The following is a 106970-nucleotide window of genomic DNA, read 5'->3' as shown; positions in this document are numbered from 1 at the left end:
CTCTGCAGTGCACCCAATCCCTGCTTGGCTCAGATGTCCCCCAGAGAGGTTGTGTGAGTGTCCCCAGTAGAGGCAGCACTCTGTGTGGTGGCATTGACATGGCATCCAGGAAAGTCAAAACCAGAGAGACATGTCGGGCAGTTGGAAGCAGATGTCTGCGTCCATGGAGAGAAGGATGGACTAGACACTCCTACAGGGGGTGAGCTGAGAAGCACTTCCTTGGCTTTTTCACAGCCGTGTAGGCTGCATGCCATGCTGTGTACCCATGCTGTGCTGAAGCCCCAGACTTTGAGTCTCCCACAGCTGCTGTGTCCTGGGGCCATGGTAGGATTAAGCAGACTTCAGCAGGAGAAAGGTGAAAACCCTGGTTGCAGGGTGGGGATGGCACAGTCATAACACTCCTGCACATGAGGCCCCTGACTTAGAGCCGTATAGCAGCTGTGACAAGCCAGCTCTGGTGACACTCATCTGCAATGCCATGCCATGGGGGGTAGAGGCAGTAGGATCAGTTGTTTAATTATCCTTGGCTACACGGCAAGTTCGAGGCCAGCCTGGGCAACATTGTCTATGAAAATAAGACAAAACTAGGTCTTGACTCTGAGCATCACTGCCTGTACCTGGCACGGTTGCCCCACCCCAGGTAAGAAACCCCTCTGTCCAGAGGCCATAACTGCAGGAGACTCCCTGTCCAAGTGTCTATACAGCGCCCTGCTTGACTGTTCTGTGCTGAGGCCCAACCACACTCTCCTCAACTGGAAGGACATGGGAGAGGCTGTTTCTGTGAGGTCCCGGGCCCTGAGACGGCCAAGAATAAACCCTGTCCTTGGGAAAGCCATGGAGACTAGGAAGCCACGGGATCTCTGCAAACACCAGGGCTGGCAGGGGACTCTCATCCTCTACAGCAGCTGCTCTCAATCTGTGGGTTCTACATCAGCGCTCCTGCACACCAGACATTTACACTACAGTTCCTCACAGTAACAAAGTGACACTCATGAAGTAGCTCTCCAATAAGTTTATGTTGGGATGACAACGACATGAGGAACTGAAATAAAGTGTCACAATTTTAGGAACGATAAGAACTGCCATTCTATAGGAACCCAGGCATCTGCACTCGGTATCTGGAAGTGTGATAGACTAGGCTTCACCCTCAGCGATGCCAGCATGTGGGCACCAAGCCCAGGTTCCACCCCAATGCTTCCTGGATATGTGCAGGCCTGGTTCCATCAAGAAGTAATAAAGGAACCCTTGGCAAAAAACACTGGGTACCAAACAGGTCAGGAAAAGACATCCCCTCTTCTGCAACTCCTCTCAGGACGGCTAGTCTTCCCAGGAGGCCCTGGCTATAACCAAACCTTGTCTCCCAGTGCTTGCCCATTGGTGTCTTGGCCATATTCAGATTTGAAGACTTTGAACAGAATAGCTTCCAGCAGATTTGCATCAATGAATCCAACAAGCAGTTGCAGTCGTACTTCACCCAGCACATCTTCAAGCTGGAGCAGGTGAGAGTGGACACCTATTCCCCAGCCCAGCCCAGCCATAACCCTGAATGTCAGCTGTGTCCCTCAGTATCAGCGGGATGGGGCCAGGGCACCCTAAGTTCCCCAGGACCTAAAGCTATGTCCTTGAACTCAGTGCCATGCTCAGCCCTTCCCGCCTCTTTCAACCCTTCTGGAAGCTCAACTGCTCCTGCAGCAAGGCAGCAGTGTGCACATTCTGTCACGTCATTTGTGTGTGTCTACAGGAGGTCAGAGCCTGTCCCCTCTGTTCCATTATTTTGCTTTATTTGCCTTTCTGAGGAGGCAGCACCCACAGGTATGGGAGGCAGCCACATGCATATTCTGCAGCCATGTCTGATTCCTCTGAGGCTCAGTCCCACTTACACACCTACCCTCCAACCTCCCCACCCCGTGTCACCCCTGGGGCTCTGTAAACCTTCCTGCTTTCTGTCTTTATATAATTGGTGACACTGCTGCCCTCAGTGGTGTCATACAGTATTAGTTTGTTTTTGCACTGCCTAGAGGTCTGACTTAGGAGAATGGCTACCATTCTCATTCCTGTTCAAGGGTCAAAATCTGAATCCTATGTAAGGCTGAATAATATTCCAGCACATGGCTGGGCCATGTTGAATTCACACAGTCACCTATGGATTTTATGTTTTGGCTTGTAAACACACACGTATAAGACTCAAGTGACACCCAAGTGGAGAATTGCTGGAGTCCTCCATGGCTTTCTGAACCGTCTGAGAGACCATCCTGTCCACAGTGTATAGGGCACCATCTACTCATAGCTCACACAGCATGAGGAGATTAGTGAGGGTTAACCTGGCTTCTCTGTCTCCTACTTTCTGCCACACTAGCCCTAGCATCTTTCTGTATTGCAGTGAATGTTTAGAACCCAGGAGGATGGCAGCTTCCTTGCTCAAATATAGCAAGTTCCTCCTTGCCTGCTTTGAGACTGAGTCTCATGCAGCCCAGGCTGGCTTTGAACTCACCATTAGTTAAGATGGCCATGAACTCCTGGTTCTTGGGCGTCAGACGTCTCTGAGTGCTGGGTGACAGGTATGCACCACTCTTAAGTCCTGCCACTGGGACAAGAGTGAGCAGAGCCAGCTCTGAAGCACACACTTTGCTGGTGTCAGTGATGACTGACTTATGATCCTGTCTTCCTTGCCCATGGACCTTCTCCTTGGTGCATGCCATCCTTCCTCCCTGTGACTCATGGGGACACCAAGCCTGAGGATGTCAGGAAGAAGTTTACTTACTTCACTGGTTTGGAGGCTGTTAGGTTCCTGCGTCAGTAGGTGAGATTCAAGCTAGAAGGTTTGTGGCATGAGAAACTGGAACAGAACTGGAATGGCAGGAACAATCGTCGCCTGGCTCTGAGAAGACCAGGTGGGCAGAAACTCATTGTTGGGCAGGTAGTGAGCTCAAGTCCAGGCTGGGCATTGCTCAGCACATGTGAACAGGTGTGCTTACATGGACATGTGTTTCCCCCACATGGTCACCACTTATCCAGGCACGGTGAATACTCCAAGGAGCTTTTTATGTTTTAACATTGTGTGTGTTTGTGTGTCCATACATACATATACACACATACATTCGTACATATACACGAATACACATACCTGAAAACACATGCATATACATGACCTTACACATTCATGCTCACACACACATATATACACACCTACATGCATACACACACATACACACATATACACACATACACACATACATGCATACACTCATACACATATACATACACACACACACACATACAATACATATACACACATACAAATACACCTATACACACATATAGACAGACATATACACACATATACATATACACGTATACACATACATGCATACACACATTCATATCCACACGTACATACAGACATATACATATATACTCACATACATGTAAGCACATGAGTGGAAGCCAGAGGACAGCTTGTCCCTTGGTTCTCTCCTTTTTACCACGTGGGTCCTGGGGATTGAGTCAAGCTCATCAGACTTGACAGCAAGCCCCTTTAACTGTAGAGCCCTCTTGTTGGCTGCCAGTCACCTCTTTCCACAAATTCTATCCATGGTGGGATGTTTAGAGTTGTTATTCTCATGATTCCTTCAGCAATAGCGCAGACATCATTTACACTGCATTAGGAGTTATAATTCATGTAGATGTCAGGAGAGCTGGAGGCGTGGATCAAGAAGAGAGCCCACTTTCAATGTCATTATGTGGTATTGCCTTAGGCCCTTTTATACACTCCCCTGGCTTTGTCTGAGTATATGTTTGAGGGCTCTCTATGACTGTGCAAAGAAGTAAGAGCTAGGGCTGGGCCACAAAATAGGAAAGTACTTGTTCATCCAAAAACAAAAACAAAAAACAAACAAACAAACAAACAAACAAAAATAGCTTAGGGGTGAAATATTGGTGCTAGTGCTGAACTACACAGCCAGTAGGTATTTTTCTAAGTAAATAACACAATATTAGGGATGACAATATGATCAAATATCCTACAACTTAAGTTTGCAATGTTACCTACATTTTATAAATCAAGTCTGACCACCGTTTTGGTTGTTTCCAATCATGTCTGAGTGCATCATCACGGGAATCCCAAGGAAAATCAGAAATGGGTTCTTGAAGCTGTTGCACAGGGCCAGTATAGACCTGAATACCACAGAGGAAACCTTGATTCTTATCACAAGGGATCATTCACCATCCCTCTTGTCACACAACTTATGACAAGACGTCACCTTTCCTAAACTTAGCCTTTTTCCCACGTGCTGCAGAAGGGAAGATCTGGTGTCAAGGGGTCTGGACTCAAACCACAGGAACACTGAATTCATTTAAATAGGTGTAGTTTATTAATGCAGGGAACCCTGAAATGGTGGCTACTTTAATACAGCCTAAACCGGGTGTGCATGGTTTCTGTAAGGTCACCACTACAGAGAGCGGGAAAAGCTTCAGTAGTCACATGGATGTGATCAATCAGTGTTAGTCATGCCCTTCCAGCATGGTAGACTGCAGGTTGTCTGTCCCCATCACTTTGCTCTCTTGTGCCCAAACAATGCCAAGGTCAGGGCCGTTGAGCCGTGAGGCAGAGGCTCACCACCCTCAGTGCTGCCTACGACCCCTAAGACTGTCTCTTTCGGGTGTGTGCGTGCTGGACACTCATGGATCCTGAGATCTCCGCAGCTGAGGGGAAACAGTACCGGAGCCATTGCAATGTGGGCACACATTTGGTTGTGGAGCTGGGCCACTCTTTGACTTTTGGTGAGTGGAGAGACAACTGTTGGCTGAGCCTTTGGTGAACCGGATGGCCCCTGGCCACGTCAGGAGTCAGCAGTATCAAAGCTGGCCAACCAGTGTTTTATGTTCCATTTTGTCATCGCTGTACAGTGTTCTGATGCCACAGCACATGGCTGGTCTCAATCTCCCCATGTGGCCACAATCCCGAATTGATATGGCCTCCACTTCCCAAGTGCCACTGGGATTTCTGTAGAACCCCTAAGGCAGCAGCAAGCAGGAGCTCCTGACTATTCCCTCCCTGCTCTCTGGATCTGCAAGTCGTTCTGTGTACATATGGCTATGTCCTCATATACTCTTGATGCCATGATACCTTAATAAACACTTGAATCATGCCCTGATGGCATGATGGCAGTTTTCAACTGCTACCTGACACCATCTATAATCGCCTGGGAAATGAGGGACTGTGTGGATCAGACTGGCCTTTGAGCATGACTATGCGTGACTGTCTTCGTTGCTGTGGGAGATGCCAGGCAACCTCTTTTCTGATCCTAGAGTCCCTATACCCAGCCACTTGTCCCCTCTACAGCCAGACCCTACTTCTGCTCCTAGGCACTGTCTTGGACTTCCTTCCCTCAGGTGGCTTCTCTCCTTTGGTTGCTACAGAAACCTGTTATGAGGAAAGGAACAGGGAGTTAAGAGTTCAAAGCCATCTTCCCACTGATGTTCTTTCTCAGAGGTCAGTGGGACACTTAAAGAGTTTTGTGTATACATTTTATTAAGCAAGGGACAATCATGCATCAGACACAGGAAACTAACAGCACATCTACCGGACCTCCTTCAACACCTGGGCATCTCTTCTGGCCTGTGCTTCTGTGTGCTGAAACCTGGGGACCAACTTCCTGTGGTGTTTCCCAGGATGACTATGCACATTACTACACTGGCGTAAATCCTCAAAACTCACAAACAGCAACAGGACCGCCACAGGAACGGTTCTACATCAACAGATACCACAGACCAGCAAGCAGAAGCATGGGAGGGTGGTGCTGTGGTTCACACACTTCTCTTTCATCACTAGGGCAGGTGACCCGCTGAAGAAACAAGGAGGCAGCAGGATGGAAGAGGAGAATTAAAACCCAGTCCTTGCATTAAACACTCAAGCACATTTAGACTAGAAGAGAGAAGTTTGCCAAGAATGAGGGCCACTTTGGACATCCATCATCAATAGCCCTGGCTGTCTAGGCCAGCATCAGATACAGCAGTCTCCAGGCAGCTTTCCGCCAGGCCCTCAAGGGCACTAAGAGCATTAACCATGAAAAATAGAACAAGATCTCTGCCTCTTGCCTGCCTGACAGCCAAGCATGTGTATGCCCTGGCTATGCTCACGCTGGGACCCCTGCTACATATTAAGATATAGAGACCTGATAGTTGATTAGGACCCTGTTCCAAAAGGAAGTCACCGGATATTTCCCTCTGGCATCCATATGTGCATGCATGGTTGTACAAGCTGGTAGAATCTCTCTCTCTCTCTCTCTCTCTCTCTCTCTCTCTCTCTCTCTCTCTCTCTCTCTCTCTCTCACACACACACACACACACACATTCAAGTTTTGAAGCACAGCAGAAGAATCTCTGGGACTCTAAGCCTGACCAGCCTCATCTGTGAGCCACAGCTTCTGTGTGAGTGCTCCTTTGTGTGAGAGGCATAGGGTGACTGAGGAAGGTTGCTGGTGTCCATCCCTGGCCTGCATGTGCATGCATACAGAGACATGGACACATGCACATGCTGAGTTCCCCTCATCCAATCCTGAAATCTGAAAACACTGAATTTCAAATCCAGGCATTCTCCTAACCTACACCTTCCCTCAGGAATTGGAGATGAGGCCTTGCAAGAATCCTCAACCAGTGAGACTGGCCCAGACCTTCTGAGATCCATTCTGCCCCAGGAGAACACAGCAGGTGGTATCAGGACAACACAGAAACTCAAGACTCCAGCCTGCTGCAGGGACCGCCTGCTGGGTTAGGAGAAGACTCAGCATCAGGTTCCTGAACGAAAACATCACCTCTGAACACACGGGGTCGCTGTGGTTATGCCTTCAAGGCATCTTCAGCAGCAGCTTAAATGGACTAGGGATGACTATGGGAATCTGCCTGCAGGGTGATGTGGGAATCCTTTTGCTAAGGCTTGATCGCTAGATGTTGCCACAGAAACCCTTGAACTCTTCTTGGAGTACAGTCCAGGCAGAGGCTGATCACAAAACATTCTGATTATGAACGGAGTTTAACAGATAATCTGGAACCTGAAGGCCACAGGCCCAAAGGTCTGCACTGCAGGGGTGAGGCATCACTGCAGGGATGACCACACAGTGCAGGGGTGAGGTGTCACTGCAGGAATGACCACACACTGCAGGAGTGAGGTGTCACTGCAGGAATGACCACACAGTGCAGGGGTGAGGTGTCACCGCAGGGATGACCACACACTGCAGGGGTGAGGCGTCACTCAGGGGATGACCACCCACTGTAGGGGTGAGGTGTCACTGCAGAGGTGACCACACACTGCAGGGGTGAGGTGTCACTGCGGGGATGACCACACACTGCAGTGGTGAGGTGTCACTGTGGGGATGACCACACTGCAGGGGTGAGGTGTCCCTGCAGGGATGACCAGGAAGCTGACTGAGCTCCTCAGGGCTCTCCCTGTCCTGAATGTGCTTCCCTTCTAGGTGAGCACTGCAGCTTTCAGGGAGCTGGAGGCCTGTGTGGGCAGCAGTAGAAACTGCTAGCCTTGTTATTCACAGCTGAAACTATCACACAGGACATTCCAGAAGTGAACGCCACCAAAGTGGGGCCTTTCACAGCATTCTGGGTAGGATGGCAAAAGCCCCATGACAATTTCGCCTGTGATCCATACCAAATGTCTGCTGTCAGTGCCTGTCTCTTGGGAGCCACTGGATGATTCAGGGGATGGTCCTGAAGAAAAGGCTTGGCAAAATTGAGGTCTCCAAAGCAAGAGGAGCAGTGAAGAGGTGCAGGGGCCGTAGACCATGGAGACTGACATAGGCTGATGCTAGATACCCAGACTCATCCCTGTGTCCAAGCCTGGATGTCACAGAGGCACCTGGTAAAGGCCCCAACAGTGTCCTCCAGGATTCCACTGTCTCCCTACTTGCCCTTCACCTCACCCACTTCCTGTGGTTCTGGGAGTCAAGGACTTCATCACCTTTTTCGTTTTCTTGTCATATTGCAGGTACTGTGACTCGACCACTCTTCCTCCTGCAGGAGACACATCGTGTGTCATAGGATACGACTGCTGCACCAGGAAGACCCATAGCATAACCAGGACCCTGCAGTGAAAAGCAGGACTGGCCCTTCATGCTGAATGACAGGAAAAGCACCCGGCCTTCTCTTTGTTGCAGACTGGATTCCTCAGCCTTCCTGTTATGAACAGGGCACTAGTACCCTTCACAGGATACTTAGTGTTTATAAGACATTTATAGAATTCATCTTGTATATAGGCCATTGGGCTAGGAGCCAGCATCAAGGCATCAAGTAGGAGGAAATACAGAAACATTCTAGGAAGGGAAAGCCAGGGGCCAGTGGAATGGCTCAGTGATTGAGGACCAGAGTTCAGATCCCAGCACATGGATGTTCACAGTCATCTGCAGAATCAGATCTAGGGGGTCCCATGACCTCCCCAGCTCCCAAGCAGCTACATGTGTGCGTCTTAGACACTTCTCACTCACCGTGAAACAACCTAAGCCACAAAACATCCCACACCTTCTTGGATGGGCCCATCCCTGGGGGAGTCTTGTGTGTTCTGGGCTTCAACTCTAGGAAGGCTTGGCCTTGTTTTATAGGATGTCTTATTCCTTATATCAGCAGAGAAAGAAAAAAAAAGATCCAGTCCTGGAACCCTAGAGGACACTGCCATGATGTCACTGCTGTGCTGGCATAGGCTTAGAGATCTCTCCATGATCCATCCGAGTCACCTAGAGCTCAGGGAATGATGGAAAAGTCCATGTGAGTTCGCCCAGAGCTTGCAACCATGAGAAAGCTTGGAAAACACAGGGCACATGTGGTGTTTGATCCTGGGTCAGTTCAACCCTCTTGAGCCTGCAGCTAAGACAAACAGTTACACGGGCCTGAGTGCACAGGCCAGATCTCAGAACCTGTTTGCCAACCATGGAACACTCTGGATCCCTCCTCTCAGCTGGACCTTCTTCCTCTACACCTCATCCACCCAAGCTTCTCAAGAAATGAAGCTACCAAGTTAATACAACAACTAACTGAAGGCAACAAGAGACTTCAGCCGCCCTGTGGCAATGAGGTCAGTCCATAGGTCTCCTGTCCCTGCACCATCAGTACCTGTGAGACCCATGGCCACCTATTCCCTTCCGAGGTGAGAACAATTATACCCACAACCTTGCTTTCAACAAATCCTGCCTTGGCCATTGGTGGGACCCTCATGAGACTCAATCTGATGCAGGCCTCCTCAGACACTTTGGCTTCCTTTCTGGCTGCTGGAGCTTCGGCCCTCTGGCCTGGCCTAATGTAGGATCAGCAACATCCAACTCTGTCGGGCCTCAGCCATCCCACATTGGGGGCCCTGCTTCACTCCTAGGTGCATTCTTTTCCCACATCTCTCCAGTCTCTCCCTCATCCCTAATTCCCCTCTCAGGCCCAGCCCTTCAGTCTCTGATGGAGACTGTCCTGGAGAGACAGGAGCCCCTCCCCGGAGATATTCCCCTACCCCATGCTGCTGGTCTCTGAAAACTCCTCCCTTGGGCTGACTATCTCTACAGGCACAGCCTGCTACTCCCCTGCCCCTGCAACCCATTTCCTAGCTCTGCTTCACACAAACACTCTGAGATCTTTACACTGGCTTCCCATTCTATTTTGCTCCCTCTCTGTCCTCCAGAAGTTCTGCTGCTCTCTCTCACCACAGCAGGACCCACCAAGACACTGCTCCTGACCCCAGCAGCCACCAGCAGCCCAGGTCATGGGGCTACTAACAGCTTTGGCCCAGGACTCAGGGCTCCTTCCTTCTTCAGTATCGAGTCCAGGCTGAGACCATCTGGCCTGCTGCTGGGTCCTTGAAACCCTCAGTCTCACAGCCTCTGGGCACTCTGAGCCCTAGTCCTTATGGCTAACAAGTAGCTGCCCAGTCAAGCAACATGGGCCTCACTGGCTTCCTGGTGTGCCATGATGCTTTCCCTGCATGGCCGGGGATGACTGCATGCTAGGATTATGTCTGGAACTAGACCTGCAGGTAACACCTGATGGGTTGGCCAGGCTGTCCTCCTACTCCTGTTCTCAGGAGATTCTCCTGACTAAGCCTCCCAAGTGTTGGGATGAGAAGTATGTGCCACCATGCCAGCTAGGGGTCTTCAGGTGTGATGAAAGACTGGGATCTGTGGTCCTGGTTACTTCCAACAGTGGGGACACCAGTGTTCTGAGCATTCTGTCATCTAGGACTTATATTCCATGTACTTCACACGAACACTGTGAGACTTCTGCACTGGTTACCTGTTCTCTTTGAAACCTGTCTTCAGGTATCTGACAGTGGGAGTCTCCATGAAGTTTTTGTCACCCTGAGGATGTGGCTATATTAATAAGCTCAGGCAGCATGCAAACACAGCAGAGGTTACAAAGATGACTACCAGGCTGGGGCCACTAAGTCATAGAGTGCTCCTTTGGCATGGTGAGGGCCCAAGTTCTCTTGCAACCAACATCTGCTGGGGATGTAGCTCAGTGATTAGGCACTTGCCTAGCATATGTGAGGTCCTGGGCTCCATCCCTAGGACTAAACCCTCATCCCCTACCCTGAACGCACCAGGTCCAGGCATCACTGTCAATCCTGAGAGCTTGAGTTTGATCCTCAGGCCCTCTCTGATACAAAAAGAGAAAAAACTCCCTTGATTTGTGTTTGACCCCCACATGTGTCATGCCCGCCCCACTTCGAGTGTACAATTAAGGAAAGCATGAGTAAGTGGTTGAGAGGCACTCACTGCCCTTGCAGGAGACCCCAGTTTGCTTCTCAGCACAACCTGCATGTGACTCAGCAGGTCTCAGGGTGGAACTGGATATGTGACCCTGTGCTATAGCACTGTCCAGAGTGGGGACTGCAGCTTCTGAAGAGGAATGCAGGCCTGGCCTCCAGACCTCCACCTTCAAGTCCTGTCTGGAGAACCTGATGCCCTGGCCAAAGAGACTCCATCTCTCCAGAGGAGTACTGCACTCAAATGACACCTCAGTGATGAAAACTATCTGTCCCCAAAGGCATGCCACTGAGCAGAGATAGCCTCAGTCATGCACCTCTGCCCATCCCCAGTTCCTCATGTCAATAACTCAACCTTTCATGAAGTAGATGGCAATGCTTGAGGTAGGATGATCAGTAGTTTACTGGCCAGTCTGGGCTCTATGAGATGCTCTCCCTGAAATCAGAGCCAGCAAGAAATTCAGCATGAAAGCTCTTTGTAAAGAAGCTCAATGACCCAGTTCAGAGCCTGGGACCCCGCATGGTAGGATAAAGTGACTCCCATGCTTTTTCTTCTACCTTCAACACTCATGCTTTGGAATGCACACCCCTACAATGAGATCAATACACATGGAATAAAAAATTAAACAGAAACATTAATGAAGACAATACATACAATGTTTTAAAGGATCCCGGGAACCCTCACTTAGCACTTTCCTTTCCTTTGTCTTGGGAACAGCACCTGCACCAGAGACTGGAGACTTCCTGCAAGAGAGAGAGGAGAGATGCACTGTTCATTCAGCTAGAGAGCTGTGCAAAGACCAGAGCCACCCTCCTTTTTCTGACACTGGGAGCTGGGCCCAAGTGTGGGCTGCTCCTACTAGAGGCACCACAAGAAGAGGACCACCTTCCTCAAACCTTCCTGGAAGTCAGAGCACTGGCTATGGACATCCCTCAATCCTCAGAGGACTCTCTTTCAGCGATGGCTCAGAGACTGTTAGGACAGAGAGGGACCAGAGCTTCCCCCCAAAGCAAGATCCCTGTCTCATCTGACAGGTATGAGAGCTTAGGGATGGGACAGAGGATGTGACAAGGTTACATGTAGCACAGGGCTAGGTTAGTAAGGCAATCAAAGAGGAAAGAATCCTGGAACATTCCTCATCTGTTCTTTTTGCTCTGTTCGTAGGGATGAGGGGCAGTGTGGGGTAGAGGACTAGGACACAGCACAGCCTTCTCTGCACATGGTGAGCTTTCTAGGCTGCCTGATCACTGTGACCAGCAACTTTTCAACTGTGCCATTCTACAACCAGGCTGACACAACTGGTGGACCATGTAGCAATAGGACTTTACTGACTTAGCGACATTTGGAATCACACAATGATCATGTGTCACAGAAGAGTTTTTTTTTTTTTTTAAGAAAAGGATTTTAAAAAACTATTTATTTTGTCCATCTGAGTACGCTGTCCCTGTTTTCAGACACAACAGTAGAGGGTAGTATATGAGAGTAGAAATGGTTAAGAGACACAATGCGTGGTTGCTGGGGATTGAACTCAGATCCTCTGGAAGAGCAGTCAGTGGTCTTAACCACTGAGCCATCCCTCCAGCCCCAGTATATTGTATTTTCAATGTTGTTTGTTTTTATTTCCTTTTTCACGTATGTCTGTATGGCGTTTCTGTGAGTACAGGTGCTCATGTGCCTGTGTAAAGGTCAGGGACAACCTGAGCACAGGTCCTCACCTTCTACCTTTCCTCCATGGCTGTGTATGCTAGGCTAGCCCTTCCCCCTAATCCTAGAGACTGTCCACTTTAGGCTCCTATCTCCCTGTGGGAAGTGCTGGATGACAGACACTACTGCATCCAGGTTTACGTGGCTTCTAGGGACCTAAACTGTTGTTGGGCTTGTTCAGCATGAAAATAAACACCATTTCACAGCCCTGGCTGGGCCAGGCAGCGCACAGGTCTTTGCTGCTCTTGCAGAAGACTTGAGTTCAGTCTCCAGCACCCGGGTCAGGTGGCTCACAACCACCTGAGACTCCAGGTCCAGGGACTTCCAAGCTCTTCTGGATAAAGTTACATGGCAAAAGCAGGGTTGGGAGCTGGAGGCTTCTGGTGTTGGCTTCTCCCTGCAGTAGGGGGCAAATCATGGGCATGTGAGGTAACATGGAACCCTGTAATTCTACAAAGTGCAGAAGCTCCTGATGTCCCTCATGGTACCCTAGAGCCTGCTCACCACTCATGGAGGCTTCAGGAACATGGCCTTTTCCTGACCTGTGTGCACTGTGCATCCTCACTCTCTACCCCCTGCTTTTGGGGGTTGGAAGTCTCAGGTGTAGGAGGCGCCTACCATAGGCCTCTTCTCTCAGCATTTCAGCATTTTACCCACTTGACCTTCACCAGGCATCCTCTGCTCTACACAGTTACCTCAGCCTGTGACCCTCATCCTCCAGACTCTTGTGAAGCAAACACCCATGGGTGTGCAGCTCTCATAGTTAGCCAGGCTAAAGGGGAAGGCAGCAAATCCTTCATGAACTCTACAGCTCCTGAGGCCTAGGAAAATGTCTATACCGGGGCTAAACTCATGCTGCCCTGTAAGACTACATTTTTCCTTTAAACAGAAGGATGTGTGGTGGTGGTGGCACAGGCCTTTGATCCTAACACTTGGGAGGCAGAGGCAGACAGATTTCTGAATTCTAGGCCAGCTTCCTCTACAGAGCTAATTCCAGGTCAGCTACACAAAAAACAACACTGTCTCCAAGAATAAAACAAAAAGAGAAAGGAAGAAAGAAAGAAAGAAAGAAAGAAAGAAAGAAAGAGAAGAAAAGGAAAGGAAAGAAAGAAAGAAAGAAAGAAAGAAAGAAAGGAGTGAAAGAAAGAAAGGAAGGAAGGAAGGATTCATATTTTGTATACAATGAGATGCCTGCCTGTCTATACCTGAACCACCATGTTAACTATAACTCTTGTCACATCTGTATTAATTCAAATACTGAAGGCCAAATGGTTAAATCTTAATGACCATACAATTGGGGGGTGGTGCTGAAGAGATGGTTGGTTTAGTGGCTAAGAGCAGAAGACCAAGGTTCAGTTCCCAGTGTCCACATGGTGGCTCCTATTAACCTGTAATTGCAATTCTAGGGAATCACTCTGGACTTCACGGGCACCAGACATACCACATGGTGCACAAGCATTTATTAGGTGAAACACTCAGGCCCATAAAAATAAGTAAATAAAATATATGGTTAACAGACACTGTGATTCAGGAAGTTCTTAGTGACTTTGGTTATCATTTCTCTCTCCCAGAGACCTGTCTTCCTCATGCTCAGCCTCCCTGGCTTCTAGGACATTTCCTAGCTCTGTGGAGCATGAAGTACTCAACACCATAAGCCAAGCGTTGCAAAGCCATCTGCACCTTCACTGCTACACCTTCTCCATGGCTGTGTCTAAAGGGAGACACTTGGAATCTCACAGATGCAAGGCCAAACCTGTTGGGCTATGTGAGCCCAGCCACCCAATAGTCAGATCTATTCCTGTCCTTGGCTATGGCATGAGGCTCTTAAGACAAATTAATCTGAAGGATCTCAACAGCTATGCTGTTAGACCTCTCATTGCTCTGCCCAACCTACAAGCTCCTTTACTGGCTCAAATTCACACCTGAACTCCTCTCCTGCCTCAGCCACCATCAGCTCTTCTACTCCTCTCCAGCTGTGCTCTGAATAATCCACACTAAGGTGGACGTTAACCTCTTGTGGACCTCCAGACATATGCTTGTGATTACTCTTCATTGGCTGTTTTGTATAGGTAGGCAGGTTCTTCTAGTCTCATGCAGAACACTGCTCACACATTTTGGATCTTACAACACCCTCTTGATTGAGAATCCTGACTAATGACTGACTGAGCCTTCCATGCCTGAAGTCACCCTCTGTCTCCCAGTCCAAGATGAGAATCCCCACCCTAACCCCATGGTGTCCAGTTTCATCTCAGAAGCTAGACTCTGCACTGCCCATTACCTTTTGGTTCTCTGCCTCTAATTCTGTTAAATAGTTCCTCTCTTCTTTAAAACAAATTCATTTTGTTGTTTATTTTTTGAGACAGGGTTTCTCTGTTTGGCCCTGGCTATTCTGACATGCTCTCTGTAGATCAGACTTGTCAGGAAGCCAGATATCTGCCTGCCTCGGCCTCTTAAGCACTGGGATTACTGGATTGTGCCAGCATGTTTAATTAAAAATTAATTAGTGGCAGTGCATGTTGGCACATGCCTTTAATTCCATCCCTTGGGAGGTAGAGGCATTGTGATTTCCAGGACAGCCAGGGCTATAAATTAACACCTTGTCTCAAAGAAAACAAGCCAAAAGTGAAACAAAAGTATTGCAATATTGTCTTAGGTATGTAACTGTGTCTGTTCTTGAACTCTGAATCCTCCCACTTTCACTCAGGTGCTAATCAGCAGGCTTCTGTCTTGACTTTCACTGAGCACTCAGGGCTGCCAGGACTGTTACCTCTCCCAGTGTAACTCCTGACTCTCTCATCAGCATCATCACAAAACTCCTGCTAAGAATTAAGGAAACCTGAATTCTAAGGAACAGTCGGAGCTCCAGTATTTCCAAAGCTCACTCTAATACAGATGGATCCTATGCTGCAGTAAAATGGTCACAGCTGGAGGTCTTAATTCCAGGACTTGGGACAGAGGGGTTGGAGGATCTTGAACTCAAGGTTATTTTTATGTTACATTGTTGCTCAAAGCGAGTTGGGCTGCTACAAGATACCCTGTCTCAAAACTATACCAAACACACCTAAAATGAAACAGAGGAGTTTGAGTGGGCACAGATGGGAAAGCTCGGCACTTTATGGCTAAGCCACCTGCTGCCAGCACCAAAGTCCATGCACAGCCCCAATTCTGAGCTGTGTCTGGGACCCCACTTAGGAGCACGCACCAAAGTAGCTCAGATCCAGGGCTTTTGGTCTAAGAGGAATTCAGGCAGTCACACTTTGGATGCCAGTTCTCCAGCTCAACTGCCTGTCAGCCCAGGATCTGGTCTTAGTCATGGCTTGGCATCCCTAAATTCCTCCCAGCTGTGCTCTGAACTCACCCTGTGCCCCGTTCTGATGAATCTGCCATTCTCCATGGGAGTAGCCTCAAGAAGTCCCTCACATCTGAAGCAACACTCTGAGTGCACTAAATACTGCAGGGGAGGGGCGTGGCCAGCAGAGCACCCACCCCTTTCAGCTGTAGAACATTTAGCTCTAGAGTGAGCACTGCTGTGCATTGTGGAACTTAAGCAGTATCCCAGCCTTGGCCTGGGAAGAGCCGTTGACACCCACACTTTCTGGAGTGACATTGTCTCCTGAGGATAGAGTCAGATCAGGAGCAGCAACTGATGTTCACGAGAGACAAACTTTCTTCACCACCTGCCCATGCTGACATCTGGGCTTTTTGGGTGACATGAATGCTGAGCCCCCCAGGTAGATGGGTTTTCAGGGGTCAGTTGGTTATTGTCACCAAAGGTATCCACAAGGATAAGTCATACTGTACTAATTCCCATATTAGATCCCTTCTCACGGGTCACAGAGGCCGTGCTGGGTCCTAAATGTGGACCCAGGTTCCTGCGCACTTTTGAGGAGACTGGTCAGTGCGCAGGCTTCAAGACATTTTGTTTGAATTATTTTGGGGGATTTTATTTTTACTGTTGGGGACAAACCTAGGGCTGCCATGTGCTGGGAAAAGGCTTTGCCACAGCTGTAGATCATCCCTAATCATAAACTCCTAAATTCTCCCAATCCTGGAACTTTCTAGGTCCTTCACATGATGCAACCTTTGGGGGATTCCTCACATAGAATCATGGGGTGGATTGCATCCCAAAGAGAGACAGTGGGAAATGTTCCCCAGTGTCTGCCTGTGGCTGTGGTGATGAGAGTGCTGACCAGTGGATGGCAAGGCCCATGTGAAACCCTTTTGTTTTCTACTTGAGTGGAATCTTCACCATGCCTTTTTTTTTTCTTGAAACACAGGTTGCCCTGGAACTTACAGTCTTCCATCACCCTGACTCAGTTTCCCATGACTGGGATCACTGGCTTAAATTATTATGCCCATCTTTCTTTTTTTGTATTTATAAATCTTCTAAAAGCCAGGAGGATCTAGAATTTAAAAATTTGCGGTCCAAGGCATTTCCAACAGGGGATTCTTGACCTAGGAGTATTCAGTCCAGTTTTTATTGTGTGGGCACTTCATTCCCATAACAGCTTATGCTTGACAAAGAGTTCCAAGGTGTGATGTCACTGGGCATCAGGCGGTGTCCCAAATAGCAGCACCGACTCAGGTTGTAATTTAGGCTGCAGAAACTTACTAGGACCCTGGTAATCCTAGCACCCTGGGGCCTTAGATGTCTTAGTCTGATCTAGCGATGAATCAACTGCTCTTGAGGGTGGATTGGAATTCTAGTCACTGTGAGGCAGGAGCATTAGGACCCTACGGCCACTCTGGGCTCCATAGGAAGATCCTGTTTCAATAGTAAAAGGTGTCACCTGCGACTTCTTACTGTCTTCCCTGAGGCCTTTCTGCTGGAGTTAGAATAGCTGTCTCACCAAGTTGAAGTAGAGGGCAGAATGTTGGTGCCTTCTATAATGAGGACTAATGACAGATAGTCTATGGAAATTCTAGAAAGATCTACAGGTATTTATGTCCTGTGCATGGGAATTGCTGGCTTCCCTGTGTCCTTTGCCTTTAATTTGCAGTCCATGGGGCACCTGGGAATGTCCCAAAACCAGGCTGCACACAGGGCTTGTCCCATGATTCTGACTTACACCAGTGCCTGCCTGATTGTCATAAGTCTCACAGAGCCACTGTATGCTCTCCTGACACCTGCAGAGAGCACTATATGGGACCCTACCATCCCCACACTGCCCATCAGGGTCTACAATGTCCCTATATGGCACTGAGATGGTCTAAGCTCCTTCCCGCCTATATGGTACATCAGAATCTGACCATTCCTAATTTCCTCCTCTCACACCCACACAAGAAGCCCTGTACCCACACTAGCCCCAGCTGGCCTGTTGCCTACTGACATCTCATGGACTCTGTCCCAATCCCCTGCCCTGCCCCGCCCCGCCCCGCCCCGCCCCAATGCCCTGCCCCGCCCCAATGCCCTGCCCTGCCCTGCCCTGCCCCGCCCCAATGCCCTGCCCCAATGCCCTGCCCTGCCCCGCCCCAATGCTCTGCCCCGCCCCAATGCTCTGCCCCAATGCCCTGCTGTGCCCTGCCCCAAACCCCTGCCCTGCCCCAAACCACTGCCCAGTCCTGCCCTGCCCTCCCCCAATCCCCTGCCCTGCCCTGCCCTGCCCTGCCCTCACTCAGCTGACATTGTGGACATCTCTAGACAGTCACTGGACAATGGCTGACACACTTGTCTGAAGACTGGAAATGTTTCTCGATCTTGGAGAGGAAAGAAGGACCCTCCAACTACACTGTCCGCTAAGGAAGTTTATTCAGGTGAGGGATGACAGGGACTGTTTTGTCTCACGTCACACATGTCAGTAGAAAATATCCTAGGTATTGGATGCCGCTGTTAGCATTAACAGAACAAAGCACATAGTGTTGGGAAGATTAAAAAATTATGAGTAGGATTAGAAAACCCCAAGCCTCTTCCAGGTCCTAAGAGGGCAAAAAATACCACCAAACATAGCATTAATGTGATAGTTTGGTTAAATCTAGTTACTAGTTTCTATTGTGATACCTGTTGTCAGTGCCTGCGCCGACAGTGTGTGAATATTGGGTGTAGGTTTGTGGGGTTGAAAGAAAACACGTACACGGGTCACCCCTTTTTAGCCAGTGCCACCAAGGCTTTACTGAGATCTCCTTATATACCAGAGGCAAAAGCTGTGGAAAAACAACAAGGCAGGTGAAAATCCCCAACCAGGAAAATAGGACAAGTCTGTGTGGTGAAAATTCCAGCCCAATCAGGGGCATAAACAGCTTCTTAAAAATAAGAAGCAGGAAAGCTCAGTGGGGAGGAAGGGTGCCATGGAAAATCCCAGCCCCAAATCAGGGGCTAAGAGCAGCTGTCAAAGGTGTAAACAATTTCTTGCTATAGCAGGCTGAAAGGCTCAGCGAGGCTGGAGGGAAACACCAAGGTAGGGCCCAACAGGAGCCTTCACTGGTGGCTCTAATGTTTCACTTTCCTCTGCCAACTGGCCTCCACACTGTTTCTAGCACCATAATGATTTCAAGTCTTCCTCCTAAGGAATTTTGTGGCAACCGTTGAATGCTAAGCACAAGGCTTCATGAGTGTTCCCCTAACACACACCCATATTGCAACCTTCCATGCAGTCTATTTCTTGATGTGATTTCAAGCACCTGTACATAATAAGACAGGAGAACATTTTGACTGCATATTCAAACTGGTATTATTTCTCAGGAATTTTTAATGGCTAATATTGGTGAAGGAGGATAATTTGAGTTAGGATGAGACATTTTTGGGCAGGATTTGGAAGGAAACATTCATTTAGATGCATAGGAATTACTAAGGTTTTTATAATCAAGCCTTGAGGAAAATTTGGCTTTGGAAGCAGGAGATGCTCAGTGGCTCTGCCCCGGGAAAGTCTCCTGGAAAGGACACCTCAGCTTATGCTCAGTACAGGGAGAACATTAGCAGGGAGGCAAAGTCTGCTCCCCGTGACATCAGCTGTCCCTTCTATGACACTCTATTGTCTCCTAGAGAGTTCTGGCATCCTCTGTGATGTCACCAGTGTTGTAGTGACAACCAGTGCCCTAGTTTGTCTCAGCCCGAGTCTGGCAGATACATCCTAAGACATGTTTTCCAGTCTTAGAAGTGTTTTGGGAGGGGGGATGTCGATTGTGGAGAGACTAGGGTGAAGGAGTCTGACCTTTCATCTCAAAGAAATGATGGACAAAGAAAGTGGTTCTCAGGAATGTGGAGTAAGTTCTGGGCAGTGTCTTTTGAGCTTTCTGTGGAGGCGGGGGGAGGGATGGTGGGGGTCCTGCAAGCTTAAGTTGACCTTTCTAGCAATTGGCCACAACAACTGAAGCATCTGCAAAGGAATTGAATTTCCATGAATATCACAATTCCTGAAAGTCATGGATTTCAGAACATTAATTTTCCCATCCCCAAAGAAAGGATATGGTAAGGCCAATGCTACTATTCTGTGAACTTCTGGCCTTTACTTTTAAAGTTGATTGGTGGCTTGTTTTTTGTTTGTTTATTTATTTATTTAGTTGGTAATATTATTTATTGCCAAAGTCAAACATCTGGGTTACATCCTGGGACCCACATGACAGAAGGAGAGAAATGGCTCCTGAAAGTTGTTTGGTCATGTGCTGCACACACACACACACACACACACAGACACACACACTCACACACACACAGACACTCACACTCATACACACACAAACTTTTACGCAATAGTAATTTTTCTTAGAGTCTGTTATAATTGGTTCTAATACAAAGACAGCCTGAATGTAGTTACTATATAATTAAATAGTACTCCTGCTCTCAGGCAAAGAGTTTAAAGTTTATAGGTACCTAATAAACTCGCATTGGGACATATAAAGAACATTTAAATGTTCAGCAGAAATACAAAGAAGAACTAATTTAATTTGTTAAAGTGAAAGCTTATACAATTCTGAAGGTTTTTATGCTGGTTTTATTATACATGTAATTATGAAAAGAAAACATACATACTTGATCAATGAAATGAGGAAGATTGATTTAATGAACAGAAAAATGGATGGTACTTGAAAATTTCCATGATTACATATTAACTATTTAACTCCCCCCACAATAGCAAGAAACGAAGATTATTATTTATGTGACATTACAGATACATAAACCGAGAAAATATTGTTTGGCCTGATTTTCTGAGCTTCCTTAAAGATATAGTTAATTGACAGAGCTGTGCTTTAAAATTAGGGTCCATATTCTTCTGTTTTAAATGTGTGACACTTTTCTCTTTTTTCTCCATCTTTATTAAATGGGTATTTCTTATTTACATTTCAATTGTTATTACCTTTCTGGGTTTCCAGGGAAACATCCCCCTAACCCCCCCTCCCCTTCTCTATGGGTGTTCCCCTCCTCATCCTCCTCCCATTACCGCCCTCCCCCCACAATCCCTTTCACTGGGGGTTCACTCTTGGCAGGACCAAGGGCTTCCCATTTATTTCTAGTGGGTGCTTCTCTCCCTGCTCCGTGGGAAGTGGATGGGGGGAAGGCCCGGGCCTGAGGTGAGTTGGAACTGGGGTAGAAAGGCATAGGCTCTCCTAGGTGAGAATGTCAAACCACCACTGCTGCTAATTTGTAAAACCAAGACTGGTTAACCCCAAATAACTGACCCTGCTCCCAGTTAACTGTGATTATAAAGAAGCCAAAGCCAACAGCTGCACAGCAGAGAGATGGGGGAGGTGAGTTTCTGAGGGCTTTGCTAGAGAGGATCATGAGGAGGGAAGAAGGAGGAAGAAGCTACCAGAGAATAAAGGAAGAACGTGTGTGATGGAGAGGAGAGAGGAAGAGGACAGCAGCCATGGTTAAGGGAGAGGAGAGCCTGGTCCTGAGGGCTGTCCAAGGGGAACAAAGAGCAGCCAAGATGCTACACAGCCTGTAAGAGTTAGCGTTATTGTTTGGAAAGTAGATCTGGTACCATGGAGGGCAGGCAGCTGCACAGCTACTGTGCTGACTAATGCACACTAAAAATAAATTTAACAAAATATGAGTAACCAGTAAGACAGCTCTGTAGAGGATCCTAAAAGGAATACTTTAGTTTGAAGGGAAGGACAAAATACCAGAGAACACAGGGGATAAATTAATAAAACTTGGAAAGTTAATCAAAGAAGACTGTGAAAACCACAAAAATTAACAAAATGACAAAATTTAATACATAGGTTTAAATAATAATTACATATCACTAAACTCAATATCTAGGTTGGTGGGGCATGAATTCTGCCATGATCTGAACTCAGAAAGGTGGGGTTGGGAGAAACATGTCTGGTTAAATAGTCCACCCACATTGTGACAATGTGATTTAATCTAAGGACAAAGAAGTGGAGCATCTCTCATGGCTTTCTTCTAACCCCTTGAAAGGATCACTGGGGTTGGCCTCAGTACTTCATACTTCTTGCTAGGTCAGCGAAACTCAAGGAAGCTTGAGATTGTCATAGCACAGTGTTAGGCTAGATATACTGAGTAGATGATACTAAGTTGTTCATATGGTGATACCCATTTGCATGTGTTCTTAATGTGGACCTAAGGAAAGAGAGATCAAGGTCCTTAGAATAGAAGGAACATTCCCAGTCCTTTTCTACCATTCCAGACTGAAAGGCTGGTAGGGAGAAAGTGGTAAATAATAAAGAATTAATAGATGATGCTTTGAATGAAGGGTTGGTTTTTGTGCTGGTTTTAGACAGGGTTTCACGTATCCATGTTGCCCTCTCCCTGGCTGGCCCGGTTCACTTTGAAGTCAGTGCTTCCATTTCCAATAGACAGTCTTACAAGAGGGGCCTCCGAGGTCTCTAGGACAGCATTAGCCATTGACAGTTGAGGTGTGCAACCCACAACTATAGTTTTAGCCACTTTGTTCCATGTCTACCAGCTATTTCAGATTGTTGCTGTCTATGCCTGACAATCAAGGACACAGAAAAATAACCTGATAGAGAGCAAGGACATGGTGATCACATCCTTGCCTCTGCTGTATGTTCTGGATGAGGTTTGTTAAAATTCCAATATTGCAAAAAGCTTTATATAGGGCCCATCACATTAAGGGTCACTATGCACTGTTTCATCTAAAATGGCCTAATCAGAACTGACCGCCAGACAACACTTCCTGCGAAGTTCCTATAAGAAGCTTAAGTTTTTTGTGTTTTTTCTTCTTCCTTCCTTTCTTTCTTTCTTTCTTTCTTTCTTTCTTTCTTTCTTTCTTTCTTTCTTTATAGGTTTAGAGGAATGTGTTTTGGGCCACGGATCTGCCCCTAGTACCTTAGCTATGGATGTGATCAATCAGTGTTAGTGTATGCATTCAATAAAATGTCCATTTTTGACTAAGGTAGATGCTTCTGTGTTTTGTGGGGTGACCCATTGTCAATGTCTAGTGAGTTGGGGCCCTGGGTATGGTCGCATACCCCCAGGACAGGGGGTGCAGAGCAAAGGCAGAAGAAACTACACGCAGTTGCAAGCTTTATCAATCCTTATTAAGCTAAGAATATGCATTACTACAATTTTCATTGTGTCAAGATACCATAAGATCATTATTCCCAGGATACCAGGAAAAATGAGGGAAGATTAAACAAAGAAAGATGAATAAACAAAAGCTTCTTCTCAAAATATTCATATAACAAATCACCTCTCTAATTATAATCAAAATATACTCACCATTACCAAGAGAGCATTAAAACCACTTCCACAGAAACGGGACACAGCAGAACATAATTTAAGGCCAAGTGAGAAAAACATTTTCTTCTCCAGGGCGGCATTCCAGCCCCTACTTGAATCTGTCACCAGGCCTTTCTTGACCCTGCCTGGGAGCTGCATCTCTATGTATTAACAATTCCTTCTTTTTTCTTTTGTTTTAAAGTAACACTTTACATAACATAGCTAAAGGTCCTTGTAGGACCTCATGTAAAAATAAAGCAACATAATACATAATGTACATAAGATTATGGCAAAACTAGCTCCTCCCATGCTATGGAAAATCCTTTGAAGCCAAGCCTTGGGATCTAATCCTGTCAATTGATCAGCCAATAATTTCGCTATTTCCATAGGGGTAGTATCTTCTAGCTGTTTACCAAAAGACATTCGAACATCATATTTCAAGGCATTAATTACTTTTGAAGCACTTCATTACCCTCTAAATAGGCTTGAATTAACTTCCAATCATGTTCTGTGTCATTTTCCATATATTTACTAACACAAAAGTAGTAGGATTTCATCATGATAAGCAATATAAGCCCGATAACTGGCATTGGCCGCAGCAGAAGAAACCATGAGTAAAACACACATTGCTAAGAATAAGTGCTCAGCAGTAAAGGACTTTCCTGAAGGGGACAAAATTATTCCTTTCAGTGCTTAATCGCTTCACCTGACCCCACAGGTAATAGGGTTGTCACTGCACAGATCCTTATCCATTGTTGTTTGTGGACACTAAGAGAAGCCAGGGCCTCAGTAATGGAGGACACCTCCTCATCTCCTGAGAACATCCATCAGGAGAAAATGTAGCTGGTTTAACTGGATTCCTTTGAGGGTAGGGAGCAGTTCTTATTATTCTGTGCTTGGATCCATCTCCCGGGTAACCAGAATAGTCTCCCATCCTGTAATGAGACAAAACCCTCTCCCCTATATACAATGATGTCCCTTCCTGCCATTCAGCATCCCGGACAATTTTTATCCATACTGTCTGTTCCATGCCTTCTGGGGGGAAGTTCAACAAAGTGTCTATCGGCTATTGATATAACTTCACCTTGTGGTAAATTAAGAAAATTAATAACGTATAATGCTTGTGCCAATATAGCTCTGGGACTGGTCTGCAAACTCCATTCAGGTTGAATAAGGCCATCTCTTTTCCCCCTTTTTAATTTTATAATTTGTCATTTCAGGGTATGGTGAATTCTTTCAACAAAAGCTTGTCCTTGTGTATTGTGTTCTGTACCAGTAATATGTACAATATGATATCATTGACAAAATTGTTTATATTGATAAGAAATATATGTTGGTCCATTATCAATTTTAATTTTAGAAGGCGGTCCCATAACAGCAGACGTTTCCAATAGATGCTGTATAACATGAGCAGTGCGTACTCCTGGCAATGGTGTAGCCCACACAAATTTTGAAAAATTATCTATGCTTACATCTATATGTGAAAGGCGACCAAACTCAGAAATATGGGTTATATCGATCTGACAAGATGTATTAAGTTGCATCCTTCTGGGATTAATTTGAGATGGAATACATTTTATACGTGAAGACTGACACATAGGACAATTAGCAATAATTTGTTTGGCTTGAGAATAGGGAAGCTTATATTTAATATGTAAATATCCTGTATTGGCATGATTATGACTGTGTTCTTCTAGGGTAGCAAATGCCACTAATTGATCTACCATATGATTGCCAAGTGTTAAAGATTCTGGAAATTTTGAATGTGATCTAGTATGTGTAATGAATATTCTAGAGTTTCATAATAACAATAGGCCTTTAATATGTGAGAATAAGATTTAATATAGGCTTAGATGTAGAAACAATAGCAGTCTCAATATTCTGTACTACTCCTACAACATAAGCGGACTCAGCTATAATATTTTTACATCATGAGTAAAATCCTGGAATACATTAATTACCGCTAATAATTCATTTTGTTGTACTGACCCAAAAGAAGATTCTTGTCCCCAAAATTAATCTTTGGTCCAATAAGCCATCTTGGTCTTAGAGCCGTCTGTAAACACAGTAAAGGCTGATGGTAATGGATCAACAGAAATTAGTGTATTTATCAAAATTTTTTTTTGTTTTTTAAAGCAATCCCACAATTTACTATGGGGAGGATGAAATTCAATATTTCCAGTGTAAGAAATCATGGCTAATTGAAAAACCTCAGACATCTGCATTAAATATTCCCCTTTATCTTTGCTTAATGGGAAAACAATAGCAGCACAATCATATCCCCACAGAGTAACAGGTCTTTGTATGCCTTGCTGAATAATTAAAGAAATTTGTTCCTCATAATTTGTTAATGTTTGGTTAAAGTTTTATTTAATATAAACCCATTCTAAAGGCAACTCATCCTGAGCGAAAGTGCCTGTAGGATATTCAAGAGTATTTAAACATAATTTAATAACTCTATCTGGATCAATACATGCCAAATATGCATCTTTCCATTTTCAGAAAAGATACCCTTGCATGCTTTCATATAAGCATTAATATCCCCAGCCTCCTTTATAGGTAATAATGCTCTCCTGTACTCTTCATTAGCATTTTCAAAAGCAAGCATTTGCAGCAGTTGTCCTCCAGCTTCCTCTCCTACCATTGTTCTTTCCAATGTTAATTTTAATATACATAAAAACTTAATACATGGTTCATAGAAAGCTACTACCTTTTTCAACCAACCAGTATCATCCTTTATAATAAGTCGGTTGGGCCACACCTTGAATCGATGCTAGCCTAAGTATAGGAAAAGAAAAAGCAGGTGAATTTGTCATCATCATCGTGTGAATCTAATGGTCAACATGCCATCCTCAGGAAACGACTTAGAAAAACCTGCTTCAGGCAGTGGTGCAGAGGGCAAAACTTTTACTTTCGTTTTGTCTTAATGAAGCTCTAGCTTCTTGTTCTGTTTTCGTTATTACCCTGTGTGCATTCATGGCCTTGAACACAGTAAAAATTAAAGCCCAAAGAGACCAGAAATTGGAATCTTTTTGCCCTGCCTGACAGCCTTTTTCACCTTAACTTTCACTTTGACCCAGATATCAGAATCCCTGGAACCCTCGTCAGGGAACCAAGGAGTGTACTCTTGCTGTCTCTAAACACTTTTCTAAACCAGACTGATAGACATGAATTCCCTGCACTCTTAAAGATGCTTAAGCATAGCAAGATGAAAAGAAGATTTATCTTGTCCCATTTCCTTGTAATAAAATGTACTTACCTTATCTGACTGTCCAGACTTACCTTCAGGGACCCTGTTCCAGTGCCAAAGGTCAACGTCCAGTGTGTTGGGAGCCCTTCGTCCGGTCGCATTCCTTTCTGTGTTTCCCGATGCTCAGTGGCCATGCCACTCCAGCATGCTTTGAAATGAACCAGTCCGCAACCACCACCACCACCACCACCACCACCACCACCACCACCACCACCACCACCAGCACCACCACCAATTTGGTTTTGTAAATAAAGTTTTATTGACATCGCCATCCTCAGCATTTACATCCTGTTCAGTGCTGCTTCTGGCTGCAGCTGCAGGGCTTAGGAGCCACAGAGCCCTTTAGGCTCCCAGAGCTGAGAGCATTGACCTTTTGCCTTGTTTGTGAAAGAGGTGACTGACCCCTGTGCTCGAGGTGGCCTTTCTGTGCCCCTTAACCCATAGCATAGGTCTCTGTGCCATCCTCTCCCTTTGCTATGGTGTGCACTTCCTGGTACATTTCCGTTAGCTCTTGACATTTCCAGAGCATTGGGTCTTGCAAATTGAATTTGCATGGCACCAGGAATAGACCTGATAGCAGGGTGTGGGACACTCCCTATGGGGACCCTGCCCAGGGGCATAAGCTTACTTTTCCAGTCAACTCACTGAACAGTGAGCCTTTGTGGGACAAGGTACTTCATGACATGACTTGACCTCTCTGCAGTGCACCCAATCCCTGCTTGGCTCAGATGTCCCCCAGAGAGGTTGTGTGAGTGTCCCCAGTAGAGGCAGCACTCTGTGTGGTGGCATTGACATGGCATCCAGGAAAGTCAAAACCAGAGAGACATGTCGGGCAGTTGGAAGCAGATGTCTGTGTCCATGGAGAGAAGGATGGACTAGACACTCCTGCAGGGGGTGAGCTGAGAAGCACTTCCTTGGCTTTTTCACAACCATACATCCTGCATGCCATGCTGTGTACCCATGCTGAGCTGAAGCCCCAGGCTTTGAGTCTCCCACAGCTGCTGTGTCCTGGGTCCAGGGTAGGATTAAGCAGACTTCAGCAGGAGAAAGGTGAAAACCCTGGTTGCGGGGTGGGGATAGCACAGTCATAACACACCTGCGCATGAGGCCCCTGACTTAGAGCCGTATAGCAGCTGTGACAAGCCATCTCTGGTGACACTCATCTGCAATCTCAGCCCATGGTGGGTAGAGGCAGTAGGATCAGTTGTTTAATTATCCTTGGCTACACGGCAAGTTCGAGGCCAGCCTGGGCAACTTTGTCTATGAAAATAAGACAAAATGAGGTCTTGACTCTGAGCATCACAGTCTGTACCTGGCACAGTTGCCCCACCCAGGTAAGAAACCCCTCTGTCCAGAGGCCATAACTGCAGGAGACCCCTGGCCAAGTGTCTATACAGGGCCCTGTTTGACTGGACTGTGCTGAGGACCAACCACGCTCTCCTCAACAGGAAGGACATGGGAGAGGCTGTTACTGTGAGATTCCGGGCCCTGAGAAGGCCAATAATAAACCCTGTCCTTGGGAAAAGCCATGGAGACTGGGAACCCACGGGATCTCTGCAAACACCAGGGCTGGCAGAGAACTCTGATCCTCTACGGCAGCTGCTCTCAATCTGTGGGTTCTACATCAGAGCTCCTGCACACCAGACATTTACACTACAGTTCCTCACAGTAACAAAGTTACACTCATGAAGTAGCTCTCCAATAAGTTTATGTTGGGATGACAACGACATGAGGAACTGAAATAAAGAGTCACAGTGTTAGGAAGGGTAAGAACCGCCATTCTATAGGAACCCAGGCATCTGCACTCGGTGTCTGGAAGTGTGGTAGGCTAGGCTTCACCCTCAGCGATGCCAGCATGTGGGCACCAAGCCCAGGTTCCACCCCAATGCTTCCTGGATATGTGCAGGCCTGGTTCCATCAAGAAGTAATAAAGGGACCCTTGGCAAAAAAACACTGGGTACCAAACAGGTCAGGAAAACACACCCCCTCTTCTGCAACTCCTCTCAGGAGGGCTGGTCTTCCCAGGAGGCCCCGGCTATAACCAAACCTTGTCTCACAGTGCTTGCCCATTGGTGTCTTGGCCATACTCAGATTTGAGGACTTTGAACAGAATAGCTTCCAGCAGATTTGCATCAATGAATCCAACAAGTAGTTGCAGTCCTACTTCACCCAGCGCATCTTCAAGCTGAGGCAGGTGAGAGTGGACACCTATTCCCCAGCCCAGCCCAGCCATCACCATGTATGTGAGCTGTGTCCCTCAGTATCAGCAGGATGGGGCCTGGGCTCCGTAGGTTCCCCAGGACCTAAAGCTATGTCCTTGAACTCAGTGCCATGCTCAGCCCTTCCAGCCTCTTTCAACCCTTCTGGAAGCTCAACTGCTCCTGCAGCAAGGCAGCAGTGTGCACATTCTGTCACGTCATTTGTGTGTGTCTACAGGAGGTCAGAGCCTGTCCCCTCTGGTCCTTTCTTTTGCTGTATTTGCCTTTCTGAGGAGGCAGGACCCACAGGTATGGGAGGCAGCCACATGCATATTCTCCAGCCATGTCTGATTCCTCTGAGGCTCAGTCCCACTTACACACCTACCCTCCAACCTCCCAACCCCCTGTCACCCCTGGAGCTCTATAGACCTTCCTGCTTTCTGTTTTTATATAATTGGTGACACGGCAGCCCTCAGTGGTGTCATACAGTGTTAGTTTGTCTTTGCACTGCCTGGAGGTCTGACTTAGGAGAATGGCTACCATTCTCATTCCTGTTCAAGTGTCAGAATCTGAATCCTATGTAAGGCTGAATAATACTCCAGCACATGGCTGGACCATGTTGAATTTACACAGTCACCTATGGATTTTATATTTTGGCTTGTAAACACACATGTATAATACTCAAGTCACACCCAAGTGGAGAATTGCTGGAGGCCACCATTGCTTTCTGAACCGTCTGAGAGACCATCCTGTCCACAGTGTATAGGGCACCTTCTCCTCATTGCTCACACAGCATGAGGAGAATAGTGGGGGTTAACCTGGCTTCTCTGTCTCCTACTTTCTGCCACACTAGCCCTAGCATCTTTCTTTGAGACTGAGTCTCATGCAGCCCAGGCTGGCTTTGATCTCACCATTAGTTAAGATGGCCATGAACTCCTGGTTCTCATGCCTCAGACGTCTCTGAGTGCTGGGTGACAGGTATGCACCACTCTTAAGTCCTGCCACTGGGACAAGAATGAGCAGAGCCAGCTCTGAAGCACACACTTTGCTGGTGTCAGTGATGACTGACTTATGATCCTGTCTTCCTTGCCCATGGCCCTTCTCCTTGGTGCATGCCATCCTTCCTCCCTGTGACTCATGGGGACACCAAGCCTGAGGATGTCAGGAAGAAGTTTACTTACTTCACTGGGTTGGAGGCTGTTAGGTTCCTGCATCAGTAGGTGAGATTCAAGCTAGAAGGTTTGCGGCATGAGAAACTGGAACAGAACTGGAATGGCAGGAACAATCGTCGCCTGGCTCTGAGAAGACCAGGTGGGCAGAAACTCATTGTTGGGCAGGTAGTGAGCTCAAGACCAGGCTGGGCATTGCTCAGCGCATGTGAACAGGTGTGCTTACATGGACATGTGTTTCCCCCACATGGTCACCACTTATCCAGGCACGGTGAATACTCCAAGGAGCTTTTTATGTTTTAACATTGTGTGTGTTTGTGTGTCTATACATACATATACACACATACATTCGTACATAAACACGAATACACGTACATGAAAACACATGCATATACATGACTATACATTCATGCTCACATACACATATATACACACCTACATGCATACACACATACACACACATACACACACATACACACATACATGCATACACACATACACATATACATACACACATACACACACATACAATACATATACACACATACAAATACACCTATACACACATATAGACAGACATATACACACATATACATATACACGTATACACATACATGCATACACACATTCATATCCACACGTACATAAGACATATACATACATACTCACATACATGTAAGCACATGAGTGGAAGCCAGAGGACAGCTTGGCCCTTGGTTCTCTCCTTTTTACCACGTGGGTCCTGGTGATTGAGTCAAGCTCATCACATTTGACAGCAAGCCCCTTTAACTGTAGAGCCCTCTTGTTGGCTGCCAGTCACCTCTTTCCACAAATTCTATCCATGGTGGAATGTTTACAGTTGTTATTCTCATGATTCCTTCAGCAATAGCGCAGACATCATTTACACTGCATTAGGAGTTATAATTCATGTAGATGTCAGGAGAGCTGGAGGCGTGGATCAAGAAGAGAGCCCACTTTCAATGTCATTATGTGGTATTGCCTTAGGCCCTTTTATACACTCCCCTGGCTTTGTCTGAGTATATGTTTGAGGGCTCTCTATGACTGTGCAAAGAAGTAAGAGCTAGGGCTGGGCCACAAAATAGGAAAGTACTTGTTCATCCAAAAACAAAAACAAAAAACAAACAAACAAACAAAAATAGCTCTAGGGTGAAATATTGGTGCTAGTGCTGAACTACACAGCCAGAAGGTATTTTTCTAAGTAAATAACACAATATTGGGGATGACAATATGATCAAATATCCTACAACATAAGTTTGCAATGTTACCTACATTTTATAAATCAAGTCTGACCACCGTTTTGGTTGTTTCCAATCATGTCTGAGTGCATCATCACGGGAATCCCAAGGAAAATCAGAAATGGGTTCTTGAAGCTGTTGCACAGGGCCAGTATAGACCTAAATACCACAGAGGAAACCTTGATTCTTATCTCAAGGGATCATTCACCATCCCTCTTGTCACATAACTTATGACAAGACGTCACCTTTCCTAAACTTAGCCTTTTTCCCAAGTGCTACAGAAGGGAAGATCTGGTGTCAAGGGGTCTAGATTCAAACTACAGGAACACTGAATTCATTTAAATAGGTGTAGTTTATTAACGCACACACCAATACAGTTCAACCAGAGCAACAGCTCACAACTGTGTACTGGACATTGCTAGGCCCAGCTCATTGCAAAATCCACATGGGCTCATGCACAAGTGTTGGAAATGTTTCGGTCTATGGGCCCTGACTCAGGCCATTTTACACATAATTGTTCCTATTTTCCTTGAATCTATTGGGTCCTATGTGAAGAATACACTTGGGGAACTTGTTAAGATTAACAAACCTCATAACATACAGAACATAACAGGGTATGTGACCAGCACCACACAGTTCAACGTCAGAGTTTTTTGTTCTTTGTTAGTGTTTTTCTTGGCATCCATGATGTGGAGGCGTATTACAGAGCAATAGGAAAGAGCTGGCTGCTGTGTAACAAATTCGCTGCTATTAAGGTAGGTACAGGGGCAAGACCTCAGCAGTAGCCCTTAAGATGGGAAGGAGATGATGTGTTTGATAACTGAAAGGAGCTGCCTCAGCTGTGTTTCTCTGCCTGCTCATTGCCCATTCAACATCACTCTGTCCCTTCAGAGGAACTCAAGGTCTGTCCCCTGCTGCCTGTGAGCCAGGAAGAGGCACAGAAAGGCAAGGTCACAGCACTGGTTTCCAATCCCTCAGTAATGCTGGATTTCCAATAATGTACTTGTATACACAAATACACTGTGGTAAGTTGCAATAGATACTAATCATTTCTCACATAGGGCAGCAGTTGATTGACTACAACTAATTCTATTAAAAAAAAAGAAACCTGGCTCTTGTAGAAATATACAAAGAAATATATAGGATGGTGGAGGATGAATTCTGCCATGGACTGAACTCAGAAAAGAGGGGTTGGGAGAAAGATGCATGGTTAAATAGCCCACCAGGTTCACATTGTGTCAACTTGATTTAATCTAAGGACAAAGAAGTGGAGTATCTCTGATGGCTTTCTTCTAGTCCCTTTAAAGCATCACTGGGGTTTGAACTCAGAACTTCACACTTCTTGATGGGGCAACTACACTCAAGGAAGCTTAAGACTGTCATAGGCACAGTATTATGCTATATATACAGAGTAGATAATACTAAGATGTTCAGATGGTGATGTCCATTTGTATGCACTCTTAATGTGCACCTAAAAAAAGAGAGATCAAGGTCCTTAAAATAGAAAGATCAGTTCCAGTTGTTTTCTACCATTCCAAACAGAACGACTGGTAGGGAGAGAATGGTAAATAATCGAGAATTCGTAGATGATGCTTTGAATGAAGTGTGGATTTCTGTGCTCCTTTAAAACAGGGTCTCAAGTATCACATGTTGCCCTCTACCTGGCTGGCCAGGATCACTTTGAGCTCAGATAAACCTCCTTTCACTTTGTAATTAATAGGCTTAAAAGAGTGGCCTCCAAGGACTGTGCAGACAGCATTAGCCTTTCACAGTTGAGGTGTGTAACCCACAACTATAGTTTTAGCCATGTTTTTCCATGTCTACCAGCTATTTCCGATTGTTGCTGTTATATGCCTGACAATCAAGGATGCAGAAAAATAACCTGATACAGAGTAAGGACATGGTGATCACATGCTGATCACATGGTGCCTCTTCCGTACATTCTGGATGAGGTTTGTTAAAATTCCAATATTGCAAAAAGCTTTATATAGGGCCCATCACAGTAAGGGTCACTATGCACTGGTCCATCTAAAATGGCCTAATCAGAACTGACTCCCATATAACACTTCCTGCAATCCTCATATGAGAAGCTTGAGCTTTTAGTTTCGACTTTTTCTTTTCTCGTTCTTTCTTATTTTTTGCTATATAAGTTGAGACAAAGATAGTTAAGGCCATGAATTTGCCCCCAAAATTTGAACTACAGATGTGATCAATCAGTGTTAGTGGGTGCATTCTATAAAGTATTCATTTTTTACTATGATAGATGCTTTTGTGTTTGGTGGGGTGGCCATTTCCCAGTGTACAGGTGCTGGGACCTTGCTCTATACACTTAATGATGTTTATAGCCTCATTTTAGACGTTTCTGTGCCACCCTCTATATCTCTTGTGTATTTTATTTCTCTGATAAAAGCTCATGGTATATATTACTCAGGCCTGTGAGCAGTGCTCCTTTGGCGACATTGGTGCAAAGAGCAGCACCCCACAAGCAGCATGAGGTTCCCTTCACTGGTGTCTCCAATATTGCATTTTCCTCTGCCAACTGGTCTCCACACTTTTCCTAGCACCATAAAGACTTCAACTCTTTCTCCTAAGGAATTTTCTGGCAATTGTCGACTGCTAAGCACACGACTTCATGAGTGTTCCCCTAATACACACGCATGTTGTAACCTACCATGCAGACTATTTCTTGATGTGATATAAAGCACCTGTACATAATGAGACAGGAGAACTTTTGACTGCATATTCAAGCTGGTATGAAATCTCAGGAAGTTTTAATGGCTAACATTGGTGAATGTGGACAATTTGAGTTAGGATGAGACATTTTTTGGGCAAGATTTGAAAGGAAACATTCATTTAGATGCATAGGAATTACTAAGGTTTTTTATAATCAAGCCTTGAGGAAAATTTGGCTTTGGAAGCAGGAGATGCTCAGTGGCTCTGCCCCAGGAAAGTCTCCTGGAAAGGGCACCTCTGCTTATGCTCAGTACAGGGAGAACATTAGCAGGGATGCAAAGTCTGCTCCCCATGACATCTGCTGTCCCTTCTTGGACATTCTATTGTCTCCTAGAGAGTTCTGGCATCCTCTGTGATGTCACCAGTGTTGTCGTGACAACCAGTGCCCTAGTTTCTCTCAGTCTGAGTCTGGCTGTTACAAGCTAAGACATGTTTTCCCATCTTCGCAAGCGTTTTGGGAGGGGGAACGTCGATTCTGGAGAGACTAGAGTGAAGGAGTCTGGCCTTTCGTCTCAAAGTAATGATGGAGAAAGACAGCACTTCTAGGGAATGTGGAGTAAGTTCTGGGCAGTGTATTTTGAGCTTCCTGCCAGGGTGGCTGAAGGCTTAAGCTGACCTTTCTAGCAATGGGCCACAGCAACTGGAGCATCTGAAAAGGAATTGAATATCCACGAATATCACAATTCCTTAAAGTCAGGATTTCAGAACTTTAGTTTCCCCATCCCCACTGGGAGGATATGGTAAGGCCAATGCTATTATACTGTGAACTTCTGGTCTTTACTTTTCAGTTCATTTGTTCTGTTACATTGATATAATAACACCATCAGTAGTCATGGAGGGTCCAAATTTTCTGAGTTTAGACAGGGCAGCAATGTATTTCACTATCATTGCTTCTTTAAATACAGTGGATATCTGACAGTAGTAACAGGGAGAGATTGTGCTCCAGGCAATAACCTTATGTTCTTAGACCTTCTCCGATTTCTTCTAACTGGCAGGGTCATCGTTTGCTTTATATATTAGAGGTTGTATGTTACAAAAATTTTTCTACAATACCAAAACTATTTGGAAAGTGTAGAACAAGATTCAGCCTGTAACCTATTCGCACTTCTGGGGCATTTGGTATTTCACATAGCGACACTGATAAGTCTGTTGAACATATCCTCCCTGGAAATGCGTTTTAAATCCAAAGTTGTTGGCTTAGAGTATCAGGGTCGGACATCTGAGTGTCTCCAATCACTCAAGTTTTGTGGATGGTGAATTTATCATCTGAGTTCTGAAGCCACAGGGGTGAGGGTCCTGAAACCAAGCTGTACCCTGTTCAGCTGATAATAATCCTGGAGAAGCCATCTCCGTGGTACATGTAAGCACGTGATGTCCGGCATAGGGAACACATGGCTGCTTACATCTCTTGGTCTCTATAGAGTAGTGGGAGAACTGAGATCCACTGAGGAGGCCTCTTAAGCATAGACCAATCGCCTAGCAGTGACACTGGGTTCCTGGCTTGTTCTCCTGTTTAGGCCTCACTGAGGTCTATGAACACTCTATGCATTCTCCCCATGCAGGTTCACTTGTGTTCTTCTACCTACAGACGTTGGGAGAGAAACATCATCCCCTGGCACTGACCTAAGCAAGAATCAGGCCATGAAGGAAAAGGAGAGGCTGATTAAAGAGCTGCAGCTCATTACCGAGGAGAGAAATGACCTGAGAGATCGCCTGAAGTTTCTAACCGAGAGATCCATGAAGAACAGGTATGAATCGCTCCAAATGCTCCTGTTTCATTCCTGGGTCTGCAAAGTCACCTTCTTCTTATCCTATTAAGGTTTTGGGTTCTAGAAAGCTGTGCCTCCCGAACCACCCTGTGCTAAACCTCACCTCCCATATAGTGGAGATTCAGAACCTGACCCTTCCTGAGGAGTGAGATTGAAAATGGACTCATCTGCTTCCATTTATTGAAAAGCAGAACTTGTGGTCTGAATAAAGAATTCAGGGATAAAGTCAGGGAGAGTGAGTTCCCAGTGTGCATTTGCAAAGCCCTTGACAGCTGGTGGCTTTGCAAGATTGTAATTGCAGTGAGTTTATGGTGAGTCTCTGTACTTGCTAGGCAGGGGACTGAGTGCTGGAAGATCCAGGCAGCAGCCTGGGGTAATATAGGACCCACCCTGAGTTCATATATTCCTAAATGCCGATGTTCATTGTATTCTATCATTTGGGGCCAGGCCACACTTCAGGCCAAATCCATATTATGAAGACCTGGAGAGAATGGAGGAGGCGGTCATATCAATTCTGCACAACTTAGAGATGGAGAACACTGAGGTCCATGAGAACAACCATAAGCTGAAGAAGGAGATGACCTTCTCTAGGTAAGTCCTGGTCAGAAAGGCTATCACTTGTGGAATGGCCATTTCTGACTTTCTTTGTTCTGGATTGGACGGTCTTCAGCTCTGGTTCTATCTCTTGTGCTATTTACCCATCAGTGTGCCAGGGTCATTAGGACTCAGTTTTCAGTTCCACAAAAGACTGTTACTCATCCCAGGATTGTCTAGGCATCTTCAGAAGGCTCTAGAGAGAACAGTACTGATTGAAGTCAGCAGAAGGTTATTAGGCTGACCTGGACCTATGGTGTCACACCAGGTTTTACAAAACTCAGTGCGTGGACCACATGGTTAGCATGACCTTCTCTTGGTTCTACTGACCTCCTTTGAGGGTCTTGGCCCACTACTAATTGATGTTGGCCCCATGCATTGGGCTTTCATGGATAGTTGTAGATCCATGTTCTTTCTCAGAGGTGTGGACACTAATTGGTGTCAGGCCAAGCAAACAATTTATTCTTCCCCGAATTAACTCTTTATGGTTTGTGCAGCAGCCTTATATGTATCAAGATGCATTTTATTAAGTCTTCCTGGGTATCTGGGACCTGGTAGAGTTAGTGGGACTTGGGAGTAGGAATGGGAGAAAGGGGCAGCATGATCTTACTATGCAGACTGTATTTCCAGAAACCTGCTCAGCCAGCTCCTGATGGAGAACACATGTAGGAAGAAGTTGTTCCCACTGAAGGAGGAGAGCAAGGAGGTACATCTTGATTGTGCACTGAACCAGAAATATTTGGTTTACTTCAACAAGAAAGATAAAGACCATCAACGGCCAGAACCAGCATTATCAGGTAGGGACGAGCAGATGTGTTAGATTAACAATATCTGATAAAATTTGCCAATTTGATACATCTTTGCTTCTCTTACCACCTTTCTAATTTACACTCACAACCAGCCAACCACCTCATGTAGTGGAATTGTTCATTGCTCTGCCTATGCACAAGTATTCTGGGAAGTTAACCACTTTTCAGAAACTGAATTATTGTGCAAGCATATTTTGCTGCTCTTTTTGAAGCTGCAGTCTAGAAATGGTGACAGATGAATAACATACCTCATTATTGCATATCCATGTGATACATTGGATCCTATGTAGAGTTTTGAACAATTTCTTGGTTCTTTGACAAATGACACTCTGTGGTCATGTGACCTCTTGTGTAGGAAGCACCTTTGGGATAAGAACCAAGTGCAAATGTCAAATTAGTACTTGTCATTGGCTTTATCCTTGTTGACATATGGACATCTCCTTTCTTCCTGCAACCCGATGAGGTCTCTTGCCATTGCCCTGTTCTTGGTTTGCACTGGTATAAGTCTGGTCCCATATTGGCAGCCCACATTACTGTGAGGCTCTCTGGAGATTTTGCCCTGCCCACAGAGTTAGCAAAAATGATATCACTTAAACTGTCCATGTCGACTGTCCAATAGAACTGAGGTGGTAGAAGGCAGCATTCTGACAGCTGGCTTGCATTTCCCCACCAAATCAGTGTCTGAAAAACTCCCTTCCTCTCCCAGGTCTCAGAAAGTGCAAGAGAGCTGGAATTGGACACACCCCAGTAAGAGAGCTTCCTGAAGAATAAGTTGCTTTCTCAGGAGTCCCTGATGACAAATATCCTGAATGGTAACAACATTTTTTGGATGAGTATTCTTCCTCAGAGTTAATTTGTCATTTCTTAGAGACCCTAAGTTTATATACCACTAAGCCAGCCTGACTGATTGAGGTCTTACTTTCTTCTCAGAAAACAGCACTTGAGAGACAACTTGGGGGACCGCCTTTCATTATGTGTGCTAGAGGAGAAACAGCAATATGTCTGTGCTTCTAAATGTTCGTTAAGAATATGCTTTTAGAAATATTTTTGTTATGATTTTAATTGAAGTTTTCTTTTTGTTGTTTCATATTTATATGTTCTTGTTACTATTTTTACTTTCAAATATTTTTAAATATTTTTATTCATTTTAATCCTGTTTTGTTGTAAAAATGTATTTGTTATGAATAAAAATTGAATTCTATCTCTTGACTCTTAAGACCATCATTCTTACACAAGGGTTCTGTCCCTTCCTGTGGACCTAGAACTGACAGCTACAGATGGATCTCTGCATGTTCCATGGAGCCTGGGCTAATAAGTGAATTCAAAGTCACCAAGGGGTACCCAGTGTGATAGTGTCTTTTGTGTGGAGAATGTGGCTGTGTCTCGGACACACAATTTGTGATATAATCACTGACACACTTTACCCAATTATTAGGGTCCATGTGGTTCTTCTGAGAGAGCAGCAGATGCTCTACCCTGTGAGTCATCACCACAGCTCCTGCAGGTGGCTTTTGTTATTCCACATGATGTGCTGTATTAGGTGGACAGGATCACCTCCAATTAAATAGAGAGATCTCAGGAGATGTGTATTCACAGGTAACTTACTGAGCCGCGCGTGCTCAATGTGTTAGCTTGCCAGGCATCCCTACAGGGCTCTGGTGTTCCCACTGCTCAGTGTGGGTCAGGATCATCCTCCAGCATCACTTAGTGTCCCTATTAGAGCAGAACTTTCACCTAATATCAATGATGACCATATGTATTATACACATCTGATAAAATACAGAATAGAAACTAGCTTCTTGTAGGCCAAATTGGCATAATCAGTTTTTTGATTGCTAGCAAGAAAATTATTTTAATCTAAGCAGTTTAGGAAGGAACCTCCAGAGCATCCATAGTAAATGTACCCTGCAGCTGTGAACACAGGTTTCTTTTGGAGAGCAGGCCTGTGCAATCCCAGAACCTAGGTGGGACAGTTCACGCTACCCTTTTTCCATGGCCAATCTGGGATCGTATTGAGAATGTATTTTTTCCAGGTGACTGATTTCCAATTTGTCGAATTGATCTAACCTGCTGAGAGTGGAGGTGACTCAGAGAGTTAAAGTACAGAAGGACCAATCCAGAATGTCCACAAAAGCTTGCTGTCACCCCAGGGCTTTTAAAAGCTTAGCAGCTTGAGAAGCAATGTAGTCTTTGCTTATTCTCAAGCTTAGGTATAGTCATTCATTATAAGCTGACCATGACACAAAAAGTGTCATCTGTGTCACAATAGAAACTAGTTGTAACTAGATTTACACCACACTATCACATCACTACCGCATTTGAGGTTCTCAGTTACTATCTAAGACCCTGGAAGAGGCCTGGGTCTTGCTACACAAACTCATGATTTATGTCTTCATGACACTGTGTGCTTTGTTCTGTTAATGCTACCATTGGCATACAATACCTTGGATACTTTGTGCTGACATCTGTCACATGAGACAATAGTTCATGTCATCCTAACCTGAATAAACTGTCCTTAGAGTACAGTGTTGTAGGAGGGGCCTTCTTTTCCTATGAGATAGCAAAACATTTCCAGCCTTCAGTCAAGTCTGTCAGCCATTGTCAGTGCCTGTCTTGAGATGTCCACCTTTTCAGCTGAGAGTCTTCATCCAGGCTGCTCTATAATTCTGTAGAAGATTAATAGGTTCCAGCCCTAGGATTTAATTCAGTGTGACTGCACTTGCCAAACATGCTCAAAGCCCTATGTTTCACCCTAGCCCTCTGTGCTTTAGAGAAAGAAAATAAAGAACCACATTGCACTTGAAGTTTCTCCTCCAACAAAAGGAGAGCCTGCACAGGGCCTTTAAGTAACTCTAAGCCCCAGCTTCCCCACAACTCCCTCCATCAATTCCATTATTGGTGTGTTTTCATTACTACTCACTTTCTTCTTTGTGTGCAAAGAATGTGCACCATGTCAGTAAAGTGTGTGTGTGTGTGTGTGTGTGTGTGTGTGTGTGTGTGTGTGTGTACTCCCTAGTGAAAACTGTCCAGGTGCATGCAGACTCATGCTACTACTGTCCCATAGCACCTTGCGGGGAACACTGAATTGGTGGGCTACTTTATGACAGCCTAAACCAGGCTATGCATGGTTTTCAGTAAGATTTTGATGTCATCACCACTACAGAGAGCAGAAACAGCTCAGCAGTTACACGTTGCTGTTAACAAGATGAGGCCAAACCTCATCCCATAGAATGTCAGGTACGACTTAATGGCAGGAAATTAACTCAGGGCTCAAATCAAATCATTCAATTACAAATAAAATGAAAAATACAAAGAGTCAAGAGAACCAAGTCCTGTGTGTTGGGTTTTTTGTTTGTTTTATTTTTTTTGTTTCTTTTTTTGTATTTTTGTTCAGAAGATCCACCAGAGAGGCAACCCCTTCCTCAAACAAACTGCACACCAGAGACAATACCTAAATTGACACAACTAGAAATGAATGGGGGAATCTAACATGAGGCAATGAACAAATTCAACAACCATTAGGTCTTACCTCAGAGGCCTTTACTCCAGAAAACTGAAAATCTATTTGATATTGGTATTTTCTAGACAGATAACAATTACCAACATAAACACAGATCTGGGAAGGTACATGGATAATTCTCAGAAGAAAATAGGTACTGTCAGTATAGTTTGCCCCTCCCAAAATTAAAAAGCAAAATTTCTGGGCCATATGGCTTTAACGCAGAATGCTATCAGACTTTTAATGAAGACCTAATAACAATAGTGCTTCAATTATTCCACTATATTGGACGAGATGGAACATTGTTAGACTCCTTCTCTGAGGCCGTAATCAACCTGGTGTCTAAACCACACAAGGAGCTCCCTACAGAGAGTGTAAGCCAGCCAGGGGGCCAGGGTGAGTGCTCATGGTGGGAGGGACTAGCAGAGGTGCTGTGGCCTTGGTGTGCACAGGCTTAGGGCTGGGGCAGGGTGCGTGGTGAGTGTCTGTGGCCACTTGAGCTGGGTCCCAGTGGGTGCCCAGGGAGGTCACAGGCCAGTTGTGCATCTTCTACCTGTCTGCGGGGCTTCTGGCCCAGCCAAGCAGAGCCTTCATCCTGGACATCCACAAGGACAATGAAATCAGGAAATGGGGGGATCCCCTAAGCATCTCTGGCTTCTTTCGCCCTGCACTTGCAGTTGCAGCCAGAGGAAAAGCAGCTGTGAGTTCCCCAACTCTTCCCAACCACTCAGGTCTCCATGCCTTCCCACTCCAGAGAGGAGGAGGGCAGGGCGAGCTCTGCTGCTGCCTGTTCCATGGATCCAAAGCCTATCTTTTGGCTGGAGGTCACAGCTTGCCCCTGACCCTGCCCCTGACCATGAACTTACCCCTCCCCCTTCTCCTGACCCTGCCTCTGCCCTAGGCACCTAGGGGAAGTGAGGAGAGCCTAAGGGACAGATTCCAGGCCAGGACCCCCAGACGCTTGTGTCTCCCTTTTCCTAGAAGTGTTATCCTCAATTCTCCAGACTGGGTTTCATTTGCAGGGAACTGGCAGGTGGAGGGCTTTGCTGAGCCTGGGATAGTGGTGGGACTTATGATTGAGGGAAGTCTTTCAGGGAGATGGAGGCCTTTCTCAAACTCTCTGAAATCAGGTACCCTCCCTGGTTTGAGAGCCCTGGGAAAGTTGGGAAGCCACTTTTCCCTGTCCTGTGTGACTTTCCCTGCAGGGTGGGCTCTCCTGCAGGAGATACTTTCACATGCTTCTTTAAAAGCACCTGTTCCTCAGATCTAGCTCAGCTGCGAAAACAGGCTTCTTCAAGTCAGGGTGAGACCTGCCCCTCCCAGCTCAGAGCTACAACTCCATAGGATCCTCCAGTCACAATGCTGGGTGGGTACCAAGGAGGAGTTAGAGCAAAGTGCCCCTTCTGAGAGGTGACTTTGGAGAAGAACAGACCAGAGAGAACAGGGGGCATCCCAGGGGCGAAAAGAGGCCTGAATGATTTTAAATTGGAGAAAACCCCATATCCACCATCTGACAACGTTAGGGTTTGTGCATGTGTGGACTTCAGAACCTTAAGGTCAGATTTTCTGATAACAGCTGCTAGGTGAAGCTGAAGTCTGCTGTGGGTGGGATTGTCCCAGGCAGGGAGGGGATCTGACTCTGCAGGCCTGGCCAGCTTCTTCATTCTCCTGAAACTAAGTGTTGGTCAGCTGTAAATCTGAAGTGAGAGTTGGTTTTTGTCAAGTCAAATGGATAACATTTCAAGTATCACACATTATGTGAGACACACATTTACCCACAGGGGATTTGAACTTACTTCTATAGAAGTGACTGGGAGCCAACAGAGGGAAAACATTCTTGCCTTTAGCATTCTGTCTGTATTAGAGGCTACGGGGACTGGCTTCCTGGACAGACATGGCCAAGCAGACACACTGTATAATGGGGAAAACTGAGGTAAGAAATGTCCTGGGGACAGTGATTTCAGATTGTGCCTTTAGCCAGGAATCTCTGTTGCCATTAAGGCAAGTGGCCTTGGGCCTCCTAACTTGTCACTACGTCAGGGTGTCTCTGCTCATACACCTGCATCAGGACCTTCTTAGATGAAGGCCTCACTTTAAAAAAATAAATAAATAAAAGTGTATATAATGCAATGTTTCTCAAACTCTGGGCCACGACCACTCACAAAGATTGTATATCAGATACCTTGCATATTATGACTTATAAGAGTAGCAATATTAGTTATGAAGTAGTACTGAAATAATTTTATGGTGGGAGTCATCACAGCATGAAGCGCTGTATTACAGGTGTGCAGCAGTAGAAGTGTTGAGAACCACTGCCATAGAATCTGACAGATGGGAGCAGACCAGAAAATATTCCTCCATTCACATAATAATTAAAACCCTAAATGCACAGATCAAAGAAAGAATATTAAAAGGGGTAAGGTATAAATATGCAGTAACAAATGAATTCAGACCTATCTGAATTACACCAGACTTCTCAACAGAGACTCCAAAAGCCAGGAAATCCTGGACAGATGTAATGCAGACCCAGGATCCTATACCCAGCATAATTCTCAATCATCATGAATGGAGAAACCAAGATATTTCATGACAAATCCAAATTTAAACAATATTTTTCTCTAAGACACCATAACAGATGATAATAGGAGGAAAACTCAAAGACAATGAGCTAAACTATACCCCCAAAAAGCAAGAAATTAATCACCTCGAAATAATTTCAAAAAGAAAAAAAGACAAGCACACAAACATAATTTCACCCACAATCAGAAAAAGAAGGGAAAGCAGCAATCATTGGTCTTTAATATTTAACTAGTCTGTCTGTCACCAATCCCCCAGCTCCTAGGGACCACTTTTGCCAGCCAAAGTGTATACAAGGATGGGTCTATGGTTCTAGGTCACTGTGTAGAAGAGGATTGATTGACTTCCCTGGCATTAATGCAGTGGTAGGCCCTTGGCTCTTGTGAAACCTGTTGCCCACCAAATAGGGATCCTAGAGGTGTGAGGTGGGAATGGATATGTGTGGTCGGGGAGCACTGTCACATAGGCAAAGCTGAGCAGAAATGGGAAGTACGGTTTGATGAGGGGATACTGGAAAGGGGGCCACAGTTGAAATATAAGTAAATAAAATAACAAATTAATAAAATAGCCAAAAATAAAATAAATAGTAAAAAGGTAAAAGAAAAATTAAACCAAAACAAAACAAAAGAATCCCCTGTAGTGTATTGGCCTAATTCTTGTATTTTAATTCTAATTTGGAGAACTCACTACTGGCTAACCCCCCAAAACTGACCCTGCTCCCGGTTAACTGTGATTATAAAGAAGCCAACAGCCAACAGCTGCACAGCAGAGATGGGGGAGGTGAGCTTTGAGGGCTTTGCTAGAGAGGATCATGAGGAGGGAAGAAGGAGGAAGAAGCTGCCAGAGAATAAAGGAAGAACATGTGTGATGGAGAGGAGAGAGGAAGAGGACAGCAGCCATGGTTAAGGGAGAGGAGAGCCTGGTCCTGAGGGCTGTCCAAGGGGAACAAAGAGCAGCCAAGATGCTACAGTCAGTAAGAGTTGAGTGCTATTGTTTGGAAAGTAGATCTGATACCATGGAGGGCAGGCAGCTGCCCAGCTACTGTGCTGACTAATGCATACTAAAAATAAATTTAACAAAATATGTATAACCAGTAAGGCAGCTCTGTAGAGAATCCTAAAAGGAATACTTTAGTTTGAAGGGAAGGATAAAATACCACAGAACACAGGAGATAAATTAATAAAACTAGGAAAGTTAATCAAAGAAGACTGTGAAAACCACAAAAATTAACAAAATTACAAAATTTAATACATAGGTTTAAATAATAATTACATATCACTAAACTCAATATCTAGGGTGGTGTGGCATGAATTCTGCCATGGTGTGAACTCAGAAAGGTGGGGTTGGGAGAAAGATGTCTGGTTAAATAGTCCACCCACATTGTGTCAATGTGATTTAATCTAAGGACAAAGAAGTGGAGCATCTCTCATGGCTTTCTTCTAACCCCTTGAAAGGATCCCTGGGGTGTGACCTCAGTACTTCATACTTCTTGCTAGGTCAGCGAAACTCAAGGAAGCTTGAGATTGTCATAGCACAGTGTTAGGCTAGATATACTGAGTAGATGATACTAAGTTGTTCAGATGGTGATACCCGTTTGCATGCATTCTTAATGTGCACCTAAGGAAAGAGAGATCAAGGTCATTAGAATTGAAAATCATTCCCAGTTCTTTTCTACCATTCCAGACCGAAAGACTGGTAGGGAGAAAGTGGTAAATAATAAAGAATTAATAGATGATGCTTTGAATGAAGGGTTGGTTTTTATGCTGGTTTAAGAGAGGGTCTCAAGTATCCCATGTTGCCCTCTCCCTGGCTGGCCAGGTTCACCTTGAGCTCAGATAAACCTGCTTCCACTTTCCAATAGATAGGCTTATAAGAGGAGCCTCCGAGGACTCTGAGGACAGCATTAGCCATTGTTGAGGTGTGTAACCCACAACTATAATTTTAGTCAATTTTTTCCATGTCTACCAGCTATTTCAGATTGTTGCTGTTCTATGCCGGACAATCATGGACACAGAAAAATAACCTGATAGAGAGGAAGGACATGGTGATCACATCCTTTCCTGTTCTCTGTGTTCTGTATGAGTTTCATTAAAATTCCTATATTGCAGAAAGCTTTCTATAGGACCCAACATATTAAGTGTCACTATGCACTGTTCTATCTAAAATGGCCCAATCAGAACTGATCACCAGACAACACTTCCTGTGAAGTTCCTATGAGAAGCTAAAGTTTTTTGTGTTTTTTCTTTTTCTTTTCTCTTTCTTTCTTCGTTTCTTCCTTTCTTCCTTCCTTTCTTTCTTTCTCTCGCTTTATAAGTTTAGAGGAATGTACTTTGGGCCACAGTTTTGCCCATAATATCTTAGCTATGGATATGATCAATCAGTATTAGTGTATGCATTCAATAAAATGTACATTTTTGACTAAGGTAGATGCTTCTGTGTTTTGTGGGGTGACCCATTGTCAATGTGTAGTGAGTTGGGGCCCTGGGTATGGTCGCATACCCCCAGGACACAGGGGGTGCAGAGCAAAGGCATAAGAAACTGCACGCAGTTGCAAGCTTTATTAATCCTTATAAAGCTAGGAATATGAATAACTACTATTTTCATCTTGCCAAGATACCATAAGATCATTATTCCCAGGATAACAGGAACAACTGAGGGAAGATTAAACAAAGAAATACGAATAAACAAAAGCTTCTTCTCAAAATATTCATATAACAAATCACCTCTCTTATTATAATCAAAATATACTCACCATTACCAAGACAGCGTTAAAACCACTTGCACAGAAACAGGACACAGCAGAACATAGCTTAAGTCCAAGTGAGAGAAACATTTTCTTCTCTAGGGCGGCATTCCAGCCCCTACTTGCACCTGTCTCCAGGCCTTTCTTGACCCTGCCTGGGAGCTGCATCTCTATGTCTTAACAATTCCTTCTTTTTTCTTTTGTTTTAAAGTAACACTTTCCATAACATAGCCAAATGTCCTTGTAGGGGTTTAATCATGTAAAAATAAAGCAACATAATACATAATGTACATAAGATTATGGCAAAACTAGCTCCTCCCAAGCTATGGAAAATCCTTTGAAGCCAAGCCTTGGGATCTAATCCTGTCAATTGATCAGCCAATAATTTAGCTATTTCCATAGGTGTAGTATCTTCTAGCTGTTTACCAAAAGACATTCGCACATCATATTTCAAGGCATTACTTACTTTTGTAGCACTTTCATTACCTTCTATATAGGCTTGAATTCACTTCCAATCATGTTCTGTATCATTATCCATATATTTATTGACACAAAAGTAGTGGAATTTCAATCATATCTTAAATCCTCATATTTTTCAATAGATAACATCATTCGACCCAGCCATTCTACTGTTTGTTTTGAAGCATCTACTTGATGTGGAAGTCTAGTATCAATTTTAGTTTGCTCTATCCATAACTCATGTGAATCTTTAAGCCAGTCTTCAACAAAACGCTTTGTCTCAATAAGTGTTTTTAATGCTATGCTGGAAATCGCTGCCAAAGTAGCAACAGAAATAAGGCTTAAAATAGTCGCTACAATGACTCCAAGAATTCTTTTACTTCTCTTCAGCAGATTATTAAAAAAAAAAATAATCACATGATTAAGAGGCTCTTGAGACCAATGACGTCCCAAATTAACAGGCATCCATAGATATATTTTTGTTGCATATATTAATAGAATTTTGTTTCATGTTAAACTGAACAGATGAATTAATACATGAATACAAATGACAGTTAATATAAGGAAATCCATTATTAAAATTAAATCTACCTATTAAAAACAAATATGGCATAGGAATACAAGTAGTAACCTTTTCTTTCTTAAACATCATAAAATTATACTGAGAGGCAGATTGAGCAGTCCCAGAAAAGCTTTCATTAGCAACACAACTTCTTTTAATGCAGTGGCAGTCTTCCACAAATGAACTTGAAACGCAGTAGGATCTTCCACAGAGGCCAGTCGGTTATCACCAATGCCTCCATCTCCACATTCCATCAGCAAGCATCCATTAAGGCGTTCATTCTCCTCTCAGTTCATCCTGGTAACATTTGACAAATCACAAGTGGTAACATTCCATTCTGAACATGTATTAATAATTGGCCATAAGGACCCCAATTTATTCATTTATCTTGAATAATTTTTCGAAATATGCCAGGGCAGTATTTCCAATTGCATGGGAGATATTTTAAGCCTACATAAGTAAACCAAGCACAAATAGGATATACTGGCTCGCTAACAAATGTAATGTTATTCCAATTTTGGTTATAGACCAAGCTGTCAATCCTGGAGACTGTAACAATTATTCCTGGTAATCGCCAATTTTAATAACCCATTTGTAGGCCTGGTCTCTTTCCTAAACACAAAGGCATCTTTAATCCAGCATAAGGAAAATTATACAAAGCTCCATCACGTCTATTCAAAAGGTCAAATTATTCCAAAGAGATGATAAAATGCTTGGGGTGGTGTATAAAACCACATCTGTTTCCCCGCCAAGTAGCAGGTTCAAATAAAGGTGGACAAGGATTATAAGCCTGAAAACTCGCATTGGCCGCAACAGAAGAAACCGTGAGTAAAGCACACACTGCTAAGAATACGTGCTCAGCAGTAAAGGACTTCCTGTAGGAGACAACATAGTTTTCCTTTCAGTACTTAATTGCCTCACCTAGGTAATGGGGTTGTCACTGCATCGATCCTTCTCCGTTGTCGTAGGTCGACACTAAGAGAAGCCAGGGCCTCAGTAATGGAGGACACCTCCTTCATCTCCGGAGAACATCCATCAGGAGAAAATGTAGCTGGTTTAACTGGATTCCTCTGAGGGTAGGGAGCGGTTCTTATCATTCTGTGCTTGGATCTGTCTCCCGGGTAACCAGAATAGTCTCCCATCCTGTAAGGAGACAAAACCCTCTCCCCTACATACAGTAATGTCCCTTCCTGTCATTCAGCATCTCGGGCAATTTTTATCCATATTGTCTGTTCCATGCCTTCAGAGAGAAGTCCAATAAAGAGTCTATCTGCTCTGCATATAACTTCACCTTGTGGTAAATTAAGAAGATTAATAAAAAATAATGCTTATGCCAATATTACTCTGGGACTGGTATGCCAACTCCATTCAGGCTGTGTAAGGTCATCTCTTTTCCTCCTTTTTAATTTTATAATTTGTCATTTCAGGGTATGGTGAACTCTTTCAACAAAAGCTTGTCCTTGTGCATGGCGTTCTATGCCAGTAATATGTACAGTATGATATCATTGACAAAATGGTTTTTTTTTTTTTGCTCTGATTGGTATTTTATTTCTCCTTTACAAGTTCCACATAATAGACAAAGGCTTTTTGATAACATTGTTATCTTTGCTGGAAATGATCATATAATCATTTTAAAAAGCACAAATGTGCACATACAGGACTGAGGTTTCTACAGCCTGTAAACACCTCTGTGGGTTTAACAAGGAAAAAAAGCAATATACTGACAATTCAACTGTAACTCTTAGAAAAACACCGGTTTCCTTACCAAGCACGAGTGTCCTGTACAGGGACCTATCATCCCAGATGGCAATGAGTTCAAGCCTAGGGCAGCCAGGAGCAGTTCCCCACACCAGCTCAGAAGACCCTCCCCACCCAGCACTTCTTCCAAGTGCTCCTTAACCTCATCACAGGTGACAGCAGTCGCCCCAAGAGAGGACAGAGCAGCAGACACAGTGGTGGTGGTTCCCGAGTGTTGTTTGCGGCATTTCACATCCAGTGTCTCAGGAATGTGTCCATGCAAGCATGCGTACCATTCTTTAGACTGTTCCCCTCATTTCTCGAGTGAGGGGACCAGGCCTTCCTAATTCACTTTAGGTGCCTGGGATAACAAAGTATTTCACCAGAAGGGGTGTAAGCAGTACTATCTGATAAGAATACGAAGAAGGAAAAAGCAGATATCTTAAAGAAAACGTGTGTTCTACTCACACTAAAATATCAGACCAATGCACAATATACTGCAAAACTGTAACACAATACGGCCAAACACAATGTTCAAATATTGAACTGTTCAAGCATGTGAAGATCATCTTCTGAAAGACAAACTGGGTTCTTATTTTGTAGCTACCTTTGTGTAACTTGAACTACTGTCCCTCAACAAGGTCTGACACTCTTGGTACTTGTTAGGAAGTTTGATGAGACAATGTAAGCTCAACAGTCAACTCCCGGGATCTCCCAGCGCTCATTTTCAGCATTCGTCCGAGGACTGGGCATCATCTTCATCCCTCACTTCTCGGTATCTCCCTGAAGACTCCCCTTCTGGATTGTAGCTCTGGATTGTAATATTCAGTCTCTCGGATAGTTTCTGTGCTGCGAGCTTTGCCCGCATCTCCTCATAAATCTGCTTCTGCACTTTCTGCAGAGCCAGCTACTCTTCTACGGAGAGCAGCTGTGCAGGCAGGTGGTGGAGCAGAAGAAGGCGAGCTGCTGTGACATCATCAAGATGCTGCCTACCCCTGTGTCGCTGCTCTTCTGAGGAAGCAGGAGACTGAGCCCTCTGACAATGACTTGGTGAGTCACTCTGTTGTGTGGGTAACACATTGGTCTTAAACTTATGAGGAGGGGGCACTGGGTTTCTAGCTCGCATTTCTATCACTGTCATGTAATGAGGCTTCTTAGGAGTCTCACTCTGCAGTTCTGGAAAGTTCTCAGTGCTGGTGTTTTCTTCTGAGGGTTCAGTCTGGTCTGCAGTTGTGATCTTTTGCAATTTAGTGATAAACAGACTGTTGACGCTGCTGGAAACCTCTTCCGCTTGACTTGAATGCTGGGGGAGATGTTCATTAACTTCAGATGGGGGAGCCTGGGCTGTGATGCGGACAGATGGGCTGGTACTCACTGTGCAGCTAGTCTCCAAAGTCTCTTCATTGCCTTTGTGAGTGAGCTGTGTAGGTTCCTGTGTTTCTGAGGTTGTTTTAGATGATTCAATGTCTACTGACAAACATTCAGGAACTAATGATGAAGTATCAAGCATCAGGTCAGAATTCTGGGCCTTGTCTATGTCGGTATCAACTCTTGTGGATGCTTTATGCCTTAGCTTACAGTCAACACTGACGGGATGAAGTAGTTCCGTTCTCCCTCTGACCTCTTCACTTTCTGAAATGGCAGCTTTCAGTTTGGCAGTGGTGTCTGAGATCTTTTTACCTTTGTCGGGCAATTTGCAAATGAATTTTTCTTTGCCCAAAAGTCTCTCCTGGCGCCTCAACCTCTCCCACAGCTCCGCCAAACTCTGCCGCCCCACGTCCTCAGGAACTGGGGGCTCAAAGCCACGGGGCAGGGAGCACATTGTGCATGGGCTGAGGCTGGCCCCGCAGGCAGGGTTCCCCAGCAGGGCCCATGGAGGTCGCAGGCTCCATGGAGGCAGCAACTCTGGAGCACCTGCAGGAGTCGCCATTTTCCCGGAAGAGCCGACAAAATTGTTTAAATTGATAAGAAATATATGTTGGTCCATAATCAGTTTTAATTTTAGAAGGCGGTCCCATAACAGCAGAAGTTTCCAATAGATGCTGTATAACATGAGTAGTGCGTACTCCTGGCAATGGTGTAGCCCATACAAATTTTGAAAAATTATCTATGCTTACATGTATATATGAAAGGCGACCAAACTCAGAAATATGGGTTCCATCCATCTGCCACGATGTATTAGGTTGCATTCTTCTGGGATTAATTTCAGATGCAATACATTTTATAAGTGAAGGCTTACAAATAAGACAATTAGCAGTAATTTGTTTGGCTTCAGAATAGGGAACCTTATATTTAATATGCAAATATCCTGTATTGGCATGATTATGACTGTTTTCTTCTGGGGTAGCAAATGCCACTAATTGATCTACCATATGATTGCCATGTGTTAAAGATGCTGGCAATCTTGAATGTGATCTAATATGTGTAAAAAATATTCTGGAGCTTCAGAATAACAATAGTCCTTTAATATGTGAGAATAACATTTAATATAGGCTTAGATGTAGAAACAACAGCAGTTGCAATATTCTGTACTACTCCTACAACATAAGCTGACTCGGCTATAATATTTTTACATCATGAGTAAAATCCGGCAATACATTACTTACTGCTAATACTTCATTTTGTTGTACTGACCCAAAAGAAGATTCTTGTCCCCAAAATTAATCTTTGGTCCAATAAGCCATCTGTCTTAGATCTTTGGTCTTGGAGCCATCTGTAAACACAGTAAGGGCAGATGGTAATGGGTCAACAGAAATTAGTGTATTTATCACATTTTTTTTTGTTTTCTTAAGCAATCCCAGAATTTACTATGGGGAAAATGAAATTCAGTATTTCTAGTGTAAGAAATCATGGCTAATTGAAAAACTTCAGACGTCTGCATTAAATATTCCACTTTATTTTTGCTTAATGAGAAAACAAAAGCAGCACAATCATATCCCCACATTGTAACAGGTCTTTGTATGCCTTGCTGAATAATTAAAGAAATTTGTTCCTCATATGTTGTTAATGTTTTGTTAAAGTTAAATTTAATATATATCCATTCTAAAGGCAGCTCATCTTGAGCTAAAGTGCCTATAGGATATTCAAGAGTATTTCAATATATAATTTAATAACTCTATCTGGATCAATACGTGCCAAAAATGCATCTTTCCATTTTCAGAGAAGATATACTTACATGCCTTCATATAAGCATTAATATCCCCAGTCTCCTTTATAGGTAATTATGCTCTCCTATACTCTTTATTAGCATTTTCAAAAGCAAGCATTTTCAGCAGTTGTCCTCTAGCTTCCACTCCTACCACTGTTCTTTCCATTGTTAATTTTAGTATACATAAAAACTTAATATATGGTTCATAGAAAGTTACTGCCTTTTTCAACCAACCACTATCATCCTTTATAATAAGTTGGTTGGGCCACACCTTGAACCGATGATAGACATTGTCCCAGGATAGACATTCTTTATCAGCAGGTCTCAGGGTAGAACTGGATATGTGACCCTGTGCTATAGCACTGTCCAGAGTGGTAAATGCAGCTTCTGAAGAGGAATGCAGGCCTGGCCTCTAGACCTCCACCTTCCAGGCCTGTCTGGAGAGCCTGATGCCCTGGCAAAAGAGACTCCTTCTCTCCAGAGGAGCATTGCAGTCAAATGACATCTCAGTGATGAAAACTATCAGTCCCCAAAGGCATGCCACTGAGCAGAGATAGCCTCAGTCATGCACCTCGGGCCATCCCCAGTTCCTCATGTCAATAACTCAACCTTTCATGAACTAGATGGCAATGCTTGAGGCAGGATGATCAGTAGTTTACTGGCCAATCTGGTCTCTATGACACACTCTCCCTGAAATCGGAGCCAGTAGGAAATTCAGTATGAAAGCTCTTTGTAGCCAAGCTCAACAACCCGGTTCAGAGCCTGGGACCCCACACGGTAGGATAAAGTGACTCCCATGCTTTTTCCTCTACCTTCAATATTCATGCTTTGGAATGCACACCCCTACAATGAGATCAATACACATGGAATAAAAATTAAACATAAAAATTAATGAAGACAATGCAGACAAGGTTTAAAGGATCCTGGGAGTCCTCACTCTGCACTTCCCTTTCCTTTGCCTTGGGAACAGCACCTGCACCAGAGACTGGAGACTTCCTCCAAGAGAGAGAGGAGAGATGCACTGTTCATTCAGCTGGAGAGCTGTGCAAATACCAGAGCCACCCACCTTTTCCTGACAGTGGGAGCTGGGCCCAAGTGTGGGCTGCTCCTACTAGAGGCACCACAAGAAGAGGACCACCTTCCTCAAACCTTCCTGGAAGTCAGAGCACTGGCTATGGACTTCCCTCAATCCTCAGAGGACTCTCTTTCAGCGATGGCTCAGAGCCTCTTAGGACAGAGAGGGACCAGAGCTTCCCCCCAAAGCAAGATCCCTGTCTTATCTGACAGGTATGAGGGCTTAGGAATGGGACAGAAGATGTGACAAGGTTACATGTAGCACAGGGGCTAGGTTAATAAAGAAATCAAAGAGGAAAGAAACCTGGACGATTCCTCATCTGTTCTTTATTGCTCTATTCATAGGGATGAGGTGGCAGTGTGGGGTAGAGGACTTGGACACAGCACAGCCTTCTCTGCTCATTGTTAGCTTTGTAGGCTGCCTGGTCACTGTGACCAGCATATTTTCAACTGTGCCATTCTACTACCAAGACTGACACAACTGGTGACCATGTAGCAATAGTACTGTACTGACTTAGGGACATTTGGAATCACACAATGATCATGTGTCACAGATGGGTTTCTTTTTTTAGAAAAGGATTAAAACAAAAACTATTTATTTTGTCCATATGAGTGAGTACACTGTCCCTGTTTTCAGACACAACAGTAGAGGGTAGAAGATGAGATTAGAAATGGTTATAAGACACAGTGTTGTTGCTGGGAATTGAACTCAGATCCCCTGGAAGAGCAGTCAGTGGTCTTAACCACTGAGCCATCCCTCCAGCCCCAGTATATTGTATTTTCAATATTGTTTGTTTTTATTTCTTTTCTCACCTATGACTGTATGGCGTTTCTGTGAGTACAGGTACTCATGTGCTTGTGTAAAGGTCAGGGACAACCTGAGCACAAGTCCTCACCTTCTACCTCTCGTCCATGGCTGTGTATGCTAGGCTAGCCCTTCCCCCTAACCCTAGAGACTGTCCACTTTAGGCTCCTATCTCCCTGTGGGAAGTGCTGGATGACAGACACTACTGCATCCAGGTTTATGTGGCTTCTAGGGACCTAAACTGTTGTTGGGCTTGTTCAGATGAAAATAAACACCATTTCACAGCCCTGGCTGGGCCAGGCAGCGCACGGGTCTTTGCTGCTCTTGCAGAAGACTTGAGTTCAGTCTCCAGCACCAGGGTCAGGTGGCTCACAACCACCTGAGACTCCAGGTCCAGGGACTTCCAAGCTCTTCTGGATCAACCTACATGGCAAAAGCAGGGCTGGGAGCTGGAGGCTTCTGGTGTTGGCTTCTCCCTGCAGTAGGGGGCAAATCATGGGCATGTGAGGTAACATGGAACCCTGTAATTCTACAAAGTCCAGAGGCTCCTGATTTCCCTCATGGTGCCCCAGAGCCTGCTCACCACACATGGAGGCTTCAGTAACATGGCCTTGTCCTGACCTGTGTGCACTCTGCATCCTCACTCTCTACCCCCTGCTTTTCGTGGTTGGAAGTCTCAGGAGTAGGAGGTGCCTACCATAGGCCTCTTCTCTCAGCATTTCAGCATTTTACATTTTATGTAGTTTGTGGTGTTCCTGTGCCATGATATGCACATGGAGAGCAGAGGACACAATGTGGACTCAGTTCTCTGCTTTCACCCATGATCAAACTGAGGCCATGAGGCTGGGTGGCAGAGCATCTACCTGCTGATCTGTACCCACTTGACCTTCACCAAGCATCCTTTGCTGTACACAGATATATCAGCCTGTGACCCTCATCATCCAGACTCTTATGAAGCAAACCCCAGAGGTGTGGAGCTCTCACAGTTAGCCAGGGCTAAAGGGGAAGGCAGCAAGCCCTTCAGGAACTCTAGAAAAATGTCTATACTGGGACTAAACTCGTGCTGCCATGTAGGGCTACATTTTTCCTTTAAAACAGAAGGATGTGTGATGGTGGTGGCACAGGCCTTTGATCCTAACACTTGGGAGGCAGAGGCAGACAGATCTCTGTGAATTCTAGGCCAGCTCCCTCTACAGAGCTAGTTCCAGGTCAGCTACACAAAAGAAACCCTGTTTCCAAGAGTAAAACAAAGAAAGATAAAGAAAGAAAGAAGGGAAGAAAGAAAGAAAGAATTTATATTTTGTATACAATGAGATGCCTGCCTGTCTATGCCTGAACCATCATGGTAACTATAACTCTTGTCACATCTTCATTAATTCAAATACTGAAGGCCAAATGGTTAAATCTTAATGACAATACAATGAGGTGGGGGTGCTGAAGAGATGGTTGGTTTAGTGGCTAAGAGCAGAAGACCAGGGTTCAGTTCCCAGTGCCCACATGGTGGCTCCTATTAGCCTGTAATTGCAGTTCAATGGAACGTTCTGGACTTCATGGGCACCAGACATACCACATGGTGCACAAGCATGTATTAGGTGAAACACTCAGGCCCATAAAAATAAGTAAATAAAATATATGGTTAACAGACACTGTGATTCAGGAAATTCTTAGTGACTTTGGTTATCATTTCTCTCTCCTGGAGACCTGTCCTAATCATGGCTCAGCCTCCCTGGCTTCTAGGACATTTCCTAGCTCTGTGGAGCATGAAGTACTCAACACCATAAGCCAAGCATTGCAAATTCACTGCTACACCTTCTCCATGGCTGTGTCTAAAGGGAGAGACTTGGAATCCCACAGATGCAAGGCCAAACCTGTTGGGCTATGTGAGCCCAGCCACCCAATAGTCAGATCTACTCCTGTCCTTGGCTATGGCATGAGGATCTTAAGACAAATTAATCTGAAGGATCTCAACAGCTATGCTGTTACACCTCTCATTGCTCTGCCCAACCTACAAGCTCCTTTACTGGCTCAAATTCACACCCGAACTCCTCTCCTGCCTCAGCCACCATCAGCTCTTCTACTCCTCTCCACCTGTGCTCTGAATAATCCACACTAAGGTGGACCATAACCTCTTGTGGACTTCCAGACGTATAGTTGTGATTACTCTTCATTTGCTGTTTTGTATGGGTAGGCGGGTTCCTCTAGTCTCATGCAGAAGAACACTGCTCACACATTTTGGATCTTACAACACCCTCTTGATTGAGAATCCTGACTAATGATTGACTGAGCCTTCCATGCCTGAAGTCACCCTCTGTCTCCCAGTCCAAGATGAGAATCCCCACCCTAATCCCATTGTGTCCAGTTTCATCTCAGAAGCTAGGCTCTGCACTACTCAATATCATTTGTATCTTTGTCTCTAATTTTCTGTTAAATCGTTCCTCTCTTCTTTAAAACAAGTTCATTTTGTTGTTTATTTTTTGAGAAAGGGTTTCTCTGTTTGGCCCTGGCTATTCTGACATACTCTCTGTAGATCAGACTTGTCAGGAAACCATATATCTGCCTGCCTCGGCCTCTTAAGCACTGGGATTACTGGATTGTGCCAGCATGTTTAATTAAAAATTAATTAGTGGCAGTGCATGTTGGCACATGCCTTTAATTCCATCCGTTGGGATGGTAGAGGCATTGTGAGTTCCAGGACAGCCAGGGCTATAAATTAACACCTTGTCTCAAAGAAAACAAGCCAAAAATGAAACAAAAATGTTGCAATATGGTCTTCAGTATGTAACTGAGTCTGTTCTTGAACTCTGAATCCTCCCACTTTCACTCAGGTGCTAATCAGCAGGCTTCTGTCTTGACTTTCACTGCGCACTCAGGGCTGCCAGGACTGTTACCTCTCCCAGTCTAACTCCTGACTCTCTCATCAGCATCATCACAAAACTCCTGCTAAGAATTAAGGAAACCTGAATTCTAAGGAACAGTCGGAGCTCCAGTATTTCCAAAGCTCACTCTAATAGAGATGGATCCTATGCTACAGTAAAATGGTCATAGCTGGAGGTCTTAATTCCAGGACTTGGGACAGAGGGGTCGGAGGATCTTGAATTCAAGGTTATTTTTCTGTTACATTGTTGCTCAAAGCGAGTTGGGCTGCTACAAGATAACCTGTCTCAAAACTATACCAAACACACCTAAAATGAAACAGAGGAGTTTGAGTGGGCACAGATGGGAAAGCTCCGCACTTTATGGCTAAGCCACCTGCTGCCAGCACCAAAGTCCATGCACAGCCCCGATTCTGAGCTGCCTCTGGGACCCTGCTCAGGAGAATGCACCAAAGTAGCTCAGATCCAGGGCTTTTGGTCTAAGAGGAATTCAGGCAGTCACACTTTGGATGCCAGTTCTCCAGCTCAACTGCCTGTCAGCCCAGGATCTGGTCTTAGTCATGGCTTGGCACCCCTAAATTCCTCCCAGCTGTGCTCTGAACTCACCCTGTGCCCCGTTCTGATGAATCTGCCATTCTCCATGGGAGTAGCCTCAAGAAGTCCCTCACATCTGAAGCACCACTCTGAGTGCACTAAATACTGCAGGGGAGGGGTGTGGCCAGCAGAGCACCCAACCCTTTCAGCTGTAGAACATTTAGAGTTCTAGAGTGAGCACTGCTGTGCATTGTGGAACTTAAGCAGTATCCCAGCCTTGGCCTGGGAAGAGCCGCTGACACCCACACTTTCTGGAGTGACATTGTCTCCTGAGGATAGAGTCAGATCAGGAGCAGCAACTGATGTTCACCAGAGACAAACTTTCTTCACCACCTGCCCATGCTGGCCCTAGGATCTGGGCTTTTTGGCTGACATGAGTGCTGAGCCCCCCAGGTAGATGGGTTTTCAGGGGTCAGGTGGTTATTGTCACCAAAGGTATCCACAAGGATAAGTCATACTGTACTAATTCCCATATTAGATCCCTTCTCACGGGTCACAGAGGCCGTGCTGGGTCCTAATTGTGGACCCAGGTTCCTGCGCACTTTTGAGGAGACTGGTCAGGGAGCAGGCTTCATGACATTTTGTTTGAATTATTTTGGGGGATTTTATTTTTACTGTTGGGGACAAACCTAGGGCTGCCATGTGCTGGGAAAAGACTTTGCCACAGCTGTAGATCATCCCTAATTATAAACTCCTAAATTCTCCCAATCCTGGAACTTTCTAGGTCCCTCACATGATGTAACCTTTGGGGGATTCCTCACATAGAATCATGGGGTGGATTGCATCCCAAAGAGAGACAGTGGGAAATGTTCCCCAGTGTCTGCCTGTGGCTGTGGTGATGAGAGTGCTGACCAGTGGATGGCAGGGCCCATGTGAAACCCTTTTGGTTTCCACTTGAGTGGAATTTTCACCATGCTTTTTTTTTTTTTCTTGAAACACAGGTTGCCCTGGAACTTACAGTCTTCCATCACTCTGACTCAGTTTCCCATGACTGGGCTCACGGGCTTAAATTACTATGCCCATCTTTGTTTTTTTTTGTTTTTTTTTTTTTGTATTTATAAATCTTCTAAAAGCCAGAAGGATCTAGAATTTAAAATTTTGCGGTCCAAGGCATTTCCAACAGGGGATTCTTGACCTAGGAGTATCCAGACCAGTTTTTATTGTGTGGGTACTTCATTCCCAGAACAGCTTATGTTTGACAAAGAGTTCCAAGGTGTGATGTCAGTGGGCATCAGGCGGTGTACCAAAGAGCAGCACCAACTCAGGTTGTAATTCAGGCTGGAGAAACTTACTAGGACCCTGGTAATCCTAGCACCCTGGGGCCTCACATGTCCTTAATCAGATCTGGCTATGAATCAACTGCTCTTGAGGGTGGATTGGAATTCTAGTCACTGTGAGGCAAGAGCATTAGGATCCTACAGCCACTCTAGGCTCCATAGGAAGACCCTGTTTCAATAGTAAAAGGGGTCACCTGCGAGTTCTTACTGTCTTCCCTGAGGCCTTCCTACTGGAGTTAGAATAGCTGTCTCACCAAGTTGAAGTAGAGGGCAGAATGTTGGTGCCTTCTATAATGAGGACTAGTGACAGATAGTCTATGGAAATTCTAGAAAGATCTACAGGTATTTATGTCCTGTGCATGGGAATTGCTGGCTTCCCTGTGTCCTTTGCCTTTACTTTGCAGTCCATGGGGCACCTGGGAATGTCCCAAAACCAGGCTGCACACAGGGCTTGTCCCATGATTCTCACTTGCACCCAGTGCCTGCCTGATTGTCATAAGTCTGACAGAGCCACTGTATGCTCTCCTGACACCTGCAGAGAGCAGTATATGGGACCCTACAATCCCCACACTGCCCATCAGTGTCTACAATGTCCCTATATGGCACTGAGATGGTCTAAGCTCCTTCCCGCCTATATGCTGCATCAGAATCTGACCATTCCTAATTTCCTCCTCTCACACCCACACTAGAAGCCCTGTACCCACACTAGCCCCAGCTGGCCTGTTGCCTACTGACATCTCATGGACTCTGTCCCAATCCCCTGCCCAGCCCTGACCTGCCCTGCCCCAGTCCCCTGCCCAGCCCTGCCCTGCCCTCACTCAGCTGACATTGTGGAAATCTCAAGACAGTCACTGGACAATGGCTGACACACTTGTCTGAAGACTGGAAATGTTTCTCGATCTTGGAGAGGAAAGAAGGACCCTCCAACTACACTGAACTCTAAGGAAGTTTATTCAGGTGAGGGATGACAGGGACTGTTTTGTCTCATGTCACACATGACAGTAGAAAATATCCTAGGTATTGGATGCCGCTGTTAGCATTAACAGAACAAAACACATAGTGTTGAGTAGGATAATAAATTATGAGTAGGATTAGAAAACCCCAAGCCTCTTCCAGGTCCTAAGAGGGCAAAAACTACCACCAAACATAGCATTAATGGGATAGGTTGGTTAAATCTAGTTACTAGATTCTAGTGTGATACCTATGACCCTTTTTGTGTCATGCTCAGCTTACAATGACTAGAGGACCTAAGCCTGAGAGTCACCAATGCCTCTCCCTTGCTTCTCCAGCTGCTGAGCATTGAAAAGCCCTAATGGGACAGCATCTGTTTGCAGACATACTGGATTATTCTTCTTCACTTTATCTCTCTGAGTCACCTCCACTCACAGTAAGTATGTTTAATTCCATAAATTGGAAATGAGGCACGTGGAACATATACTTTCTCAATACAATCACAGATTTCCATGTAAAAGGTGAAACTGAACTGTCCCACCTAAGTCCTGGGCTTGCACAGACCTGCTCTGGAAAAGAAACATGTGGTCACAGCTGCAGTCTGCATTCACTATGGATGGTCTTGAGGTCCTCCCTAAGCTGCATAGATTGAGATAATTATCTTGCTTTCTATCAAAAGAATTCATTATGCCAAGTTGGCCTGTAGAAGGATGCTAGTCTCTTCTGTATTTCAAGAGATGTGCTTAATGTATATAATCATCGATAGTAAGTGAAAGATCAGTTTGGAATTGAAACCGAGTGATGCTGGAGGGTGATCCTGAATGCACAATGAGCAGTGGAGGCACCAGAGCCCGGTGTGGATGCCTAGCAGGCTGCCACATTGAGCAGGCACTGCTCAACCACCTGTACATACACATCTCCTGAGATCTCTCTCCTTAATTGAAGGTGATCGTGTCCATCTAGTATAGCACATGCCCTGGACGGACAAAAGCTACCTACAGGAGCTGTGGTGATGAATCACAGGTTAGAGCATCTGCTGCTCTCTCAGAAGAACCACATGGTCCCTAACAATCATCTACAATGGGGAATGCTATTCCCTCTTTTGGATCATAAGGGAAATGCACTCAGGAGTGGCCCAGACATACATTTGAAAAAAAAAAGATCCATTGAGTTAAATGATAAAAATAAATATAATCAGCAACAATAAAAAACACAGCATATGAATGATCAAGTGAAACAGCACCTATAAAAACCTATTTCCCAAAATGACGTTGATGGTCATTATCTTTGTGGTTTAATACTAATGCTGTATTGTAAGAAAAACTGAGGCACATGGTTCTCCATTAGGATTATTCTATATTCCTTTGTGAAAGTTGTCATTTTTCTGCAGCTCTACAGGCATGAGTGTGTGTTACTCAATATCTGGTGCACACAGTCAATAAGGAATGTGTGTTGTAGACTGATATAGACTAGGATGAGCAGAAGACATGACAGCATGGATGCAGTATGGCAGTGATTACATCATAAAGTGTGTGTCCATAAAAAAAGTCACATTATCCACACAAAAGACACTATCACACTGTGTACCCCTTGGTGGCTTTGAATTCACTGGACCATGTAAAGTTCTATATATATAGCTGTTAGTTCTAAGTCTACAGGAGGGGAAAGGACCCTTGAATAAGATGGTCTTAAGAGTCAAGAGTTACAAATCAATTTTTATTCATAAGGAATACATTTAACAAAAAACAGGCATAAAATGAACAACTAAAATGGTATAAAAATGAAAAACAGTAACAAGAATATATAACTATGAAATAACAAAAAGAAAACTTCAATGAAAATCATAACCAAAAACATTTCTTAACAGCATTTTCTTAATGAACATTTAGAAACACAGTTGTAGTGCTGTTTCTCCTCTAGGACGTGAGATGTCCAGGTAGTCCCCTCAGTTGTCTCTCAAATGGTGTTGTCGGTATGAGAAAGGAGAAAGACCTCAAGGAGATAGGCTGGCATACGGATACATAAATTTAGGGTCTCTATACATTGAGGAAATTATCTGAGAAGAAGAATATTCCCCCAAAAAGTCTTTGACTGTGAGGATTGTCGTCACAGGGAACTCTTGAGAGAGAAACTCATTCCTCAGGGGGCTGTCTTCCTGGGATCCATGCTATGCCATGTCTCCTGCAGTTCCTGAGACCTGGGAGGAGAAGGCAGCTATTAAGACACTGATTTGGTGGGGACATGCATACCAGCTGTCAAGTTGCTGCCTTCTGTCCCCTCAGCTGCATTGGACAGACAGCACTGATCTTTTCACTGAAATCATTGCTGATATCTCTGCAGGCTGAGGAACATCACCAGCAACCCTCACAGCACTGTGGGAGAACAAGCTGCTCCTCAGACTCTACCAGTGCAAACCAAGAATGGGGAAATGGGGAGAGACCTAATTGGGGTGCAGGAAGAAAGGAGATGGCCACATGATACCCAGATCAAAGCCAATGACCAGGACTCATTTGCCATTTGCACTTGGTTCTTATCCCTACAAGGTGCTTCCAACCATCACATGACCCCTGTATGACCTTTGTCACACGACCAAGAACTCGTTCAAAACTCTTCATAGCATCCAATCTGTGATAGGGAGATGCAGTCATGTGATATGTTATTCCTCTGTCACCATTTCTGGACTGCAGTTTCAAAAAGGGCAGAGAAGTATAATTGCCCATAATTCAGTTTCTGAAGAGTGGTTAACATCCCAGAATACTTGTGCATAGACAGAGCAATGAATAACTCTATCACATGAGGTGGGTGACTGACTGGGTGTGGGGAGATTAGAAAGGTGATAGGGGAAGCAAAGATGTATCCAATAGGCAAATGGTATCAGACATTGTTAATCTGACTCAGCTGCTTGTTCCTACCACATTTTGCTGGGTCTGGAGGTTGCTGGTCTTCTCCTGTTCGTCTTCATCATTCGGGTTCAACTCAAACAAATATCGCTGTACCTCCTTGCTCTCCTGCTTCAATGTGACCAACTTCTTCTTCATACATGCCTGGTCCATCAGGAGCCGGCTGTGCAGGTTGCTGGAAACACACTCTGCATAGTAAGATACTGAAGCCTCTTCCTCCCATTCCAACTGCCAAATCCCACAAACTCCACCAGGACCCAGATTCCCATAAAGACTTCATAGAATACATCTCCATACATGTAAGGCTGCTGCACAAACAGCAAACGGCCAATCCAGGGAAGAATAAATTGTTTCTGTGACCCAAGCACGAATAAGAGTCCATGTCTGTCCAAAAGAACAAGGGATCTACAACTACCCATGAGAGCCCAATGCATCGGGACAGCATCAATTAGTAGGCAGTAAACAACCACAAGAGGACAGTAGAACCAAGGGAGGTCATGCAAACCATGTGGTCCCCACATTGAGCTTTGTTAAACCTGGTATGACCCCAGAGGCCCAGGTTGGCCTAATAACACTCTGATGCCTGAATCTGTGTAGTTCTATCCAGAGCCTTCTAAAGATGCATAGACACTGTGGTGATAAATGACAGTCTCATATGGAACTGAAACTGAGTCCAAAAGACCCACGGCACAGTGATATTTAAACAGCAGAAGAGATGGGCCCAGAGCTGCAGACCCCCCGGTCCAGAACAAAGAGAGGCAGACATGGCCATTCCACAAGTGATGGGCCCTTCTGACCAGTACTTACCGATAGAAGTTAATCTCCTTCTTGAGCTCCTGAAATTTCTCACGATGTTCAATATTCTTTGTGTCTAAGTTGTGCAGTAATGACATGACCTCTTTCTCCTTTATCTTCAAGTTTTCATAAAATGGATTTGGCCTGAAGTAGGGGCTGGCCCCAGGAAGATAGAACCCAATGAACATCGAGGTTTAGGATTATATGAACTCAGGCTGTGTCCTGTACTACCCCAGCCCTGGAAGGACACTTTCTGAATTCTACATATTTGGATCTTCTTCAGCTTCAGAAACTTGGAATTGTGTGCCCAGGACAACAGAAGCTAAGCACCCAGATAAAGGGTTCCCTGGCTCACTTTTTTCAATCAGGAGGGCTGGATCTGCATTCAAACCTGTTATGCGGTCAAGAGCCTAGGCCACAGAGCTTACCCAACCACACACACACACACATACATCCAGAAACCTCTGATTTCATTTTTCCTGTTTTGACAAGTGGAATGCTACAAGCCGAATAACTAATATTCTAGAGGCAGACAGTAATCATAATTCTGGAGATGAGACCAGATATTGCCACAAACTTATAATCTGCTCAAGGCATACAAATGTATAGACAAATGTGACCACACAGGCAAAGAACTGTACTGTTGAAAGTGGGGCTTCCAAAATAACGCACTTACACCTCCATGAAACTATTATAAAGGTAAATCCTGAGGTCAAAAAACAGACCCCTAAATTCCAAGTGTGCAGGGACATAGAAACATATAAAAGTTGTACATAGGCATGCAGACCTGTGCACACACAGACACACAAACTGGGACACACCCACAAGAAAAGAAAATTAAACAGACTCAGAGAATGAGAAAGAGAGACAAATATGGAAAGAGCACAATGAGAATCATTAGAAATGTATGCACCATTACTGTCTCAGTGTTTAAGGCACACAGACAAGAAGGAACAGGCCAGAGCCTCAGGCCTTCTAGTTAAGCATGGAGATGAACAATGTGGGACCTGTTACCTAAGGGTGCTGCCATGAGATGATAGCGTTCAGTCACCTTCCTAGCAAGTACAAACACTCTCCACAAACTCACAACACCTAGAACCTTGCAAAGCTACCACCTGTCAAGGGCTATCAAATTGTACACTGGGAACTCATGCTCCAGTGACTTTATCCCTGAAATCTTCACTCAGATCACAAGTTCAGATTTTCAACAGGCTGAATCAGAGAGTCCATTTTCAATCTCACTCCTCAGTAAGGGTCAGGTTCTGAATCTCCTCTCTATGGGAGATGAGGTTTAGAACAAGGTCTTTGTTTGGAGCAATGCATACCTCTTACTCATGGATCCCCCTGTCACATAAAGGAGGCGATCTGTCAGCTCATTTCTCTCCTTGGTAGTTAGCTCCAGTTCTCTATTCAGCCTCTCCTCTTCCTCGTTGGCCTGCACCTTGTTTAGGACATTTTCAGGGGATGACGTCTGTCTGCGGGCCTCTGTAGGTAGAAGAACACAAGTGAACCCGCATGGGGCGAATGCATAGAGCATACACAGACCACAGTGAGGTCCAAACAGGAGAACATGCTTGGAAGCCAGTGTCACTGCAAGGAGTTTGGTCTATGTGTAAGAGGCATCCTAAGTGGATCACAGTTCCCCCACTACTATATAGAGACCAAGAGATGTAAGCAGCCAGGTGTTCCCCATGCCTGTCCACACAGGCTTACAAGTACCAGAGAGATGCCTTCTCCAGGATTATTATCAGGTAAGCAGGCTACAACCTGGTTTCAGGACCCTCACCCCTCTGGTTTCAGAAGTCAGATCATCAATTCAGCATCCACAATGACTTGATTGATCAGGGATACTCAGATATCCTACACTGTTACTCTAGTCCAATAACTTTGCATTAAAAAGTCATGTAGGGGGAGGACATGGTCAACAGACTTATTAATTCCCCCTACTGAAATGACAAATGCCCCAGAAGTGCCAATAGGTTACAGGCTCTTTCTCTACCTGCTCCATATAGTTTGGCTACTGTAGAAAAATATCTGCCACACAGAACCTCTATTATATGAAGGTAAGATTGGCCCCGTCACCCGGAGGTATTCAGAGGAGTTCTAAGAATATAAGGTCATGCCAGGAGCACAGTTCTCTCCCTCTTACGACTGTCAGATATTCACTGAATTTAAAGAAGCAATGAAAGTGAAGTACATTGATGCCCTGTTTAATTCAGAAAAGTTATACCCTCCATGCCTCCTGATGGTGTTATTATATCAATTTAACATACCAAATGCACTGTAAAAGTAAAGACTAGAAGTTCACCCAATAATAGCATAGGCATTGCCATATCCTCCATGTGGTTATGGAGAAACTAATGATGTGAAAACCTTGACTTTCAGGAATTGTGATAATCATGGAATTCAATATCTGTGGAGATGTTCCAGTGGTTGTGGCCCATTACTAAGAAGGCCAGCAGAAGACCCCCACACACACCCCTGACAGGAAGCTCAACATACACTGCCCAGAACTTACTCCACATTCCCCATGTCCTGTGTCCATCATTACCTTTAGGTTTCGTTTGCTTCACTCTAGACTCTTCTCTATCAACATCAACTCTCCCAAAGTGCCTACAAAGACGGGCAAACATGTCTGTGGATATATCCTTTGGACACTAAGAGAAAAAGTAGGGAATTGGTTGTCACAACAATACTGGTGACATCACAGGGATTCCAAGAAGTCTCTAGGAGACAATAGAATGTCCACGAAGGGACGGCTGATGTCATGGATAAGAGACTTTGCCTTCTTGCTAATGTTCTCCCTGTACTGAGCAAAAGCTGATGTGCCCTTTTCAGGGGACTTCCCTGTGGCATAGCCACTGAGCACCACATGATTCCAAAGCCAAATTTGGCTCTAGGCTTGATTGGAAAAACCTAAGTCATTGCTATGTATCTAAATGAGTGCTTCCTCCCCAATCCCTGCACAGAAATGTTTCATCCTACCTCAAATTCTCCTCAGTCAGCAATATTACCCATTAATGATTACTGAGAAATCACACCAGTTCCTATAAGTAGTCAAAGAGGTCTCCTGTCTCATCATGTGCAGGTGCATGAAATCAAACCCAGAAATAGCCTGTAGGGTAGGTTGTAATGTGGGTGTGTGTTATAGGTACAACCTGAAGCCTTGTGCTTAACATTTGACAGTTGCCACCAGATTCTTCAGGAGAAAGAATTGCATTCATTATGGTCCTGGCAACAATGTGGTGATCTGTTAGGAGAGGAAACTGAAATATTGGATCCACCAGTGAATGCACCCTCAGGCTGAGTGTGGGGCTCTCCTCTTTGCACTTAAGTTACCAAAGTAGGATTGCTTACAGGCCTCTCTAAGCTATAACGTGTGATTTCATCTGAAAAATAAAAAGGTCAGCAGATGTGTGGGGGGGGATGCAGCCAAAGGAGTAGGACAAGCCTAGAGACATAACTCAGTGGACAGAGTAAGAAACAAGCATCTTCACTCCTGTTTCATGGATCACCCCACAAAACACAAAAGCATCTATCGTACTAAAAAAAAAAACCAGTTATTTTATTGAATGCATACACTAATACTGTTTACAGTATTAGTAGCAAAGCTCAGATTTTGGGGGCAGATCCATGACTTGAACTATCTTCCGGAAAACATATAAAGCAATAAATAAATAAATAAATAAATAAATAAATAAGAAAAAAACAGAAAAATAAAAAAACACAAAAAGCACAAGCCTCTCATGTGAAGTTACAGAAGAGTGATCCAGTGGTCGCTTCTGACCAGGCCATTTTAGCTATGACAGTGCATAGTGACCCTTAATTTGATGGGTCTTATATAAAGCTTTGTGCAATATTGTCATTTTAACAAACCTCATCCAGAACATACATAACGACACAGGATATGATTGCCATGTCCTTGCTGTGTATCAAGTTATTTTTCTGTGTCCTTGATTGTCAGGCATATTACAGCAACAATCTGAGATGGCTGGTAGACTTGGAAGAAAGTGGATATGAAAGATCCCCGTTTGATATCAGTACAGCCATTTCTTAAGAATGAGAATCCTTTAAGCTGGCCCTCACTTAGCCCCGTGACATTAGACAATAGACCAGAAAGTACAGAAAGCACATTCCCACCCACTCTCTAGGAAGCTGCCCGACCATAAGAACAGAGGGTACAGAACATATTTACTGCAGGGCAATTACAAGACAGGAAACATCTCTGGGAAGCTGACTGACCACTATAGAAGTAAGATGTCCTTGGTACTGAATGCAGCTGTGCTATAGGCTGACATCGCTATAACCTTGTCCTGGGAACTCCAGAAGAGAAACACCTGCCAAGACAGATATCCTTGATCCTTGTCCTGGGAACCCCAGGATAAGAAAACATATATCAAGTCAGACGTCCTTCCTACAGAAATAGCTACATTGATGTGGTTAAGGCCTTATCCCAGGAATTCCAGTATGAGAAACATCTGCCTAGTTATCCTTGGCACCGAAATAGCTGAGCTAATGAAACTGTGTGATCGTAAATGACTGTTTAAGCTGTACATTTCTGTTGTTCGAGGCTCCTCACATCCCTCCTGCGTGTGGACCGTGTCGAGCCCCAGTGCATTGGTATCCCAAAGTAAACCTCTTGTTTTTACATCAAGACTGAGTCCTGTGTGTTCATGGGGTGGTGATTGTCCTCAGGACTGGAGCGAGAGTCTCCTCTGTCTGAGGGTCTTTCAGATAAAGCTATAGTTGTGGGTTACACACCTCAGCTCTCATTGGCTAATGCTGTCCTCACAGTCCTTGGAGGCCCCTTTGTAAGACGACCTGTTGGAAAGTGGAAGCAGCTTTATTTGAGCTCAAAGTGAACCTGACGAGCAACGTAGAGAACAAGATGGGGTAACTGAGAACCTGTCTAAAACCAGCACAGAAACCCACCCTTCATTCAAAGCATCATCTACCAATTCTTGAATTTTTACCATTCTCTGCCAACCAGTCTTTCATTCAGGAAAGGTAGAAAAGAACTGGAAATGATCTTTGTATTCTAAGGACCTCGATCTGTCTTTCCTTAGGTCCACGTTAAGAACAAATGAAATGGGTATCACCATCTGAATAACTTAGTATCACCTACTCAGCATTTCTAGCCTAATACTGTGCCTATGGCAATCTCAAGCTTCCCTGAGTGTTGCTGCCCCAGCAAGAAGAATGAAGAACTGAGGTCAAACCCCAGTGAACCTTTCAAGGGGTTAGAAGAAAGCCATCAGAGATACTGCACTTCTTTGTCCTTAGATTAAATCAAGATGATACAACGTGAATCTATTGGGCTATTCAACCATACATCTTCCTCACAACCCCACCTATCTGAGTTCATTGCTTGGCAGAATTCATGCCCCACCATCCTAGATATTTCTTGATTCATTGCTGCCAAGGGCCAGGTTTCCTGAGTTTTGTTTTTTATAGAATTGGGTGTAGGCAATCATAGTTGCCCTCTGTAAGAAATGACAAATATCTATAATAACTGACCACACTGGACTTGTGTATACAAGTACAGTAGTGGAAAATTCAGCATAACTGAGGAGTGGGAAATCACCACTGTGTCCTGGCCTTTCTCTGCCCATATCACAGCTCACAGGCAGCTGGGGCAAACCTTGAGTTCCTCTGTAGAAACAGAGTGATGTTGAATGGACACTGAGCAGGCAGAGCAACACAGCTGAGGCAACTCAATTCCAGCAACAAATGCATTATTTGTTTCCCATCTTAACAGCTCCCTTTGAGGACTTGTCCCCACACCTAGCTTAAACACAGCAATTTTCATACATGCCCGCCTGCTATTTCATATTGTTGCTGTAATACGCCTCCACATCATAGATTCCAAAAAAGAAAGAAAATAAACCTGACACTGAGAAGGGTGATGCGTGTCAACATCTAGTGTGTTGGGGGCCCAGGTACGGTCACAAATAACCAGGACACAGGGGATGCAGAGCAAAGGCAGATGCAACTGCATGCAGCTGCAAGCTTATTAACCCTTATATAGGCATGAATATGCATTACCTCACTTTCCCTTTTGGCAAGATATAATAAGTTCGTTATTCCCATGATACCAGGAACGACTGAGGCAAGACTAGGCAAAGAAGTGAGACTAAGCAAAGGCTTCTCCTTAAAATATCTGTATAGCAAATCACCCCTCTTCCTAGTATCACAATATACTTGTCATAACCCAGAGAGCATGAGAGCCGCTTCCACAAAAAACGGACACAGTACAGCATAGAGTAAGGTAAAGTGAGAAAAACATTTCCTTCTCAAGGGCAGCATTGCAGCCCCTGCTTGCATCTCTCAGCCGTCTTTCCTTGATCCTGTCTGGGAAGTGTCTCTCAGTGACTCCTCAATTTCACTCTTTGTCCTTTTGTTTTAAAAGTAACACTTTCTATAACATAGCTAAATGTCCTTGAAGGGGTTTAATCATGCAAAAAGAAAGCAATATAATATATAATGTATGCAACCTTTAATGAGTGTATCTATTTTCTTAGGGGTATTTTTCAGATACCTTCCCAGATCTGGATTTAAATTTGGTAATTGTTATCTGGAATATATATTGGTTATATATTCCAGTTTTCTGGCGTAAAGTCCTCGGGAGTAAGAACTAATGATTTTGGAATTTGCTCGGTGTCTATTGTTATGGCCCTCATTTCATTTCTGATTTTTAAGTCATGTATTGTCTCTCTTGTGCATTGTTAGTTTGAGGAAGGGGTTGTCTCTCTTGTGGATCTTCTCAAAAAAAAAAGAGGAAGAAAAGAAAAAGACAGCTCTTGCTTTCCTTGACTTTGTATTTTTCTCTTTGTTTCTAAAGGCTTGATTTCAACCCTGAGTTTATTGCCCTTCATCAGATCCTACCAGACTGTCTATGGGATGAGGCTTTGCCTCCTCTTGGTAACAGCAGCATGGAATAAATGAAGCTTCTGCTGATCTCTGTTGTGGTGTTGCACATCACAATCTCACCGAAAACCATGCATAGCCTGGTTTTAGGCTCTATTAAAGCAGCCAACTAATTCAGTGTTCCCTGCAAGGTGCCATGGAACAGTAGTAACATAATTCTGCATGCACATCGACAGGTTTCTCCACGGTCTTCTGGGTCATCTGATAATAATTTATAGTGAGTTCATGGATGAACACACACACAAACATACACACACACTTTAATGACATGGTGCATATTCTTTGCACACCAAAAATAAAGTGAGCGTTACTGAAAATGCACCAATAATGGAATCGATGGAGGGAGCTGTGGGGAAGCTGGGGCTTAGAGTTACTTAAAAGACCAGATGCAGATTCGCAGATTCTCCTTCTATTGGAGGAGAAACTTGATAGACAATGTGGTTCTTTATTTTCTTTCTCTAGAGCACACAGGACTAGGGTGGCAGCTAGGGCTTTGAGCATGTTTGGCAAGTACTGTAGCACTGAATTAAATCCTAGGGCTGGAACCCTATTAATCGTCTACAACAATTACAGGGCAGGCTAGATGACGACACTCAGCTGACAATGTGGACATCTCAAGACAGTCACTGGACAATGGCTGACACACTTGTCTGAAGACTGGAAATGTTTCTCGATCTTGGAGAGGAAAGAAGGACCCTCCAACTACACTGTCCTCTAAGGAAGTTTATTCAGGTGAGGGATGACAGGGACTGTTTTGTCTCACGTCACACATGTCAGTAGAAAATATCCTAGGTATTGGATGCCGCTGTTAGCATTAACAGAACAAAGCCCATAGTGTTGGGAAGATTAATAAATTATGAGTAGGATTAGAAAACCCCAAGCCTCTTCCAGGTTCTAGGAGAGCAAAAAAAAAAAAAAATACCACGAAATACGGCATTAATGTGATAGTTTGGTTAAATCTAGTTACTAGTTTCTATTGTGATACCTATTGTCAGTGCCTGCGCTGACAGTGTGTGAATATCGGGTGTAGGTTTGTGGGGTTGAAAGAAAACACGTACACGGGTCACCCCTTTTTAGCGAGTGCCACCAAGGCTTTACTGAGATCTCCTTATATACCAGAGGCAAAAGCCATGGAAAAACAACAAGGCAGGTGAAAATCCCCAACCAGGAAATTAGGACAAGTCTGTGAGGTGAAAGTTCCAGCCCAATCAGGGGCATAAACAGCTTCTTAAAAACAAGAAGCAAGAAAGCTCAGTGGGGAGGAAGGGTGCCATGGAAAATCCCAGCCCCAAATCAGGGGCTAAAAGCAGCTGTCAAAGGTGTAAACAATTTCTTGCTATAGCAGGCTGAAAGGCTCAGCGAGGGGGGAGGGAAACACCAAGGTAGAGCCCAACAGGAGCCTTCACTGGTGGCTCTAATGTTTCACTTTCCTCTGCCAACTGGCCTCCACACTGTTTCTAGGACCATAATGATTGCAAGTCTTCCTCCTAAGGAATTTTGTGTCAACCATTGAATGCTAAGCACAAGGCTTCATGGGTGTTCCCCTAACACACACCCATGTTGCAACCTTCCATGCAGGCTATTTCTTGATGTGATTTCAAGCACCTGTACATAATAAGACAGGAGAACATTTTGACTGCATATTCAAACTCGTATTATTTCTCAGGAATTTTTAATGGCTAATATTGGTGAAGAAGGATAATTTGAGTTAGGATGAGACATTTTTTGGGCAGGATTTGGAAGGAAACATTCATTTAGATGCATAGGAATTACTAAGGTTTTTATAATCAACCCTTGAGGAAAATTTGGCTTCGGAAGCAGGAGGTGCTCAGTGGCTCTGCCCCGGGAAAGTCTCCTGGTAAGGCCACCTCAGCTTATGCTCAGTACAGGGAGAACATTAGCAGGGAGGCAAAGTCTGCTCCCCACGACATCAGCTGTCCCTTCTTGGACATTCTATTGTCTCCTAGAGAGTTCTTGGCGTCCTGTGCTATGTCACCAATGTTGTAGTGACAACCAGTGCCCTAGATTGTCTCAGTCCGAGTCTGGCAGATACATCCTAAGACATATTTTCCAGTCTTAGAAGTGTTTTGGGAGGGGGGATGTCGATTGTGGAGAGACTAGGGTGAAGGAGTCTGACCTTTCATCTCAAAGAAATGATGGACATAGAAAGTGGTTCTGGGGAATGTGGAGTAAGTTCTGGGCAGTGTCTTTTGAGCATCTGTGGAGGCGGGGGGGAGGGATGGTTGGGGTCCTGCAAGCTTAAGCTGACCTTTCTAGCAATTGGCCATAACAACTGGAGCATCTGCAAAGGAATTGAATTTCCATGAATATCACAATTCCTGAAAGTCATGGATTTCAGAACATTAATTTTCCCATCCCCAAAGAAAGGATATGGTAAGGCCAATGCTACTATTCTGTGAACTTCTGGCCTTTACTTTTAAAGTGGATTGGTGGCTTGCTTTTTGTTTGTTTATTTATTTATTTAGTTGGTAATATTATTTATTGCCAAAGTCAAACATCTGGGTTACATCCTGGGACCCACATGACAGAAGGAGAGAAATGGCTCCTGAAAGTTGTTTGGTCATGTGCTGCACACACACACACACACACACACAGACACACACACACACACACACACACTCACACACACACACTCACACACACACAGACACTCACACTCATCACACACAAACTTTTACGCAATAGTAATTTTTCTTAGAGTCTGATATAATTGGTTCTAATACAAAGACAGCCTGAGTGTAGTTACTATATAATTAAATTGTACTCATGCTCTCAGGCAAAGAGTTTAAAGTTTATAGGTACCTAATAAACTCGCATTGGGACATATAAAGAACATTTAAATGTTCAGCAGAAATACAAAGAACAACTAATTTAATTTGTTAAAAGTGAAAGCTTATACAATTCTGAAGGTTTTTATGCTGGTTTTATTATACATGTAATTATGAAAAGAAAACATACATACTTGATCAATGAAATGAGGAAGATTGATTTAATGAACAGAAAAATGGATGGTACTTCAAAATTTCCATGATTACATATTAACTATTTAATTCCCTCCACAATAGCAAGAAACGGACATTATTATTTATGCGACATTACAGATACATAAACCGAGAAAATATTGTTTGGCCTGATTTTCTGAGTTTTTTAAAGGTTTAGTTAATTGACAGAGCTGTGCTTTAAAATTAGGGTCCATATTCTTCTGTTTTAAATGTGTGACACTTTTCTCTTTTTTTCTCCATCTTTATTAAATGGGTATTTCTTATTTACATTTCAATTGTTATTACCTTTCTGGGTTTCCAGGCAAACATCCCCCTAACCCCCCCTCCCCTTCTCTATTGGTGTTCCCTCCCCATCCTCCTCCCATTACCGTCCTCCCCCCAACAATCCCTTTCACTGGGGGTTCACTCTTGGCAAGACCAAGGGCTTCCCTTTTATTTCTAGTGGGTGCTGCTCTCCCTGCTCCGTGGGAAGTGGATGGGGGGAAGGCCCGGGCCTGAGGTGAGTTGGAACTGGGGTAGAAAGGCATAGGGCCTCCTAGGTGAGAATGCCAAACCACCACTGCTGCTGCAGCCACCATGGAGAAGCCCTTGTTCCTGCTGCAGGGAGGAGAGTCTGGTGGCCACAAGATGGCTGAAGGGGAGCTGAGAGTGGACAGTTTCATCACCCGCCTGCTGGAGGTATGAGGATATCGTCCGGGAAAAATTGTGCAGATGACTGGAGCAGAAGTCCGAGGGCTGTGTATCACGTCTCGTGAAATCTTTCTTAGCCAGCCAACAGCTGTGAACACAGGTTTCTTTTGGAGAGCAGGCCTGTGCAGGCCCAGAACCTAGGTGGGACAGTTCAAGCTACCCTTTTTCCATGGCCAATCTCAGATCATATTCAGAAAGTATTTCTTGGGCTAAAGAGATGGCTTAGTGGTTAAGAGCACTGACAGCTCTTCCAGAGGTCCTGAGTTCAAATCCCAGCAACCACATGGTGGCTCACAACCATCTGTAATGAGATCTGATGCCCTCTTCTGGTGTGTCTGAAGACAGTCACGGTGTACTTGTATATAATAAATGAATAAATAAATCTTTAAAAAAAAAAGAGTATTTCTTCCAGGTTTTGGATTTCCAATTTATGGAATTGAACTAACTTAGTGATGGTGGAAGTGACACAGAGAGTTAAAGTACAGAAGGAATAATCCAGAATGTCCACCAACAGTTGCTGTCACACCAGGGCTTTTAAAAGCTCAGTTGCTAGAGAAGCAATGTAGTCTTTGGTTATTCTCAAGCTTAGGTCTTCTAGTCATTATAAGCTGACCATGACACAAAAAGAGTCATCTATATCAAAATAGAGAATAGTAACTAGATTCACACCACACTATCACATTACTACTGTATTTGACGTTCTCTTTTAATATCTAAGAACCCGGAAGAGGCCTGGGTCTTGCTACACATACTTATAATTTATGTCCCCACTGTCAGCTGAGATTCTTCATGCAGCCTGGGGTCAAGGAGGTCATCCCACAAAGCACAAAACACCCATCTCAGATAAACATGTATGGTTTATTGAATCCAAAACATCCAAGAATTTCAGGACACAATTAAATGTTGAAACCTAAGGATAATAGATAGAGAAGAGAATTAAGATTTCTAGTTCATAGATCCAGTAAACATCTTCAACAAATCATAGCAGCAAACTTCCATAAGGTAAAGAAAGAAAAGGCCATAAAGGTACAACAAGCCTACAGAACATCAAACTAATTGTACCAGAAAAATTCCTCCATTCACGTAATAATTAAAACGCTAAAAGCACAGATCAAGAAAGAACATTAAAAGGGGTAAGGTATAAATATCTAGTAACAAATAAATTCAGACGTATCTGAATTACACCAGACTTCTCAACAGAGATTCTAAAAGTCAGAAAATCTTGGGCAGATGTAATGCAGACACAGGCCCCTATATCCAGCATAATCCTCCATCACCATAAAAGGAAGAACCAGGATATTTCATGAGAAAACCAAATTTAAACAATTCTTTTCTGTAAGAAAGCACAACAGAGGCTAATAGGAGGAAAACTCCAAGACAATGAACTAAACTATAACCAAGAAAAACCAAGACATTAATCTTCTCTCAATAATTTATAAAAAGATAAGCACACAAACATAATTTCACCTATAACCAGAAAAAGAAGAGAAAGCAGCAATCGTTGGATTTAATATCTGACCAGATCTTCTTTCCCTAATCCCAAAGCTCCCAGGGGCCAAACTGCCAGCCAAAGTGTATGCAAGGATGCTCTATGGTTCAAGGTGAGGCCTATTGCCCCACCAAATGCAGATCCTAGAGGTGTGAGGTGGGGATGGATATGTGTGGGTGCAGGAGCACTGTCACATAGGCAAAGCTGAGCAGAAATGGGATGTAAGGTTTGATGAGGGGAGTGTGGAAAGCAGGACAACAGTTGAAATGTAAATAAATAAAATAACCGATTAATAAAAAATAGCGAAAAATAAAATTTCAAGTAAAAAGGTAAATGAAAATTAAACCAAACCAAACAAACAAACAAACAAAAACCCCTGTAGTGTATTGGCCTAATGCTGCTTGTATTTTAATGCTAATTTGTTGAACTCAACACTGGTTAACCCTGAAAAACTGACCCTGCTCCCAGTTAACTGTGATTATAAAGAAGCCAACAGCCAACAGCTGCACAGCAGAGAGATGGGGGAGGGGAGCTTTGAGGGCTTTGCTAGAGAGGATCATGAGGAGGGAAGAAGGAGGAAGAAGCTGCCAGAGAATAAAGGAAGAACATGTGTGATGGAGAGGAGAGAGGAAGAGGACAGCAGCCATGGTTAAGGGAGAGGAGCGCCTGGTCCTGAGGGCTGTCCAAGGGGAACAAAGAGCAGCCAAGATGCTACACAGTCAGTAAGAGCAGCTCTCAGGCGAGCAGAGATCAGCAGAGACCCCAGACCAACAAGCTACGCAAGCATAACTCCATCCAAACTCCCTCTCAATATCCCGTGTCCTCCGTGGGCCTGGCCTCAGCGTGTGTCCTGTGTCAGCACATGTGTCTGTCTCAGCTGACATCACTCTGTCCATCAGCACGAGTCCAAGGAAACAGTGAGAAACTACACAGCCCACCAGAAGGGTTTTTGCTGTGGTTCTATGAAGTCCCAACAAATGCAGCTCAACTACAGAATGCAAGGCAGACCAATGCATGTGTGTTCTTAGTGCAGAACCCTTCATCACGTGTCCTTTCACATGTGTGCTTTAGCAGAACATCCTTTTACCTGCGTCTGCCTCAGTGAAACGTTCCTTCACACATCTGCCTTAGCCTTTCACCTGTGTCCACTTCAGAGAACCAATCCTTCAGGTGTAGAATTTCTCTAGATTAGCAAACCGCATACAGAACATTCAGAACAAAACAAGGTGTGTGGTCAGCATGTCCTTGAGCCAAGTCCCTTCTCCTCGTCAGTGACAGCAGGCGTGTTACAGCAACAATATGAAATGGCTGGCAGGCATGGAACAAAATGGCAAAGGTATTCTGGGGGATGTCACACCGTACCAGCCAGCAGCTCAACTGAATTTTTAAGTTTTGATGGTACAAGTGAATATACTTGACCTTCAAACGCTGAGAGAGCCCATCATAATATGAACTATATAATCTGGGCCAAGACCGCCTCTAGGGCAAAGGCCCTCAGCCTGGGGGTCGTGACCCACACAGGGTCTCCTATCAAATAGTTTACACTACAATAAAGATTCATTACAGTAGCAAATTTACAGTTGTGAAGTAGCGACAAAATAATTTGTAGTTGGGGGTCACCACAGCTTGAGGAACTGTTCTAAAGGGTTGAGGCCATAGGAAGGTTGAGAAACACTGCTCTAGGAATTTATGTTTTCTTTCTCTTTCATATTTTTCAGACAGAATCTCAAACTGTAGCTGAGATTGGCTTGGCTTGGAACACGTGTGTAGTTCATGCTGGCATCAGACTTATGGCAATTCTCCTGCTTCAGCCTCCTACTCAGGAGCCTACCAGGGTGAGATCACAACCACGTAATGGGATTGCTGTTCTTGGTTGTCAACTTGAGTGTACCTGGAATTAACTAATGCCAAATGGCTTGACGCCCTGTGAGGGGGATCTCTCTCTCTCTCTCTCTCTCTCTCTCTCTCTCTCTCTCTCTCTCTCTCTCCCCTCTCTCTCTCTCCTTCCTTCTTTCTGTTTTCCTCTCTTCAACCCCCTCCTCTTGGTCCTCCTCCTCTTCTTTGGTTTTTTTGAGACAGGGTTTCCCTGTGTAGCTCTGGCTGTCCTAGAATTCATATTGTAGACCAGGCTGGCCTTGAACTCAGAGATCCACCTGCCTCTACCTCCTGGATGCTGAGGCTAAAGGCATTAGCACCATTGGATTTTTTTTTCTTAATTAAATTTTCTGAAGCAAGAAGACCTACTTGTAATCCAAATCTTGGAGATCAGAAGATAAATCTTTAATTCAGATCTTTTGAGATGGAAAGGCCCACCTCTAATCTGGACCACACCTTCTTTTTTCTTTTTATTTTTTTTTCATCTTTATTAACTTGAGTATTTCTTATTTACATTTCGATTGTTATTCCCCTTCCCGATTTCCAGGCCAAAATCCCTCAACCCTTTCCCCTCCCCTTCTATTTGGGTGATCCCCTCCTCATCCTTCCCCGATAAGCGCCCTCCCCCCAACAATCATGATCACTGGGGGTTCAGTCTTGGCAGGACCAAGGGTTTCCCTTTCCGCTGGTGTTCTTACTAGGCTATTCATTGCTACGTATGCAGTTGGAGTCCACCGTCAGTCCATGTATAGTCTTTGGGTAGTGGCTTAGTCCCTGGAAGCTCTGGTTGGTTGGAATTCTTGTTCATATGGGGTCTCAACCCCCTTCAAGCTCTTCCAGTCCTTTCTCTGATTACATCAACGGGGGCCCAGTTCTCAGTTCAGTGGTTTAATGATGGCATTCGGCTACGTATTTGCTGTATTCTGGCTGTGTCTCTCAGGAGAGATCTACATCCAGTTCCTGTCGGCTTGCACTTCTTTGCTTCATCCATCTTATCTAATATCTGTATAGGTATGGACCACATGTGGGGCAGGCTCTGAATCGGTGTTCCTTCTGCCTCTGTTCTAAACTTTGCCTCCCTATTCCCTGCCAAGGGTATTCTTGTTCCCCTTTTAAAGAAGGAGTGAAGCATCTGCATTTTGGTCATCCTTCTTGATTTTCATGTGTTCTGTGCATCTAGGGTAATTCGAGCATTTGGGCTAATATCCACTTATCAATGAGTGCATACCATGTGTGTTTTCCTGTGATTGGGTTACCTCACACAGGATGATATTTTCTAGTTCCATCCATTTGCCTATGAATTTCATAAAGTCATTGTTTTTGATAGCTGATTAATATACATTGTGTAGACGTACCACATTTTCTGTATCCATTCCTCTCTTTAAGGGCATCTGGGTTCTTTCCAGCTTCTGGCTATTATAAATAAGGCTGCTATGAACATAGTGGAGCATGTGTCTTTGTTATATGTTGGGGCGTCTTTTGGGTATATGCCCAAGAGAGGTATAGCTGGATCCTCAGGTAGTTCAATGTCCAATTTTCTGAGGAATCTCCAGACTGATTTCCAGAATGGTTGTACCAGTCTGCAATCCCACCAACAATGGAGGAGTGTTCCTCTTTCTCTACATCCTCTCCAGCATTTGCTGTCACCTGAGTTTTTGATCTTAGCCATTCTGACTGGTGTGAGGTGAAATCTAAGGGTTGTTTTGATTTGCATTTCCCTTGTGACTAAAGATGTTGAGCATTTCTTTTGGTGTTTCTCAGCCATTCGGCATTCCTCAGCTGTGAATTCTTTGTTTACCTCTGAGCCCCATTTTTTAAATAGGGTTATTTGTCTCCCTGCGGTCTAACTTCTTGAGTTCGGTGTATATTTTGGATATAAGCCCTCTATCTGTTGTAGGATTGATAAAGATCTTTACCCAATCCGTTGGTTGTTGTTTAGACCACACCTTCTGCTGGCAGCTCATATCAAGGACATGGAAGAAGGAAGTTTGCTTTATTAATTTGCCTACTTCTTCAGGATTCCTGCATGTACTGAAGAGCAGCTGAAATATCCAGCCTTATGGACAAAACCGTTGGGGTCCAGGAGTTGCCCCATAAACCACACAAACTCTGACCTCACTTAGAGAGGGATGGTTTTTTGAATGCCCACCCTAAGACTGATCATCAGAGACGTAGCTGAGAATTTGTCAGGCTAGGACCCTGGACATTTTTCTATGTCAGTTTATAAAGCCTAAAACTGTGAGCTCATAGGCAGGTGCTGGAAGGGCTGTCTGTTTGTCAGCCCTGACTCAAGCCATTTTAGACAACAAAGGTTCATACTGACTTTTTATCTGTTTAAAGATTTATTTATTTATATATAAGTACACTGTAGCTGTCTGCAGACACACCAGAAGAGGGCATCAGGTCTCATTACAGATGGTTGTGAGCCACCACGTGGTTGCTGGGATTTGAACTCAGGACCTCTGGAAGAGCAGTCAGTGCTCTTAACCATGGAGCCATCTCTGCAGCCCTCATATTGACCTTTAATTTTTTGGTCCTACATGAAGCTTATAATTATGAAATTTAAGATTAAGAAACCTGACAACATAAAGTATTTCCTTCCAGTATTTCGGGAATGGGTGGGTGGGGGAGCACCCTCGAGGAGGCTGGGGAAGGGGGTGGAATGCAGGGTTATTGTAGGGGAAACTGGAAAGGGGTTAACATTTGAAATATAAATAAACAAAATAACCGATAAAAAAAAAACATACACAAGTTATGTGATCATTCCTGACCCTGCTGTGTTAAATTATTTTCAGACAACAATGATATGTGACATATTACAGCAAGAATATGAAGTATCTAGCCGGCATGGAACAAAATGGCTACAGCTATGCTAGGGGGATTGGCTTCAACAGGGGTAACTACTGCGTTTTAGACCTTCCATTCCTTGTTGAATTAGCTGTACCACAGCCTATAAGCCATTCTAATAAATTTTCTTTCTCTATATACAGAATCATTCTAGGAGGGATGATTGGTTATGCATTGTTAAATGCAATGCTGATCACGAAACCCCATCACTTCCACAGCAATATGCAAGTGTATGTAAGTTACTGAACAATTGAACAGAAATTAAAATTTACTGCATTTATTGCGTGTGTCAGCAGGCATAGGGAACACCTGGCTGCTTACATCTCTGGGTCTCTATAGAGTAGAGGGAGAACTGAGACCCACTGAGGAGGTCTCTTAAGCGAAGACCAAACTCCTTGCAGTGACACTGGATTCCAGGCTTGTTGTCCTCTTTAGGCCTCACTGTGGTCTATGTACACTCTATGCATTCTCCGCATGCAGGTTCACATGGACTGAATTCAGAAAGGTGGGGTTGGCAGAAAGATGCATGGTTAAATAGCCCACCAGGTTCACATTGTATCAGCTTGATTTAATCTAAGGACAAAGAAGTGGAGTTTCTCTGATGGCTTTCTTCTAAACCCTTGAAAGGATCACTGGGGTTTGACCTCAGTACTTCATACTTCTTGCTGGGTCAGCAAAACTCAAGGAAGCTTGAGATTGCCATAGGCACAGTATTATGCTGGATATACTGAGTAGATGATACTAAGATGTTCAGATAGTCATACCCATTTGCATGAGTTCTTAATGTGCACCTAAGGAAAGAGAGATCAAGGTCTTCAGAATAGGAAGATCATTTCCAGTTCTTTTCTACAATTCCAGTCTGAAAGACTGGTAGGGAGAGAATGGTAGATAATCAAGAATTCATAGATGATGCTTTGAAGGAAGTGTGGGTTTCTGTGCTGGTTTAGACAGGGTCTCAAGTATCCCATGTTGCCCTCTTCCTACCTGGCCAGGTTCACTTTGAGCTCAGATAAACCTGCTTCTACTTTCCAGTAGACAGTCTTACAAGAGGGGCCTCCAGGGACTGTGAGGACAGCATTAGCCTTTGACAGTTGAGGTGTGTAACCCACAACTATAGTTTTAGCCACGTTTTCCCATGTCTACCAGCTATTTCAGATTGTTGCTGTCTATGGCTGACAATCACGGACACAGAAAAATAACCTGATAGAGAGCAAGGACATGGTGATCACATCCTTTCCTGTTCTGTATGTTCTGGATGAGGCTTGTTAAAATTCCAATATTGCAGAAAGCTTTATATAGGACCCATCACATTAAGCATCACTGTGCACTGTTCTATCTAAAATGGCCTAATCAGAACTGACCACCAGATCACACTTCCTGCAATCCTCATATGAGAAGCTTGAGCTTTTTGTTTTGACTTTTTCTTTCTTTCTTATTTTTTGCTGTATAAGTTGAGAGGAAGATATTTGGGGCCATGGATCTGCCCCCAAAATCTGGGGTATGGATCTGATCAATCAGTGTTAGTGTGTGCACTCAATACAGTATCCATTTTTTACTGTGACAGATGCTTTTGTGTTTGTGGGGAAGCCCATGACCCAGAGCACAAGTGCTGGGTCCTTGCTCTATCCACGTAGTGATATGTATAGCCTCGTCCTACACCTTTATCTGCACCCCCTATATCTCTTGACTATTTTATTTTTCTGATAGAAGCTCAGCTTCTGATAGAAGGCCTGTCAGCAGTGCTCCTTTGGCGACATTGGCGCAGAGATGAGAACCCCACAAGCAGCATGAGGTTCCCTTCATTGGTGGGTCCAATATTGCACTTTCCTCTGCCAACTGGTCTCCACACTGTTCCTAGCACCGTAAAGACTTCAACTCTTTCAACTAAGGAATTTTCTGGCAATTGTCAATTGCTAAGCACATGACTTCATGAGTGTTCCCCTAACACACGCCCATGTTGTAACCTACCATGCAGACTATTTCTTGATGTGATATAAAGCACCCGTACATAATGAGACAAGAGAACTTTTGACTGCATATTCAAACTGGTGTGAAATCTCAGGAAGGTTTAATGGCTAACATTGGTGAATGAAGACAATTTGAGTTAGGATGAGACATTTTGGGGCAAGATATGGAAGGAACCATTCATTTAGATGCATAAGAATTACTAAGGTTTTATAATCAAGCCTTGAGGAAAATTTGGCTTTGGAAGCAGGAGATGCTCAGTGGCTCTGCCCCAGGAAAGTCTCCTGGAAAGGGCACCTCTGCTTATGCTCAGTACAGGGAGAACATTAGCAGGGAGGCAAAGTCTGCTCTCCATGACATCTGCTGTCCCTTCTTGGACATTCTATTGTCTCCTAGAGAGTTCTGGCATCCTCTGTGATGTCACCAGTGTTGTAGTGACAACCAGTGCCCTAGTTTCTCTCAGTCTGAGTCTGGCGGTTACAAGCTAAGACATGTTTTCCCGTCTTCGCAAGCATTTTGGGAAGGGGAACGTCGATTCTGGAGAGACTAAAGTGAAGGAGTCTAGCCTTTCGTCTCAAAGTAATGATGGACAAAGACAGCACTTCTGGGGAATATTGAGTAAGTTCTGGGTAGTGTATTTTGAGCTTCCTGCCAGGGGGGCTGCAGGCTTAAGCTGACCTTTCTAGCAATGGGCCACAACAACTGGAGCATCTGAAAAGAAATTGAATTTCCATGAATATCACAATTCCTGAAAGTCAGGATTTCAGAACTTTAGTTTCCCCATCCCCACTGGGAGGATATGGTAAGGCCAATGCTATTATTCTGTGAACTTCTGGTCCTTACTTTTACAGTGCATTTGTTATGTTACATTGTATAATAACACCATCAGGAGTCATGGAGGGTCAACCTTTTCTGAGTTTAGACAGGGCAGCAATGTACTTCACTATCATTGCTTCTTTAAATACAGTGGATATCTGACAGTAGGAACAGGGGGAGAATTGTGCTCCAGGCAATAACCTTATGTTCTTCGACCTCCTCTGATTTCTTCTAACTGGCAGGGTCATCGTTAGCTTTATATATTAGAGGTTGTGTGTTACAAACATGTTTCTAAAATACCAAAAGTATTTGGAACATGTGGACCAAGATTCATCCTGTAACCTATTGGAACTTCTCGGGCATTTGGTATTTCAAATAGGGGAACTGATAAGTCTGTTGAACATGTCCTCCATGGAAATGTGTTTTTAATCCAAAGTTGTTGGCCTAGAGTATCAGGGTAGGTCATCTGAGTGTCTCCAATCACTCAAGTCTTGTGGATGGTGAATTTATCATCTGAGTTCGAACCCACAGGGGTGAGGGTCCTGAAACCAAGCTGTACCCTGTTCAGCTGATGATAATCCTGGAGAAGCCATCTCCGTGGTCCATGTAAGCACCTGATGTCCGGAATAGGGAACACCTGGATGCTTACATCTCTTGGTCTCTATAGAGTAGTGGGAGAACTATGATCCACTGAGGAGGCCTCTTAAGCATAGACCAATCGCCTAGCAGTGACACTGGGTCCAGGCTTGTTCTCCTGTTTAGGCCTAACTGTGGTCTATGTACACTCTATGCATTCTCCCCATGCAGGTTCACTTGTGTTCTTCTACCTACAGACGCTGGGAGAGAAACATCATCCCCTGGCACTGAACTAAGCGAGAATCAGGCCAAGAAGGAAAAGGAGAAGCTGATTAAAGAGCTGCAGCTCATTACCGAGGAGAGAAATGACCTGAGAGATCGCCTGAGGTTTCTGACAGAGAGATCCATGAAGAACAGGTATGAATCGCTCCAAATGCTCTTGTTTCATTCCTGGGCCTGCAAGGTCACCTTCTTCTTATCCTATTAAGGTTTTGGGTTCTAGAAAGCTGTGCCTCCCTAACCACCCTGTGCTAAACCTCACCTCCCATATAGAGGAGATTCAGAACCTTGACCCTTCCTGAGGAGCAAGATGGAAAATGGACTCATCTGCTTAATTTATTGAAAAGCAGATCTTGTGGTCTGAATGAAGAATTCGGGGATAAAGTCAGGGAGAGTGAGTGTCTAGTGTGCATTTGCAAAGTCCTTGACAGATGGTGGCTTTGCAAGATTGTAATTGCAGTGAGTTTATGGTGAGTCTCTGTACTTGCTAGGCAGGGGACTGAGTGCTGGAAGATCCAGGCAGCAGCCCGAGGGGCCTGTTCCCAAACTGTTCATCTCAATGCTTGACTAGAAGGTCTCAGGCTCAGGCCTGTTTGTTATTGTCTGTGTGTCTTGCACTTTGAGACAGCAATGGTGCATGCATTTCTCCTGGTTCTCACAGTACTCTCTGTTTCCATATTTGTTTTTCTCTTTCTCTGATTCTGTTAACTTTTCTCTTTTTTTTGTGGGTGTGTCTCAGTCTGTGAGTCTGTGTGTGCATACATCCAAATGCATATGCACAACTTTTATATGTTTATATTTCCCTCCACACATGGAATATAGGGGTCTATGTCTTGGCCTGAGTATTTACCTGTAACACTTTCATGGTCATGTGAATGCTTTGTTCTGGGAGCCCCACTGTCAACAGTACAGTTCTTTGCCTATGTGGACACGTTTGTCTGTATATTTGTATACCTTGTGCAGATTATAATTTTGTGTTGATATGTGGTCTCTTGTCAAAACAGGAGAAAAGAAATCACAGGTTTCTGGCTGTGTTGGGTGGGGGAGCATGGAGATGTGTGGCCTAGGCTCTTGATAGCTCAACTGGCTTGACTGCAGATTTCCTCTTGATTGAACAAAGGGAGCCAGGGAAGCCTCCATCTGGATGCCGAGATTCTGGTGTCCTGGACGCAGAAAAACACGTTTCTGAAGCTGAAGAAGATCCAATATGTAGAATTCAGAAGGTGTCCTTCCAGGACTGGGGTAGTACAGGACCCACCCTGAGCTCATATATTCCTAAATGCTGATGTTCATTGTATTCTATCATTTGGGGCCAGGCCACACTTCAGGCCAAATCCATATTATGAAGACCTGGAGAGAATGGAGGAGGCGGTCATGTCAATTCTGCACAACTTAGAGATGGAGAACACTGAGATCCATGAGAACAGCCATAAGCTGAAGAAGGAGATTACCTTCTCTAGGTAAGTCCTGGTCAGAAATGCTATCACCTGTGGAATGGCCATTTCTGACTTTCTTTGTTCTGGATTGGACGGTCTTCAGCTCTGGTTCTATCTCTTGTGCTGTTTACACATCAGTGTGCCAGGATCATTAGGACTCAGTTTTCAGTTCCACAAAAGACTGTTACTCATCCCAGGATTGTCTAGGCATCTTCAGAAGGCTCTAGATAGAACAGCACTGATTGAAGTCAGCAGGTTATTAGGCTGACCTGGACCTATGGTGTCATACCAGGTTTTACAAAACTCAGTGTGTGGACCACATGGTTAGCATGACCTTCTCTTGGTTCTACTGACCTCCTTTGAGGGTGTTTGCCCACTACTAATTGATGTTGCCCCCATGCATTGGGCTTTCATGGATAGTTGTAGATCCATGTTCTTTTTGAGAGATGTGGACACTAATTGGTGCTCGGGCCAAACAAACAATTTATTCTTCCCGGAATTTACTCTTTGTGGTTTGTGCAGCAGCCTTATATGTATCGAAATGAATTCTGTTAAGTCTTCATGGGTATCTGGGTCCTGGTGGAGTTAGTGGCACTCGGGAGTGGGAATGGGAGAAAGGGGCAGCATGATCTTACTATGCAGACTGTATTTCCAGAAACCTGCTCAGCCAGCTCCTGATGGAGAACACATGTATGAAGAAGTTGTTCCCACTGAAGCAGGAGAGCAAGGAGGTACATCTTGATTGTGCACTGAACCAGAAAAATTTGGTTGACTTCAACAAGAAAGATAAAGACCAGCAACGTCCAGACCCAGCATCATCTGGTAGGGTTGAACAGCTGTGTTAGCTTAAAAATATCTGATAAAGTTTGCCAATTTGATACATCTTTGCTCTCTCCTACCACCTTTCTAATTTACACTCACAACCAGCCAACCACCTCATGTAATGGAATTGTTCATTGCTCTGCCTATGCACAAGTATTCTGGGAAGCCAACCACTTTTCAGAAACTGAATTATTGTGCAAGCATATTTTGCTGCTCTTTTTGAAGCTGCAGTATAGAAATGGTGACAGATTAATAACATACCTCATTATTGCATATCCACGTGATAGATTGGATGCTCTGTAGAGTTTTGAACAAGTTCTTGGTTCTTTGACAAATGACACTCTGTGGTCATGTGACTTCTTGTGTGGGAAGCACCTTTGCGGGATAAGAAAAAAGTGCAAATGTCAAATTAGAACTTGTCATTGGTTTTAACCTTGGTGACATATGGACATCTACTTTCTTCCTGCAACCCAATGAGGTTCCTTCCATTGCCCTGTTCTTGGTTTGCACTGGTATAAGTCTGGGTCCCATATTGGCAGCCCATATTACTTTGAGGCTCTCTGGAGATTTTGCCCTTCCCAAAGAGTAGCAACAATGATATCAGTTAAAAGGTCCATGTTGACTGTCCAATAGAACTGAGATGGTAGAAGGCAGCCTTCCGACAGCTGCCTTGCATTTCACCACCAAATCAGTGTCTGAAAAACTGCCTTCCTCTCCCAGGTCTCAGAAAGTGCAAGAGAGCTGGAATTGGACACACAGCAGTAAGAGAGCTTCCTGAAGAATAAGTTGCTTTCTCAGGAGTCCCTGATGACAAACATCCTGAATGGTAACAAATTTTTTGGATGAGTATTCTTCCTCAGAGTTAATTTGTCATTGCTTAGAGACCCTAAATTTATATAACACTAAGCCAGCCAAACTGATTGAGGTCTTACTTTCTTCTCAGAAAAAAGCACCTGAGAGACAACTTGGGGGACCGCCTTTCATTATGTGTGCAAGAGGAGAAACAGTAATACATCTGTGCTTCCAAATGTTCGTTAAGATTGTGGTGTTTAGAAATATTTTTGTTATGATTTTAATTGAAATTTTCTTTTTGTTGTTTCATATTTATATGTTCTTGTTACTGTTTTTATCTTTTCAAATATTTTTAAATATTTTAATTTATTTGTTTTAATCCTGTTTTGTTGTAAAAATGAATTCCTTATGAATAAAAATTGAATTCTATCTCTTGACTCTTAAGACCATCATTCTTATTCAAGGGTTCTGTCCCCTCCTGTGGACTTAGAACTGACAGGTGGAGATGGATCTCTGCATGTTCCATGGATCCTGGGCTAATAAGTGAATTCAAAGTCACCAAGGGGTACCCAGTGTGACAGTGTCTTTTGTGTGGAAAATGTGGCTGTTTCTCGGACACACACTTTATGAAGTAATCACTGACATGCTTTACCCAATTGTTAGGGTCCATGTGGTTCTTCTGAGAGAGTAGCAGATGCTCTATCCTGTGAGTCATCACCACAGCTCCTGCAGGTGCTTTTGTCCTTCCACATCATGTACTGTATTAGGTGGACAGGATCACCTCCAATCAAATAGAGAGATCTCAGGAGATGAGTATTCACAGGAAATTTACTGAGCTGTGCATGCTCAATGTGTTAGCTTGCCAGCCATCCCTACAGGGCTCTGGTGTTCCCACTCCTCATTGTGGGTCAGGATCATCCTCCAGTACCACTTAGTGTCCATATTAGAGCAGATCTTTCACCTATTATCAATGATGACCATATGTATTCTGCACATCTGACAAAATACAGAATAGAAATTAGCTTCCTGTTGGCCAGATTGGCATAATGAGTTTTTTGATTGTTAGCATGAAAATTATTTTAATCTAGGCAGTTTAGGGAAGAACCTCAAGGACACCCATAGTGAATGCAGCCTGCAGCTGTGAACACAGGTTTCTGTTGGAGAGCAGGCCTGTGCAGGCCCAGAACCTAGGTGGGACAGTTCAAGCTACCCTTTTTCCATGGCCAATCTGGGATCATATTGAGAATGTATTTTTTCCAGGTGACTGATTTCCAATTTATGGAATTGAACTAACTTACTGAGAGTGGAGGTGACTCAGAGAGTTAAAGTACACAAGGACCAATCCAGTATGTCCACAAAAGCTTGCTGTCACCCCAGGGCTTTAAAAGCTCAGCAGCTAGAGAAGCAATGTAGTATTTGGTTATTCTCATGCTTAGGTCTAGTCATTCATTATAAGCTGACCATGACACAAAAAGAGTCATCTGTGTCACAATAGAAGCTAGTTGTAACTAGATTCACCCCCACACTATCACATCACTACCGTATTTGAGGTTCTCAGTTACTATCTAAGAACCTGGAAGAGGCCTGGGTCTTGCTACACAAACTCATAATTTATGTCTTCATGACACTGTGTGCTTTGTTCTGTTGATGCTACCATTGGCATACAATACCTTGGATACTTTGTGCTGACATCTGTCACATGAGACAATAGTTCATGCCATGCCTAACCTGCATAAACTGTCCTTAGAGTACGGTGTAGTCAGAGGGTCCTTTTTTTTCTCTCTGAATTTTCAAAATATTTCCAGTCTTCAGACAAGTCTTCAGCCATTGTCCAGTGCCTGTCTTGAGATGTCCACCTTTTCAGCTGAGTGTCTTCATCCAGGCTGCTCTGTAATTCTGTAGAAGATTAATAGGGTTCCAGCCCTAGGATTTAATTCAGTGTGATTGTACTTTCCAAACATGCTCAAAGCCCTACATTCCACCATAGCCTGTGTGCTTTAGAGATAGAAAATAAAGAACCACATTGCACTTGCAATTTCTCCTCCAACAGAAGGAGAGCCTGCATAGGGCCTTTAAGTAACTCTAAGTCCCAGCTTCCGCATAACTCCCTTCATCGACTCCATTATTGGTGTATTTTCATTACTGCTCACTTTATTTTTGGTGTGCAAAGAATGTGTACCATGTCAGTAAAGTGTGTGTGTGTGTGTGTGAGAGAGAGAGAGAGAGAGAGAGTGAGAGAGAGAGAGAGAGAGAGAGAGAGAGAGAGAGTTTGTGTTTGTTTGTGTTTCTGTGCAGGTGTTTGTGTATGTTCATCCATGAACTCACTATCAATTTTCATAAAATGACTTAGAAGACTGTAATGAAAACTGTCGAGGTGCATGCAGACGTGTGTTACTAGTGTCCCACGGCACCTGGCAGGTAACACTGAAATGGTGGTCTACTATAATACAGCCTAAAAACAGGCTGTGGATGGTTTACACAGAGATTGTGACGTCATCACCACTAGAGAGAGCAGCAAAAGCTTCATTTATCACATGCTGCTGTTACCAAGATGAGGCAAAGCCTTATCCTACAGAGAGTCTGGTATGATTTGATGGCAGGAAATAAACTTAGTACTAAAATCATTCAATTACAAACAAAGAGGATAATACAAAGAGTCATAAGATTATTCTCATAAGAAAATAGATAGTATTTAGACGATGCCACTACAAAAATTAAAAAATATATATGAGGGCCACTAGGCTTTAATGCAGCCTTTCTACCAGAAGTTTAATGACGACCTAATAACAATAGTGCTTCAATTATTCCTCTGATTTGAAAGAGAAGGAACATTGCCAAACCCCTTCTCTGAGTTTCTCTTTTTACCTAGAATTCCTGAGTCTGTTGCTTCTTCCATTGTCACCCCATCAATAGAGCTGCAGGGCGAGTCTGTCCAGCCCCAGAGTCTTTCTGCCAGCTGACAGGGCTGGGTTTTGCTCTGCTTGCCCCTGCTCCTGCCCCCGCCCCTGCTCTTGCCCCTGCCCACGCCCCCGCCTCACACTCGCACTCGACATCGCCTCCGACCCATCCCCCCCTCCCAGTCCCACCACCGCCCTCGACTCAGACCCGTCCCAACCCCCGCCCCCAGCCTGCCCTCGCCCCTACCCTGCCCCCGCCCCGACCCCCCCACACCCGTCCTCTCCTTCGCCCCCCCCCCTCCGCCTGTGCCCTCACCGCTGCTGCTTGCGTTGCTAGCATTCTGTCTTCGACTCCCCTGTCGACCCCACCGCCACTGCTGCTACCTTCTCCCACTTCTTCAGCCCAAGACTTTGAGATCAGGGCTTGCAGCACTCTGCACTAGGAGGCTAATGGAGGTGAGGAGAGCCTAAGGGACAGACCCCAGGCCTGGCCCCAGAGACTTGTGTCTCCCCCTCCCCGGAAGTGCTTTCCCGCAGTTCTCCATTCTGGGTTCAGTTTGTGGGGACCCCAGCAGGTGGCAGGCTTTGCTGATCCTCAGGTGTGAGTCTGGGACAGTGGTGGGACTTATGGTTGAGGGAAGTCTTTCAGGCAAATGCAGGCTTTTCTCAAACTCTTGGACCATCTGGTGCCCTCCCTGGGGTCACAGGACCTGTGGACATTGGGAAGCCACTTTTCCCTGTCCTGTGTGACTTTCCCTGCAGAGTGAGCTCTCCTGCAGGAGGTACTCTCACATGCTTCTTTAAAAGCACTTGCTCCTCAGATCCAGATCAGTTGTGAAAACAGGCTTCTCCCTGTCAGTGTGCCAGCTCCCCCTCCCAGCTCAGAGCAGCCACACCTAAGGATCCTCCAGCCCCAGGACTGGTTGGGTCTCATGGAGGAGTTAGAGCAAAGTGCCCCTTCTGAGAAGTGACTCAGAACAGAAGGTTCCTACAACCCAATGAGGTCTCTTCCAGTTGCCCTGTTCTTGGATTGCACTGGTATAATTCTGAGTCCCAGATTGGCAGCCCACATTGCTGGGAGGGTTGCTGGAGATTTTGCCCTGCCCACAGAACAGAAGGTTCAGAAGAAAGGCCAGTTTGGCATAATGAATTCTTTTGATAGATGGCAACAAAATTATCTTAATCTAAGCAGTTTAGGGAGGAACCTCAAGAGCATCCATAGTGAATGCAGCCTGCAGCTGTGAACACACGTTTCTTTTGGAGAGCAGGCCTGTGCAAGCCCAGGACCTAGGTGGGACAGTTCAAGCTGCCCTTTTTCCATGGCCAATCTGTGTTTGTATTGAGAAAGTATTTTTTTTCCAGTTGACTGATTTCCAACTTATGGAATGGAACTGACTTACTCAGAGTGGGGTTGACTTAGAGAGTTAAAGTACAGAAGGAATAATCCAGATGTCCACAAAAGCTTGCTGTCATACCAGGGCTTTTAAAAGCTCAGCAGCTAGAGAAGCAATGTAGTATTTGGTTATTCTCATGCTTAGGTCTAGTCATTCATTATAAGCTGACCATGACACAAAAAGAGTCATCTGTGTCACAATAGAAACTAGTTGTAACTAGACTTATACCACATTATCACATTATTACTATATTTGAGGTTCTCAGGTATGATCTTAGAAACTAGAAGAGGCCTGGTTCTTGCTACATATAGTCATATTCTATATCTTCACAGCACTGTGTGATTTGTTCTGTTAATGCTACCATTGGCATACAATACCTAGGATATTTTGTGCTGACATCTGTGACATGAGACAATAGTTCATGTCATCCCTTACCTGAATAAACTGTCCTTAGAGTACAGTGTAGTCGGAGGGGCCTTCTTTTCCTCTGAGATAGCAAAACATTTCCAGTCTTCATACAAGTCTGTCAGCCATTGTCCAGTGCCTGTCTTGAGATGTCCACATTGTCAGCTGAGAGTCTTCATCCAGCCTGCCCTGTAATTCTGTAGAACATTAATAGGGTTCCAGCCCTAGGAATTAATTCAGTGTTCTAGTACTTGCCAAATATGCTCAAAAACTAGTTTCCACCCTAGCTCTGTGTGCTATACAGAAAGAAAATAAAGAACCCCATTGCACTTGAAGTTTAGCCTCCAACAGAAGGAGAGCCTGCACAGGGCCTTTAAATAACTCTAAGCCCCAGCTTCCCCACAACCCCGTCCATCGATTCCTTTATTGGTGTGTTTTCATTAATACTCACTTTCTTCTTTGTGTGGAAAGAATGTGCACCATGCCAGTAAAGTGTGTGTGTGCGTTTGTGTTTGTGCATGTTCATCCATGAACTCACTATAAATTTTCATAAAATCACTTAGAAGTCCCTAGTGAAAACTGTCGAGGTGCAGGCAGACTCATGTTACTACTGTCTCATGGCACCTTGCAGGGAGCACTGAAATCGTGGGCTACTTTAATACAGTCTAAAACGAGGCTGTGCATGGTTTTCAGTGAAATTGTGACGTCGTCCCCACTACAGAGAGCAGCAAAAGCTTCATGTATCACATGCTGCTGTTACCAAGGTGAGGCAAAGCCTCATCCCATAGAGAGTCTGGTAGGATTTGATGGCAGGAAATAAACTCAGAACTAAAATCAATCAATTACAAACAAAGAGAATGATACAAAGAGCCAAGCAAAGCAAGAGCTGGCTTTTTTTTTTTTTTTTTTTTTTTTTGAGAAGATCCACAAGACAGACAAACCACAGAGCCTATATCTAAAGTACCAAATCAGAAATGAAAAGGGGGATATAACAAAGGACACTGAGTGAATTCAACAATCATTAGGGCTTACTTCAGAGGCCTTTACTACAGAAAAGTGAAAAATCTATTTGATACTGGTGATTTTTCTAACAGATAACAAATACCAAGTTAAATACAGATCTGGGAAGGTAATGAATAATTCCCATAAGAAAATAGATACAGTCATTAAAGGCTGCCACTCCAAAAATTAAAAATAATAATAATCAGGGCCACATGGCTTTAATGCATCCTTTCTACCAGACTTTTAATGAAGACCCAATAACAATAGTGCTTCAATTATTCCACTGAATTGAAAGAGAAGGAACATTGCCAAACTCCTTCCCTGAGTTTCTACCTTTACCTAGAATTCCTGAGTCTGTTGCTTCTTCCATTGTCATCCCATCAATAGAACCATTTAAAATGGGATGTAATCGATGTCTGGAGCCTCATTCTTTCCCTTGACCTCCATGCGGTGTCCAGAAGGCATGCCTGTTCTCATGGACATGGACTCATCTCTTTTTGCTGCAGCAAGAAGAAAGCCAGCAGAGAGGGCAGGAGCTTACAAAGAATCAGTAGGATTTCTAGAAAAGAAGCCATCCAGATGTCCATTCTCAGAAAACCCCTGGCTTGCTCTCATGTGACTGGGTCCTCAGACACCAGCAGCCTTAGATGAGACCAAGGAAAGCTGTGCAGAGTCCTGGGTCCCCAGGTTCTTGACCTCCTGAGTGACAGCTGTAGACACGTCCTCCAGGGAATCCTTACAGCTGGTGACATCTGGACAAGGTGAACCAGATGCCAAAATGAGACATGGGAGAGAAATCCTAGGCTGTTTGGAAGGAATCAGTCTCTGCTATTGCTTCTGTCTCTGTGTGCCCTGCTGCTATGATGTTCATGAGGAGCTCTCATGCCAGTGGGTCTCCTCCTAATGTGTTTGTTGTTGCAGATGTCCTGGATGTTCTGGACCCCATCAGAACTCAGCCCGTGCTCAGTCACGGAGGTCAGCACCTTCCTGTCCATCAGGTCATGAGACCTGAGACAGTTGAGGTAACGGCAGTTGGCCTGGGTGAAGTGCTCACAGACTTGGACTCTCTTGCATGGCTGTGGCTTCAAGCAGATCTGTTTGTGGCTGTCTCCTTTGTAGTAACTTTTGCAGGAGAAAAGCATCCCCCTGTACCAGGAAGAAGGCCGGCTCCTCTTGGTTAAGCCCAGAAAGCTCATGATTCTTCAGGACCTGGAAGCTCTGTTCCTAAAAACTTGGTGTGGATATTTGCAGAGGTTTCTCTGGGATTTTGCATAATGACTCTGTCCCAGAAGTTTGAGCTTGCAGAGGCTTGGGCAATCTGTAGCATGGTCCCTGGATGCACTTGAGATTGAAGCCACAGGCTTCAGTAGTAGCCGCCACCTACAGCGTGATCCCTGCCTGATCTCCAGTCTCCAATAGGAATAAGCAGTCTTGCCCAGCAGCTCATAGAGCTCTGCCTCTGGAGCCTGCTCCTACTCTGCAGTTCCTTTAAGGTCATGCAGCCCCTGTGGGTCCACAGGATCTTGGTGATGAAACAGTCTGCCCCAGGATCCCCCATGGTGCACTATGGCTGCAGCTGCTCAGGCTTGTGAGCTGGACTCTGCTTCGTGGAGAAAGGAAACTGGAAAAGGGGATAACACATGAAATGGAAATGAAGAAAATAACCAGTAAAAATTAAAAGAATTAAAGTCATCATCTCAGGAGAATGAGTGGGAAGCCAGGTCCTTAAGCAGGCAGGTTCTCCACAACAATGCATGCTGGGTTCAAGACTGGACATGAGGTGCCCTGAGCTTGGGACTGCCAGGCTCCTACTGGGAAGAGAGCTTTCTTCTTCATTTCCGTAAGTCTCTCTAGTTTTCTTTTAAGGCTTTCATCTCATCATTGACTTTCCCAATGACCTTTTATGACAAGCCATTATGGTTAACAAGAATTAAGTAAGGGCTCATTGAGCTGTTGGTAGTTGGAGGTCTGGGGGAAGCCCTGGACAGAGAGATCTTGCCTGCCAGGGGTGGGATGTGCATGGTGGGAGGGACTAGTGGAGTGTCATTGGCCTCAGTATGCACAGGCTTGGGGCTGGTGCCTGGCTGCCTGGTGCGCCTCTGTGGCTACTTGGCCTGGGTCCCACCGCAGATGCCCATGGTGGTTGCTGGCCAGTTGTGCTTGCTCTCCCTGTCCTCGGGGCTTCTGGCGGGGCTGACCACAGCCTTGAACATGGACAACCATGGACAAAGTGGGCCGGAAATCGGAGGATCATGGGAGCATCTTCAACTTCCCCCTCCCCAAGCACTGGCAGTTGCAGCTGGAGGACAAGCCACTGTGAGTTTCCCCACATCCAGGCAGGTGTTCTGCACCACCAGGAGAGCAAGGGCAAGCACTGCTGCCACCAGTCCCACATGCGCAAGGCCTATTTGCTGACTGGCAGGGCTTCACTTTGCTCTGCCTGGCTCTGCTTTGCCTTGCTCTGCCCTGTGGGCTCTCACTTCTTTGGCCAAAGACTGTTGAGATCCCGGCTTGCCTCACCTTTCAATAGGCACCTCTGTGAAGTGAGGAGAACCAAAGGGACAGAAGGCTGACCTGGCCCTGGAGACTTGTGTCTCCCCCTCCACCAAAGTGCTTTCCTCAGTTCTCCACTGTGGTTTTAATTTGCAGGGATCCCAGCAGGTGGCAGGCTTTGCTGAGCCTCCCCTGTGAGAAGGGGACAGTGGTGGGACTTATGGTTGTGGGAAGTCTTTCAGGGAGATGCAGGCTTTCTCAAACTCTCTGACCATCCATCCAGTGCCCTCCCTGGTTCCCATTCCCTGTGTTTGTTGCGAAGTCACTTTTCACTGTCCTGTGTGACTTTCCCTGCAGACTGGGCTGTCCTGCAGGAGATACTCTCACATGCTTCTTTAAAAGCCCCTGTTCCTCAGATCTAGATCAGCTGTGAAAACAGGCTTCTCCATGCCAGGGTGAGAGCTACCCCTCCCAGCTCAGAGCTGCAACACCATAGGATCCTCAGGCCCCAGTGCTGGGTGGGTCCCATGGAAGAGTTAGAGGAAAGCTTCCCTTCTGAGAAGTGACTTAACACAGAAGGTTCACAAGTGACAGTCAACCCCCAAGTATTTCTTCCAGGAGAAAGCACTCAGCTCTCCCCTTTAAACAGTTTAGGCTCCCACATGGCCCAGTTTTGTGATTGGGGAAGATTTTCTGGAGCTTAGTTGGCCAGTCAGAGTGGGGCTACATTCTTTTTTTTTTTTTTTTCTTTATTAACTTGAGTATTTCTTATTTACATTTTGATTGTATGCTCTTTCCCGGTTTCCGGGCCAACATCCTCCTAACCCCTCCTCTTCTATATGGCTGTTCCCCTCCCCATCCTCCCTCCATTACCACCCTCCCCCTAACAATCACGTTCACTGGGGGTTCAGTCTTGGCAGGACCAAGGGCTTCCCCTTCCACTGGTGCTCTGACTAGGCTATTCATTGCTACGTATGCAGTTGGAGCCCAGGGTCAGTCTTTGGGTAGTGGCTTAGTCCCTGGAAGCTCTGGTTGGTTGGAATTGTTTTTCATATGCGGTCTTAACCCCCTTGAGCTCTTTCAGTCCTTTCTAAGATTCCTTCAACGGGGTTCCTATTCTCAGTTCAGTGGTTTGCTGCTGGCATTCGCCTCTGTATTTGCTGTATTCTGGCTGTGTCTCTCAGGAGCAATCTACATCCGGCTCCTGTCAGCCTGCACTTCTTTGCTTCATCCATCTTATCTAATTGGGTGGCTGTATATGTATGGGCCACATGTGGGGCAGGCTCTGAATGGGTGTTCCTTCTGCCTCTGTTTTAATCTTTGCCTCTCTATTCCCTGCCAAGGGTATTCTTGTTCCTCTTTTAAAGAAGGAGTGAAGCATCTGCATTTTGGTCATCCTTCTTGATTTTCATGTGTTCTGTGCATCTAGGGTAATTCAAGCATTTGGGCTAATAGCCACTTATCAATGAATGCATACCATGTGTGTTTTTCTGTGATTGGGTTACCTCACTCTGGATGATATTTTCCAGTTCCATCCATTTGCCTATGAATTTCATAAAATCATTGTTTTTGATAGCCGAGTAATATTCCATTGTGTAGATGTACCACATTTTCTGTATCCATTCCTCTGTTGGGTTCTTTCCAGCTTCTGGCTATTATAAGTAAGGCTGCTATGAACATAGTGGAGCACGTGTCTTTTTTATATGTTGGGGCATCTTTTGGGTATATGCCCAAGAGAGGTATAGCTCAGTCCTCAGGTAGTTCAATATCCAATTTTCTGAGAAACCTCCAACTGATTTCCAGAATGGTTGTACCAGTCTGCCGCCCACCAACATTGGAGGAGTGTTCCTCTTTCTCCACATCCTGGCCAGCATTTGCTGTCACCTGAGTTCTTGATCTTAGCCATTCTCACTGGTGTGAGTTGAAATATCAGGGTTGTTTTGATTTGCATTTCCCTTATGACTAAAGATGTTGAACATTTCTTTCGGTGTTTCTCAGCCATTCGGCATTCCTCAGCTGTGAATTCTTTGTTTACCTCTGAACTCCATTTTTTAATAGGGTTATTTGACTCCCTGCGGTCTAACTTCTTGAGTTCTTTGTATATTTTGGATATAAGCCCTCTATCTGTTGTAGAATTGGTAAAGATCTTTTCCCAATCTGTTGGTGGGGCTACATTCTTAATCCATACTCATTCACACAACAGAACATCTTCCTCCCCACCCACGAGGCCTTGACTTGAACCCAGGTCCTTCCAGGATCAACAGACCTGAGAGAACAGATTGCAGCACAAGAGAGAAAAGAAGCCAGAATAGTTTAAACTGGAGAAAACCCCCATATAGGCCGTTTATCAACTTTAGGGGTTTGCATATTGTGGACTTCAGAATCTTACGGTCAGATTTTTCTGATTACACCTTATAGGTGAAGCTGAAGTCTACTGAGGGTGGGATCATCCCAGGCAGGGAGGGGATCTGACTCTGCAGGCCTGGCCACCCTCTGCATTCTCCCAAAAATAATTTTTAGTCAGCTGTAAATCTGAAGTGAAATTTGTTTTTTTTCAACTCAAACGGTTGACATTTCAAGTCTCACACACCATGTGAGAGACACACATTTATCCACAGGGGATTTGAACTTACTTCTATAGAAATGACTGTGGGCCAACAGAGGGAAAGCATTCTTGCCTTTAGCATTCTGTCTGTATCAGAGACTACATGGACTGGCTTCCTGGACAGACATGTCCAAGCAGACAGACATTGTAATGAGGGAAAACTTAGGCAAGAAATGACCTGGGGACAGTGATTTCAGATTGTGCCTTTAGCCAGGAATCTCTGTTGTCATTAAGGCAAGCAGTCTTGGGCCTGCCAAAACTTGTCAGTATTTCAGGGCTCTTACAACTGCTCCAGGTACTTCTGAGGTGAAAGCCTTTCATTAAAAAAAAAAAGTTTATAGAGCAATATTTCTCCACCTGTGGGTGGCAACTGCTTCACAGAGATTGCATATCAGATACCTTGTACATTATGACTCATAAGAGTAGCAATATTATTTATGAAGTAGCAATGAAATAATTTTATGGAGGGGATCATCACAGTATGAAGAGTTGTATTAAAGGGTTGCAGCAGTAGGACTGTTGAGAACCACTGCCATAGAAGCTGACAGATGGGAGCAGACTCCTCAGCTGAGTAGAGACCCACGACAAGGGATACTGTGTCCCACCCTAGAACCCAGAGGCAGAATCTATCCCGGGAATCTGTGGGTCACCTTGTCTTAAATTCTCCCAGGGTCAAGAATAGCATTGATCATCTCAGCAGAATCAGCTTGCACAGCCACATCAGGCCCATGGCTTCCCTGTACAGAGAAGGATGTGGGTCTGAGTGACAGTCAGTGAGACTGAGGGGACCCTGATACTCATTTGCTTTGAGCTGTGGTTTCTTCACCTGTAAACTGGAGGTGTTTCTGCTGAATTGGGTTGTAGTGGAGATTAACAGAACATACAACCTGCTCAGTGTCTGCCTGGCATGGACCCTGCTGGTTAAATGGAAGCTGTTGATGCTGACGAGATTAAAAGTAGAATTTCTAGCCAGATAGTGTTAGTTGTGGGGCGCCATACAAGTGTTCTAAGCATTTTCTGATTCTAAGACCGCCTCACCTTACAACCTAAGGCTCTTGATTTAAATTTTAAAAAAAGAATAAATATAAAATACCAATATGAAAAAATCATAATCAGAAATGAGCTAATTCCTGTGAAGTCATTTAGCTTTACATTTTCTGCTTCTATTTCCAAGGCATCTAGAGTAGCACTATCCGAGATCCTAAAGCCTTCTATTATGGTGCTACCCATTCATTCCTCTCTCCTTGAGGACTTCTCAGGTGACTTACTAGAATCAGATGGCTTTTAAGATTGTTCCCATCAGGTGCGATCTCTCTGTCCATGGGCCTTGCCCAAAGCTGCAGGGCCAACCTGTTGTTTTACAATCCAAAATTCCAGACATTAATTTTACCAATGAAGTTTCAGGAGTCAGATGCTGAAGTCAAGTAAAGCTCCCAACTGTCTTTCCTGATTCACTGACCTCCCAGAAGAAGAGCAGTCCTGTTCCCTCTGAACACTTTCTTAAAAATCCTTTAACTCAAAAACTTTCCATTGGTTTAGTTATCTAGATTTCCTTTCACGTTGTGTCTTGATCTGCTGGACCTAAGTGCACTTTTTACCTTTGCCATAAATGTGTGTGGTAGGTGAGCCATACCGTAATTAAGTCCATGTTTACATGAATAAACAACTCTTGCTTTAAATGTCTGTGCCATGGCCCTGCTATACCACACACTAGTTTTTCAGTAAATAATACATTCTTGGAGATCACAGTGTGATCAAATATTTTGTAACATGACTTAGTAACGTTCCCTCGATTTTATAAATCGATTTCTTTGACGAGGATTCTGGGTGTTGTCTGTCAGGTCTGAGTGCATCATCTTGGGAATCCCAAGGAACATCAAACTTGGGCTTTTGAAACTGTTGCATATGGCCAACCCGGAGCAAAAACCACCCAGGAATCTACTGATACTTGACACACATTCATTCACCTGCCTTTTTCATATAGTTTATGGCAAGAGGTCACCATTCTTGACCTTGTTTCACTATAAAACGTGGTGCTAAGTGTAAGAGTTGGGGTCAAGGAGATCACCCCACAAATCACAAAATACCCATCTCAGATAACCATGTATGGTTTATTGAATACAAAACATCCATGAATTTCAGGACAGAATTAAAAGTCCAAACCTAAGGATAATAGAATAGAAGAGAATTTAGATTTCCAGTTCACAGGTCCAGTAAGCATATTCAGTAAATCATAGCAGAAAACATCCATAAGGTAAGGGAAGAAAAGGCCATGAAGGTACAACAAGCCTACAGAACGCCAATTTAATCATACCAGAAAAAATTCCTCCATTAACATAATAATTAAAACACTGAATGCACAGATCAAAGAAAGATCATTAAAAGGGGTAAGGTACAAATAACCAGTAACAAATAAGTTCAGACTCATCTGAATTACACCAGACTTCTCAACAGAGACTCCAAAAGCCAGAAAATCTTGGGCAGATGTAATGCGGACCAAGGATCCTATACCCAGCATAATTCTCAATCACCATAAATGGAGAAACCAAAATATTTCATGACAAAACCAAATTTAAACAATATTTTTCTCTAAGAAAGCACAACAGAGGATTGTAGTAGGGAAACTCCAAGACAATGAGCTAAACTATACCCAAGAAAAACCAAGAAATAAATCATCTCTCAATAATTTCAAAAAATGAAGCACACAATCACCATTTCACCCATAACCAGAAAAAGAAGAGAAAGCAGCAACTATTGGTCTTTAATATCTAACCAGACCCTCTGTCACCAATCCCCCAGCTCCTAAGGAATAAACTGCCAGCCAAAGTATATACAGGGTCTATGGTTCTAGGTAACTGTGTAGAAGGGAACTAATTTAAGTGGCACCCATGTGGCGGGAGGCCATTGTCTACGCTGAGGCCTGATGCCCAACAAAAGTAGATGCTGGAGTTGTGAGGTAGGAATGGATATGTGTAGGTGGGGGAACACTGTCATATAGGCAAAGCTGAGCAGAAATGGGATGTAAGATATGATGATGGGAGTGTGGAAAGCAGGACAACAGTTGAAATGTAAATAAATAAAATAACCAATTAATAAAAAAATAGCCAAAAATAAAATAAAAAGTGAAAAGGTAAAAGAAAACTTACACCAAAACAAAACAAAAGAAATCCTTGTAGTGGATTGGCCTAATTCTGCTTGTATTTTAATGCTAATATGTAGAACTCAAGACTGGTTAACCTCCAAAAACTGACCCTGCTCCCAGTTAACTGTGATTATAAAGAAGCCAACAGCCAACAGCTGCACAGCAGAGAGATGGGGGAGGTGAGCTTTGAGGGCTTTGCTAGAGAGGATCATGAGGAGGGAAGAAGGAGGAAGAAGCTGCCAGAGAATAAAGGAAGAACATGTGTGATGGAGAGGAGAGAGGAAGAGGACAGCAGCCATGGTTAAGGGAGAGGAGAGCCTGGTCCTGAGGGCTGTCCAAGTGCAACAAAGAGCAGCCAAGATGCTACACAGTCAGTAAGAGTTGAGCGTTATTGTTTGGAAAGTAGATCTGATGCCATGGAGGGCAGGCAGCTGCCCAGCTACTGTGCTGATTAAGGCATATGATGAATAAATTTACAAAATATGTATAACCAGTAAGGAGCTCTATAGAGGATCCTAAAAGGAATACTTTAGTTTGAAGAGAAGGATAAAATACCAGAGGAAACAGGAAATAATTTAACAAAACTAGAACAGTCAATCAAAAGAAGACAATAAAACCCACAAAAATTAACAAAATTAAATACATAGGTTTAAATAATATTTGCACGTCACTAAACTCAATTCCCCAGTGAACAGACATTATTTAGCCAGAAACAGGATCACCATCATGAGATGTAGAGGATATACTAGGGAAACAGACCTAAGACACAGGTCCCTATCGCAATTCTATGCAGTTTCTCTATCCAGCTGACAGAATAGATTTCAAACCAATCCTGTCCCGAAGATGTAAGGACATTCATTTCATATTTTGCAATTACCAAAAGATACTACAATTCTAAATATATACATATTAAACACTGCAGTCACAAATTTAAATATATAATTATCACATAGTTGTGAAATTACCCATTAGCTATAATAGTGGTTGTGATTGTTTTTAATAGTCTATTCTGACCACTTGGCAGATCACATGCAAATAAACAAAAGAGGAGGAGCAGAATTCAGTGACATCATCAGTCAAATGGACCTAACAAACTACACTGAACTATACATATATTTTCTATCAGCCTGTGGATCTGTATCCAAAATTGACCACGGATTAGGACACAGAAGAGCCCTCAGGAAAGATAAGAAAGCTGAAGTAGTGTCACGCATTCTATCTAAGCACAAAGGAATCAAACTGGTATCACACAATAGAAAGTGCAGTCAGGACACACTCTCGTGGAAGGTCAGCAACACAAACAACACACTACTGAAAGGGCCAAGGGAGAAACACATAAGGAAAAATTAAAATTCCTAGAAATGAGTGACAATGAAAACACATCCACCACAGATCTATGCGATACAACATAGTTTTAGGATTTATGTTGCAGTCAGTAAAGCCAGAGCAGTGGACCCATCTAATCCCTTTGTCATGCATCAGAAGTAGAGAATGTGGACTGTGCCCTGTTGGGTTAATGCCTTGAACTGGCTCACCACATTCCCAATTTCCCTTTGCAATGATAACATATTTTTGGCATTACACATTGGATGTATGCAATTTGCCTTTTGATTTCATAGGGGAATAATTAAGGGACTTCCTGGAGGGTCGAAAAGCACTGTGGATAAACTGTGTAGAGACTGAAAGACTACAGGGGTTTTGGAAGCTGAGCTAATGTATTTTTATTATGATATGTTTAAGAACCTATGGGGAATTGGGAGTGGAATATGGTGATTTGAATGATAATGGCCCCCATAAACTCACATATATGAATGTTTGTTGCTGGTTAGTGGAAATATTCGGGAAGAATTATAAGATACGGATTTGTTGGAGGAGTGTATGGGATTGGGCTTTGAGGTTTCCAAATTCAACACCATCTATAGTTAACACTAACTTTCTCTGTCTCTGACTTGCACATATGATGTAAGCTCTCAGCCAGTTCTCTAGAAACATGGTGTCCTACCTGCTGCCGTGTACCCCAGCATAATATTCATAGACTCATGATCCTTGAAACTGTAAGCTGAAATAAACTCTTTCTTCTACAAGTTCCCTTGCTCATGGTGTCTCTTCACAGCATAGAAAAGAAACTAAGATTGGAAGGAACAGTTAAGTGAAAAATTTCTCAATAATATCCTGGAAAATAAAATTCAGACATTTACCAAAAGTGTCAGGTACCGTGATCAAGCTGGCTTGACTGCAGAGGTGCAAGAATGTTTCAACAAATACAAATGAATAAACAATTCACCACAGAAAACCAAGAACAGGAAACACATGATCACTGCAGTAGAGGCAGACAATCTCTTTGGCAAAATCCCACAGTGATTAATGCAAAAGTCCTGGAGAATCTGGGATATGGAGAAGACATACCTTAACATTATAAAGGCGATATGCAAGGCCAACAGCATCCTAACTGGAGGAAATCATAATGGATTTCCACTAAAATCAGGAATAAGTCACAGATGTTCATTCTTTTCATCTAATTCAACTAGTATGTGAAGTCTTATCCAAACAATATGACAATAGAGAGATGGAAAGGCATGTTAATATGAAAGAAAGCAGTCAGAGTATTCTCATTTGCCGGCGATATGATCCATATATAAAGACCACTACGAAACCACTAGCAAACTCCTATGGCTCATGGACACATTCACTAAAATCACAGTAAAATCAATAGAACTCCTGTATACCAACAATAAATATGACGAAAGAAGCCAAGAAAACAAACCCATTCAGAATAAAAATCTTGTAATATCTAAGGAAGTAAAGACTTGTTAAAATGAAATCATTAGGAAAAATAAAAAAAACAGAAGAAACCAGAAAATGAAGAGACCTCTCCTTTTCATGTATCAGTATGATTTATATTATTATATCGAATCCTACCAGAGTCATCTACAGGTTTAAATCCATCCCATTATAATCCCAATACAGATCTTCATGGGGATGAAAAAAAAATCTCAGAACTCACATGAAAGCACAACTGAGCAGGGCAGTCAGACACTGCTAACTAATAAGACAGTAAAGCACTGCGGGAGGCATCACCTTTAATGATTTCACCTTCATTTTGGGGAATAGTAAAAAAGAAAAACCAGCATGTTAATATCATGAGAGCAGACACAGTGCCTAATGGAATAAAATTGAAGAGCCTGATATTGGCCTATGTTCTTATCAGCATTTGGGTTTTGAGAAAAAGGAAAACAAACAAACAAAACAAAAAACTCACAACCACCCCTCCCACCACCACACACAAGTGCAGTTTTCAACCTGTGGGTTGCAAGCCCTTCAGGGAACAACCACATATGAGACATACTTTATACATGCTATTTACATTACACTTCAAAACAGTAGCCACCTTACATTTATGACTTAGCAATGAAATAATTTGGTAGTTGGGGTTGGTTACCACAATGTGAAGAACTGTATTCCTTGAGTTGTTCTTGGTCATAGTATTTTTCTGCAGTAACAGAAATGTGACTGATATATAAACTGGTACCGAAGTGAGTGGAGATGTTTGTGAGGAATCTCTTGATTTTTTGGAGGAGGGTGGGAGACTTTGGATTGGGAAAACTGTTGAATTATTTAAGGAGATCTTAACAGTTCTTTTAGTTTGCCACATGGGAGACATAAGTATTGTGAGTCTGTGCAAAATAGAGCCTCTCTGATGAAACTTCAAAGGATGGCAGGAACTCAATTGGTGACTGGCTTAGAAGCAATTGATATAATTTTGGCAAACAATCTGTCTCTTTACTGCCTGTTTACTAAGAAGTGACCTGAAGATAAATAAAAAGCTAATTGACTAATTGTTTTGAGCAAACTTCAAGGGGTAGATATCCGGTGACCTTCCTCATATGGTAAGAATGTATGTTTGTATTTTTCATTGTTAATGTAGCCAGGACTTCAGTTAATCCCGCCACATTCAGGGTCTAGACGCATAGGAAACTGCAAGATCTCCCAGGATTTGGAAAATGTCCCAATTGTTGTAAGGTCCCCAAAACATGTTGTCACCCCACATACATTGGGAAGCAACTTAAAGGAACATGACCCCCTCATTCTCAAGAGGAAGGGTGGGTGGGTGGTTATTTGTCTGCCGTGGGCTGTAGATGATTATTGTCAGTTAGGGGGTTGGTTGCAAGTTCTTACTGGCCATGATCAGGAAGGAAACAGTAAAGCAGATTCGAATCAGGGGTGTCTTTCTTCCTTTCTCTTTCTCTCCTCAATTCTCTGTCTAATGTTGTGGGAAATCAGGAGAAGGGACTAAAATGACAAAATCATAGATCACTGTATCTCTATTTATACTAGAAAGCAATACCAAGTCTCAAATATTTTAGGATGGCATGGATTTTTGAATGATGATAGAATTTAAAATTGTACTTGCATAAATGATTCAATTCATTTTTAAGATATAAGTATATGCAACTTATTCACAATGTGGTGTAAAATTCTAATTTTATAAAATTACTACTGCACACTGCCGTGGATAATTACGGAATTCAAGCTAGTACTTTCCAACTATAAATAATCAGTCTTCCAGTCATGTTAGGTACTGCTTTAGTTAGGTACAGAAATAAGCTTTATTTAACTTCCTGTGTATGTTTTTAAAGTTAAGTAGGAAGTAAATCCCTTGGGAAAAAAAGCCACATTTGTCCACTGAGATAGACATTACATACAAAGGTGGTTCTCAAATCCTTTAGAGATCTGAAGAATCTGCCATTTCAGATGTCCTAATAGTTAAAGGCTTTTCACAGTGGGAGAGACCTCAACTCCTGGTAGTGTCCCCAATCTATTCTGAAAAAGATGATGGGCTCTAAAGAACCATTGGGTGAAATACTACCTACTTCCCTCTACTGCTGCCAGAAAGCTGTCCAGACTGTGCAGAAGTTGATCATGGGGAAGTCTGTGTCCCAGTTTTTGGAAAAAAAAATAGGATAGTCCTTCAAGTGACCTGCTTCAAAGGATTGTTGTCAGATCTCCTGGCCCAGTGAGTTGAAGGTGGATGCCACAGTGACACAGGAATATTTGCTGACTGACTCCCAGGGTAGCCAACCATTTCTGTTATTTCTTAGGTTTGGAAGCTGTTTGCTCTGAATTTCCTTTTTTTCAGGCAATATTTCTCCTCCTCAGATCTTGGATGGGGTTGAAGATTAGATAGTTTAGTCTTAACCTTTTCTTGTTATGAGAATCAGAAAAACAAACTTGTTCACCATCGTGCAGAAATGTGACAGCCAGGAACCTGGACAGGAACAGGGTGGACATGGGAGGCTCAGAAAGCAGGGCTCTATGGACAGTCCACAGCAGTATCAAAACTCCTGTGATAACCGCTCTGGCACCATAAGTCCTGAGAGAGGATGGGGATGCCAGGAGAGTGTGCGTGGTCTGCCCACTGCCTGGGACTTTTAAAAGCTTGTACCACCCCCGAGCACATAGAAGAGCTTGAGCAGAAAGAGGCCGATGCCCAGAAGCCGCTGCTGTGGTAGGAGGCAGTTATGGCGGTTGGAGGTGGGGGTAGAGGTGGAGGAGGGATGGGAGAAGACCGAGGAGTTTCCCCAAAAGACAAGAACAGACACCATCCTTACTACTCCAGAACCCACGCCAATCCCACACCACCCCTAAAATGCCCAGTCCACTGCCAAACCTCCCCATGCCAAGCATTCACAGCTTCATCCCCACTGTGCTTATTTCTTATTTTTTTTAACTTCTTATTTATTCTCTTTGAACCTCACATCCTGCAGCTCAACTCCATTCATCTGCCCTTCCCTCAGGTCTGCACTTCACCCTTGCATCCTGCTCTAAATCAGAGCAAAAATAATCTTCATGTGGAAGCTGAATAAAGAAAAAGAAAAAGAAAATTTGTATGCAAAAAATGTGTCAAATTTTAAGGATGAAAGACATAAACGCTTAAATTGTTTGGAATTAATGAAAGTACATTTGGTCTCAGAAGACTTATTATGGTTAATAAATGCAAGTTATGATAGATAAGGGATACAAAGCTTAAAAAGTGATAGAAAATGATTTAGGTACAAAATTTTAGACTAACATAATTTAGATAATGAAGTACCTTCTCCAATTTTGCAAAATACGAATGGACAGAATATTGTGACAGTAATTCTTACCTGATGCATCTCATAAGTTTTCTTATTTTATCTAGCTTATTAATGTTAAATTAAAGGTATTTCTTGGAGTAAAATGGGAAATGCTGAGGTGACCTCCCTTTGTACTAAGGTGTGTCAACTTTCAATTGTTAGTTCTGTACTGGCAGTGAGCTAAGTGCTGGCAGGATTTCTCTTGTCATTTCTATGTCCCATCATCAGGTTTGCTATTTTGTGGATGTTTGTCCTTCTCACCAGCTCAACACAAGCTAAGAGATGTATCAGGTGTTGTCTCACTGCCGATTGGATGTAATAAAGATCTGATGGCCAAGAGCTGCGTCAGGAAGTATGTGGGCAGAACTTCCGGGCATAGAGAGGGACATAGGCAGAGGCAAGCTGAAGCAGGAGATTCAGAATAGACATGGGCAGGAAGAGATATGGAACAGACCACGGCAGAGGGGTAAAGAGCTAAGCAGCAGGTGGGTCTCAATGGTAGAAAAATGGGGTTAA

General features: G+C 44.1%; 3 protein-coding genes and 2 pseudogenes across 12 annotated transcripts; 2 read left to right on the top strand and 3 right to left on the bottom strand.

Moving 5' to 3' along the window:
* The first annotated feature begins 34148 nt into the window (after positions 1–34148).
* On the top strand, positions 34149–38075 carry LOC147999102 (uncharacterized). Its single transcript, XM_087596710.1, has 6 exons — positions 34149–34253; positions 35286–35445; positions 35914–36057; positions 36691–36857; positions 37576–37681; positions 37800–38075. The coding sequence occupies exons 1-5, from the start codon at positions 34247–34249 to the stop codon at positions 37638–37640; spliced, it is 543 nt and encodes a 180-aa protein (XP_087452836.1). The 5' UTR covers positions 34149–34246; the 3' UTR covers positions 37641–37681; positions 37800–38075.
* Positions 38076–49143: 11068 nt separating this feature from the next.
* LOC147999101 (DNA-directed RNA polymerase II subunit GRINL1A pseudogene) lies at positions 49144–50268 on the bottom strand (annotated as a pseudogene).
* On the top strand, positions 49452–86829 carry LOC147999100 (disks large homolog 5-like). 8 transcript variants are annotated; one of them, XM_087596066.1, is made up of 11 exons: positions 49452–49496; positions 70364–70522; positions 73115–73491; positions 79663–79763; positions 79858–79948; positions 81422–81519; positions 83329–83488; positions 84667–84810; positions 85442–85608; positions 86329–86434; positions 86552–86829. In XM_087596066.1, exons 7-10 carry the CDS (start codon positions 83478–83480, stop codon positions 86391–86393), a joined length of 387 nt encoding a protein of 128 aa, XP_087452192.1. In that variant the 5' UTR covers positions 49452–49496; positions 70364–70522; positions 73115–73491; positions 79663–79763; positions 79858–79948; positions 81422–81519; positions 83329–83477; the 3' UTR covers positions 86394–86434; positions 86552–86829. The 8 variants fall into 8 exon arrangements, with proteins under 8 accessions (XP_087452192.1, XP_087452190.1, XP_087452194.1 ...); XM_087596064.1 differs by lacking the exons at positions 73115–73491; positions 81422–81519 and adding an exon at positions 76711–76827; XM_087596068.1 differs by lacking the exon at positions 81422–81519 and having other exon boundaries at positions 79858–79944.
* LOC147999098 (disks large homolog 5-like) lies at positions 60871–105845 on the bottom strand. 3 transcript variants are annotated; one of them, XM_087596117.1, is made up of 9 exons: positions 105210–105845; positions 98465–98546; positions 91127–91293; positions 88129–88296; positions 85870–85983; positions 64189–64348; positions 62876–63019; positions 62081–62243; positions 60871–61365 (listed from the first exon to the last, which is right to left on the bottom strand). In XM_087596117.1, exons 6-9 carry the CDS (start codon positions 64197–64199, stop codon positions 61336–61338), a joined length of 348 nt encoding a protein of 115 aa, XP_087452243.1. In that variant the 5' UTR covers positions 64200–64348; positions 85870–85983; positions 88129–88296; positions 91127–91293; positions 98465–98546; positions 105210–105845; the 3' UTR covers positions 60871–61335. The 3 variants fall into 3 exon arrangements, 2 of the variants coding, with proteins under 2 accessions (XP_087452243.1, XP_087452242.1); XM_087596116.1 differs by lacking the exons at positions 91127–91293; positions 98465–98546; positions 105210–105845 and adding an exon at positions 89614–89867; XR_015643871.1 differs by lacking the exons at positions 60871–61365; positions 62081–62243; positions 62876–63019; ... (2 more) ...; positions 98465–98546; positions 105210–105845 and adding exons at positions 83669–84700; positions 84802–85009; positions 89614–89867.
* Positions 92492–93656, bottom strand: LOC147999099 (zinc finger CCCH-type antiviral protein 1 pseudogene; annotated as a pseudogene).
* Positions 105846–106970: the final 1125 nt, after the last annotated feature.

Source organism: Rattus norvegicus, chromosome 19 (genome assembly GCF_021556685.1).
Source record: "Rattus norvegicus strain SHRSP/BbbUtx chromosome 19, alternate assembly SHRSP_T2T, whole genome shotgun sequence".
Classification (NCBI taxonomy): domain Eukaryota; kingdom Metazoa; phylum Chordata; class Mammalia; order Rodentia; family Muridae; genus Rattus; species Rattus norvegicus.
The sequence above is the reverse complement of the archived record's forward strand: the minus strand, read 5'-3'. Positions and strand labels throughout refer to the sequence as shown.

Excerpts from the sequence above, each read along its gene's own strand:
- LOC147999102 (XM_087596710.1), top strand. Across the intron at positions 35,446-35,913 it reads GAGAGATCCATGAAGAACAG|GCCACACTTCAGGCCAAATC; the intron begins GTATGAATCGCT and ends ATTTGGGGCCAG. Across the intron at positions 36,058-36,690 it reads AAGGAGATGACCTTCTCTAG|AAACCTGCTCAGCCAGCTCC; the intron begins GTAAGTCCTGGT and ends CTGTATTTCCAG.
- LOC147999098 (XM_087596117.1), bottom strand. Across the intron at positions 62,244-62,875 it reads AAGGAGATTAACTTCTATCG|CAACCTGCACAGCCGGCTCC; the intron begins GTAAGTACTGGT and ends GTGTGTTTCCAG. Across the intron at positions 61,366-62,080 it reads TCCAGACCCAGCAAAATGTG|GTCTCAGGAACTGCAGGAGA; the intron begins GTAGGAACAAGC and ends TTCTCCTCCCAG.
- LOC147999100 (XM_087596064.1), top strand. The coding sequence starts at position 79,725 with ATGGCTACAGCTATGCTAGGGGGATTGGCTTCAACAGGG. Across the intron at positions 79,764-79,857 it reads GGGGATTGGCTTCAACAGGG|AATCATTCTAGGAGGGATGA; the intron begins GTAACTACTGCG and ends CTCTATATACAG. Across the intron at positions 85,609-86,328 it reads TCCAGACCCAGCATCATCTG|GTCTCAGAAAGTGCAAGAGA; the intron begins GTAGGGTTGAAC and ends TTCCTCTCCCAG.